At 38.9% G+C, this 135,825-nt stretch overlaps 2 protein-coding genes across 2 annotated transcripts in view; one reads left to right on the top strand and one right to left on the bottom strand.

Moving 5' to 3' along the window:
- The window catches only part of USH2A (usherin), an 829,367-nt gene extending 817,218 nt beyond the window's left edge, over nucleotides 1-12,149 (top strand). The window contains exons 69-70 of the mRNA XM_028488076.1: nucleotides 10,214-10,435; nucleotides 12,060-12,149. Of these exons, the coding sequence (XP_028343877.1) occupies nucleotides 10,214-10,435; nucleotides 12,060-12,149 (312 nt within the window). The remainder of the gene's footprint in view (nucleotides 1-10,213; nucleotides 10,436-12,059) is intronic.
- An 11,035-nt stretch (nucleotides 12,150-23,184) lies between these two features.
- On the bottom strand, nucleotides 23,185-94,979 carry KCTD3 (potassium channel tetramerization domain containing 3). Its single transcript, XM_024130628.3, has 18 exons — nucleotides 94,846-94,979; nucleotides 90,939-90,992; nucleotides 90,643-90,688; nucleotides 88,891-88,964; nucleotides 83,706-83,764; nucleotides 83,354-83,434; nucleotides 82,241-82,381; nucleotides 81,695-81,785; nucleotides 69,234-69,424; nucleotides 58,971-59,086; nucleotides 50,183-50,270; nucleotides 49,938-50,054; nucleotides 47,589-47,759; nucleotides 43,524-43,679; nucleotides 31,357-31,453; nucleotides 25,800-25,984; nucleotides 25,582-25,720; nucleotides 23,185-24,829 (listed from the first exon to the last, which is right to left on the bottom strand). The coding sequence occupies exons 1-18, from the start codon at nucleotides 94,926-94,928 to the stop codon at nucleotides 24,268-24,270; spliced, it is 2,451 nt and encodes an 816-aa protein (XP_023986396.1). The 5' UTR covers nucleotides 94,929-94,979; the 3' UTR covers nucleotides 23,185-24,267.
- Between the last annotated feature and the right edge of the window lie 40,846 nt (nucleotides 94,980-135,825).

Raw genomic sequence — 135,825 nt, 5'->3', positions numbered from 1 at the left:
AAAGAAAGAAAGAAAGAGAGAGAGAGAGAGAGGGAGGGAGGGAGGGAGGGAGGGAGGGAGGGAGGGAGGGAGGGAGAGAGAGAGAGAGAGAAAGGGAAAGAAAGAGAGAGATAAAGAAAAGAAAGAAAGAAAGGTTATTAAAATACAAAATAAATAATTATTAAGAAAAAAAAATTTTTTAAGTAATAAAAAATAAATAAATAAATGGACAGACAGAACCCTAGGACAAATGGTAAAAGCAAAGCTATACAGACAGAATCACACACAGAAGCATACACATACACACTCACAAAAAGAGAAAAAGGGAGAAAATATATATGTATCATTGCTCCCAAAGATCACCTCCTCAATTTGGGTTGATTTGTTGTATATTCAGTTAATCCACAGATGCAGGGTACATCAAGTTAATTGTGGACATTTAATCCGCTGCTTCTTAGGCTGCTGGGAGAAATTTCCCTTTCTTTTCTTTGTTCGCACAGCTCTGGGGATTCAGCTTTCAATTTGGCCCTGCCTCTGCGTGTAGGTCGCCTGAGGGCGTCTGCTCTTCTCTCAGACAGGACGGGGTTAAAGGATCAGTTGGTTCGGGGGCTCTGGCTCACTCAGGCCAGCAGGAGGGCGGGGTACGGATGCAGCGCGAGCCTGCAGAGGCAGAGGCCAACGTGACGTTGCACCAACCTGAGGCGTGCCGTGCGTTCTCCCAGGAAGTTGTCCCTGGATCCCGGGTCCCTGGCAGTGGCGGACTGCACAGGCTCCCAGGAGGAGAGGTGTGGAGAGTGACCTGGGCTTGCACACAGGCTTCTTGGTGGCTGCAGCAGCAGCTGTAGCATCTCATGCCCGTCTCTGGTGTCTGCACTGATAGCTGTGGCTCACGCCCGTCTCTGGAGCTCCTTTAAGCAGCACTGTTAATCCCCTCTCCTCACGCACCAGGAAACAAAGAGGCAAGAAAAAGTCTGTTGCCTCTTCGGCAGCTCCAGACTTTTTCCCGGGCTCCCTCCTGGCCAGCCGTGGCGCACTAGCCCCCTTCAGGCTGTGTTCACGCCTCCAACCCTATTCCTCTCCCTGGGATCCTACCTCCTAAGACTGAGTCTCAGCTCACAGCCCCCTCCCGCCCCAGCGGGTGAGCAGACAAGCCTCTCGGGCTGGTGAGTGCTGGTCGCATTGATCCTGTGTGCAGGAGTCTCTCCGCTTTGCCCTCTGCACCCCTGTTGCTGCGCTCTCCTCCATGGCTATGAAGCTCCCCCCTCCGCCACCCGCAGTCCCCGCCCGCGAAGGGGCTTCTAGTGTGTGGAAACCTTTCCTCCTTCACAGCTCCCTCCCCAAGGTGCAGGTCCCATCCCTATTCTTTGTCTCTGTTTTTTCTTTGTTCTATTACCCTACCCAGGGACGTGGGGAGTTTCTTGCCTTTTGGGAGGTCTCAGGTCTTCTGCCAGCGTTCAGTATGTGTTCTTTAGGAGTTGTTCCACATGTAGATGTATTTCTGTTGTATTTGTGGGGAGGAAGTTGATTTCCACATCTTACTCTTCCGCCATCTTGAAGCTCCTCCCTGCTGTGTTGGGTCTTCGTTGCTGCGACTGGGCTTTCTCTATTTGCGGTGAGCAGGGACTACTCGTCGTTGCAGTGCGTGGGCTTCTCATTTCGGTGGCTTCTCTTGTTGTAGAGCATGGTCTCTAGGTGTGCAGGCTTCAGGAGTTGTGGCATGTGGGCTCAGTAGTTGTGGCTTGCGGGCTGTAGAGTGCAGCCTCGGTAGTTGCAGCGCATGGGCTTAGTTGCTCCGCGGCGTGTGGGATCTTGCAGGACAAGGGCTTTAACCCGTGTCCCCTGCGTTGGCAGGCAGATACTTAACCACTGCGCCACCAGGGAAGTCCCTTAAACTGTCCTCATTTCTTTTCATTCGTTTTTCTTTATTCTGTTCTACAGCAGTGATTTCCACTATTCTGCTTTTGAGCTCACGTATCCAATCTTCTGCCTCATTCATTCTGCTATTGATTCTTTCTAGTGTATTTTTCATTTCAGTTATTGTATGTTCAACTTTGTTTGTTCTTTAGATCTTCTAGTTCTTTGTTAAACATTTCTTGTAACTTCTCAGTCTGTTTCTCCATTTTCTTCTGAGATCTTGGATCATCTTTACTGTCATTACTCTGAAGTCTTTTTTTGGATAGATTGACTAGCTCCACTTCACTTAGTTGTTCTTCTGGGGTTTTATTTTGTTCCTTCATCTGGAACATATTCCTCTGCCAACCTAGTTTGTCTAACTTTCTGTGTTTGCGGTCCCACAAGCTGCAGGATTGTAGTTTCTCTTGCTTCTGGTGTCTGTCCCCTGGTGAGTGAGGCTGGTCTAACAGGCTTGTGCAGGCTTCCTGGTGGGAGAGACTGGTGCCTGCCTACTGGTGGGTGGAGCTGGGTCTTGTCCCTCTGTTGGGCAGGGCCATATCCACAGGTGTGTTTAGAGGTGGCTGTGGACTGAGGAAGACTTTAAACAGCCTGTCTGCTGATGGGTGAGGCTGTGTTCCTGCCCTGTTGGTTGTTTGGCCTGAGGCGACCCAGCACTGGAGCCTGCAGGCTGTTGGGTGTGGCCAGTTCTTGGCATCAAAATGGAGGCCTGCAGACGGCTCATACCAATAAGTGCTCCCCAGTACCTTGACACCAGTGTCCTTGTCCCTGCAGTGAGACACAGTTGCCCCCCTACCTCTCCAGGAGACCCTCGCAGACCAGCAGGTAGGTCTGACCCAGGCTTCTGTGAAGTCACTGCTTTTTCCCTGGGTCCCAGGGTGCACAAGACCTTGTGTGTGCCCTCCAAGAGTGGAGTTTATGGTTCCTCCAGTCCTATGGAATTCCTGTGATCAAGTCCCACTGACCTTCAAAATCAAGTGCTCTGGGGGCTGCTCCTCCTGATGTGAAACCCCCAGACTGGGCAGCATGACATAGGCTCAGAGCTCTCACTCCTGTAGGAGACCCTCTGTGATATAATTATTTTCCAGTTTGTGTGTCGCCCACCTGGCAGGTACGGGATTTGATTGTATCATGAATGCACCCCCTCCTACCATCTCATTGTGTCTTCTTTGTACATAGAATATCTTTTTTGTTAGGTTCTGGTCTTTTTTGTCGACGGTTGTTCAGCAGTTAGTTGTGATTTTGGTGTTTTCTTGAGAAGAAGTGAACTCAGGTCCTTCTACTCTGCCATCTTGTCCTCCACCCAGGCATCTATTTCATTCTTTTCTATGGCTCAGTAATATTCCATTGTATAAATACACCACATCTCCCTTATCCATGAATCTGTCAATCTGTCAGTGGATGTTTAGGTTGTTTCCATGTCTTGGTTATTGTGAATAGTGCTGCTATGAACATAGGGGTGCATGTATCTTTTTTAATTATAATTTTGTCTGGATAGATGTCCAGGAGTGAGATTGCTGGATCATATAGCAACTCTATTTTTAGCTTTTTGAGGAACCTCCATACTGTTTTCTGTATTGGCTGCACCAATTGACATTCCCACCAACAGTGTAGGAGCATTCCCTTTTCTCCACAACCCCCTCCAGCATTTGTTATTTGCAGTGTTTTTTTTGTTTTTTGGGTTTTTTTGCGGTACACGGGCCTGTCACTGCTGTGGCCTCTCCCGTTGCGGAGCACAGGCTCCAGATGCGCAGGCTCAGAGGCCATGGCTCACAGGCCCAGCCACTCCGTGGCATGTGGGATCTTCCTGGACTGGGGCACGAACCCACATCCCCTGCATCGGCAGGCGGACTCTTAACCACTGCGCCACCAGGGAAGCCCGTCTGTAGATTTTTTTAATGATGACCATTCTGATTGGTGTGAGGTGGTACCTCGTTGTAGTTTTGATTTGCATTTCTCTAATAATTAGCGATGATGAGCATCTTTTCATGTGCCTATTGACCATCTGTATGTCTTCTTTGGAGAAATGTATATTTAGGTATTTTGCCCATTTTTTAATTGTGTTGTTTGTTTGTTTTGTTGTTATTGAGTTGTATGAGCTGTTTGTATATTTCAAAAATTAAGCCCTTTATTGGTTACATCATTTGCAAATATTTTCTCACAGTCTGTAGGTTCTCTCCATTTGGTTTATGGTTTCCTTTGCTGTCAAAAGCTGATAAGTTTGATTATGTCCCATTTGTTTATTTTTGTTTTTTTTTTTTATTGCCTTGGGAGACTGACCTATGAAAATGGTTTGATTTATGTCAGAGACTGTTTTGCCTATGCTCTTTTCTAAGAGTTTTATGATGTCATGTCTTATATTTGTCTTTAAGCCATTTTGATTTTATTTTTGTGCATGGTGTGAAGGTATGTTCTAACTTCATTGATTTGCAGGTGGCTGTCCAACTCTCCCAACACCACTTACTGAAGAGACTTTCTTTTCCCCATTGTATGTTCTTTCCTCCTTTGTTGATAATTAATTGTCCATAGATGTGTGAGTTTATTTTGTAGCTCTTCTATTCCATTGATCCATGTGTCTTTTTTCTGCCAATACCACACTGTTTTGATAACTGTAGCTTTGCAATATTGTCTGAAGTCTTGGAGGGTTATGCCTCCTGCTTTGTTCTTTTTCCTGAGAATTGCTTTGGCAATTCTGGGTCTTTTTAGGTTCCATACAAATTTTAGTGTTATTTGTTCTAGTTCTGTAAAAAATGTCATGGATAATCTGATAGGGGTCGCATTAAATCTATAGATTGCTTTGGATAGTATGGCCATTTTAACAATATTAATTCTTCCAATCCAAGAGCATGGGATATCTTTCCATTTCTTTTTATCATCTTCAGTTTCCTTTACTGATGTTTTGTAGTTCTCAGCATATAAGTATTTCACCTTCTTGGTGAGTTTTATTCCTAAGTATTTTATTTTATTTTATTTTTTGATGCAACTTTAAAGGGTATTGTTTGTCTACATTCCCTTTCTGATATTTCATTGTTTGTATAAAGAAATGCAACCGATATCTTGTATCCTGCTACTTTGCTGAATTTATCAGTTCTAGTAGTTTTTGTCTGGAGTCTTTAGGGTTTTCTCTATGTAGTATCATGTCATCTGCATATAATGACAATTTTACCTCTTCCCTACCAATCTGAACACATTTTATTTCTTTTTCTTGTCTAATTGCTGTGGCTAGGACTTCCAATACTATGTTGAATAGAAGTGTTGACCATGGGCATCCTTGTCTTGTTCCAGATTTTAGCAGGAACGCTTTCAGCTTTTCACCATTGAGTATTATATTGGCTATGGGTTTGTCATAAATAGCTTTTATTATGTTGAGATATGTTCCCTCTCTATCCACTTTTTTAAGGGTTTTTATCATGAATCGATGTTGAATTTTATCAAATGCTTTTTCTGCATCTACTTAGATGATCATGCGGTGTTTGTCTTTTTTTTTGATGTGGTGCATTACATTGATTGATTTACATATGTCAAATCATCATTGTGACCCTGGGATGAATCCAGGTTGGTTGTGGTGTATGATCTTTTTTATGTATTGTTCGATTTGGTTTGCTAATATTTTGATGAGAATTTTTGCATCCATATTCATCAAAGATATTGGCCTGTAATTTTCTTTTTTGGTGGTGTCATTATCTTGTTTTGGTATCAGGGTGATGGTGATTTCATGGAATGTCTTTGGGAGTGTTCCCTCCTCTTCAGTCTTTTGGAAGAGTTTGAGAAGGATTGGTGTAAGTTCTTTGTATGTTTGGTAGAATTTGCCTGTGAAGCCATCTGGTCTGGGACTTTTGTTTGTCAGGAGTATTTTTATTACAAATTCTATTTCATTTCTAGTGCCTGGTCTTTTCAAGTTATCTATTTCTTCTTCATTCATTTTTGGTGGACTGTATGTTTCTAGAAACTTGTCCATTTCTACTAGGTCGTCAAATTTGTTGGCATATAATTGTTCATAGTATTCTCTTATGGTTTTTTGTATCTCTGCAGTATAAGTTGTGCTTCCTCCTCTTTCTTTTCTTATTTTATTTGAGTCTTTTCTCTTTTCTTCTTGGTGAGCCTAGCCAGAGGTTTGTCAATTATGTTTACCCTTTCAAAGAACCAGCTCTTGGTTTTATTGATTTTTTTCTATTGTTTTTTTAATCTCTATTTTATTTATTTCCTTGCTGATCTTTATTACTTCCTTCCTTCTTTCTGCTGACTTTAGCTTTTGTTTATTCTTTTTTTTTCTAATTCTTTTAGGTGGTGGGTTAGGTTTCTTTCAACTTTTCTTGTTTTATGAAGAAGGCCTATATCACTATGAACTTCTCTCTAAGAACTTCTTTTGCTGCATCCCATAGATTTTGCATAGTTGTGTTTTCATTGTCATTTGCCTCAAGGTATTTTTAAATTTTTTCTTCGTTTTCATTGTTGGCCCATTGGCCTTTTAATAGCATGTTGTTTAGTCTTCATGTAATTGTTTTTCTTTTTTCCTCATTTCTTTTTCTGTGGTTGATTTCTAGTTTCATGCCATTGTGGCCAGAAAAGATGCTTGAAATAATTTCTATACTCTTAAATTTGTTGACTGTTTTTTGCCCTTGTATGTGGTCAATCCTAAGCAATGTTCCATGTGCACTTGAAAAGAATGTGTATTCTGCCTTTTTTAGATGTAATGTCCTGAAAATATCAATTAAGTCTAACTGTTCTATTGTATCATTTCAGAGCTGTTGCCTTATTGATTTTCTGTCTAAAAAGTCTTTCCATTGATGTGAGTGGGGTGTTAAAGTCTCCTAGTATTATTGTATTCCCATCAGTTTCTTTCTTTATGTCTTAGTATTTGTTTTATGGTTGATTTCTAGTTTCATGCCATTGTGGCCAGAAAAGATGCTTGAAATAATTTCTATACTCTTAAATTTGTTGACTGTTTTTTGCCCTTGTATGTGGTCAATCCTAAGCAATGTTCCATGTGCACTTGAAAAGAATGTGTATTCTGCCTTTTTTAGATGTAATGTCCTGAAAATATCAATTAAGTCTAACTGTTCTATTGTATCATTTCAGAGCTCTGTTGCCTTATTGATTTTCTGTCTAAAAAATCTTTCCATTGATGTGAGTGGGGTGTTAAAGTCTCCTAGTATTATTGTATTCCCATCAGTTTCTTTCTTTATGTCTTATTTGTTTTATGTATTTGAGTCCTCCTATACTGTATGCATATATGTTGACAAGTGTAATATCCTCTTATATTGATCCCTTTACAATTATGTAGTGTCCTTCTTTATCTTTCTTTTTAGATTTTGTTTTAATGTCTATTTTGTTTGATATGAGTATTGCAACCCCCACTTTCTTGTCATTTCTGTTTGCGTGAAATATCTTTTTGCATTCCCTCACTTTCCACCTATGTGTGTCCTTTGCCCAAACGTGGGTCTCTTGTAGGCAGCATATTGTAGGCTCTTGTTTTTTATCCAATCTGCTACTCTATGTCTTTTGATTGGAGCATTTTGTCCATTGACATTTAAGATAATTATTGATATTTTATTGCAATTTTAAACCTTGTTTTCCCATTGATATTGTATTTCTTCTTTGTCTCTTTCTTTTTCTTTTGTTTTTCCTTTTGTGGTTTGATGATTTTCTTTTGTATTATTCTTGTGTTCTTTTTGGTTTTTGTGAATTTATTGTATGTTTTTTATTTCTGGTTACCTTGTTTTTCAAGTATATTAGCCCCTTCCTATATCTACTGGTTTTAGACTGGTAGTCATGTAGTCTCAAACACATTCTGGAAAAAAAAATCTACATTTTCATACTCTTCTTTCCCACATTTTATGGTTTTGCTGCCTTCTTTTACATCTTCATGTTCATCCTTTTTTCATCCTTTTGGTTATCATCACTTTCACAGAAATTTTTTCTTTTAATATGTGTACTGGCTTATTTAAGTGATTTAGTTTCAAACTGAGATTTTCTGTTTCCTATAGATTCTTGCTTCTTTTCTATTTAGAGAAGACGTTTTGATATTTCCTTCAGGATAGGCTTAGTATTGCTGTATTTTTTTAGTTTTCGCTTGTTTGAGAAATTCTTTATCTCTACTTCTATTCCAAATGATAAGCTTGCAGGCTACAGTATCCTAGGTTACATATTTTTCCCTTTCAGGACTTTGAATATATCTTGCCACTCCCTTCTGGCCTGCAACATTTCTGTAGAGAAAGCAACTGATAGCTTTATGGAGGTTTGCTTGTAATTAACTTTGTTTTTCTCTTGCTGCCTTTAGATATTTAGCAGGCCTCCTCTTTGCTCTGTGGTTGTCACTGCCCTGTCAGGGGCAGAGTCTGCTCCTGAGTTGTTGGAGTAGAAGCCCTCAGAACGGTTTCTGAGCTGCAGTGTGAGGTAGACAGGAGTGGAGTGTTCCCACTGGGAGAGGGGCCACTAAGTCTTCCTTTGCCAGAGCTGTCTACCAGGGAGTGTGCTCTGTGGTGTCACCTGTGCAGGCTCACAAAGTACACTGTGGTTGGCACTGCCCTCGGCACCACCTCCACTGTGGGAATTCAGGCAGTTGGCCCTGTTGTCCCTCAGGCACTGTTTTCACAAAGCCACCGTTTTCACAAAGCCACCGTTTTCACAAAGCCACCAGCACAGATCCTTAGGTGCTGATCCACTGAAGGTGGGTACCAGGACCACAGTAGTCACACACCTGGACCTGCCATGGGAGCTATGGAAGCATCCCAGACCCCAGCCCCGCCTCCAAGTGCATGTGACCACAAAGCCCACAGCTGCTGAGGCCGGACTTGTCTGAGCCGTGGAAGCACCCACTGTCCTGCTCCCAGAGCTCATAGAGGCAGCAGGGAGAAAGAGGCTGTTATGGCAGGCTTCACCCCTCCCTTCACACGCCCTTTAGCAATGGCACTTTGCCTCTATGGCAGGCCCAGGCTTCTTCTGCGTACACCCCAGTTGTGGCCCATACCACACTCCAGCCCCTTCAGGCTGTCTCCATGCCGCCAACCCCAGTCCTCTCCCCGGGTCTGTCCTCTGAAGCCTGAGTTTCAGCACCCAGCCCCTGCACATAACCAGTAGGCATGCATCTTGGGCTGGAGACTGCAACAAGGTAGCACCGATCCTGTGTGCCCATCTCTCTCTGTTCTGCCTGCTGCCAACCAGTTGTTGCACTCTCTTCCGAGCCTCTGAAGCTCCCTTTCTGTCCCAGCTGATCTCCCCACCAGTGAAGGTACTTCCTAGGATGTAGGAACGTTTCCTCTTTCACAGCTCCCTCCCAGGGGCGCAGGCCCATCCCAATTTATTTTTTTTTCTTTTGCCCTACGCAGTTATGTGGAGTTCTTTCTTGCACTTCTGGGTGTCTGATATCTATTGCCCTAGTTCAGTAGGGTATTACGTGAGAATTATTCTACATGTAGATGTATTTGTGGGAGGAGGTGAGCTCCACGTCCTTCTAGTCTGCCATCTTGACTCCTCCCTCCAAAGAATGTGTTGTAAAAATGTTCCAAACACTGATACCCCACTTTTGTTTTCAGTTTGACTCCGTGGCTGATGTATCTGATGTGTCGAGCAGTGTTACCCTAAAAAGTTACACCATGCACTTTGAGGTACCTCTATGTGCTGCATGAGTGCACGATCTTTGCATGGTGTGTTGATGGCACAGTGAAAAGCAGAACACTTCACTGATTGGTTAAATCAGAACCCTCAGATGATTAGAGCAGCTACACTTCCTAATGGCACATTCTAGCTCCTAATCATAGAGTGCCTTTGTCTTTCGGATGTCTTTGTGTGTCCTCTTTATTTTGGAGGCTGGAATGCTATAACAAGCGGAACAGTGTGGAATGAGAAAAGAGGGAGGGAGGAGTCAGGTTCCCTACATAAATCCAGGAATTTTAAAGTGAAATACAACGGTGCTCACTTAGTGACTGACCATGAGAGAACATTGCTAACTTTGCTCTGGGGAAGGGCTGTTCTCAAGAAGGAGGCTCTGTGCTGACGCCCGTGAAGAGACTACCTTGCTAACCCGACCCCTCACCCTACTGCTTTGCGATGCAGCAGCCCTAGTCCACAGGGAACAATAGCCAAAGCACCAGTATGTGAGCTCTTGGGGCACTAAGAATGCTGGCCATCTAACGTGACCATCAGCTTATTATCTCACCTTTACCAAGAATCCAGGGGCCACAGGATTCCAGATGAGCTAAGTTCCACAGGAAGAGATGGGGACAGCGTTCCCTTCACTGATGACATGTGACACATGATTTTCTATCCTACTTCAAGACTATTTTCTTTAGACCTTAGTCACCAACAGTAACTTTGTTTTCAGGGCTTAGCTGATACCAAAATCCCCCGGTCTGGGACGCCTGTGAGTATTAGAAGCAACCGGAGCCTATCTGTACTGCGCATCCCAAGTCAGAGCCAAGTCAGCCAGACCTATGCCCAAGGCTCTCTCCACCGCAGCGTCAGTCAACTCATGGACATTCAAGACAAGAAGGTCTTGATTGACGACTCGCTGTGGGAAACCATCATGGGCCATGATAGCGGACTGGTGAGTCAGTTTCCTCATCCAGCGCCTTTGCTAAACATTCCAGAAGTATATTGATAAAGAGGTGGCATGGAGCTTCCCGTACCTCATTGAAGGATGGCCGCACAGCACTCACTGCATCCTTCTGACCGTTTACCCAATTATTTTGCAACAACTTGTTTACCTGCTTGATGAGCAGGGTAGAAACTTTGTCTTGTTCTTCTGGCACACAAGAGATGCTCAAAAAATAAATTCATGCATAAGTGAATAGACAAACAGGCTCTACTTCATTATCTTGGCAGAACATGACTGAAAACATTGGAACTGGCCTAAAAGAGGCATAAAGTACAAGCACCTGTTTCACTAAAGAAAAAAGAAAAAAGAAAAGGAAGTGTGTTTTCCTTCTGTTCTATGGTTAGAGGAGAAAAAGAGTCTCTCAAAAGGATCAATAGTTTCTTTCCAAGAAACTCAGAAAATTATGATAAATAAGGGCATTACTATTTATGAACTTTGTTTTTCACAATTTCAGTCCAGGGGGTACAAAAGAGTTAATGTCATCATTATGTGATATTTATTTTGAGCCCCTAGTGGCTGAAATGAGTAAAGTCCTAGAGTTTTTAGCAAGCATCACACTTCATTGTGCCAACTACCTACATGTCTGAGGGAGTACCATTCCTTTGGAAGAGTTGGATAATAAACAGATGGCCAACTAAGAACTTAGCCCCTCTGCTTACTGCTCTGAGCCAGAAGTCATCACCTGCATTTCTGTCAACCATCTGCTTCTGCATTTGGACTCTCACTCACCTCTCTCTCCCCACTTCTCACTTTTCCTTCACTGAAAAGTTGACGACTTCCATGAAACCTTTCTTAACTAATGGCAAGGAATAGAGCAAGTTTCCCAGCTCCAGGTTCCAATCACAACAAAAAATAAAATTTACAGTCCTGGTTTGCTCCGAATGATGATAAATAATAAGCATTTAAAAATCATGGGCCTGTTTGAAGTTGTTACGACTATTGAATTCCATGATTCCATTCTGGATCTAAAGTTTCTAAATATCAGGAATAATTATATTAGGTTGAAACATAAATAATTGTTAACTGATCATATTTGACATGAAAAATGGCAGTTTCATATAGTTCAACATAATACATTGAGGGCTTAGATGAATGTGTGCCCTTACCCAAGAACACACAGCTAGTAATTTTTTCGTGGAATTGGGATCTTAGAAACATTGTCTGATTACACTGCCCCCATTCTTCACTATTATACTATATTGCCCTTTTTGCTTACTTTTGACCATACTGGTAATAGGCAGTATGCAAAGCGATTCAGTGAAAGCTTTTCAAGATGCCCATACTCCGCAAATTATCTGTTCATTATAACATTATAATCAATATTACTGGCCCTATTCAATAAATATAAAATACAGTAAGAGAGTGAGACACAATGGAGCATGACAGCTTGCATTCTGGCTCTTCTAATTTTGAACTAAATCATATAAAACGTCCCCACTTTACAGATGAGGAAACTGAGGCTTGAAAGGTTAAGATATGGTACAATGTAACGCTCACATGATATATTAATACATTTTGCATAAGACTATTGCCAGCAAACATCCTAACCAGTGATGACTGGTGTCTTTTTCAGTATGTGGATGAAGAGGACCTGATGAATGCCATCAAGGGTTTCAGCTCTATGACTAAGGAACACACCACATTCACCGACACCCACCTGTAAAGGATGGAAACCTGTAAGATATAAAGCTGGATGAGGGCTCCACACCCCATCCCCACTGGGTTATCATACATCATAAATGCTAAAAAGCCATTGCTTGTTATCCTATAATCCTTTAAAGAAACAAGGAGTGTTTTTGAAATTGTTCCTCCCTAATAGAGGTCTAAGAACTATTATTTTTCTGGCTGTCTGAAATGTGGGGTTTCTGAAATTTTATGTCTGTATGAAAATACTTATTTTGCTCTCCTTATTTTGTGGAAGCTAAATAAGCATATAACTTTTACTTGGCTCATTTGGCAGTGACACCATTGTTTAAATGAATAATCAGTGGCAATTTCAAGTTGGCCCACAGTTGCTACCGGTAAGTGAAGTTACTAATTTAAAAACTAAGGATTCTTCTGAGGGGATGTCATTGCTGCTTCTTTGAGCAGCACGGCACTGCTTCTGCTTTCATTCCCCGATTTCCATGAAAGTTGACATGATCCTGTGAGGAACAGTTCTAATAATAGCTGCAAAATCAAGTCCCAATTTCAGATCAAGCTGAAACACTTAAGAGAAAAACAAACTCTGCATTCAGGCTACACATTTGGCTGTAGGTTCTATTTGATTACAATGTTTAGGGATAAATATTTACCAAACCACATAAACTTGTAAATCAATGTCCGTTCTTACATTTATGAATCTTCTAAAAAAACTAAGGAATAAACAGCTAATTTATAGATTTCAAGGAGAAAAATGAAGGGTTTTGACAGATATTTTACATAGTTTTGAAACTCCAGTCAGTACTTTACATAAAATTCTCTCAATTCACTGCATACCCAGGAATATTGACATCTTCAACTTGGCACATTTCACATGGAAACTACTGTTTTATTTGCATTTTTTTAACTAGCCTACGTGAAATTAAAAAAGGAAAAATTTTGTGTTCCTTCCAGCCTTGAAATTATAAAATTAACATTTATATGTAAATACAGGATTGCATATATGAATATATATCATATATCTGTACTATAGCCCTTCATTTCAGAGAACTACTAGAATCATTACGAGCAGATGATATTTAACAGTACCAATTTCCATGGGTCAAAAGTTTTTGCTATTTACTCTATTTGGATTATAAAGCTATTGGTAAGTCCTACATCAAGAAGCATTTTTTTCCCCAAGTCAACATAAAATGCCATGTATTTAAGTTTGTTCTTTGCGGAAAACAATGGAAGAAAACCCCTTCTTCATTCCTAAAGGTCTTAATGACTCCAGGAAGTTATTTTGAATACGTATGTCTAAAACACAACTGTCGGACATATTCTGTGAATTACATTCAGAAATAGGTGGATTTCCCCAAAGCTGAGATGGCAAAAACTTGTAAAACAAGGAATAACCTTACTTACTCTTCCTGAAAATGATGAATTACCCTAAATGTCCAACAGTCAAAGATCATGAACTTTGGGGGTACTGAGACTTTATCCAAATCTGCAGAAGAGCAGCTCCTCAGAATGACCAACTCCTGGACAAGCCTTGCCAACCTTAAGTGTCAAAAGCACAGACCAGTATTAAGCAGAAGTTCTGCCCCCTTGTTAGAAATGCTGCCAGCAAACGAATCTGAAATAATTGTGCACATTTGGCAGTGGATGTTCAAATTATATTTTTTCCTCGCCAAAAGTTTTATACTTTCTGAAATGGAAACAGGATTGGCTAATTTAGTTTACAGGTTTTAATTCCCACTTGTTGATTCAGTCTTAGCTATTTAAAGCTAGCACAAATGAGCCTTGGCCAAGGCTGAGTTTCTGATGCATGTGAGCTACTTAAAGTATATACAGAAAAGTGTTCCTTCCCAGTCCTGTGCTTGCATCCTTATCCTTGGTCTACTCCTCTGCAAATATGATTGGCTAGTCATGGGTGGATTCAGGAGAATGAGCACATCCTCACTGTTGAAAAATTAACTAGACACCATTATCACATTCTAAAGCTTCAAAGGAACATAAAAAGAAAATTGCAGGGGGTTTTATCTTAAGTTTTTCTCTACTTAATCATCTATTTAGACATCCGGTTATTGCATGAATTCGTTTAGCTGAATCATTTACATTTTGATCCCATGGCCCAGAGTGGACAGAAGCCTGCACAGCTTCCACCCAAAAGGTCACCCTTGTAACACTCTGAACTCTACTTGTATTTACTTCAGAGACGCCCAAGATGTTGTCTTGCTACTTTAAGTGGTAATGTGTGCCAAGCCCCTTTTCAACAGTTGGACTCACCCCTGGAGATTCTGATTCAGTTGGTCTCGGGTGGTGCTGAGGCATCAGTACCTTTAAAAGCCTCCAGATATTCCTAATGTTGAGAACCAGTTTTCTAAAGAACCTGGAAGAATACATGCTGTGCACAGGGACTCCAGTACTCACCCACTTCTCCTTTAGAGACTACAACAGGTGGCTTTCTCTAAATCTGACTCGTGTCCCCTCACTTGAAGAGGCCACATACTCAGCTTAAATTTTAATAACTGCTTTGTTATGCCTGATATTAACTGTTTGATAAGAGTACACACCTATGCTTTTATAAGCTCTACCAAGAATTGTATTTATAGATTACCTATTGCCATTTCTACTAAATGGAAAACCTAAATATGAATCTGTTATGGTACCTTATGCTGATCTAAAAACCATGTTGGCATCAATATAATTCAATCTGAACAACCTGTAAATAAAACATAGGCCAGGTGGAATAATTCAGTGAGAAGGAATTAATTATGTTACACATGAATAGTTTATTTCCAATGCACAAATATCATGTAAATTAATCTAAAGACGGTTTGCTTAATAAATATTTAAATGTGGGCCAAGTTTAATATATTTATGAAAAAATACTAACAGCTCTGAGTTGTATTTACAGTTTACACATAAATGATAATGGTGAGCCCATTTAAGAAAAAAGGATGTTCTGAATAATCTCTCAACCATCGATGAATTAGATGAACATTAGAATCAACTGTAACACTTTGTTTCAAAACATGAGTCCCAACCACCAGAGATTCAAATTTAGCAGGTAACCTCAGGTGACTCTGATATAGAAGCCTGGATGAGAAAGCCAGGAAAAGACTGCAGGCTACTGAAACAGATGCGGGTTCACAAGGTGGCTCAGTAGCTAAGGAGCCTTATGGTGAAATTATTTATCCTCAGTGGGTCTTGGTGATCTCATTTTGAATGAGGATAACAATACTTATCCTAGTGATATGAAAATACTTGAGTGTTGTTTTGAAGTAATTTCAGAATTCCTGGAAAAACTTTTCATCATGAGAATTATAATTCTGTTGTTTTTCATCAATCACATGAAGTATATACATATTTCATTTTTTTTCCTCAATGTATTTGTTTTTTGAAGTTTTTTCTTGTAGTTCATTTCTAATCTCATAGTGTTGTGGTCAGAAAAGATACTTATGACTTCAATTTTTAAAAATTTACCGAGGCTTGCTTTGTGGCCCAGCATGTGATCTATCCTGGAGAATGTTCCATGTGCACTTGAGAAGAATGTGTACTTTGCTGTTTTTGGATGGAATGCTCTATAAATATCAATTAAGTCCATCTGGTCTAATGCATCATTTAAGGCCTGTGTTTCTTATTGCTTTTCTGTCTGGATGATTTGTCCATTTAGGTAAGTGGGGTGTTCAATTCCCCTGTTAATTATTGCGTTACTGTCGATTTCTCCTTTTATGTTTGTTAACATTTGCCCCATATATTGAAGGGCTCCTGTGTTGGGTGCACATATGTTTACAATTGTTGTATCTTCTTGGAATCATCCCTTGATCATTATGTAGTGTCCTTCGTTGTCTCTTGTAACAGTCTTTATTTTAAAGTCTATTTTTCTGATATGAGTATTGCTACTCCTGCTTTCTTTTTTTTTGTTTGTTTTGTTTTTTTTTGTGGTATGCGGACCTCTCACTGTTGTGGCCTCTCCCGTTGGGGAGCACAGGTTCCGGACGCGCAGGCTCAGCGGCCATGGCTCACGGGCCCAGCCGCTCCGCGGCATGTGGGATCTTCCCGGACCGGGGCACGAACCCGTATCCCCTGCATCGGCAGACGGGCTCTCAACAACTGCGCCACCAGGGAAGCCCTACTCCTGCTTTCTTTTGATTTCCATTTGCATAGAATACTTTTCCAACCCCTCACTTTCAGTCTATGTGTCTCTAGAACTGAAGTGGGTCTCTTGTAGACAGCATATATACAGGTCTTGTGCCAGTCTATGTCTTTTGGTTGGAGCATTTACTCCATTTATATTTGAGGTAATTTTCTATATGTATATTCTTACTGCCATTTTGTTAATTGTTTTGGACTTGTTTTTGTAGATCTTTTTTCTTCCTTTCCTCTTTTGTCTCCTTGTGATTTAATGACTATCTTTAGTGTTGTGTTTGGATTTCTTTTTCATGTGTATATTATAGATTTTTCTTTGGTGGTTACCATGAGGTTTTGATATAGCAGTCTATATATATGTACATGATTGTTTTAAGTTGATCTCTTAATTTCAAATGCATTGCCAATATCCTGCACTTGTACTCTCATTCTCTCACGATTACTGGTTTTGATGTTTTATCTGTGTGAGTGATTTCCTACCTTTACTATATTTTTGCCTTTACCGGTGAGCTTTCCCATTTCATAATTTTCTTGTTTCTAGTTGTGGCCTTTCTTTTCCACTTACAGAAGTTCCTTTAGCATTTGTTGTAAAGCTGGTTTGGTGGTGCTGAATTCTTTTAGCTTTTGCTTGTCTGTAAAGCTTTTTACTTCTCTGTCAAATATGAAGAAGAGCATTGCTGGGTAGAGTATTCTTGGTTGTAGGTTTTCCCCTTTCATCACTTTAAATATATTGTACCTTCTGGCCTGCAGAGTTTCCACTGAAAACTCAGTTGATAGTCTTATGGGGATTCCCTTGTATGTTATTTGTTGCTTTCCCTTTGTTGCTTTTAACATTTTTTTTTTTGTCTTTCAATTTTATCAATTTGATTACTGTGTGTCTCAGCATGTTCCTCCTTGGGTTTATCTTTTATGGCACCCTCTGTGCTGGGTGACTGCTTCCTTTCCCATGTTCGGGAAGTTTTCATCTATTATCTCTTCAAATATTTTCTCAGGCCCTTTCCCTCTTCTCCTTCTGGGACCCCTATGATGCAAATATTGGTGCATTTAATGTTGTCCCAGAAGTCTCTTAGACTGTCCTCTTTTCATTTTATTTATTCTGTTCCACAGCAGTGATTTCCACCATTCTGCCTTCCAGCTCACTTATCTGTTCTTCTGTCTCATTTATTCTGCTATTGATTCCTTCTAATCCATCTGTTTATTCTTTAGATTTTTCTAGCTCTTTGTTAAACATTTCTTGTGTCTTCTTGGTCTGTGCCTCCATTCTTTTCCTGAGTTCTTGGATCATCTTTACAATCATCACTCTGAACTCTTTTCTCAGGTAGACTGGCTATCTCCATTTTACTCAGTTGTTCTTCAGGGGTTTTATCTTGTTCCTTCGTCTGGTACATATTCCTTTGCTGTCTCATTTTGTTTAAATTTCTATTTGTATTTTTACGTACATAGTAGCTTAGTTACATTTCTCTATCTTGGAGGAGTGGCCCCCTGTAGGGGACGTCCTATGTGTCCCAGCAGTACACGCCCCTCTTGTCACCTAAGGGCCAGGGGCCAGTTGGTCCCAGGGTAGGTTCTCATCTTTGCTGTGGACTCAGTTCTACAGGCTGCAAGACTGTAGTTTCCTTGCTTCTGGTGTCTGCTCCCTAGTGGGTGAGAATGGTAGAGAGGTTTGTGCATGCTTCCTGGTGGGAAGGACTGGTGCCTCCCCACTGGTGGGTGGAGCTGGGTCTTGGCCCTCTGGTGGGCCAAGCCCTGTCAAGCAGTGTGTCTAGAGGTGGCTGTGAGTCCAGAAGTCTTTAGGCAACCTGTCTGCTGATAGGTGGGGCTGTTTCCCACCCTGCTGGTTGTTTGGCCTGAGGCATCCCAGCACTGGAGCTTACAGGCTGTTGGGTGGGGCAGGGTCTTGGTGCCAAGGACTCAAAATGTCTGACTCCATTCCAGAGTTCACATAGGTCCCCACATCTGCCACCAGCTTTTATGACCCCCGAGAGCCACAGCTGCCCCTGCCTCCCCAGGAGATGCTCCAAGACTAGCAGGTAGGTCTGGCCCAGGTTCCTATGGACTCCTCATGGCTTTTGCCCTGGGGCCTGGTGAGTGTGGGACCTTGTATGCACCCTCTAAGAGTGGAGTGCCTATTTCCCCCAGTCCTGTGGAGCTCCTGCAATCAAGGCCCACAGGACCTTCAAAGGCAAATGCTCTAGAGGCTCCTCCTCCCAATGACTGACCCCTAGGCTGGGGAGCCTGGTGTGGGGCTCAGAGCTCTCACTCCTGCAGAAGTTCTGTGATATAATTATTCTCCAGTTTGTGGGTTGTCCACCTGGGTGGTATGGGATTTGATTATAATGTGAGGGCACCCCTCCTACTGTCTCATGATTTCTTCATGTCTTTGGATGTAGAATTTTTGGGGGTGGGGGGAGATTTTAGCCTTTTTTACTGATGGTTTTTCAGCAGTTAGTTGTGATTGATTTTGGTGTGCCCATGAGAGGAGGGTGAGCTCAAGGTCCTCCAACTCCACCATCATCTTGTCTGAAAATCTGTTCACGGTTCTGGAAGCTGTAAGTAAGTCTGAAATCAAGGTGCTGTCAGGGTTGGTTTCTGGTGAGAGCACTCTTGTAGGTGGCCATCTTCTGAGTCCTCACATGGCCTTTTTTTCTAAAATCTTCCTATTCTTCCTCACAATGATGGACAGTGTTAAAGATGTTCCTGTTCTCCTAAGAAGTCAAAGAAGTTCACACAGCACAGGTGAGGAAGAGAGGAGGTTGTGGCATGCAGGTGGGCACCCCTCCTACTGTCTCATGATTTCTTCATGTCTTTGGATGTAGAATTTTTGGGGGTGGGGGGAGATTTTAGCCTTTTTTACTGATGGTTTTTCAGCAGTTAGTTGTGATTGATTTTGGTGTGCCCATGAGAGGAGGGTGAGCTCAAGGTCCTCCAACTCCACCATCATCTTGTCTGAAAATCTGTTCACGGTTCTGGAAGCTGTAAGTCTGAAATCAAGGTGCTGTCAGGGTTGGTTTCTGGTGAGAGCACTCTTGTAGGTGGCCATCTTCTGAGTCCTCACATGGCCTTTTTTTCTAAAATCTTCCTATTCTTCCTCACAATGATGGACAGTGTTAAAGATGTTCCTGTTCTCCTAAGAAGTCAAAGAAGTTCACACAGCACAGGTGAGGAAGAGAGGAGGTTGTGGCATGCAGGTGGCTGTGGAGGTTTTTTTTTCCCCTTTCAGTCTCAAAAACTCTAATAAGGTAATTATCCCTGCAATGCCTAAGTTTTTTCATTAGAATCTGCTCAAGGTTACAAGTTAAGTACCAGAGTAGACGCAAATAAATTCCTGCTATAACATCAAGGTTCAAGCTCTTGTTAAGTGAAAGAGAAAAGATTTGTAGTATAATGCAAATATAGTTCATTTCATTAGAATCTGCTCAAGGTTACAAGTTAAGTACCAGAGTAGACGCAAATAAATTCCTGCTATAACATCAAGGTTCAAGCTCTTGTTAAGTGAAAGAGAAAAGATTTGTAGTATAATGCAAAATATAGTTCAGAATAATGGTATAGTGAATTGTCTTTTTATGAGAGAGATTTTACTATATAATTAATTAATTCTTTTAAAAAACTTCCAGTGGCCTTTTACTCTTGGAAGAGAGATTGGGTAAACACTCAATTTGTAAAGTTTTCTTACTTGTCCACCCAACAACTTTTACACAAGTATGATAATGAGAAAGAAGGGTGTAAGAGATAATTACAATCCTTAGTAATAATGAACCTATACTTTGCGTAACAATAGTTCCCCTCATTGGTAATACAGGTTAGTTTTCATACATATAAATTGCTCCCTCTCCCCTTCCCCTTTTTTATTATGGGAAAAAGCAAAGACATGAACAAACTAATGGTAGGTGCACTTTAAACAGGATAATTGTTCTTTAAATAACTGAAAACACATAGTCTTAATCACTTTTATTTGACTTAATTGACAAATAAATACAAGAGAATGGCTGTGAAACCACTGGCAATATAGTAAACTTTAAAGAATTTATTTTGACTTGATCCACTTATATTTCTCAGAATGGGAATATATACATTATTCACCAATAAATGTTTAATGCTTTAAATTTACAATTACCTTATTTGCAGAAACTTGGAAATCATTCCAATTAAATGGAAAAAAAATACAAAATTTTTTTGTTCTTATAATTCAAAATATATTTAAAATATTTCTACAGCAGCCAAAACCTTTAACCAAAAAATTCAGAACTAACTGCAGTCTCAAGCTTAACAAAATGGCCACATTCTAATTTAAATTATCTTGATTATTAACACAGGAAAAAAATATGGTGGCTTCCAAAACAAGGCAGAATAGCAACTGGTACAGTTTTCCTTTGTGGGCACTCAAAGCTGTCTTAATTATTTTTATCTCATCTGTTCAAACACAGACAATTGCTCCAACTTTAAAGAAAGTTTAAATTGACTTTTGACCAATTTAATATTGGTGATGCTTGCTAAGATTTAAGAACTCCAACAATGAGAATCAGAAAATGACCACAATTAAAATTATCCTAAAGGACTTCCTACTACACAGAATGATCTGGTATTCAATAGTGTTTTTGAATTACATATTTTTCACAAACATAGCACCTCATTAAATACCTGGTAAACCACTTCGCAATCACAATAAGGGTTGGGAGACTAAGCTCCAAAGAGAATTATGTAATTCGCTTAATATAACGTTGCAAGACAAATCTCAGGCGTAATCAACATTAGGAATGCAGTCTGTTGGTTCCCACACTCTAAGGGGATGCTCATCTGTATGGGCACCATCTTATTAAGACATGGTACTATGCTTCCAAAATCCACAGAGTAAACATCAAAATAGACTCCTGCTTTACAAATGATCTATTAAATGTGCCTGTAAAGCTAAAAAAAATTTCCAAAAGATGTGAAGAGATGATATGGTTATTTTATCTACTTACCCCAGGTAATTCTGTCAAGAAGATACTGAATGAAGTCCAATCTTAATTTGTAAAGTTTTGGTATAAAAGCTAATGTGTTGAAATCCAGTAAAGTTTTACTCTCATCTAAATTAATGAAACTACTCATTTTGCTGAGTTTTCACAAGCTGTACTCTTGACCTGAAGAATCACTTTTTTTGGCTTCCTGGTGGGAAGGACTGGTGCCTCCCCACTGGTGGGTGGAGCTGGGTCTTGGCCCTCTGGTGGGCCAAGCCCTGTCAAGCAGTGTGTCTAGAGGTGGCTGTGAGTCCAGAAGTCTTTAGGCAACCTGTCTGCTGATAGGTGGGGCTGTTTCCCACCCTGCTGGTTGTTTGGCCTGAGGCATCCCAGCACTGGAGCTTACAGGCTGTTGGGTGGGGCAGGGTCTTGGTGCCAAGGACTCAAAATGTCTGACTCCATTCCAGAGTTCACATAGGTCCCCACATCTGCCACCAGCTTTTATGACCCCCGAGAGCCACAGCTGCCCCTGCCTCCCCAGGAGATGCTCCAAGACTAGCAGGTAGGTCTGGCCCAGGTTCCTATGGACTCATGGCTTTTGCCCTGGGGCCTGGTGAGTGTGGGACCTTGTATGCACCCTCTAAGAGTGGAGTGCCTATTTCCCCCAGTCCTGTGGAGCTCCTGCAATCAAGGCCCACAGGACCTTCAAAGGCAAATGCTCTAGAGGCTCCTCCTCCCAATGACTGACCCCTAGGCTGGGGAGCCTGGTGTGGGGCTCAGAGCTCTCACTCCTGCAGAAGTTCTGTGATATAATTATTCTCCAGTTTGTGGGTTGTCCACCTGGGTGGTATGGGATTTGATTATAATGTGAGGGCACCCCTCCTACTGTCTCATGATTTCTTCATGTCTTTGGATGTAGAATTTTTGGGGGTGGGGGGAGATTTTAGCCTTTTTTACTGATGGTTTTTCAGCAGTTAGTTGTGATTGATTTTGGTGTGCCCATGAGAGGAGGGTGAGCTCAAGGTCCTCCAACTCCACCATCATCTTGTCTGAAAATCTGTTCACGGTTCTGGAAGCTGTAAGTAAGTCTGAAATCAAGGTGCTGTCAGGGTTGGTTTCTGGTGAGAGCACTCTTGTAGGTGGCCATCTTCTGAGTCCTCACATGGCCTTTTTTTCTAAAATCTTCCTATTCTTCCTCACAATGATGGACAGTGTTAAAGATGTTCCTGTTCTCCTAAGAAGTCAAAGAAGTTCACACAGCACAGGTGAGGAAGAGAGGAGGTTGTGGCATGCAGGTGGCTGTGGAGGTTTTTTTTTCCCCTTTCAGTCTCAAAAACTCTAATAAGGTAATTATCCCTGCAATGCCTAAGTTTTTTCATTAGAATCTGCTCAAGGTTACAAGTTAAGTACCAGAGTAGACTCAAATAAATTCCTGCTATAACATCAAGGTTCAAGCTCTTGTTAAGTGAAAGAGAAAAGATTTGTAGTATAATGCAAATATAGTTCAGAATAATGGTATAGTGAATTGTCTTTTTATGAGAGAGATTTTACTATATAATTAATTCTTTTAAAAAACTTCCAGTGGCCTTTTACTCTTGGAAGAGATTGGGTAAACACTCAATTTGTAAAGTTTTCTTACTTGTCCACCCAACAACTTTTACACAAGTATGATAATGAGAAAGAAGGGTGTAAGAGATAATTACAATCCTTAGTAATAATGAACCTATACTTTGCGTAACAATAGTTCCCCTCATTGGTAATACAGGTTAGTTTTCATACATATAAATTGCTCCCTCTCCCCTTCCCCTTTTTTATTATGGGAAAAAGCAAAGACATGAACAAACTAATGGTAGGTGCACTTTAAACAGGATAATTGTTCTTTAAATAACTGAAAACACATAGTCTTAATCACTTTTATTTGACTTAATTGACAAATAAATACAAGAGAATGGCTGTGAAACCACTGGCAATATAGTAAACTTTAAAGAATTTATTTTGACTTGATCCACTTATATTTCTCAGAATGGGAATATATACATTATTCACCAATAAATGTTTAATGCTTTAAATTTACAATTACCTTATTTGCAGAAACTTGGAAATCATTCCAATTAAATGGAAAAAAAATACAAAATTTTTTTGTTCTTATAATTCAAAATATATTTAAAATATTTCTACAGCAGCCAAAACCTTTAACCAAAAAATTCAGAACTAACTGCAGTCTCAAGCTTAACAAAATGGCCACATTCTAATTTAAATTATCTTGATTATTAACACAGGAAAAAAATATGGTGGCTTCCAAAACAAGGCAGAATAGCAACTGGTACAGTTTTCCTTTGTGGGCACTCAAAGCTGTCTTAATTATTTTTATCTCATCTGTTCAAACACAGACAATTGCTCCAACTTTAAAGAAAGTTTAAATTGACTTTTGACCAATTTAATATTGGTGATGCTTGCTAAGATTTAAGAACTCCAACAATGAGAATCAGAAAATGACCACAATTAAAATTATCCTAAAGGACTTCCTACTACACAGAATGATCTGGTATTCAATAGTGTTTTTGAATTACATATTTTTCACAAACATAGCACCTCATTAAATACCTGGTAAACCACTTCGCAATCACAATAAGGGTTGGGAGACTAAGCTCCAAAGAGAATTATGTAATTCGCTTAATATAACGTTGCAAGACAAATCTCAGGCGTAATCAACATTAGGAATGCAGTCTGTTGGTTCCCACACTCTAAGGGGATGCTCATCTGTATGGGCACCATCTTATTAAGACATGGTACTATGCTTCCAAAATCCACAGAGTAAACATCGAAATAGACTCCTGCTTTACAAATGATCTATTAAATGTGCCTGTAAAGCTAAAAAAAATTTCCAAAAGATGTGAAGAGATGATATGGTTATTTTATCTACTTACCCCAGGTAATTCTGTCAAGAAGATACTGAATGAAGTCCAATCTTAATTTGTAAAGTTTTGGTATAAAAGCTAATGTGTTGAAATCCAGTAAAGTTTTACTCTCATCTAAATTAATGAAACTACTCATTTTGCTGAGTTTTCACAAGCTGTACTCTTGACCTGAAGAATCACTTTTTTTGTGCCGAGGAGATGGAGTAGTCTTCGTAGGAGATGGGGATGCAGTACCAGGTGAGTCAGTTCCTCCATCAGAGGTACTTGGTGATGATGCCAGGTGGGGGACTTTCTTTCTTCCAAGGAATCCTCCTCCTTCAAATCCTCCTTTCTTCCGTAACTCCACTTTATTTTCATTTTCATCTTCTGATGACCTTTTTTTGGATTCTAGAAAACCTTCAGCTATTTTATGCACCTCCACTCCACTATCTGATTCTCTCAAACTTTTAACTTCTGTTCCAGGAGACTTTCTCTCATACACATTACATTCCCCTGTTGCCCGCTTCACTTCAGCTTGTATTGGACCCAAGTTACCATTTTCAGGGACAGCTCTTTCTACATTTCTGTTCAAGTTCACAGTCTGGAAGTCCCTGTAACTGTGAAAGCTCTCAGTCCTCCTTGCTCTTGCTAACAAGGGACTTTCTCTGTAAGGTCTAATGGAACCATAAGTAGCTGCTTCGTGGATGGTTTCATGGTGCTGGAGCTGAAGACTGAAATACAGTTAATAATTACAGCTCACATTTCTTTCTGGGATTTTTCAGGGGCACATCTCATTAATTAAACTACCAGTTAAAACATAGTATTCATTATAAAATTTGTATATCCTTATTTATATATATATAAATGTATTTTAAGCACACTATATACTGTGTGTGTGTGTACAAAATTAACAATGCAAATAATACACCATACATATATATTTGCAATGAAGCTAGATTTTTGAATAGCTGAAAAAAGCTGGGGAAAACACCTTTAAAACCAATGTGGAACCAACACAGTTTCAGTATTTGGCCCTTAATTCAGATTTTGGAATTTTTTTAAAATATGGTTAACTATAACAATATACTAAGGCATTATGTACTTTTAATACAATGACAAAGTAAGATTAGACAAGATAATGTAATCATCTTTATTAACATGTCCCTAGGAAATAGGAACACCAGTTCCACATACCATCTAAGGGGACATGTGATTTTTCTAATTTCCTTTGAATGAATTCTTGATCACATAATAATCCAAATTGGCAGCAATTCACAAAATAAGTTAAAGGGCAAAAAATGTTTTTTTTATGAAAAGAAACATGCATATAGATGAGAAATTTAGTAAAAAAAATTAAAAAATTGAATAGCAACATAAAGTATGAATTTAAAATGTACTTTGAAAAATTTGGCTTTAAAGAACTATGTGATTACAACAGCTCAGCCAATTTTCCCAAAATAATCAATTCAGCTCTTTAACCTACCTAGAATTTGATTCACGAAGACGGCTATGCTGAACCACAGAAGTTGCTGGACTGATATTAGGAGTAGCGCAGCGAGATGTGCTCAGATCACACTGATCCAGTAATTTGAGTAGCTCCTCTTCAGTCGGACCACCTACATCTTAGGAAAACATACATCACTATAATCACTTAGGTCAAAAGCCTACCCTGTGCCAAACACCTTTCTATATGGAACCTACCTTTATCCTCACTTTTGTTAACCATATCCATGGCAGTGGTCAGATCCCACATCTGAATGCTTCCGTTTGTGTGGCCTGTGAACAAGTAGCGCCTTGGCCTTGAGCCCATCCTACTGGAGCCCTCACATTCTCTCACTGTAAATGAGGATATTGTAGTACAGTCAACAGCTTGGATCTCACAGATTCTGCAAAAGATATTGTACAGTTGTAAACCACGAGGAACAAATTACATTTTATAATTCAGATTTTTAAATTGTCTCTACAAAGTTACAGTTGACTCTTCCACACATATAAAACAGATTTAAAGGAGTCAACAGCAGTAAAATTCAAGCCTTGTATTCTCCAATATATTAATACTCAACTTTTTCAAAGCATTTTTATAGCTATCTTCATTGATTATTTTCATAAAAGATAAAAGAACCTGACAAAGAACAATTATCCACGTTTGACAAATGAAACCAAGCAATAATGTCAGTAAATGATGTCCCAAAGCCATAGAAGGGTTAGCAACAGAATTGTACTCGATTGAAACATTTCAAATACAATTTTGTTACCCAGCCTACTTCAAAACAAAGTTGAGGAGGCTTATTTTAAAAAAAAAAAAAAGATTGTTAACAATTAGTGCCAGGCAAATGCAAGGTCCGAAAATAAAGGAGGAAGAGGAAATACAACTCATATTAATGTGAGAAACATAGGAACAGAATATGAAGCTTAGCTGAGCTTCCTAGCAGGCAGGGCAAAGGATGGTGGTGGGTAAAGGGGGACTTTATTCCTGCAATGCCCCACATATAGCGAATGACAGAGCCCATCCCAGTCTCATTCCCAATCTCAAGGCAAAAGCTTTTAGTATTTCACCACTGAGTATGAGGTTTGCTACAATTACTTTTGCAGATATTATTTATCAATCAGATTAATGAATTTGCCCTTTAAGTGCTAGGATTCTTTTTTAAAAATCATAAATGGTTGCTGAACTGTCAAATGTTTTTTCTGTGTTTATCAAGATGATCACTTTTCTATTTTTGTTAATGTAGTTAATTATTTTTCAATAATATCTGAATTGACAAACTATTTTTAAAAATCTAGATTCCTGTTTCTGTTTAAAACTACAGTCAGGGGCTTCCCTGGTGGCACAGTGGTTGGGAGTCTGCCTGCTAATGCAGGGGACACGGGTTCAAGCCCTGGTCTGGGAAGATCCCACATGCCACGGAGCGACTAGGCCCGTGAGCCACAACTACTGAGCCTGCGCATCTGGAGCCTGTGCTCCACAACAAGAGAGGCTGCGACAGTAAGAGGCCCGCGCACCGCGATGAAGAGTGGCCCCTGCTTGCCACAACTAGAGAAAGCCCTCACACAGAAATGAAGACCCAACACAGCCCCAAATAAAATAAATACATAAATTTAAAAAAAAAAAAAGAAAACCCCAAAACCAAAAAACTACAGTCAGCCCTCCATAATGTGGAACCCACAGACACAGAGGGCTGAGTGTACTACACCAGTGTATATAAGGGACTTAAGTATCGGAGGATTGTGGTATCCACCTGCAGCGGGGGAAGTCCTGGATAAAGATGCCCCACTGTAAATAATAATTAAGAAAACAGTTGGACATCCCCATGCAAATCAATGACGGTAAAACACACCCTCACATCATACACAAAAACTCAAAATGGCTTAAAAACTTAAAAATAAGACATGATACCATCACATTCCTAGAAGAGAACACAGGCTAAGCATTCTCTAGCATAATTCATACCAATGTTTTCTGAGGTCAGTCTCCCAAGGCAATAGAAATAAAAGCAAAAATAAATAAATGGGATCTAATCAAACTTACAAGCTTTAGTACAGCAAAGGAAACCATAAACAAAATGAAAACACAACCTACAGACTGGGAGAAAACGTTTGCAAATGATGTGACCAACAAGGGTTTAATTTCCAAAATATACAAACAGCTCATACAACTTAATAAATACAAAAAAAACAACCCAATCAAAAAATGGGCAGTAGACCAAAAAGGGAACCCTCCTACACTGATGGCAGGAATGTAAATTGGTACAGCCACTATGGAGAACAGTATGGAGGTTCCTTAAACTAAAAACAGAGCTGGCATATGATCCAGTAATCCTACTCCTGGGCATATATCCAGACAAAACTCTAATTCAAAAAGATATAAGCACCTCTATTTCACAGCATCACTATTCACAATAGCCAAGACATGGAAACAACCTAAATGTCCATCGACAGTTGAATGGATAAAGAAGATACCTGTATACAGTGGAATACTACTCAGCCATAAAAAAAGAATGAAATAATGCCATTTGTACCAACATGGATGGACATAGAGATTATCATACTAAGTGAAGTAAAAGACAAATATCATATCACTTTTATGTGGAATCTAAAATATGACACAAATGAACTTATTTATGAACTAGAAATAGACTCAGAGACATAGAGAACAGACTTGTGGTTGCCAAGGGAGAGGAGGGATGGATTGGGAGTTTGGGACTAGCAGATGCAAACGATTATATATAGGATGGATAAACAACAAGGTCCCAGTGTATAGCACAGGGAACTATATTCAGTATCCTGTGACAAACCATAGTGGAAAAGAATATGTATGTATGTATGTATGTATGTGTGTGTGTGTGTATAAAACCAAATCACATTGCTGTACAGCAGAAATAAATACAACACTGTAAATCAACCATACGTCAATAAAATTTAAAAAACAATTAAAACTAGCCTAAGTGCATGAAAACAAACATGAATATGATTTGGCTCTTTTAATTTTTCCTGTGGGATAGATTCCTTAGAATTACTTCTTCCTTTGAAAGTTTTTACAAGTTTTTTTCCCTGCCTACTTATAAAGCTCTTTCGTTTCACTTCTCACTATTAAGAACCTGAACTGTCTTTAAACAAAAAGCTTTGCTTCACATTAGCTTCATAAGGGGCTGATTTCCTATTTAATATTACAAAGTAATTTGTACAATTAGTTTTTTTTTGGAGGGGAGGGGAATAAAGCCTAAGGGCCTGGATTTTAAATGAGAAAACATTTCCAACCTGGTTCCTTGGCTTATTATCTTTACAACTACAGCTTTTCCTCTGGAATCATAAACTTAAAAACTATGAAACTTGTTTTATCATGCAGAAATTGTAGTTGATTACAACACTCTGCTATTGTTTGAAGTGACAGAACAATACTTAGGGAAAGAACAACACTGGAGAGGACCTGAGCACTGAAGAAGAATATGCAAGACTACATTGTTAGAGAACACTGTTATAACAGCAGCTTTAAACCATTTGGCAGCTTCTTCACCCAACATGTACACCAGCATTAAAGCACAGTGATGCATTTCTCCAGATAAAAATTTGGCCTCCTAACTAGGCATATGATCCAGTAATCCTACTCCTGGGCATATATCCAGACAAAACTCTAATTCAAAAAGATATAAGCACCTCTATTTCACAGCATCACTATTCACAATAGCCAAGACATGGAAACAACCTAAATGTCCATCGACAGTTGAATGGATAAAGAAGATACCTGTATACAGTGGAATACTACTCAGCCATAAAAAAAGAATGAAATAATGCCATTTGTACCAACATGGATGGACATAGAGATTATCATACTAAGTGAAGTAAAAGACAAATATCATATCACTTTTATGTGGAATCTAAAATATGACACAAATGAACTTATTTATGAACTAGAAATAGACTCAGAGACATAGAGAACAGACTTGTGGTTGCCAAGGGAGAGGAGGGATGGATTGGGAGTTTGGGACTAGCAGATGCAAACGATTATATATAGGATGGATAAACAACAAGGTCCCAGTGTATAGCACAGGGAACTATATTCAGTATCCTGTGACAAACCATAGTGGAAAAGAATATGTATGTATGTATGTATGTATGTGTGTGTGTGTGTATAAAACCAAATCACATTGCTGTACAGCAGAAATAAATACAACACTGTAAATCAACCATACGTCAATAAAATTTAAAAAACAATTAAAACTAGCCTAAGTGCATGAAAACAAACATGAATATGATTTGGCTCTTTTAATTTTTCCTGTGGGATAGATTCCTTAGAATTACTTCTTCCTTTGAAAGTTTTTACAAGTTTTTTTCCCTGCCTACTTATAAAGCTCTTTCATTTCACTTCTCACTATTAAGAACCTGAACTGTCTTTAAACAAAAAGCTTTGCTTCACATTAGCTTCATAAGGGGCTGATTTCCTATTTAATATTACAAAGTAATTTGTACAATTAGTTTTTTTTTGGAGGGGAGGGGAATAAAGCCTAAGGGCCTGGATTTTAAATGAGAAAACATTTCCAACCTGGTTCCTTGGCTTATTATCTTTACAACTACAGCTTTTCCTCTGGAATCATAAACTTAAAAACTATGAAACTTGTTTTATCATGCAGAAATTGTAGTTGATTACAACACTCTGCTATTGTTTGAAGTGACAGAACAATACTTAGGGAAAGAACAACACTGGAGAGGACCTGAGCACTGAAGAAGAATATGCAAGACTACATTGTTAGAGAACACTGTTATAACAGCAGCTTTAAACCATTTGGCAGCTTCTTCACCCAACATGTACACCAGCATTAAAGCACAGTGATGCATTTCTCCAGATAAAAATTTGGCCTCCTAACTACACTGTAGGTTCCTAATAACATTTTCTTAAAAAAAAAAAAAAAAAAAAAAAAAAAAAAAAAAAAAAAAAAAGTTTAGAACACAGAAATCATTTTCTGGAATCAATTCATTTAACAATCGCTGATGACTACATGCAATGAACTTTGATGGAAAGAAAATTTATCATCTCAAAGACTTTGATAAATATTAAGAAATTAGCGATCACATGCTGAAGAAAAGGTAATAGAGAAATTATTTAAAATATCACTAGCATTAGTAACATTAATATAAAAATGTGTAACCTACTTAATAACTACTAATAGGAATTTTACTTTTTTCACTTTCTTGACATGCAAAAAATTTTGTTTTTAAAGAGGAGAAACGTTACAGCGCAATATGTTTGAGGCTGTAAATAATTCTAAGAGAAGTAAAATTTTAGTCAAATGAAAAAGAGGAAACTAACTCCTATTGAGCATCAATTATAGTCAGGGACTATGCAAGGTATTTTGCATGTTTTTCACTCAGTGAAATCTTGGCAAGGTAGTTAAACTTTAAAAGAAACTGAGGCTCACAGAAACAAAGTAAGTTAAGTTGAATTTACATAGCTAGTAAGAGGAAGTGCCAGAATTAGAATTTAACTTGTCTACCATCCAATTCACTGTGTATCTGTTCTACTACCATATCACTAGTCCTTCCTAAATGTCCACAGCATTAGTGAAAATCATAAGTAGATTCTAGACAATAAGCCCTAAGTATACTGTCTTAATTTTAAGTTAAAACAACCACAAGATAAAGAATAGACTTCTCTCTCAAAGATCTGTTTCTGATACCACTATTTATCAGTGTCAAATGACTTAACATGTTTTGCAAGACAAATGTGACTTCTGAATATAATATCTTTACAGTAAAGTGTTACCTCTTCCCAGTAGATGAGAGTCTTACAAACAGTTTGTTAGTGATGGGAACAACTTTCTGGATAAACACCTGTTGATCATCTCGCTCTCCAAAAGGCCCTTGGTTCAGAAAACAAAATGGCAAAAGTTAATTAAAATTTAACAGATTTCATTTTAAAAAAGGAACATTAATTCTGAAAAAAAATAATCCTTCATGCCTGTCAATGTGGCATTGCATTCCATGTCAAAATCAGACACAAAATGCAACACTACAAGTAGTTCATCTTACATCAGAAATTTTTTAAAAAAATAAACTCAAAGTGGATTAGAGACCTAAATGTAAGACTGGACACTATAAAACTCTTAGAGGAAAACATAGGAAGAACACTCTGACATAACTCGCAGCAAGATCTTTTTTGATCCACCTCCTAGAGTAATGGAAATAAAAAAATAAACAAGTGGGATCTAATGAAACAAAAGCTTTTGTACAGCAAAGGAAACTACAAACAAGACGAAAAGACAATCCTCAGAATGGGAGAAAACATTTGCAAACAAATCAATGGACAAAGGATTAATCTCCAAAATATATAAACAGCTCATGCAGCTCAATATTAAAAAAAACCCAACCCAATCCAAAAGTGGGCTGAACACCTAAGCAGACATTTTTCCAAAGAAGACATACAGATGGCCAAGAAGCCCATGAAAAGCTGCTCAACATCACTAATTATTAGAGAAATGCAAATCAAAACTACACTGAGGTATCACCTCACACCAGTTTGTAAACTGATACAGCCACTATGGAGAACAGTATGCAGATTCCTTAAAAAACTAAGAATAAAATTACCATATGACCCAGCAATCCCACTACTGGGCATATACCCAGAGAAAAACATAATTCAAAAAGACACATGCACCCCATTGTTCACTGCAGCACTATTTATAATAGCCAGGTCATGGAAGCAACCTAAATGCCCATCGACAGACGAATGGATAAAAAAGATGCGGTATATATATACAATGGTATACTACTCAGCCATTAAAAGGAAGGAAACTGGGTCATTTGTAGAGATGTGGCTGGATCCAGAGACTGTCATAATACAGAGTGAAGTAAGCCAAAAGAGAAAAACAAATATCATATATTAATGCATTTATGTGGAACCTAGAAAAATGGTACAGATGAACTGGTTTGCAGGGCAGAAATTGAGACAGATGTAGAAAACAAACATATGGACACCAAGGGGGGAAAGAGGCGAGGTGGTGGTGGTGTGATGAATTGGGAGATTGGGATTGACATATACACACTAGTAAGTATAAAATGGATAACATTAATAAGAACCTGCTGGGGAGACATTCAAGATGGCAGAGGAGTAAGACGTGGAGATCACCTTCCTCCCCACAAATACATGAGAAATACATCTACAGGTGGAACAACTCCCACAGAACACATACTGAACACTGGCAGAAGACCTCAGACTTCCCAAAAGGCAAGAAACTCCCCACGTACCTGGGTAGGGCAAAAGAAAAAAGGAAAAACAGAGACAAAAGAATAGGGACGGGACCTGCACCACTGGGAGGGAGCTGTGAAGGAGGAAAGGTTTCCACACACTAGGAAGCCCCTTCACTGGTGGAGACTGCACATGGTGGAGGGCGAAGCTTCAAAGCCACGGAGGAGAGAACAGCCACAGGGGTGCGGAGGGCAAAACGGAGAGATTCCCGCACAGAGGATCGGCGCCGACCAGCACTCACCAACCCGAGAGGCTCGTCTGCTCGCCCACCGGGGCGGGCGGGGGCTGGGAGCTGAGGCTCGGGCTTCGGTTGGATCGCAGGGAGAGGACTGGGGTTGGCAGCGTGAACACGGCCTGAATGGGGGGCTAGTGCGCCACAGCTAGCCGAGAGGCAGTCCGGGAAAAAGTCTGGAGCTGCTGAGGAGGAAGAGACTTTTTCTTGCCTCTTTGTTTCCGGGTGCATGAGGAGAGGGGATTAACAGCACTGCCTAAATGAGCTCCAGAGACAGGATCTAGCCGCGGCTATTAGCGCGGACACCAGAGACGGGCATGAAATGCTAAGGCTGCTGATGCAGCGACCAAGAAGCCTGTGTGCCAGCACAGGACACTATCCACACCTCCCCTCCCAGGAGGCTGTGCAGCCTGCAACAGCCAGGGTCCCAAGATCCAGGGACAATTTCCCCAGGAGAACACACGGTGCGCCTCAGGCTGCTGCAACGACATGCCGGCCTCTGCCTCCGCAGGCTCGCCCTGCATTCCATAGCCCTGCCGCCCCCCAAGCCTGAGTGAGCCAGAGCCCCCGAATCAGCTGTTCCTTTAACCCCGTCCTGTCTGAGTGAAGAACAGACGCCCTCAGGCGACCTACCATGCAGAGGCGGGTCCAAATCCAAAGCTGAACCCCAGGAGTTGTGCGAACAAAGAAGAGAAAGGGAAATTTCTCCCAGCAGCCTCAGGAGCAGCGGATTAAAAATCCACAATCAACTGGATGTACCCTGCATCTGTGGAATACCTGAATAGACAACAAATCATCCCAAATCGAGGAGGTGGACTTTGGGAGCAACGATATATATATATTTTTTCCCTTTTTCTCTTTTTGTGAGTGTGTATGTGTATGCTTCTGTGTGTGATTTGTCTGTATAGCTTTGCTTTTACCATTTGTGCTAGGGTTCTGTCTGTCCTTTATTTATTTATTTAGTATAGTTTTTACTGCTTTTTATCATTGGTGGATTTGTGTTTTGGTTTGGTTGCTCTCTTCTTTATTTTTTTAAAAATTACTTTTTAATTTTTTTAATTTTTAATAATTTTTTAAATAACTATTTTATTTTGTTTATTTATTTTCTTTCTCCCTTTTATTCTGACCCATGTAGATGACAGGGTCTTGGTCCTCTGGCCAGGCGTCAGGCCTGTGCCTCTGAGATGGGAGAGCCGAGTTCCGGACACTGGTCTACCAGAGACCTCCCGGCTCCATGTACTATCTAATGGTGAACATCTCCCAGAGATCTCCATCTCAACGCCAAGACCCAGCTCCACTCAATGACCAGCAAGCCACAGTGCAGGACACCCTATGCCAAACAACTAGCAATATAGGAACACAACCCCACCCAATAGCAGAAAGGCTGCCTAAAATCAAAATAAGGTCACAGACACCACAAAACACACCACCGGATGCAGACCTGCCCACCAGAAAGACAAGATCCAGCCTCATCCACCAGAACACAGGCACTAGTCCCCTCCACCAGGAAAGCTACACAACCCACTGAACCAAACTTTGCCACTGGGGACAGACACCAAAAACAACGGAAACTACGAACCTGCAGCCTGCAGAAAGGAGACCCGAAACACAGTAAGTTAAGCAAAAGGAGAAGACAGAGAAACACACAGCAAATGAAGGAGCAAGGTAAAAACCCACCAGAACAAACAAGTGAAGAGGAAACAGGCAGTCTACCTGAAAAAGAATTCAGAATGATGATAGTAAAGATGATCCAAAGTCTTGTAAATAGAACTAAAGAGCAAACAAGCAATGATGAACAACACAATAAATGAAATTAAAAATTCTCTAGAAGCAATCAATATCAGAATAACTGAGGTAGAAGAACAGATAAGTGACCTGGAAGATAAAATACTGGAAATAACTACTGCAGAGCAGAATAAAGAAAAAAGAATGAAAAGAATTGAGGGCAGTGTCAGAGACCTCTGAGACAACATTAAACACACCAACATTCAAATTGTAGAGGTCCCAGAAGAATAAGAGAAAAAGAAAGGGACTGAGAAAATATTTGAAGAGATTATAGTTGAAAACGTCCCTAATATGGGAAAGGAAATAGTTAATCAAGTCCCGGAAGCACAGAGAGTCCCATACAGGATAAATCCAAGGAGAAATATGCCAAGACTCATATTAATCAAATTATCAAAAATTAAATACAAAGAAAAAATATTAAAAGCAGCAAGAGAAAAACAACAAATAACATACGAGGGAATCCCCATAAGGTTAACAGCTGATCTTTCAGCATAAACTCTGCAAGCCAGAAGGGAGTGGCAGGACATATTTAGAGTGATGAAAGGGAAAAACCTACAATGAAGATCACTCTACCCAGCAAGGATCTCATTCAGATTCGATGGAGAAATTAAAACCTTTAAAGAAAAGCAAAAGCTAAGAGAATTCAGCACCACCAAACCAGCTTTCTCTAGGCAGGAAACACAAGAGAAGGAAAAGGCCTACAATAACAAACCGAAAACAATTAAGAAAATAGTAATAGGAACATACATATCGATAATTACCTTAAATGTAAATGTATTAAATATCCAACCAAAGACAGAGACTTGCTGAATGGATACAAAAACAAGACCTGTATACATGCTGTCTAAATCAAATTATCAAAAATTAAATACAAAGAAAAAATATTAAAAGCAGCAAGAGAAAAACAACAAATAACATACGAGGGAATCCCCATAAGGTTAACAGCTGATCTTTCAGCATAAACTCTGCAAGCCAGAAGGGAGTGGCAGGACATATTTAGAGTGATGAAAGGGAAAAACCTACAATGAAGATCACTCTACCCAGCAAGGATCTCATTCAGATTCGATGGAGAAATTAAAACCTTTAAAGAAAAGCAAAAGCTAAGAGAATTCAGCACCACCAAACCAGCTTTCTCTAGGCAGGAAACACAAGAGAAGGAAAAGGCCTACAATAACAAACCGAAAACAATTAAGAAAATAGTAATAGGAACATACATATCGATAATTACCTTAAATGTAAATGTATTAAATATCCAACCAAAGACAGAGACTTGCTGAATGGATACAAAAACAAGACCTGTATACATGCTGTCTACAAGAGACCCACTTCAGACCTAGGGACACACACAGACTGAAAGTGAGGGTTTGGAAAAAGACATTCCATGCAAATGGAAATCAGAAGAAAGCTGGGGTAGCATTCTCATATCAGACAAAATAGACTTTAAAATAGAGAGTATTACAAGAGACAAAGAAGGACACTACATAATGATAAAGGGATCAATTCAAGAAGAAGATATAACAATGGTAAATATTTATGCACCCAACAGAGGAGCACCTCAATACATAAGGCAAATGCTAACAGCCATAAAAGGGGAAATCGACAGTAACACAATCATAGTAGGGGACGTTAACACCCCACTTTCACCAATGGACAGATCATCCAAAATGAAAATAAATAAGGAAACACAAATTTTAAATGATACATTACACAAGATGGACTTAATTGATATTTATAGGACATTCCATCCAAAAACAACAGAATACACTTCCTTCTCAAGTGCTCATGGAACATTCTCAAGGATAGACCATACCCTGGCTCACAAATCAAGCCTTGGTAAATTTAAGAAAACTGAAATTGTATCCAGTATCTTTTCCGACCACAACGCTATGAGAATACATATCAATTACAGGAAAAAATCTGTAAGAAATACAAACACATGGTGGCTAAACAACACACTAATTAATAACCAAGAGATCACTGAAGAAATCAAAGAGGAAATCAAAAACTACCAAGAAACAAATGACAATGAAAACATGGCAACCCAAAACCTATTGGATGTAGCAAAAGCAGGTCTAAGAGGGAAGTTTATAGCAATACAATCCTACCTTAAGAAACAAGAAACATCTCAAATAAACAACCTAACCTTCCACCTAAAACAATTATAGAAAGAAGAACAAAAATACCCCTAAGTTAGTAGAGGGAAAGAAATCATAAAGATCAGATCAGAAATAAGTGAAAAAGAAATGAAGGAAACAATAGCAAAGATCAATAAAACTAAAACCTGGTTCTTAGAGAAGATGAACAAAATTGATAAACCATCAGCCAGACTCATCAAGCAAAAAAGGGAGAAGGCTCAAATCAATAGAATTAGAAATGAAAAAGGAGAAGTAACAACTGACACTGCAGAAATACAAAGGATCATGAGAGATTACTACATGCAACTATATGCCAATAAAATGGACAACCTGGAAGAATTGGACAAATTCTTAGAAAAGCACAACCTTCTCAGACTGAACCAGGAAGAAATAGAAAATATAAACAGACCAATCACTAGCACTGAAATTGAAACTGTGATTAAAAACCTTCCAACAAACAAAGCCCAGGATCAGATGGCTTCACAGGCGAATTCTATCAAACATTTAGAGAAAAGCTAACACCTACCCTTCTCAAACTCTTCCAAAACATAGCAGAGGGAAGGAACACTCCCAAACTCATTCTACGAGGCCACCATCACCCAGATACCAAAAACAGACATAGATGTCACAAAGAAAACTACAGGCCAATATCACTGATGAACATAGATAAAAAAATCCTCACAAAATACTAGCAAACAGAATCCAAAAGCATATTAAAAGGATCATACACCATGATCAAGAGGGGTTTATCACAGGAATGCAAGGATTCGTCAATATACACAAACCAATTAATGTGATACACCATATTAACAAATTGAAGAATAAAAACCACATGACATCTCAATAGATGCAGAAAAAGCTTTCGACAAAATTCAACACCCATTTATGATAAAAACCCTCCAGAAAGTAGGCATAGAGGGAACTTACCTCAACAATAATAATAGTCGTATATGACAAACCCACAGCCAACACTGTCCTCAATGGTGAAAATGGGAACCATTTCCACTAAGATCAGGAAGAAGACAAGGTTGCCCACTCTCACCACTATTATTCAACATTGTTTTGCAAGTTTTAGGCACAGCAATCAGAGAAGAAAAAGAAACAACAGGATTTCAAATCAGAAAAGAAGAAGTAAAGGTGTCAACGTTTGCAGATGACATGGTACTATACATAGAGAATCCTAAAGATGCTAGCAGAAAACTACTAGAGCTAATAAATGAATTTAGTAAAGTAGGAGGATACAAAATTAATGCACAGAAATCTCTTGAATTCCTATACACTGATGATGAAAAATCTGAAAGAAAATTAAGGAAATACTACCATTTACCACTGCAACAAAAAGAATAAAATATCTAGGAATAAACCTACCTAAGGACACAAAAGACCTGTATGCAGAAAACTATAAGACACTGATGAAAGAAATTAAAGATGATACAAACAGGTGGAGAGATATACCATGTTCTTGGATTAGAAGACTCAATATGGTGAAAATGACTATACTACCCAAAGCAATCTAGGGATTCAATGCAATACCTATCAAACTACCACTGGCATTTTTCACAGAAGTAGAACAAAAAACTTCACAATTTGTATGGAAACACAAAAGACCCCGAAGAGCCAAAGCAATCTTGAGAAAGAAAAATGGAGCTGGAGGAATCAGGCTCCCTGACTTAAGACTATTCTACAAAGCTACAGTAATGAAGACAATATGGTACTGGCACAAAAAAAGAAATATAAATCAATGGAACAGGATAGAAAGCCCAGAGATAAACCCATGCACATATGGTCACCTTATCTTTGATAAAGTCCAAAATTTACAAGCAGCTCATGCAGCTCAATATCAAAAAAAGAAACAACCCAATCCAAAAATGGGCAGAAGACCTAAATAGACATTTCTCCAAAGAAGATATACAGATTGCCAACAAACACATGAAAGAATGCTCAACGCCATTAATCATTAGAGAAATGCAAATCAAAACTACAATGAGTTATCACCTCACACCAGTCAGAATGGCCATCATGAAAAAAATCTAAAACTTAATGCTGGAGAGGGTGTGGAGAAAAGGGAAGCCTCTTGCACTGTTGGTGCGAATGTAAATTGATACAGCCACTATGGAGAACAGTATGGAGGTTCCTTAAAAAGCTAAAAACAGAACTACCATATGACCCAGCAATCCCACTACTGGGCATATACCCTGAGAAAACCATAATTCAAAGAGTCATGTACCACAATGTTCACTGCAGCAGTATGTACAATAGCGAGGACATGGAAACAACCTAAGTGTCCATCGAAAGATGAATGGATAAAGAAGATGTGGCACATATACACAATGGAATATTACTCAGCCATAAAAAGAAACAAAATTGAGTTATTTGTAGTGAGTTGGATGGACCTAGAGTCTGTCATACAGAGTGAAGTAAGTCAGAAAGAGAAAAACAAATACCATAAGCTAACACATATATATGGAATCTAAAAACCAAAAACAAAAAATGGTCAAGAAGAATCTAGGGGCAAGACGGGAATAAAGCCACAGACCTACTAGAGAATGGACCTGAGGATATGGGGAGGGGGAAGGGTAAGCTGGGACAAAGTGAGAGAGTGGCATGGACATATATACACTACCAAACGTAAAATCGATAGCTAGTGGGAAGCAGCCGCATAGCACAGGGAGATCAGTTTGGTGCTTTTTGACCACCTAGATGGGTGGGATAGGGAAGGTGGGAGGGAGGGACACCCAAGAGGGAAGAGATATGGGGATACATGTGTATGTATAGCTGATTCACTTTGTTATAAAGCAGAAACTAACACACCACTGTAAAGGGACTATACTCCAATAAAGATAAAAAAAGAACATGCTGTATAAAAAAATTTAAAAATTCAAAAAAATATTTATATAACATTCCAAAATTATATTTTATGCACTAAGGCTGTAAAAACTGAAGGCAATAATTTGCTTGAGACTATACATTAAGAGTACTAGAAGGAGACCTGTTAAAATATAAGCTCTACATTTACTATCTTTCAGAGTGTGTTCAGTTTCTTATCACTTCAAGAAAGGGATGTATAAATGAAGTTACTTTATGTATTGATGTTACTTTTTTTGACAACTTAACATGCAAAATCTTAAAAAATAAAGTACAACTTCATTAAGTAGAATTTAATTTATCAGAGCCTGTTGTACCCTTCAAGGATTTCAATCTAAAGGGTAAATTCAATTATTTTTACTTTATTGTACTTGGCAAGGTGGGAAAATGGCTCATATGTTTTAGAAAGAATGTGAACAATACAAAGTGTTTTTATGCAAAACTTACACATAAAATTTTAATAATTCTTTTCCCACGATACTCATTAGCTAAATATCAACTCATCATTCACAAAAAGTATGTGATGTACAACACATTTTTTAAAGATAGTATATCCCAAGTTATCTTATGTGAATCATACCTAATTAATAAACAGAATAACACTCTTGTTAGTTAGCAAATACTTATGCTCACTATGTACCACACTACATGCTTTACAAATCACTCATTTAAATCATCAGAACCACCACATAAAGGATGCACTATTATCATCTCCATTTTACAAACGAGAAAAGTAAGGCACCAACAGGTTAGTTAACCAAAGATCTCTTAGGTTCTACTTGATGGAACCGGAATCCAAACCCAAGCTGTCTGGCTTTTCGCTAAGCTATGCAATTGCCCAATTCCTGCACAACTCTCTGAAGTCTAATTCTATTGAAATGAAAAGACAGTCCTCACTCAATAACCCATAAACAAAGTCAAAATATTGATGACGGGTGAAATAACTAGGAAAGAGGATTACGGGACTCTGTCTTCCCTCCCCCTCAAACTTTATTACTGATGTGAGATTCTCACATAACTTCATACCTTAAGTAATTATCCACACCTGCCCTCTTATAGCTTCCCCAGCACTTTTGCCCAAATTAGCACCTTTCCTTCAGAGAACACAAAAAAATATCCTTACATCTCTGTTATCTTCAATGGGAGAGAAAGGAGGAGGACTCAAAAATATGACGTTTGAATGTGCTCGCCTTCTAACTAGCTCCATTTCTTCTTTCTGGCACAGTTGTTTCCAGTATGTTACTCCATTCCCCTTTACCATCTACACTCCACCCCTACCACCCCCACTGACACTGGATTTTCTATTCTGCTCCACTAGTCTGTATGTCCACCTCTTAGGATATTTTTTTTAAACAAAACTATGAACAGAAAAGAAAAAACATCTCCCTGGCCCTTTTAAACATTTTACATATGACTGTCTTAAGTAATTTACAGGGCTGCTTCTAAATATCTTTTATTCACATTACACATGTGCTCCCTGATCTGACGCCTGCCTATCTACCTAGTCTCATGTCCTACTATTCTCAGCTATATACAAACAATTAATGACGTTCTTGACATCTGCCAAACCTGCCAGGTTCTACTGGCCTCTATCCTTTTAACATGCTGTTTTCCCTTCCAGGAATGTCCCTGTCCTAGAACCTTACACACCTTCACATCTCAGTTCAAACTCCTACCATCACCCCCCGCCGCCTCTCTCAGTTCAAACATTAAGACCTCTGTGAAGTGCTCTGCCTGAACATCGGTTTCTGTCAAAGTGGAGATAAGATCTACCTCATAAAACTGTCAAGAAAATTAAATGTGAGTGTGTTACAACACCTAGCACACAGACTAGCACTCGCTCCTGGGGGCTTTCCGTCCTATGCACTTGAGCAGTGTGCAAAATACAATCGTTTGCTTTAATAAACCCACCGCTCACTATAGTGTAAGTTGATGTTCACTGCAATTTTTTAGATTTCTGATGCCTGGAGCAAAAGTACTCAATATCTGTTGATGCTACACCTTTAACTTACACTGTTATATGTCAATTATACCTCAATAAAGCTGGAAAAAAAATTGTTGTCGAAATAAAACTTCCAGTGCCTATCATCACACTGGGGACTGGGAGCACACAGCAATTGATCAAAGTGACAACACTGAGCAATTCTCTTTCAAAAATACTAAGACTGTGGTACTACAATTCTCTTCAGAAGCTTACATTTTTTAAAGATAACTATTTTGAAATCTTTACTGTGGAAGCAAATATCCTGATGGACATACATTTAATAGTTTCATGCATAGCAATTCTAATCCATTCCTTGTTTTCCATCAGTGCTATAATTCCTGCTTATTCAAGATGATCTACAAGGTGCATTAGTTCTTTCAAACGGATCCTTGAGGAAAATGATCTAACTCCATGAAGACTGTTTGTGTGTATGTATGGTGTAGGGAGAAATTGATTTGTTATAACTAACTTTATATACCCTTTGCTGGAATCAGTAGAGACATCCTACACTGTTTCCTAATGGATGCCATCAAAACCACTCTCAGTATGTAAGAACACCAGCCCTTTTCCAGCTTCAAAGCTATTTTCAGGTTAATTATTAGCACTGAAGGATAAAAGTATTTCAAGTTTCAAATGTGTACAGCCATCATGGCTTTTAATTATAAACAAAAGTGATCAGCATTTGGAGATAATATCACTTAAATTAGGAAATGCTAGTTAAGATAAAAAATGTGCTCTCAACTTTTATTTATTTATTTACTTTTGGCTGCATTGGGTCTTCATTGTTGCGCGCGGGCTTCCTCTAGTTGCGGCGAGCGGGGGCTACTCTTCGTTGCGGTGCACGGGCTTCTCATTGCGGTGGCTTCTGTTGCAGCAGAGCACAGACTCTAGGCCTGTGGGCTTCAGTAGTTGTGGTGCACGGGCTTAGTTGCTCCGCGGCATGTGGGATCTTCCCGGACCAGGGCTCGAACCCATGTCCCCTGCATTGGCAGGCGGATTCTTAACCACTGCGCTACCACGGAAGTCCTCAACTTTTTAAACTATGAACAATAATGCTATAATACAGATTCTCCTCAACTTATGATGGGGTTATGTCCCGATAAGTTACTTCTAAATTGAAAATATCCTAAGTCAAAAATGCATTTAGTACACCTAAGCTACCAAACATCATAGCTTAGCCTAGCCTACCTTAAGTGTGCTCAGAACACTCACATTAGCCTACAGTTGGGCAAAATCATCTAATACGGAGTCCATTTTATAGTAAAGTACTGAATATCTCATGTAATTTATTGAATACTGAAAGTGAAAAAGAGAATGGCTATGTGGGTACAGACTGATTCTAAGCACATCACTTGTTTACGCTTGTGGTCACACGGCTGACTGGGAACTTTGGCCTGCTGCTGCCACCCGACATCACAGAGAATATGGTACCACATATCCCTAGCCCGGGAAAAGTTCAAACTTCAAAATTCAAAGTACTGCTTCTATTAAATGTGTATCACTTTTGTACCTTCATAAAGTCAAAAAAATTGTATATTTTGTGACTTTATAGAACTTAATCAGAAAAACATTAAACTTCTGTTTTATTTAAAACTCCTTTTTAGGTTGCTACTACAGATAATATACTTCTTCGGCATTGCCTACACAGTTCTTGAAAATGTCCCCCCCAAGAGATCTAGCCCACCTATGTCGTTTCCAGAGGAATAGCTTCCATGGCTTTCTGTCTCCTCCAGGGACAGTATCTTGAATGATGCTAGAGGAGTAGAACCTGGCTGAGTAGAGATCATTCCTCTGAATCTTGTTACCGTCCATGTCCGGACATGATTATTATCTGCACAGACTAGGAGAGAAAGAGAGCACACAACAGTTGTTAAATATAGATTATGAGAGCACCAACAAAATCACTTTTATAAACATATTTTAACTTTTTTCACTATAATTTACAGTAAACAGATAGTAGCACATTTTGAGTGGCAAACAGCTTACTTATCTTAAAATTACACTCAATTTGTACCTAGCCAACAAAAATGAGATAATTGAATATGGTTTACCTTGCTGCAAATATAAGGTATATAAGTAAAATCTATGGATCCTTATAAAAGTAGCCTGTAGGGTATGAATTTAGTGAAGGTTAAAAAAAAATAAGTACGTAAGAGAGAAGATGCTGAATATTTTTCTGTTCTGCAGCTAAACTCCATTGTAAACAAGTTGCCTAGTTTATTTTTTCCAACCATATAAATTGTTTCTGCTTATGTTACTCCAATATTAAATAACCAAGATCAGGAGCTACTGAGATTTACTGGCACAAATAACATTTGTCAAAAAGCTTATAGGAACCAGTTATTTATTGCTCATTCACAGTTGCATCAAGAAAAATTAAAATTTCAATACTAAAGCTGAGAATTATTTTTATATGAGAGTCTGCATTTAAGAAACATATTCCAATTAGCTTTATTTTTTCACGGTAATATTAAGTGGGTATATATTGAGATATCTCCTAACAAGTAATCTATTTCTGTTGTTTTTTCTGTCTGAATAGATACTCTGCTAAAAAATATAAACCAAAAAAATGATATCATTAATGCAAGAACTGTACTTTTGTGGCATGCCTTAATAAAAAAATGTATTAATTTGCCATTTATTATGAACTCATCAGTATCTACTAGGAAAGTATCCAAAATTTCTTATATGCACACAACATTTCCTACTGGATAAAATGTCACAGTTGCATATTTTAAACAAAACTTTAGAAATTTAATTTTGGCAAACAGCAATAAGAATAAAAAGTGTGCATATGTTACTTATGCAACAAAATTCTCAGTTCTCAGGATGCCAGTTTTCTGGTGAAAAAGACGACATTTACTTCTAGGCTACTGAATCAGCTTCATGGGAAATAATTTCCTAATTTCATTATTAAGCTTACTAGATTCAGAAAAATAACAAATACTTCTAGCTGACTCAAAAATGCAATTATGGATTGGGATTGATATATATACACTAATATGTATACAGTAGATGATAAGAACCTGCTGTATAAAAAATAAAATTAAAAAAAAATGCAATTATGCCATTTTGTTAATAGTGATCATTATCTAACATTTCAAACCTACATGAAATACTTGTGTTAAAATGCAAATTTAACTGTAGTTCTTTGACATCACGTCCAACAATAACATCATTACCATCAAAATAATATCAACTGCTACTGCGTATGGAATTGTCATTTAAACATCAAAACAATCTTGCAAAGAAATAGTCTATTTTCTCACAGGACCAAATTACCTCATTTTATACAACATTTATTCATAAGGAATATGCTTAGGGTGGAGAACAAAAGTTTCTGCTGCTGTAGAAACTTACTATATTCTAGAAGAGGGAAAGAGATGATAAATAAGAAACAAAGTGATAAGTCTGTGAAGAAAACAAATCAAGACACTGATAGCAGAAAGTGTCTGTTAGAGAGAGGGCTGGCTAGTTTAGACAGGGTGGCCAAGGAGGCCTCACTGAGGAGGTATTTGAAATGGGACCTGAATGTCAAGGAGAGACAGCGAAACAAACATCTAAGAAGGAAGATGTCAAATGAAAAGAACAAGTGCAAAGGTTCTAAGGCAATTTTAAGAAATAGAAAAGCCAATGAGTTAGGTATCATGAGCAATAAGAAAAGTGACATGGGAGGCATGGAGAAGTGATTTGAAAGGTGAGCAGGATCCAGAACAGGAAGAGCCATATTAATTTGTTCATTCTATATACAGTAAGAAGCCATCGGAAATCAGATCGCTTTGCATTTCTTTTTTCCTAATAAACTTATTTTATTTATTTATTTATTTTTGGCTGTGCTGGGTCTTCGTTGCTGCACGCGGGCTTTCTCTAGTTGCGGTGAGCAGGGGCTACTCTCTGCTGTGGTATGCGGGCTTCTCATTGCGGTGGCTTCTCTTGTTGCAGAGCATGGGCTCTAGGCGCACAGGCTGCAGTAGTTGTGGCTCGCGGGCTCTAGAGCGCAGGCTCAGTAGCTGTGGCACACACGGGCTTAGTTGCTCCACAGCATGTGGGATTTTTCTGGACCAGGGCTCGAACCCGTGTCCCCTGCATTGGCAGGCGGATTCTTAACCACTGCGCCACCAGGGAAGTCCTGGTTTGCATTTCTAAAGGTATTTCTGGCTGCTGTGTGGGACGTGTACCATAGAAAGCCAAGACAGAAACAGGGAAAGAATGGAGTAACCTAGGGGAGAAATGCTGATTTGAGCTAAGGGGCTGGCAGGAATGGATACAAAGTGAAGTAATCAGACTTGTGATGTATGTTAAAGCAGAGAAACGGGACTTACTGATGTATTACACGTATGCAGAGGGCGTGGGGCGGGGGTGCAGTGAGAAAAAGGGAAGAATCAAGTGTGATTCCTAGATTTTCAGCTTGGGTAAATGAGTAGTGATATTGTGTACTAAGATGGCTTTTGAGACAGAAATCAAAAGTACTATTTTTTTATCTAGGTTAATTTAGAGATGCCTATTAAACATACAACCAAATACTAAGGACAAGCACTGGATATACAAGTTTGGAACTCTGTGATGGTCACAGGTGAAGGGAAAGTCTGGGAGTCACTGGCATGTAGATAATAATATTCAAATCACCAGGGAAAGTACAGACAAAGAATGGAAAATCTAGAAAGAGATCCGAGGCAATCCAATACTTAGTAACTGGGCAAAAGAGGAGGAACCAGCCATACAGAGTGAGAAAAACTCCTCAGTGAGGCAGATATTAGATCTAGAGTACTGCTCTATGAAAGATTAAAAAAGAGACCGTTTCAGAAAGGCATAATTACATCCAAAACAATGAGACATTCAATAAAAGCATATTCATCCATCCATCCATCCATCCATTCATATATGGACAAGGTATTTCAGCTCCATTTGGTGTTTAATTAGTGAAAGATGCATCACCTCTTTATATTAGGTAGTCTTCATATAAACAAAGCATATGAAAATGATGTTTATAAAAATTTAAGTTAGGCAGGAACTGATCTACAAAAGATTTAATGCAAGATTGTTTTAAAAAAGCAAACTTCTGATACACCTGACTCAATTCAATTTTCATAAACTCTTTCAGAAATCATCTATCATAGACAATGAATCTCACGATGGAATTTTACTTTGTGATCATTTTATTTTGTCAGGCTAATTTTGCTTGAAAATCTGTAACTAATTTTTTAAGTATCAAATTAGTATCTAAATGTTAGAAAAATCTATGACTATGAAGAACAACATACCCACACGTTATTTTCTTCACATCTCTTTACACATTTTACTAATTTTTAACATTAGTAGTTAATGTTAGTTAGACAACTAACATTCTACTAACTTTAGCATTAAACCTTAAGACAACACAACCAAATTTATATTAAATTCATACTTGAAAAATCTAATAAAAAATTCTTCAACAGGATTATGATAAATATTCTGAAGTAAAATATGCCATAAGAACAAAATATTAAAATAGAGAGTAAATAAAAGATATGATGCCTTCTAAATTTATGTATACTACAACCAGACAATATCAAAGAAACCTTAGAAGACAATCATAGTATTTCTTCAGTTATTAAAACTTTTCTACCACTTTTTCTGGTATGTTTTTCTTACATGAAACACTGCTTTTATATTCTTTTAATTTTGTAGGAGGCTAAAAAATAACACCCAAGGCAAGGTTTTACATTACATGAGGTAGACCTCCTTACCAGTACTAATAAAATCACTTTACCTGATACAAGATGCTTCTCTGAGAGCATGATTTTTGTGACGGGACTTCGGTGAACTGTGAAGGTCTGAAAAAGCTGAGGGCCTGACCCGACCGTCTCCGGGTGCTGCACAATTACTCGTACTGCTCCAGAGCTCGTGCCATAGGCAATCTCAATCCAGTTACCACTGACACCTGACCAGAATCAGAAATTGAAAGGTGGTATCATAGAAGACAATAAAAAGAAAGCTGCCCTTGCAAAGTGTTCCCTGTATTCAGCACTTGTATCAGCCCCAAATCCAGCTCAGCAAAGAAATCTTAAGACTTCTCTGACCATCTTAAATTCATTATTTCCTTTACAAATCTTTTCCTAACACTCACTGCAATACAGAATTGTTCACTCTCTCCCTTGTACTATGTATTAGGTTCTATCAGAGCAACTGTAACACCCCAATTCTCTATGTCCATGTCTATCTACCTCTACTCTTTATTGATAAGAGACTGAATCATAATCATTTTTTAATCTGTATCACGTTACACAGTGCCTGAGACATAGTAGGTACTCATTAAATGTTTAAAGAATAAATCTGACATGCTAAGTACACCACTGACACAACACAGTATTCCTAAAGCAATAATCCATATTACTTCTAGCCTCTAATGACCATCTGTTTTACTTCTGCCAAAATATTGAATCTTCTCTGAATAATCAATTAATCCATGTACTATTCAACAGTTTCAAAACTGTTAACTCTGGGAAAATAAACCCGTTACATTGCTTACATCACACTTACCTATGTTGTTCTCTTCTAATTATATAAAACTAGCTCATGGGCTTCCCTGGTGGCGCAGTGGTTGAGAATCTGCCTGCCAATGCAGGGAACACGGGTTTGGGCCCCGGTCCGGGAAGATCACACATGCCGCGGAGAAACTGGGCCCGTGAGCCACAATTACTGAGCCTGTGCGTCTGGAGCCTGTGCTCCGCAACAAGAGAGGCCGCGACAGTGAGAGGCCCGCGCACCGCGATGAAGAGTGACCCCCGCTTGCCACAACTAGAGAAAGCCCTCGCACAGAAACAGAGACCCAACAGAGCCATCCATAAATCAATCAATCAATCAATCAATCTAGCTCATGATGTCAGGTTCATCTGTGGCTTTTTTTTTTTCAAACAAGTGCCCAGATTCCATCATATTTTTAAGACAGAATGGAGTTCGGTGACCTACATTCCTTAAAAGCGTCACAGAGAACCTCTTAGCTTTGATAGCTGTTCTTTCTGATTCACCTGAAAATACTGGAATCAAAGGAAAAGGGCATGCTATGGAAAACACTTCTCAAAACTTAAAAGGCAACTCCATTCTTGTGTCTTAAAAGAAGACACTGCCACCACAAAAGAAGTTTTATTCTCCCTTTTTAATTAGACTGGGCGGGGGGGAGGAGTGGAGCATATCTCAGTCTAGAGCAGGGGTCAGCAAACTTTCTATAAAAAGCAAATAGTTTAAACTTTGCATGCCACACTGTCTCTGTGACAACCACTCAACTCTGTCACAGTTGCACAAAAGCAGCCAAAGACAATACATAAAACTATTAATAAAAAGAGCATGGTTTGCTGACCTCTGTTCTGGAGCAACATAGTTTAAATCCTACAATTTCAATCAGAATCATCTGTGCACACCAGAATCTTTCTTTCATACCAAAGATGATTTATTACAATGCATTCAATGAAATGATTATACAAGTAACATATTCAAACTATTAATATTACTAGCCACATGTAAATATTTCCTAGAATTCCTTTCATTACAGATAAATTTTGAATTTCCCACTTATGTTTATCTTTCACTCTAGAATATAAAAATTCTTAATAATTTAAAGAGGTAGTTTGTTAATTTCACTGCAATGGCCTTTGAAAAAGCAGTAAGTTATGGATACTGAGGTTTTCCAAAACTTAAATTTAAAATTTCCCAGAGAAATAAGCTCATTTTTCAATAGAGATTAAAAGTCTAAAAGCTTTCGTTGTTGTTATTGTTGTGAAAAAAAAATAAAGCTCTTAATTTCAAAATGAAATCAGCTGTCATAGGAAGGTAAATGTGCAGATAAGTTTTAAAAATAATTTTAGTTATTATTATAATAGTAGGGCTTAACAATACAATTCAGAAGAGGAAAAGTTCTAACTTCCCACCTCAGATTATGTTTACTGGTCATGTCTGACTTCAGTATAAAACCAAACATAAACTTTCGACTAAAAGAGATGAAATCCTCAGCGCTGCAGTTCACCAAAACAAAGGGCCATATTAGTGTTACAATAAACCAATGAATGAACATACATTCTCAAACGAACTTCAACAATTTATAATAATTTTGCTATGCACTAACTTGTTTTGGGTGTGAGGTAAACACTCAGAGCAGTAATAGCATCATTTGAAGGGTCATGATAAAGTTCAGTTACAAGAAGATCATTATCCTTCATTCGCAAAGGGAACTTCTGCATATCTAAAAAATAAAAAAATTAAATAGCATTAAAATAGTGAATCTATTTAAAACTAAAAAAGGTAACATTTTCTTGTTCTCATTTTTAAAATCCTACTAAATAGGACCATACTAAGTGTCTGACCACTTACCTATATAATATATCGATCCATTGTTACATCCCAGTAGAAGGAACGACCCAGCAGTGTCATAACTAGTTATAGGAACAACGTCTTGAACCTGATGTAGTGAGAATATTGTTAGATGTCAGTTATTAATTACAATCTGTATTTTCTGCTCAATTTCCTCAAAATTTTTGAGTCTTTTAATAAAAAGGATACTAATATCCGATTTAAGTAGGGCTTAGAAAATACTCTCTTTACATACGCGCGCGCGCACACACACACACACACACACACACACACACACACACACACACACCCCTCCAAGGGAAACTCTGACCTTTTAAAGCTTTTTAAAAAAATTTTTATTTCCAACAGCAGCGCTTTCCTTTCAGAATTTACTCATCTCCTTTTTCTGCGAGGTCACAGCACACTTTAGGACTGGAAAACCAAGTCTGACCAGGCCCCCTTCTCCCTTCTCTCTCTCATAGAAGAGATGAAATGACCTGCCCAGAATCAGAACTAGAAAACAGATCAACCAACTTCCAGATAGCACTCACTCCCTTGGTAATTCATTACCATTTCTTTGAAAAGGTAGTCTTCTCTACTTTCATATTCCCCACTAAATACTTCACCTCTATTTCCTAGGAAACGGCCAGACAAACAAGTTCTCAAATGCTTTTATTTTTTCAAGTACTAGAATAAAAAAAATCAGTTTTCCAAGCAAATCAGTCTTGTTACAAATTAATGAATGCCTATGTGTGTGCTAAGAGAAAAGCAAAGGGCATGATTTTTACTATAAAACAAAACGAAAAACAAACAAGAAGTGTTATTGTACTGGCGATGAGATCAAACGGAATCATCCCTATGTACAGCCAGGACAGACTTGCATGTGAAAGTTTACACACAACATTTAAATGAAACACTTTTTATGTACCAGATATTATCCAGGTGAACAAGTACTGGAATCGATAAAGGATGTGAAATATCACTTTTGCTCTGTAGAAGCTTAGAAACTTGTGGGCAAGAGAGAAAAATAAAGACAATTATAATGTGATAGGCACTAAAACAGGGTGTGCAATACAATCAGAGAAGAGGGAGAAGGGATTCCCATCTCAACGCCAGTCCAGGGAGAAGCACAAAGATCAAGGAAAAGTTCAAAAAGAAAGTAAAGCTTGAAAACTAAAAAACTAACTAGGAGTTAGGTAGGGAAAGGGAAAAGCACACTTCTGACAGAACAGCAAATATAGCAAAAGAGTCTAACTAAAAACACAAATTTTATAACAGCTAAAACTTGGAAATAATGATTCCTAGAAGCTGGTCATGTCCATGACCCTAATTTCTGTGAGTACCTTCTGGTGTCATGCATGGTTATAAGTTACACTAGAAATATCTCTGCAAAGACTCAATGACCACCCCCAACCCCAGGTCAGGGTTGTCTCATCAGAGCCAACACGTTTTGTAGCAGGTAAACACCAACAACTTCTCAGTGATAGGAGGAGTAAAGATGTCTGAAAAATGGAGGGAAGGCTGCTTCACTGACCAATTTTCTTACACCAAGTGCATCGTTTTAGCTCCAGCACTCCAGGAAGAGCTTCAGTTCTACCCAGAATCTTCACAGTCAGAGGCTGGGGATAGGTAAGGCCTCTCCCTCTGGACGCATTTTTCAGTGAAAGAGCAGCAGCAGACGTGCTGGAAAGCCTGGAGCTTTCCCAGGCACGTCCAAGACAGATATCTGACCTTTCGGTTCTCTGGAAGGATGGGCTCCAGGATTAGAGCCTTCCTACCTCTTTTCCTGCAACCCCTGAGCATGTCCTGCTTTTCTCCTCATGTCCACCCCTCAGTACAAGGAGAACAGGGAAAGCAGTGGATAAGTAAAGTTAGGTTACAGAGGAGTTGGTACTAAGTTCTTCTCTCCCAGCACAAGCAAGGAGCCAGCCATTTCATGGCCTCCTCTTATTTACCCCAACAGCTTCATGTCAGGAACCTGAGACACCATACTGATTAGTATATTTGGTTCAGTCATGGTGGTCACAAACCTAAGGTGGAAGTGGGTTTTCTCTCCTAATGTTGCATGCAGTGATTATCATTAACTCCTATATAAAAATTTAAATGATTTACATTTTGAAAATCACTCTATCTTCCCAAGCAATACAAGGCCCCTAGAATCCTTTAACCACAATCTCTACCTGGATGATGATCATTTTTTTTTTAACATCAGTATGTTTTAACCCTCACCCATTACCTTTTAAAGACTTGTTTAGATTCACCAACACATCTACAAATTCTTTGGCTAGTCATGTTTATTGTATTCCACTACTTCCTCTTCTAAGTATAAATAAACTTACCAAAGGGCATTTCTACAGAGGTCCTTCCACTGAAGGTTATGTGTGACAAACTTTGTCTGTATTACCTGAAAACATCTCTCATTCATGTTTAATGATAGTTTTGCTGGATGTGAAATCCTAAGTTGAAAGTTATTTCCCCAACTAACTTGAGAATAGCCTATTCTCTTCTGGATTCTACTGCTAGTGATGAAGAGTCTGTTTTAAGTCTAACTACAGTGTACCTGTCATTACTCTGTGGACACCTTTATGATACTTTTATCTTCTATTATTGGTTGGCCAAAAGGTTCGTTCAGGTTTTTCCGTAAGATCCTATGGAAAAACCCTAATGAACTTTTATGCCTACCCAACACATCACCATGTGTGTAAGTGTGAATCTGATTTTATTTAGCCTTGATGTATTTCTTTAATCAGTAGAGTCATGTCTTTCTTCAGTTCTCCAAAATTGTTAGCAATTATCTTTTCTAAACTGCCCCATCTCCACTGTTCCTTTCTGAAAGTGATTTTCTCATTTTTTTCTTTTCATATTTTCTCTCTCACTCTTTCTGCTTCAGTATGAATGATTTTTTTCAAATGTGTCTGTCAATTCATTGTCTTTTTAGCTGTCCTTCTATTTAACACATTAAGTAAGAGTTTTGTTTTTAATTTTCAATGACCTTTAAATTTCTACTCTTTCATTTTGCTTCTTTTCTGACTGGTCCTATTCCTTCATCATAGTCTAGTCCTTCTTCTATCTCATTAAATAACTTCAGAAATTTATTCTACATTAGTTGTCTAATTGTTCAATTATTTTCAGCTTCGGGGTACATTTGTACTCTAACTGCTAACATTTGATGACTCTGCTAACATTTGATGACTTTCCCTCATTTGCTTTCATGTTTCATGTGTAGTTTACAAATTTGGGGAGGTTATGGGCTCACTTTCAGTAGAAAATATTTCTTCTGCAGAGTCCTGTGTGCCATATCTTGTGAAAGTTCAGTTTCATGTCCACCTCTGGAAATGCAAATGGCCCTAGACCAGCTTTTTACATTAATTTCTCAAATTGGAGTTCCCATACTTACCTTTGTGTTTTCAATTCACACACATTTGTACTCCCAATTTGGTTATTTTGGTCTCAATTTCTCATTGATGGCTTTCCCCTGCACTACCTCTCCCCAATCCAAGACACTAAACACTAAATCAAGCTTTCTTGTTCCAAAATTGTTTAGCAAAATTTTCCCATTCTTCTTCTCAGGGACTGAGGCAGATCTTTAAAGCTTCAGCTTTTTGCAGGAGGCTGGTTTACACTGTCCCATGAAGCCATGCCTCCTATTCCTGGTAGAATCCCAGACCCCAGAGCCTTTACTCTCAACGTGACATGCAAATATGTATAAACAAACAAATAAATGTAATTCAATACTTGATATAGATACAATATATGCTATTTTAATATTTTTACCCAATATTTCTATATGTCAGCTGATTTAGCTATGTTACTGTAAATCCTAAGTAAGCAAATATAACATACTCAGGGTAGTGGTCAGTACATAATAGACACCAAAATGTCAAGTCTTCTTACCAATAATTGATCTAATTCAGCTACGTTACTGTAAATCCCAAGTAAGAAATACAACGTACTTGGGATAGTGTTCAGGACATAATAAGACACCCAAATGTCAGTCCTCTCCAATGAATTCTGGGCCTAAGATTCCAATGCCCACCTTATTCTTGTTCCTAACTTGCAGGGGTTCATAAGCCTATTACAGAAACAAAGAACAAAAAAGTAAATCCCACCAAACCCTACTTATGACATCAGTGCTACAAGTGCATCAGAGCACGAAAGAAGAGAAGCTACATCAAATAAGCCTCCCTAGTTCTTGTCCAGCACAGCCCATGAGAGCACAGAAATTCACTGACTCCTTGTTCCCACAGTCAGTATTTCCTCCTCAAGCTCGTCCTCCACTGTTCCTTTAGAGGCCAGGCTGTGACTCAGATGGTGACTCTGGCTGAAGATCTCTCGTCTTTCAGAATGAACACAGACAGAGCTCTGTGATCCCTTAGGAATCAGAATACACAATGACTTTCCAGGACTAACTTCCAACACTGTCTCTCTGTTTTGATATGAGAATGAAACATGTATAATCTATGTTTCCAATATACATCTAAATTTAAACTTGAACAACTTGGGAAATAATGCCTAAAGTTACTATTCTACCATGTAACTCAGGCTAGGCCATGTATCTGAAACACTAATTCCTTATTACTAATCTTCTGAAGTCTAATGAAGAGGAATTAAACAAAAAAAAGAAGAAAACACTGAAACTTTCCTTCTAAAAAATAATTTTCTTTTTTCTTACCCAAATCAGATACAATACTCTTATAAAATTTTCATTAACATTTTATTGAAGCTGTCCTAATAAAAAACTGCTACACCAAAATATCACAACAGCTTTTAGGCTCAAAAACGCTTGCTCTCTCGCCCTCAGGCTCATTTGTCTGACTCAAATACCTCAAATCAATCTCTACTGTACAGCAAGAGTCACAAACTACACTAGTTGTCCTGTGTACCTTCTGTGTCACTCATGGGCAGAACGGTTGCTAAAGGCCAGATCAGAACCCGCTCAATCCAGTGCCACAGCAGCCAGCCTCAGGTCAGAACTGTCTGTTGAGGTTTGCAGATCAGACACTGAGATTTCATTACATCCTAGCTCTGCACTGCACTACCAAAAAAATAAATCGTCTATCTGGGCTAAAAGTTATAAGGCTTGTTTGCTGCATGAATGCTCGACTTACCCCAGGTCTTCCTGAAATGTAATAACAAACTTACTTTGTCAGCTATGGTTTTCAACTCATGCATATACCAAACAAGAAGCAACAGGTTATACATATAGGACTAAAAGCTTAAGGAGAAGTATCCACTTTGAGGATGCTAGTAGTTTTGGGGATCTCAAAATATGAAAACTTTTATATGCAGTTGTGACATTAGTAAAAAAACAAAGAAGGTAATAAAGAAACATGTTCCTTTAGAAACCTAAATGCACCTTTGGAGTTTTATGGCACAGACAGCACAGCTTCTCAGAGCCACTAAAAGCTCACTTGACATAATTAGCCAAGTAACTTACCTGAGAGCAGATCTTCCATAAATCATTAAAATCCACCTTCCTCTTTACAGAAATATCACCAGCTGAAGAATCCCTCTGATCGACTTCCCTCCACCTCAACTTTAGATCAGCCTAGATCAGTTCTTCCCCACATTCCTTGGCCCATCACTTTTATGGTAATAACCTTTATAATGCCTTTTCTGTGCCTATATGGAAGGTCCACTCTTGGCTAATATCTTTTTTCTACAAACATGACTTCCATGTCTCCATCTAGAATGAAATTTAACTTTCTCTGATTATAATCTCTTTCATCGGAAGTCATTCATTCTCTCACCATTTCCCCAGCATCTCAGGCATGGCCATAAGGTCTTAACAATGTCCCTCCACAAGCTCAGCCCAATCATGACATTCAATTACCCTCTCTCTGCCCAGACTGCAGCTTCCAGATCAACGCACCACTTTTGCTGAGGAGCTGGGCGCCTGGAGCAGTTTAGCTTTTTGTCCCATTCTCCATTACCGTTCTGGCACCTAAATGTTCACCCTGATGACCCTTACAGTTCTCTGACCACTATTTCAACTACTTTAATCTTTAAGTCAGTTCAACACCTGATTTAAATGGCTACATCAATGAGAACTGCTCCAACTCCAAAACCTTGACTCCAGTCTTTGACCACAACAATCCCCACTCCTTAGAAGTCATCAACCTGCTTTCACTTCCCTCTGGTCCCTGCATCCTCCTCTGCTTACCTGGCACTCCTTCACTTCCTGATCTTGCAGTTTCAATTACTTGGCCACTTTATGTTTTCTCATCCCTTTGTGTGTCATACCCATTTTATTACATCCCCAATCCTGAATCAGGCCGACACTGTTTTCTTTTCTCTTGTTTCTGTTCCCAGTACTGAGGAGTAAGGAAGAAACTCACATAACTGTACCAGCCAGGTCCTTTATAAAGATTTATAACCTCTGCAATCCTTGAAACACACGTCCAATGTCTTTCTCCTCCACAGTACGCCTTCCTCACTCTTCCATCACTAGAAAAAAGTCTCTCTGCTCTGTTGGGGCAACCCCTCCAGCTGTGTTCTAGACCCCATTTGCTTCTACGGCACTAGCAACCATCTCCATTCTTTCAACCTTCAAATGCTTTCTCTGTCAACTCCCCTCTCTGACTAACAAGCATGCTCAAACTTCTCCCATCCTAGAGAAAAAGTAAAATAAAGCACTGAATACCTTTTCCTCCATCTAGCCTTGATCCTTAAACTATCACTTTGTTTCTCTGCTCTCCTTCACCACCAAACTTCTTGAAAGACACTCTGAATTTGCTAACTCTAATCTCTGATCTTTTAATTCCTTAGTTCCCGCAATCTGCCCCCCCCCCACTCAAAACCTAATTAACTTATTAATAATACGTCTGCAAATGATATCCTACTGACAAAACCAATGTCATTTCTCAATCGCATCATATGTGTCAGTTTGGCTCTTGGTTTCCTATCTTGTTCCCTTAAGAGCTAATGTTCCTCAGGATTTTAACTTTGGCTTTTCTTTCGCTGCAGATATCCTCTCAATGGAAAATCTTACCAATTCCCATTTTTCAATTACCAAGTATTATGGTTTCCAAATACTTTTTTCTAGCCCTTTTCTTCTTCCCTAAATTCCAAAGGGGTGCTTCCAACTATATACTGAGCTCCTGTATATGGATACCCACAGGAGTCTCAAAGTAAACATATTTAGTCATTCTAATTATTCCTCACACCATCTACCAGCATATATGATTCTCCTCCTCCGTTCCCTATCAGTGTAAAATATTACCAGCCACTCAACTGTCAGAACTAGAAATCCATCTCTCTCTCTCCTTTAATTTTTCTCCATCTAATCAGATACCAATCCTTAATGTTTTAGGAAGGCTTAAGAAATGTTTTTCAGATAGTCTCATCTTTGCTGTCTACTCATTTTAGTTGAATCTCTGCCTCTTTTGCTGGATTACTTCCCTGATCTCCAGTCCACTTTTCATATTAGCTAGCACTGTTATCTTTCTAAAACATGGATCTGGTCAAGTCACTCTCTGCTTAAAGTCCTTTAATTTTTCCTCTCTCCTTCAGAATCAGGCAATAACCTTTTTTTTAGTCTTATCTCCTTCCTGTTCCTCTCAAGTACCTGAAACCATTTCGCTTGCTATCTTTTCCTTGAACAGGCTATGTATTTTCACACAGAACTGTGCTCCCACTCAAGAGATGAAGTTTGCCTGGACTACTATTCCCAAGGCATGAAACTTAAAACATTTCAAGGAAATAAAGAAAAGTCAAACCAGTTTAAAAACTCACTCATTTTCCAAAGTGACTTAAAATTCTTGAAAATGTAGTCAAACTTGTATCCAGAAGCAAATTTACCAGTAAATATATTCAATATTCGATACAGTAAGTCCCCTACATACGAACCTTCAACTTGCAAACTTTCAAGGATGCAAACGTGCGTTCGCATGTCCAATCACGTAAGTTAGTTCACGTGTCTGGCGTGCACTGTCACGTGCATGCATCCTCTACAAGTGGCTGTGCTTTTGTGTACTTTACTGTACTGTACAGAGTACAGTAGTACAGTACCTTTATTTCAAGCCCAGGATATCTGGAAGCAAGCGTAAAGGCAACGGTGATGTAGCTGGTACTGCTAAGAAGAGATTCACGACACAGGAAATGGCAAGGGATTTTCTTTATTTGAGGAGGCACTGTTAGTTTCTGAGGCACAGGACCCTAAAGTAGAACAGTACACCAAAGTTGCAGCAGCCATTCAGAATGCATCCAGTGCTACCGTGTCATCTACGAGGAGGAAAAAAAGAGCTACTACCCAGACATCACTGGATCGCTTTTTCAAGACGGTAGACAGAATTGAATCCAGCAAGGAACCAGAACCTGTGCCATCGACGTCAGGCGTGAGTGAAATTGTAGCTTGCCCTCCGTCGCCTATTGCTGAGGATCCTTCAGCTCTACCATCCCCCACCTCCTCTCCCCGCTCCAGTCAGTAACTCTTCTTGCCTGTTCACTCGATGCCAGCCCTTGTATGCCGGCTGTTGTGCTTGTACTATTGTACTTTTCAAGGTACTGTACTGTAAGATTAAAAAGGTTTGTTTTTTATGTATTATTTGTGTGAAAAGTATTATAAACCTATTACAGTACAGTATTATATAGCAGATTGTGTTAGTTGGGTACCTAGGCTAACTTTATTGGACTTACAAACAAATTGGACTTACAAACACGCTCTTGGAACTGAACTTGTTCGCATGTAGGGGACTTACTGTATAATCAAAACAGAAACAATATGAATTCCACAATAAAGCAGATGCATAATCAGCATGAGTTTCAGAAATAATTTCATTTCTGCAAATATGCATTAGTTAAAACCAACCTGCCAGTGCTGGGTGACAGCATTCCACACTCCCACTTTCCCTGTATGACTCGTGGCCACCAACTGGTTACCAATGAAGAAGAGAGCATCTACAGGAACACCAAGGCTGAACACTCCTTAAATGATAATAAAAAATAGAGGTTAATCAGTCACCATCTTTCGAATTAATCAAAACCCAGATTAAAAACATCTTTTAAAGGCATCTCACTTCTACAAATTATGTTCCAGACACTTTGGGAACCAGAAATAAGAAACCTGTAAGCTCTTAAGCGGCAGATAAAAGTCTACCCCAAGTAATCTCACTCTGATTGAACAGCTTGTTATCTGAAGCTGTGGCTCCCAAACCTAGGTGATCATCAAAACAACCATGTAGATTTAAAGTGAACAAAATAAAACAGAAAGAATCCTGGGATTCCTGGATTCATGCTAGACTCACTAAATCAGAAAACCCACTGCATTTCTATAAAACCCATAGGAGATTTAGCTGCAGCCTGCTCATGGACCCGATATTTGAGAATCACTAATCTGAAGACACAGACTTGGCAACCTCAACTATCCAGAATGTATTTAGAAATCTGGAAATAGGCAAAAAAGAGAAAAGAACAAAACAAAACAGCAAGAAGTCACACTGTATTCAAAACAAACATTCAGGCCTTTATCAGAGCTTATGTTAAACCTCTTGTTTCCCAACACTGCAGATCTCAATTTAATTCAGTCCAAAAACACTAACTATACTAGGCCATGGGATTAAAAAATATGAGAAGATAAACAACAGGGATTTACTGTATACCACGGGGAATTATACTCAATATCTTGTAACAACCTATAATGGAAAAGAATCAAAAACAAGAATATACATACATACATATATATACATATATATATCCAAATCACTCTGCTGTACGCCTGAAACTAACACAATATTGTAAATCAACTAAACTTCAATTAAAAAAAACAAATAAATGTAAGAAGACTGGATATTACTAGGAACTTAAAATTTAAAGGAAAAAAATACAAACAACCAATTTTAATGCAATAATAACAAAAGGATACACAGAGTACAGTAATAACCAGAGGAGTAAAAGAGGGCAGGAAAAGGAGTTTGAGAATATTTCTTAGAAAAGAAGCCATTTGAGTTGGGTTTTTTAAAAAGGTGAAAAGGAATTCATCAAATTGGGGGATTGGGAATGGGTAAGCCCAGGGAACCTGAGAAAAAAGGGAAGAGGGGTTGCAGGTGAGGGACCTTGTAAGGATAGCCCACATTAATAGCAAAAGAGCCAAGAATGTCTCGGCTCACCTTGGTATAGCATGTATGGCCCTACATAGTTGTCTCTCTTTAGCTGAGTACTACACCAGCAGGGAGGAGATTCTGGGTCGGAATCCTGGTTCTGACAGTACCTTTCTTTGCCACCTTCAGGTTCCTACTTCGCCACCTTCAGGTTCTTACTTACCTGATCTATAAAACAGGGTCCAAGCTAAATGTCTCAAGGCTCACTTTCACCTTAAAAATGTTATAATCTAATTTTGACATTTAAATAGTATTCTATTACTTGAAAAGCACCTTATGAGAAATACCTTTTTACCTAATTATGCTAGAAAATAAGCCTCATTATAAAATATTGTTTTATGTGGATCTTTAGCTGTTTCAAGTATCAGTTTTTTTATTTTTAAAAAAGTACCTAATGTGTGACAACACGAACAATTTTCTCAGCATCTAGCTGAGAAAAACAAGGATTCACAAGGCTTTGAAGAACTCACGGGGAGAAACAAATTAAACGCGACTGTAATATGTTAAAAAGCATAAGCCAGAAAAGATAACTGATTTCTTTTGAATCCTACACGAATGAGGGATATTTCTTTATGTTCAGAAGTGTACTATATACAAGACAAGACCAGTGGCAATTAACAACACCTTAAAAATTCTTAACCAATCTTGAAAAAGCCAGGCATCTAGCAGAAAGAAAAATGATATACACTGGACAAAAATGAAAAACAAACAAATCTGGAAAGTATTGCTAAGAATGTCTTCCATATGTACATTTTAACTTTTATGTACTCATAAATACATATTTATAAACATGAATCGATCATCTCAGCCCAACCTGTCAACCAAAAAAACCAGAGCAAAATAAAACACAACACACATACAAAAGCTAATAAGCTCTCTGATCAGAACTGGCTGAGAAATTAACTTGCCACTTCAAAGCAGAGAGTAATCATGTCATATGCAACTTCAGGGACTCTCATGTATTAGTACTTTAATCTTGATGCTAGACAATTTTTCAGAACATGTTAAGATAACTATATTCAGTACTATGGGCTATGTGAAAGGTAGAAATAAAAACAGGAAAACCAACAAACGATTACTTGAGAGAAGAATGAGATTCTGTGAAATCAAGGAAGACATTCTGAATGATCTCAAGAAATTTCAAGTGTCACCCCTGATTAGACTCAACAATGCTGACCCCTATCCACAAGGAGGACACCAGTATAAGTAATGACGAGCTCCTGTCTTAAGGGGCCCTGCTTATGGCAGCAATCCAGCAGCAATGTCTTAGGTAAGTTATAATGAAGGCGCTCAGCCTCTGGGGAAGCTCTATCATGGATCCACCAGCCCTAACCATTTTCTTCGGATGGTGCTGTCAGGTTCTAAAGAATACTTGTAACAACAAATAATCTCTTTTACATGAACAAATTACCATCTACCATCTCATAAGGTAGCTATTGACCACACCCTTTTTTGAGGGGCGGGGGGGGGGAAAACAAGGCATAAAATCTCCTTCACTAATTGGTATGTTACAAGCGGCAATTTGAAAAAACAAACGAAAAAAACCACAACTGATTTCTTTTCTGTATACTTACCAGTATATTATAATTTCAAAATTTTTAAAGTTTTTCTTTTTCCTAAAGTTTTAGGGGGGACTTTCACTGCCAGTCATGATGGAATAAATGGCATCAGACTGTTCCTCACCATAAAAAAACCTGGCCAAAATACATGAGGCAACTGTTTTTAGGCACTGGATAACAGGGAGCAGGAGACTTGAAACATAGTAAATACACAAGATAAGCACCACGGTCACACTGGCTTCCTGTATAAGCTCTCCTGACCACAGGGAGGTGAAACCCAAGGGAAAATCAAGTGATGGTTTCTCTCAACTGAGAAAACTGAGATCAGATTCTAGAGCTGTTGAGGCAGCTAGAATTCATGAACAAGGTATAAGAAAGAAAGAAGGGAAATGCCCCAGCGTGGGAGTGGAGATGGCGCAGAATTTGTATAGGGGTTTTCCTATGCCTTGGCTGAGACCAGGCTGCACCTGGGCTGGGTGAGAATCCCCGAGGAATAAAAGAGAGAGGCTGCTGTAGGCCTGGGAGCTAAGTGGAAATAGCAGAGGTCATTTGTGGTGGATTCAACAGTTCCAGCTCAGTAAGACTCACTCTTCAGGCATTCAGTTAAGACTCCAAAAAGATAACACCACACCCCGAGTAGGAGCCATGCCCTAAAATAAAAAATAAAGGTGAAAAAGGCTACCTATCCTTAACAAAGCAAAAAAAACAAGCCTAGCTGGATAAAGATCCTCTGGTAATTTAATTGCCTGCCAGAACAAAACTCACATCTTTTAAAAGAAGACAGCATTGTTACTCCCTACATAATAATAATAATAATAATTCATACTTCCTACATAATGTATCATGCACAGGCCCAACGTATAATCACAACTTCCTAGACATGTGAAGAAGCAGGAAAATGTAACTCAAAATAAATGAGATGGTGCAGATAGTGGAATTAGCAGACAAAAACTAATAAAACAGCTATAATGAATATGTTGCATTCAGCAAAAAATAAGACATAATGAGTGAATAGACAAGAAATCTCAGCTGAGAAACAAACTAAAACAGAATCAAAAAAGACAACCTTAGAGCTGAAAAGTCCAGCATCTCAAATAAAAAACTTACTAGATGGGCTTAACTGCAGATTAAATGAATACCGCAGCAAAAGGGCAAAAGACAGTAACGATATTGATCTAAACTGAAGAAGGGGGAGAAAAGAAATTGGAAAAAAAAATAGCGCTTCAGTGCCGTCTAGGCCAATATGAAGTGGCCTAAAATGTAACTGAATTTCAAAAAGAGGAAGAGAGAAGAGGGAATGAGGGAGGGATGTTAGGGAGAGGGAAAGGGAGTGAGGTGGGGGGAGTTGGAGAGAAAGAGATAAGAGTCCTCCTTCAATGTGTCAACCAAAAATGTCTCCAGACATTTCCACAGGTCCCCTGGAGGATGACATTATCCCTCGGTGCAAACCACTAATCTACGTACGGACCTATTACAAATCAATAATAGGATGACAATCTCATAAAAAGAGGGCAATGATTTTAAGACACTTCCCGAAAACACAGTACAAATGGTCAATAAGGACATGAAAAGATGCTCAATATCATTAGTAGTTAGGGAAATGCAATTAAAACCAACATTAAAATCACTGCACATCCACTAGAATGGCTCAAATTAAGACTGACAATAAAAAAGTGTTGGTAAGGGCGTGGAGTACCCAGAACTCTCACACATTGCTGGCAGAAATGTAAAATGGTAATAACCACTTGGAAGACAGTGGTGCATTTTCTCATAACATAAACAAAACACTTTTCATATGTCCCAGAAATTTCACTCCTAGATATTTAATTTAAAAAATGTCCAAAGATGCAGACGTAGAGAATGGACTTGAGGACACAGGGAGGGGGAAGGGTAAGCTGGGATGAAGTGAGAGAGTGGCATGGACATATCTACACTACCAAACGTAAAACAGATAGCTAGTGGGAAGCAGCCGCATAGCACAGGGAGATCAGCTCGGTGCTTTGTGACCACCTAGAGGGGTGGGATAGAGAGGGTGGGAGGGAGATGCAAGAGGGAGGAGATATGGAGATACATGTATATGTATAGCTGATTCACTGTGTTATAAAGCAGAAACTAACACATCATTGTAAAGCAATTATACTCTATCAATAAAGGTGTTTAAACAAAAAAAATGTCCAAAGAAAGATTGCTACCTTCGTAGCAGCTTTATTCCCAATATCTCCAAACTGGAAATAAACCAAATGTCTACCAACAGATGAATGGATAAACAAATTCTGGACTATTAATTCAATGGAATACCACTCAACAATAAAAAGGGATGAACCACTGATACACTCAACATGGATGAATCTCAAAAGCATTATGTAGAATGAAAGAAGCCATAGACCAAAGAACACATACTAACTACATAACTCCACTCATGAAATTCTAGACAAAAGAAATCTAATCTATGCTGACAAAAAGCCTAAACTGCTGTGTAAACAATGGTGTTTATGCTGAACATCTGCTTCCTTTTGGGGATCTGGAATCTTGGTACAAGCTAGGCAGAGGGTACTTAAGTGACTAGCCTCTAGTAATAACCCTGGGTACCAAGTCTCTAGTGAGCTTCTTCTCTGGTAGACATCTCACAAGTTTGTCACAATTCAGTGCTGGAGGATTAAGCATGTCCTATGAGATACCACTGGAAGGGAACTCTTGAAAGCTTGTACCTGGTTTCCACTGAACTTCACCCCATGTGCCTTTTCTCTTGTCAATTTCGCTTTGCATGCTTTCACTGTAATAAACCATAGCTCTAAGTACCTCTATGTGCTGAGTCCTCTAAGTCCTCCTAGCAAATCACTGAACCTGGGAATGATCTTGAGGACCAGACACAGATACAGAGGAATGAAGTCCAAGGACTGAGCCCTGGGGCATGCCAAGATTTTGAAATTAGGCAAATAACGAAGAACTGTCAAAAGGAACTGAGAAGAAACAAAGAGCTATAATAAAAATCAAGACAATAAGGTGTCCTAGAAGCCAAAGAAAGAAAGTCTTCAAAAGGAAAAGAGTAATCAATTATATCAAATATTATCAAAGGACAGTTCTAATCAGATGAAGACTATAAATTGATCCTAGGATATAGCAGAGTACAGATCATGGGTCACACTAACAGGAGTAGTTTTATAGAGTGGTTGGGGGCATAATTAGAGCAACTTCTAAAGAGAAGAGGAGGATATAGAAACAAGATCAGATAACTACTCTCTCTTGCTTTAAGAGGAACAGAAAAATGAAGCAAATACTGGAAGAGAACATAGGGTAGTTTTTGCTGTTGATTTTAAGGCAGAATTAAAGCACAGCTGTATGATGATGGAAATGATCCAACAGAGTGGAATAACTACTCGAGTAATGTCTCCAGTAGGTACAAGGAAATAGGACATAGTACACAGCTGGATATAAGGAGTTGGCCTTAGATAAGATCAGAGACAATTTAATCACAGTAATAAATGTGATAATAGATTATATGAGCACAGATACCCGTAGATGGGCAGATATGATTGAAGGAATTCAGGAAAAGTCTCTTCTGCTTTTCTCTATTCTCACAATGAGAATGACAGAAGATGTTGGAAGTTTAAGGAAAAAGAAAAAGGTATGAAATGGTCATCTAGGAGAGTGGCAGAACTGACAAGGGTAGTGTAGCAGGATTTCTGGGGAGCCTTTAAAGGCCCACTTGAGAGTACAGGTCATGGACTGAGACTATTGTTTTGTGTGCATATGCATTTCTTTTTCCTCACCACCTTTAATATTCAGGGGGAATGGTCGATTTGGCCAGGGATGTGGTTTCTCCAGGTAGGTAAGGCAAAGGGAAAGATATAAGAAAACTGAGGCTCTATGCTTGAGTGATTATAATGATGGAATCCAAGCCTATAAAAAGTGAAGTAGTGAGTGAAGATCCCAGTGGAGTTAAAAGAATTTTTGAGTTGGAAAATCAGAGATAGTAATTTCAAAGGCATGAAGGATAGTAATCTAGAGGGCAGCTGAGGACTACATCGAGCGTAAATTCGGATGGTATGAGATTCGAAATGTGGGCAGGCGCGGGGACTGGGGGAGTAGCTGGGAGAGAAGGGAAGGAAAATGGTCTAGAACAATGATTCTCTTTAAGTATGGTCTAGGAATCCTTGGTCTCTGAGAACCCTACGGAAATCTGAAGTCAAGACTATTTTCATGGTGATATTAAAGCACTACTTGCCTTTTTTTTTTTTTTTTTTTTTAACAAATTCTCATTATCTTAAGAATGTACAGAGGAGTTTTCCAGAGGCTACATGACATGTGATGAGGTCACCAATTAGACAATGGCATCTGCATATGTGTTCTTATATTTTCTAGAATGGTTTATGATGGTAGGCTGGGGTATAACTAACTAAGCTTCCCAAGACTAACTTAGTTTGGCCTAAATGCTGCCACTATGCTTTTATTAGTTGTCTTCAGTTACATCTGCTAATTATTTTAATATACAAGTTTTCCTTGTGCCTACAAAGAAACACAGGAAGTACACTTTGTTGTTTTGCAATATTAGTTTTTAAAATGTTCTGAAAACCTCTCTTAATTTTTAAATTTTACCTAAAACTGTTTAAAATATTTTATTCTAAAATAAATTATTTTTAATGTATTTTTCTTATACTTAACTTGCCTTTCAATCCATAGCTGCACCATCTAAATCTAACAGTGCTGACAAAGATACATATGACATAGTAGAGTTCTTTGATTCAAGGAAGGGAGGACTCTAAACAAACTGAGCAAAACTGTATATAAAAATTTTAAATAACAAAAGTAATCTTTCCCTCAACTTTATAGATATTAATAACTTGCCTTATTGTGCCTACGCAACAGAACAATTTTGAACAGTATTATAAAGCCAGCTGTGGGTTCCTTGAGACCAAATACTCAGAGTTTAAAGAAATATTTTAAATGAAGACGGAAAAAGTGTTTAAAAGCCACAAATTGGGGCTTCCCTGGTGGCGCAGTGGTTGCGCGTCCGCCTGCCGATGCAGGGGATGTGGGTTCGTGCCCCAGTCCGGGAGGATCCCACATGCCGTGGAGCGGCTGGGCCCGTGAGCCATGGCCGCTGAGCGTGCGCGTCCGGAGCCTATGCTCCACAACGGGAGGAGGCTACAACAGTGAGAGGCCCTCATACCACAAAAAGGAGAAAAAAGAAAAAAAAAAAGCCACAAATTGTTACAGATTTTCAAACTAGAAATGAAAAAGCCACTGAATCATCCTACAGGGTAAGTTATGGCATTGCACTGGCTAGAGGAGGGCACACAATCACTGGGAGACTAAGAAAGCCTGGACAGATGGCGATGGTGAATGCCTGCTAGATGAAATGTCAGTAAAAGAAACCACAACACTGGCACTTTTCAATGACACAGTAAGTCCTCGAATTAAAGACTGGTGCAGACAGTAGGTTGTCTGCAAAATTGCATTTTTGTCTTACAAAAATGAATACACCGATGTGGCTGGACCTGGTGTTTTGTTTCCGTTCATCCAGTATCACCACCAGCCAGTCATCAAAGATCTTTTACCTGATTATCTGGCCACAAACACACATGGTGTTGAAATATTCAAAGTGTTGAAAACTTATGAATATCACACTTTAACCTAGAACATTACTGTTGATCTTTGCACTAATTGTGCAAAGCAATGTTGGGTAAAAAGAGCAAGCACAATAGCATGAATCAAAGCAGTGGCAGTAAACTGTACTGGTAGTGATTAAATTCTTCTCTGCTGCACACTTTCAATGAAAGAAAGAAAGGCCAGTTTAACTTAAGAATTTCCTGGATGAAACAATCTGTGTAAGAATATGTATTGACTAAGTCTCAATTTTGAGTGTATGTCTTCTGAATATTCTGTGTGACAAAGTACCATGACTGTGTCGAGGAGAAGCATCTTCCCAATTGCTGGAGCTGAGAGGAAACTAGCTGCTCTTCTCACAGCGTACCATTTTCATGTGAAAGCACGACTAACAAACTATGGTAATTCAGATTTGGTTATTTGGTAGACTTTCCTAAAAAGCGAGAAAAGTGGACCTGTTACTTTAATGATACAAACTCAGTGTTTCAAGTGAATATCAGAATTCTGGAAAACGTTTATCTGCCACAGTGAGCATGACAACTTCCTAACACAACAGAGTTCAGAGATGTGATCAGTGGTTAGTAATATATGTGATTTTTTTTTTTTTTACTCTATTGTACAATGAAAGGTATCAACACTTGGAAGATCTACACGACTCAGAATAAACCAACACTTTCCAAATGACCAATGCATCATGTTATAAAATTATGTAAGGACAAAAGATCCATGCAAAGTACAAAACAGATTGATGGATTTTAATATAACAGAGTATGATCTGTATGAACAGAGTTCATCGATATCATTTCAAAATTTTGGGACAGAAGCAAACACTATCCACAATGATCTGAAAAGACTATATAAAAATATGTTTTTTTCAACTATGTATCTGTGTGAAGCCAAATTCTCTTCATGTAGTTCAACCAGAGTAAAAAAACGTACCAGACTGAAAGCAGAAATAGTTATCGGAATTCAATAAAACATTAAAGAGGTTTACGGGGCTTCCCTGGTGGCGCAGTGGTTGAGAGCCCGCCTGCCGATGCAGGGGACACGGGTTCGTGCCCCGGTCCGGGAAGATCCCACATGCCGCGGAGCGGCTGGGCCCGTGAGCCATGGCCTCTGAGCCTGCGCGTCCGGAGCCTGTGCTCCGCAACGGGAGAGGCCACAACAGTGAGAGGCCCGCGTACCGCAAAAAAATAAAAAAAATAAAGAGGTTTACGAAACTGTAAACCATTGCCACTCTTCCCACAAAAATTTTTGGAAATATAGTTATTCTTCATTAAAACTGTTATTCATGTTACCATGCAATGGGCTTATTTATGTTATTTTTTAAATTAATAAGCAGTTATTAAAATTTCAGTTTTAATTCCTATTATGGTAAATATCATTAGATAAAACCTATACAAACAAAAACTCTTAATGGTCCTGAACTAGAATGTCAAGTGAAATTTAGAAGAGATTTAAAAGCTTGAGACTTTCTGGCCTAGAAGCAACAAATGAGGAGGAACAAGAAGTTATTCACCCAATCTTCAGGCCCAGTGGTATGAAAGAGGTGGAGAGAAAGCAGCCACCACTAAATAGGATTCAGAAAAAGCACATTCTTATAGAGCAGTAAGGTTTCAGTTTTTTCCCCTCCTTACCAGATCATTCCTCTCACATTGAGCAGCCCTGTATATTACTGGACCCTGAAAATAAGATGCAGCAGCTCTACCTAACTAATAACTAGTCCAATAACTAGTTTTGATATTTATGGACAATCCCTCTTAAACTTCAGAATATTATATACAACAGCGTAAACAAGATTTTTCCTACCAATTTCACTTCCACTTCCTCCATCTTGGACACTCCATAAGATGATGCTACTCTCTGAGGCAACGGCGACCATTTTGTCTTTGTCTCCATGTGGACCTCCAACCACTTTTGCATTTAAAGCTACTCGTTCGATAGTCCAATCCAAATATGGGCTTGTAAACACTTGTTGCCATCCGGAAGATTCTTTGATTCTGTTAAGTAAGAACAGACACATAAGTGAGACTCAGCAGCACTTAAGCAAAAAAACACAAATAAATTGAATCACAGCTATTTATCTACCTTTATATTTATTAAATATAAAATTTTGTTGATCTATATCCTCTACAAAGCCAGATTACTCCTGAGGTACCTTATATTTACATACATAGAACATATAAACCACTTAAAAGGAGCCTAGAGTTCTATAGTTCTCCGAAGAATAATTTAGCAAAGTCCTTCAAACTGTAAAAACTTTAGTAACTTAAAAAAACAAACAAAAAGGTAGTACCTTTCACTTTTCTACACAAAAATTTGGTACTGTGATTATCTATGGATAGAAATAGTCAACAAAAATCAGAGTTTCAGGCTAATTATTATTCCTTTCAGTTACTGATCAGTTATTCAGTTACTCTTATTAAGTGAAACTCAACCAATCTTTTTTTTGAAACGTCAGATGATAGTCTATTCATGGAAACTAAGGTAAGGGAGTGATCTGGTATACGATATATACTCCAACATCTTGGCACAATCAAGTGAATAAAATGTGGGGCTTTGGAAACCATTCTCTGAGGACTGGATTTTAAAGGTTTTATTCTAAATGAAAAAAGTCTCATGAGCCTATTCATTCCCCATATGTAAAGACTTATTATCATGATTCAGATTTGCAGGTGACTGAATAAAAATGCTTTAATATTTAACTTCTGATAAACACACCTGTAAATTTTTAATAGTTTTTTCTGTTCTAACTGAATTTAAGTCTTTCAGACATGTATTCTCTGTGATTATACAGTAAGCCTTCATACACTTAAAACCTACAGTAAAGCAATCATGACAATAAATGACCTGAACTTTAACTATGGAGTATCTATTTTTTAAAGTTATACCAAACAAGTGATACAAACAAAATTGTAAAGATTCTCTTTGCCTTACCTAAAGAGGACAAATAAACGTGAAGAAAATAAGTGCTCCTTTATATACTATATGACATATTCACCACAAAAATCAAACTTTAGTATTCATAAATGATGATCACCTAACAACCTAAATAAAATCACTTTAGCTTCATTTTTGTTTAAAAATGTACAAAAAAGTAATACAACTATAATTCACAAAAATATGCAATTCAACCTTCTTATTAATTTCAAGAACTAATGATTTCCTTAAACTTAAAAGCAATACACAGAAATATGTATTATTTTTTCCTAGGCAATGGATGGTCTGTAATTACCCACTTCAGCCACCAGATGGGATTCATGTGTTGAAATACACAAATGGAAATAATTATCTAATAAACTCTAAATACTGACAAACATTGAGAAATGAAATAGAGATGGCTTTTAGGAACTGTCAGACTGGACACAAAGCAAGAATTGCCAGCACTTCAAGAATAATGATAATATGCTGCTATGTGGATGCAGACATATACTAGGCTCATACACTGTTCAAGAAAGAGATGCTGTATCTATTTAATGAGGTGATTGATGTAATCTTGTGATCATTAATTGAGGAATATAAATAATAAAACTAAATATGATCTAATCTTTTTAAAAATAATAAAACTAAATACGATCTAATCTTTTTAAAAATACGATCTAATCTTTTACAACGAGTGTACTTCTAAGTAATTTTTCTCTAGAAAAATTAGGGGATTATAAAATAAAGAGATGCCAAAAAAAAGTAAATCAATCAGGACAGCATATTTGAGAGGGATTATAACAATTATGTAATTTAACTCAACAAGATATGTGAATTTACTTCTATTTTTAAGTTACAATTAAGTACAAAGAAAAAGCAATATTTGCTCTATAATTTTCCATACATGTAATACAAAATTTCACGTAAGTAAAACAAGACAGAACAAGCTCTGATATTATAGCACTCCATCTCCTTACTGTTGCCTAGTGAACCAATGCTCTGAAATCGGAAAAGCTATGCAAAGAATATGGTTATCTTCCACATTAAGATCTCAAAGAAACAGAGTGGAAGGGACATGCCTTACAAGATTTTGAAACTTACTTCAAGCATACTGAACCACAAATTGTATGACAATATATATATATGTCAAAGAACCTAAGTGTCTAAAATGGCAATAAGAACATACATACCAATAATTACCTTAGATGTAAATGGATTAAATGCTCCAAACAAAAGACACAGACTAGCTGAATGGATACAAAACAAGACCCATATATATCCTGTCAACAAGAGACCCATTTCAGATCTAGGAACACATTCAGACTGAAACTGAGGGGACAGAAAAAGGTATTCCATGCAAATGGACATCAAAAGAAAGCTGGAGTAGCAATACTCGTATCACACAAAATAGACCTTAAAATGAAGACTGTTACAAGAGTCAAAGAAGGACACTACAAAATGATGAAGGGATCAATCCAAGAAGATATAACAATTATAAATACATATGCACCCAACATAGGAGTACCTCAATATATAAGGCAGATGTTAACACCATGAAAGGAGAAATCGACAGTAACACAATAATAGTGGGGACTTTAACACCCCACTTAAATCAACGGACAGATCATCTAGACAGAAAATCAATAAGGAAACACAGGCCTTAAATGACACATTAGAACACATGGACTTAACTGATATTTATGGAACATGCCATCCAAAAGCAGCAGAATACACATTCTTCTCACGTACACACGGAACATTCTCCAGGACAGTTCACATGCTGGGTGACAAAGCAAGCCTCAGTAAATTTAAGAAAACTGAAATCATATCAAGCATCTTTTTCTGACCACGCTATAAGGTTAGAAATCAATTATAAGAACAAAACTGTAAAAACCCACAAACATGTGGAGGCTAAACAATATGCTACTAAACAACCAATGGATCACTGAAGAAATCAAGGAGGAAATTTTAAAAATACCTAGAGACAAATGACAATGAAAACATGACAATCCAAAACCTATGGGACACAGCAAAAGAAGTTCTAAGAGGGAAGTTTATAGCAATACATCTTACCTCTCAGGAAACAAGAAAAATCTCAAATAAACAAATTAACCTTACACCTAAAGTAATATGAGAAAGAACAAACAAAACCCAAAGTTAGTAGAAGGAAAGAAATCATAAAGATCAGAGCAGAAATAAATGAAATAGGGACAAAGAAAACAACAGCAAAGATCAATGAAACTAAAAGCTAGTTCCTTGAAAAGATAAACAAAACTGATAAACCTTTAGCCAGACTCATCAAGAAAAAAGAGGGCTCAAATCAATAAAATTAGAAATGAATAAGAAGTTACAACTTACACCACAGAAATACAAAGGATCACAAGAGACTACTACAAGCAACTATATGCCAATAAAATGGACAACCTAGAAGAAATGGACAAATTCTTAGAAAGGTACAACCTTCCAAGACTGAGCCAGGAAGAAACAAAAAATAAGAACAGACCAATCACAAATACTGAAATTGGAACTGTGATTTATAAACTTCCAACGAAAATCCAGAACCAGATGGCTTCACAGGCGAATTCTATGAAGATTTAGAGAAGAGTTAACAGCTAGCCTTCTGAAACTATTCCAAAAAATTGCAGAGGAAGGAACACTCCCAAACTCGTTCTACGAGGCCACCACCACCTTGATAACAAAACCAGACAAAGATACAACAAATAAAGAACATTACAGGTCAGTGTCACTGATGAACATAGACACAAAAATCCTCAACACAATACTAGCAAACCAAATCCAACAATACATTAAAAGGATCATACACCATAAGTAAGTGGGATGCAAGGATTCTTCATGCAATCCTTGCATCACAGGGATGCAAGGATTCTTCAGTATCTGCAAATCAATCCATGTAATACACCACATTAACAAACTGAAGACTAAAAACCATATGATCACCTCAACAGATGCAGAAAAAGCTTTTGACAAAATTCAACACCCATTTATGATAAAAACTCTCCAGAAAGTGGGCATAGAGAGAACATACCTCAACATGATAAAGCCCTATATGACAAACCCACAGCTAACATCATTCTCAACAGTGAGAAGCTGAAAGCATTCCCTCTAAGATCAGGAACAAGACAAGGTTGTCCACTTTCACCACTTTTATTCAACATAGTTTTGGAAGTCCTAGCCATGGCAATCAGAGAAGAAAAAGAAATAAAAGGAATCCAGATTGGAAAAGAAGTAAAACTATCACTGTTTGCAGATGACACAATACTATACATAGAAAATCCTAAAGATGCTACCAGAAAACTACTAGAGCTCATCAATGAATTCAGTAAATTAGCAGGACACAAAATTAATGCACAGAAATCTCTTGCATTCCTACATACTAACAACGAAAGATCAGAAAGAGAAATTAAGGAAACAATCCCATTTACCACTGCAAAAAAAAGAAACAATCCCATTTGTCATTGCAACAAAAGGAATAAACCTACCTAAGGAGGCAAAAGACCAGTACTGAGAAAACTATAAAACACTCAGAGAAGAAAAAGAAATAAAAGGAATCCAGATTGGAAAAGAAGTAAAACTATCACTGTTTGCAGATGACACAATACTATACATAGAAAATCCTAAAGATGCTACCAGAAAACTACTAGAGCTCATCAATGAATTCAGTAACTGAGAAAACTATAAAACACTGATGAAAGAAATCAAAGACAACACAAACAGATGGAGAGATATACCATGCTCTTGGATTGGAAGAATCAATATTGTGAAAATGACTATACTACCCAAAGCAATCTACAGGTTCAATGCAATCCCTATCAAATTACCACTGGCATTTTTCATAGAATTAGAACAAAAATTTTACAATTTGTATGGAAACACGAAAGACCCCGAAAAGCCAAAGAAACCCTGAGAAAGAAAAACGGAGCTGGAGGAATCAGACTTCCTGACTTCAGACTATACTACAAAGCTGCAGTAATCAAAACCTTATGGTACTGGCACAAAAACAGAAATACAGATCAATGGAACAGGATAGAAAGTCCAGAGATAAACCCATACACCTATGGTCACCTAATCTATGACAAAGGAGGCAAGAATACACAATGGAGAAAAGACGGTCTCTTCAATAAGTGGTGCTGGGAAAACTGGATAGTTACATGTAAAAGAATGAAATTAGAACATTCTCTAACACCATACACAAAAATAAACTCAAAATGGATTAAAGACCTAAATGTAAGGCCAGATACTATAAAAGTCTTAGAAGAAAACATAGGCACAACACTCTGATATAAATCGTAGCAGTATCTTTTTGGATCCATCTCCTAGAGTAATGGAAACAAAAACAAAAATAAACAAATGGGACCTAATTAAACTTAAAAGCTTTTGAACAGCAAAGGAAACGATAATCCAAATGAAAAGACAACCCACAGAATGGGAGAAAATACTTGCAAACAAAGTGACCAACGAGGGATTAATCTCCACAATTTACAAACAGAGCATGCAGCTCTATATTAAAAAAAACAAACAACCCAATCAAAAAATCGGCAGAAGATCTAAATAGACATTTCTCCAAAGACATACAGATGGCCAAAAAGCACATGAAAAGATGTTCAACATCACTAATTATCAGAGAAATGCAAATCAAAACTACAGTGAGTTATCCCCTCACACCAGTTAGAATGGCCGTCATCAAAACGTCTACAAACAATAAATGCTGGAGAGGGTGTGAAGAAAAAGGAACCCTCCTACACTCCTGGTGGGAATGTAAATTGGTACAGCCACTATGGAGAACAGTATGGAGGTTCCTTAAAAAACTGAAAATAGAACTACCATATGATTCAGCAATCCCACTCTTGGGCATATATCTGGAGAAAACCATAATTTGAAAAGATACACGCACCACAGTGTTCACTGCAGCACTATTTACAATAGCCAAGACATGGAAGCAACCTAAATGTCCACTGACAGAGGAATGGATAAAGATGTGGTACTTATATAAAACAGAATATTACTCAGTCATAAAAAAGAATGAAATAATGCCATTTGTAGCAATACAGCTATACCTACCAGTTATCATACTAAGTGAAGTCAGACAGAGAAAGTATCATACAATGTCACTTATGTGTGGAATCTAAAAAAAAAATAGTAATAATACAAATGAACTTATTTACAAAACAGAAAGAGACTCAGACTTTGAAAACAAACATGGTTACCAAAGTGGAAACGCAGCAAGGGAGGGATAAATTAGGAGTTTAGGATTAACATATACACAATACTATATATAAAATAGATAATCAACAAGGACCTACTGTAAAGCATAGGGAACTCTACTCAGTATTCTGTGATGACCTAAATGGGAAAAGAATCTGAAAAAGAATGGATATATGTATGTGTATGACTGAATCAACTCTGCTATATACCTGAAACTAACAGAACATTGTAAATCAACTATACTCCAAAAAAAAAAAAGACCTGTCTCAGTAGGTGTCTTGTACAAGCTAATTAAAATGCAAACTAGAAGAGTAATATTCACCTCCAAGCTGATGTCTGTCCTATCCATCTGAACTATGGCACTCCTCACCAAACGTGGTAAGCAGAATAATGGCTCCCCAAACACGTCCTCATCCAAATTGCTGAAACCGGTGAATATGTTACCTTATATGGCAAAGGGGCTTCGCAGTTGTGATTAAATTAAGGAGATGGAGGGATAATCCAGGTGCAACCAATGTGATCATAAAGGTCCTTATGAGCAGAGGTAGGAGAGTAGGAGTTAGGGAAAAGATCTGAAGATGCTATGCTGCTGGTTTAAAGACAGAAAAAGGAACTGTGATCCAAGGAACACAGATGGCCTCTAGAAGCCGGAAAGGGCAAAGAAGCAGATTCTCTGCTGGAGCCTCCAAAAGGAACCCAGCCCTGCCAATACCTTGATTTTAGCCCAGCAAGATCTAGTTTGAACTCTTCTGAACTCCAGAACTGAGTGATGATAACTGTGTTGTTTTAAGAAACTAAATGTGTGGTAATTTGTTAGAACAGCAGTAAGAAACTAATACAACAAGTCACCTATGTTATTTTCTTCTCATAAGTCTCTGTAGCTGAAACTCTGTTGTTCAGCTGATTTGTTTGTTAGATGTTTCCACCCCATTCCGCTCCCTTAGGAATAGAAACCATAAGGTGAGGAGGGGCAGCCCTCAGACTGAGCCCACTGCCTGTCCCACTGAGTCAAAGAATTACTAATGTTGTCAAAATTGTTTGACATTACTAACACCAGAGACCAAGAACACAGCATTTATTCTGATGCATTCTTAGGTATCTACTGTGTGCCAGGGACACGGGAAGCATTGGGATGGAGAGAGGTATTAACAGCTCTTGACACCCAGATCTCAATACAATGACATGGAGCAACAAGGTAATATTGATTGTAAGATGTTTTTGAGCAATTAAAATGCAAATTGAATAGCAATGTTTTGGAAGGCTGTAATTTAAAAGAAAGGCATGGTGGGCACAGTGGTGAAGAGCAGTGGCTTTAGACTCAGGATTTAGTTGAGAATCCTGTCACTTCTTTCCCCAGGATGACCTGGGGTACTTTTTTCTCCAAACTGATTTCCTCACTAGTAAAATGGGGACGATGAGATTCATGCCACAGGTTGTTGCAATAATTAAATGAGAACATGCATACAAGAGCCTTTAGTGTAATGCCTGGCATAAAATAATACCCCAGTAAATCATAACTTAAAAAGTCCAATTCATTTCTCAATATTCAGAAGCAATTATTATGGAACTAGATGGTTTCCCAACCTTTTCTCATCAGGAGCCTCTAGAGCTGAGTTATTATTTGTTTTTTAATTGGAGTAAAACTGCTTTACAATGTTGTGTTAGTTTCTGCTGCACAATGAAGTTAATCAGCTGTTATGTATACATATATCCTCTCCCCCTTGGACCTCCCTCCCATGCCCCCCCATCCCACCCATTTAGGTCATCATAGAGCACTGAGCTGATCTCCCTGTGCTATACACAGCAGGTTCCCACTAGCTATCTATTTTACACATGGTAGTGTATTTATGTAAAACCATATCTCCCAATTCGTCCCACCCTCCCCTTCCCCCTGCATACACATGTCCATTCTCTACGTCTACGTCTCTATTCCTGCCCTACAAATAGGTTCATCTGTACCATTTTTCTAGATTCTGCATACATGCATTAATATACAATATTTGTTGTTCTCTTTCTGGCTTACTTCACTCTGTGTGACAGACTAGGTCGATCCACATCTCTACAAATGACCTAATTTCGTTCCTTTTTATGGCTGAGTAATATTCCATTGTATATATGTACCGCATCTTCTTTAACCATTCATCTTTCGTTGGACATTTAGGTTGTTTCCATGTCCTGGCTATTGTAAATAGTGTAAATCCCAATGAACATTGGGGTACATGTGTCCTTTTGAATCACGGTTTTCTCAGGGTATATGCCTAGTGTTGGGATTCCTGGGTCATACGGTAGTTCTATTTTTAGTTTTTTAGGGAACCTCCATACTGATCTCCATAGTGGCTGTATCAATTTACATTCCCACCAACAGTGCAAGAGGGTTCCCTTTTCTCCACACCCTCTCCAGCGTTTACTGTTTGTAGATTTTTTGATGATGGGCATTCTGACCAGTGTGAGGGGATACCTCATAACTCTAGAGCTGAGTTATCTTATTTTGAAGAGCTCTCCCTCCTTCCCACATCTCCCCACTCCCAAATCCATAATTTCTGCTCAGTGCTGAAATGATTTGTCACACCAGATTCTGTCAATTAAGGTTTCCCTTTGCCTATTTTCTTTCAAGAGATGGACCCCAGCCAGATAGAGGGATTTGGAGGTCAGTTAGGAGACTCTCCAACTAAAAACACAACTGTGGTTTGGAGAGGGTACCATAAGAAGGCAGAAATATAAGGACATAATGATTCTTTCTTTGTGGTCAAGATGGATGAGCTACATTTGTTAGAGCAATTTTGTTTGCCTATGTTGTTCTTTTTTTTGTAGAAAACACACTGTATATCAGCATAAAATCCCTCACTGTTTATTTTCTACTGGACCTTTCTCAATATAACTTACACTGTTTTCTTTCCAACACCTCACTGCCAAGTTGATTAGAAAGGCAGTTGATTCTACCTCTCAAAGGTTAAACTGTGAAGTTAAACATATATGCAAGTCTTTCTCTTTAACACATAAAAATGCTTTATCTTGTTTCTCTTCCATCTAACCCAACACACAAAAATACTCAATCTCCTATTCTGAATTCTCAGCAGATAATGAAGGGAATAATTAAGATGATCAACAAATAGGCCTATGAAACAGAATCAAGAGCCCAGAAATAAACCCAAGCATATATAGTCATCTAGTATTCGACAAGGGAGCCAAGAATAGTGTATGGAGAAAAGGCATTTTCTCTTCAATTAATGGTGCGAGGAAAATTGGATATTCACAGGTAAAAGAATGAAATTTGACCTGTATCTTACACCACTCACAAAAATAAACTCAAAATGGATTAAAGACTTAAATGTAAGACCTAAAACCATGAAACTCCTAGAAGAAAACACAGGAAAAATGCTCCTTGACATGTGTCTTGGTAATAATTTTTTTTTTGAAAACGACACCTAAAGCACAAGTAACAAAATCAAAAATAAACAAGTGGGACTACATCAAACTAAAAATGCATCTGCACAGAAAAAGAAACTATCAACAAAGTGAAAAAATAACTTATGGAATAGGAAAAAATATTTGCAAACCATGTATCTGATAAGGGGGTCAATATCCAAAATATATAAAGAATTCATACAACTCAATAGCAAAAAACCAAATAATCCAATTAAAAAATGGGGCAAAGGACTTGAAGAGACATTTTTCCAAAGATATACAAATGGCCAAGAGGTACATGAAAAGATGCTCAGCATCACTTGTCATCAGGGAGATGCAAATTAAAACCACAGTAAGATATCACTTCACACCTGTCAGGATGGCCATCATCAAAAAGACACGAGATAACAAATGCTGGTGTGGATGTGGAGAAAAGGGAACCCTTGTGCACTGGGTTTTGTAAACTGGTACAGCCACTATGGAAAACAGTATAAAGTTTCCTCAAAAATATTAAGTATAGCTCTACCCTATGATCCAGCAATTCCAGTTCTGGGAATATATTCAAAGGAAATGAAAACACTAGTTTGAAAAGATATCTGCACCCCTGTGTTCATAGCAGCATTGTTTACAATAACCAAGACAGGGAAACAACCTAAATGTCCATCAATGGGAAAAAAAAAAAAAAAAAAAAAAAAAGAGTCTAAAATTAGATTCAAGTATATAAAAATAAATATAAAGCAAGATAAAGGGGGCTTTCATATTCAATGAGAAAGAAAGGATGATTTATGTAATAATCAGAACATACTTAGCCACCCACTTGGAAGAAAAGAAAACAGATTCCTAAATCTAACACCATATACAAAAAGTAAATTCCATGTGGATTAAAGATCTAAAGTGTAATATAAGCTCCAAAAGGGAAACAATCTACACAAATACTCTTCATTAATACAAGTAACAGGTTGTAAACTGAGCAAGAAAAAAGAAATATAGAAGTAAAACCTAACGAAGTAGAAAATTAATGAATATAGGTGAAAAATATTTCACTGTGCTACTCTTTCCTTTTTTAAGGTTTTAAATTTATTGATATAAAAAGTTGTGGAAAAACAATTTATTAAAATTACACTCTTAAAATAATTTGAATATTTTCCTTTCTTCTGAAATCTTTTTATTGGCATTGTCTTGAATGATCTAACTGTACATGAGAAAATATAATATGTCCTTAATTCTTTCCTTTTGTCTCTTTGCATGGGCATATTGCTCTGAAATCATCAACACTCAGTGACAGCAAAGAAAAGTCATGGTCAAAAGCAAAAACAAAGAATGGAAAATGTAACAGCATCATCTTTCTTACATTAGTCACTCAATGAGTGAAATTTTGTGCAATACCATGTGTCCCTGTCTAGCAAGTCACAATCTTTAGCACTGCTGTGCAGTAACATAAATTATGCTGTTACACCTGGATAACTTGGTATAATCGTTATACAACTCCTTTGGAATCCCCTATCAAAAAAATGTACATAATATTTAAACAAACAAAGCAAAATCTAAAACCATTTCTCAATTTAGATCCATAAGCTGGTAATTTCAAAACAACACTCTTAAAAAAAAAATTCCCTTTTTCAAATCAGTCTTACTTCATATAAAATCATCCCTGAAAGAAATCATCCAAAAAACATTTTTCATACTACTCAATAAATAATATTAAAAATACATATCAACAGAATGCTCTCAAAATGAAAAGTGTGCACCAAATCTCTACTGCAATGAAAATATAAAGTGCAGATTACAGATATGAGGTCTTTTTTTTTTTCCTTTAACACATATGGCAAATCTCTCATAAACTGAGGGGTTTTTTCCTTTTATTCAATACATCTGGGATCCTTTAAATGTATCTGTAAATTTTAGAAGACATTTTAAATCTATTGTGGCTACTTTTTCTCAACTAAATTCAACAGTGACAAAACATTTGTATGTTTTTTGATATTTTGGCAATTAAATTCAATAGGATCATAGTCTAAGTTAGTATATCCCAACCATTTTTGTTCTTCTACGCCATTCCCTGTCATCAACATTCCTCATTGCATAGTGATTCTGAACTAATAATCCTACCTTTTTTCCAATTAAAAAAGAGAAATCACTGGTGTACACTTTTCCTTGTTCCCTGTTAGTTTCTGAGAATGCAAGAATTAGTGAAACCAAACTACCTCTGTGTAAAGCTCACACGTTATAGATGTTTAACTACATCACTTCTGCCTACAACTGTCCTGCTTCACTACCTCGCTCCCAACCATAAGGCAGTCATGACCAATGCAGGGTCCTATTCTCCCCTACTGTAGAGTACAAAAGACTCAATCATTACAGACAAAAAACACAGGGCTCACATTAACAATCCTGCCTCATCATTTAATACAATAGTTAAATGATTCAGAAGCTGGATATATTAAGCAAGAAGATGTAACTTCAAGATATCTCAGTTATACCACAGTTCACACTGTATATGCAATATTTAAGACATACTGAGGCTATCAATAATATTTACCAAATTAGTAGTGAGAATAAAAGCAAACTAAATCTAATCAGGAGCTACAGAAGTGGGCAAAATATGAAGGAAAAAAATTTGATGACTAAAATAAATAGCTCTTAAATCTATAAAAATAAAATCACAATATTAAAAAATACCCCCCAAAATAAAAAGCAAACCATTATTAATTATACAATACCTGTAACACACAGCAAAATGGGCATACGCAGCTACAATCCAGTTGTGATGGCCAGCTACTATTAGTACCTTTCGTGGATCCACAGGAAATCCTGTTGATATTAGCAAAAGAAATCTTTTACGTTCTAAAGAAGGGGTTGGCAAAACTAAGACTAACAGGCCAATTCCAGTCCTCTACCTCTTTTGATAAAGAAAGCTTTGTTGGAACACGGCCATTCACATCTGTGCATACACCGTCATCGCTGCTTTCGTGCCACAATGAAAGTTGAGCAGTTCCAACAGAGACCCTTCGGCTCATGAAGCCCAACATGTTCACTGCCTGGCCCTTTCCAAAAACAGTCTGCCAACCTCTGTTCTAAAGATTTAGAGCTAACAGAAGATCATGAACTTTCTAAATAAAAATTATGTTAAGTGAGAGTCAAGATATAAATGGTAGATCTAGATTAAAAAGAGATAAAGCAAAAATCACGTCTTTAAAAATAATTACTCAATATCATCTAGAACTAAAGACATACGTACTTTTTAAATTTATGTACTCTTTGCTTACCTAGCCTAACAGTCTCTTCTCCAGTTCCAGAGAGAACAGGCTGTGTACCATTTCCTCGAGCTTCACCTTCTGTAAAATTTAGTCCATTTCTAGAATCAGCAGAGGATCTAGTAGTGTTGTTTATTTTACGACTAGGAATACCTATAAAAGGAAAGAAAAAGGTAAGTTTATTTCTAAGTGCACTTACCAAAACTTTAAAATTTCACATTATGGTTAAGAAACAAACAAATGTGAATTTCATTATAGCCAAAATTTATCTTCCCATATACCAATTTACTGCAAATAACTAACTACCATAGAAAACAAGATGAAATTTTTTTAAAATAAAATTCATTCAACAGATTTCTGATACTTATCATGTTATATAAAAAGTAAGACTAAGATTATCATATTATACTCTGTATTTACCTAGCTCTAGGTTACCAAATCAATCAACCACTAACTCATTCATTCAGTCACTACTCTTCACATTTATGGAACAGTTACTATGCGTTAGGTACTATTTACTAATTTAAACGGCTCTAGAGCTGAATTGCCTTATACTTTCAAACATCTCTTATTTGGCAGGAGAGCCTTTTTCAAAATGAAATCTTGTTCAAAAGCCTGCTACAACACAGGTAAAGACCAAACTCTTCTAACTCACTGAGGAGGGGCAGAGATGACAGGCACCTCACACTCCTCTGCCCTGTACACTGCTAAATCTCTAAAAAGCTCCTGGGGTTCCACAAAGGAGATCGACAACCAGCTCTCAAACACAGGAGTCAGCAAATCTGGCCACGGCCAAGTCCAGCCTGATGGCTGTTCACATAAATAAAGCTGTTATTAGACACAGTCTCACCCTTGCATTTCTGTAGCATTTATGGCAAAGCTGAAGAGTTGCCACAAAGATCTTTTAGCTAACAAACCCATCTGGCCCTTTACAGAAAAAGTTTGGCAAATCCCTACCCTAATACACAGTATGACTTAACTTCTGTTAATATTAAAGTTCTCACTTTTTCTAGTAGATTTACAAAGGAAATGCAATAATCAAGAAACAGATTTTCCTACTCACATATCTGTACTTAATGATAAAAAGACTTCAAAAAAAGAACTAAATAAATAAAGCAGAAGTACCTGGTGGAGGCAAGTAACCATGAAAAAGGACACTGCCACAAGATGAACGCTCCAGTTCTTCACATAAGAGAAGCCTTCTTACTAAAAACATTTCAAAGCAAACTTGTCAAGAGTACATGCAAACACAAAAATAGTACTCCATTTTTATTTTCTCTAGTTAAAGAGGATAAGGAAAGAAAAGGAAAATGTTTAAGTTAAATCAGCTGACAACACCTTTTTACTATGAAAATCCACAAAAAGCAAGCACTGACTAGTCCATCAAAAATTAGAACCTGATATAAAACACATTTCATTTGGGCAAGTTTAGTGCTCAAAGGGTCAAATCATAAATATAAAATACTAGAATACATACCTAATGGAGTGATTCCATAAAATTCTGCTTCATGCCTGAGAACATTAATACTCACTCCCCTACAAAGAAACCAATGAATGATGTAAATCCTCTAACACTGGCAACTCGGATTATCATCTGAAGCAGAAAGAAAAAGTACTAGGTTCTTAATGAACAAAGTCATAGGGCTTTAAAACTTACTTTTTCCCTAAGATCCTTAATTATTTGAAGAAGTATAGATTAAAAAACTGCACACCACCAAGAACGGTTTCTTACTAAAAGAACCATTTATATATAGATGAATTGGATGACTAAATGAGAGATTAGGGCTTTATAGGGTTAATACAAGTAATTATCAAGTATCTAATAAGGCAAACAAGAGTGGAAATCATGCCTATGGTATTAATTGCTTTTAACCATAATTTCTATACATATTTTAACCTCCCCAATTATCCTATAAGCTCCCTGCAAGCATGTTCTCCTCTGATCCATGTTTGTATGCCTCATGCAGTGCCTACCACAGAGCTTGTATGTAATAGTTATGCAATCCATATTTATTGAACAAATAAATTCAGATAAATGACTCTTCTCAACAGAAACCAAAAACAAAAGCAAAACAGAAGGCGGAGGAAAACAAAGATCAGCCTTAAGAAGGGCTATGTTACCCAGATAAAGATGTTACAATAAAGTAATATGAAAGTAAGAAGTAAAAAAAAAATAGAAGCTTAAGAGTTTAAAATGATTCATTTTAGGTTTCAGTTATAATCTGTCCTTACTTTAAAAATATTGCCTGGGCAGAAAAGAGAGGGGACATCACTACAAATTCCATGAAAATTAAAAGCATAAAGGAATTCTATGAACAACTCTATGCCTAAAAACTTGGTAACCTAGGTGAAATGGACAATTCCTTGAAAGACACAATCTGCCAGAACTCACACAAGAAAGACTATCTATCTCAATCAGTCTACATGTATTAAAGAAACTGAATCAATAATAACCTTCCAAAACAGAAAGTACTGTGCCCAGGATTCACTGGTGAATGCCACCAAACACTAAAGGAAGAAATTATACCAATCCTCTACACTCTTTCAGAGAAAGAAGCAGAGAGAACACTTCCTAACTCATTTTATAAGCCCCTCACTACCTTAATACCAAAACCAGACAAAGACATTACAAGAAAACTACAGACCAATATCTCTCATGAACACAGATGCAAAAATTCTAAACAAAATATTAGCAAACCGAATCCAACAATGTCTAAAAAGACATATACACTACAACCAAGCGGGTTTTATCTCAGGTATGCAAGGCTGGTTCAATATTCTAAAATCAATGCTGGTTCAATATTCTAAAATCAATTAATGTAATCTATCACATCAACAGACTCGCATGATCATATCAATAGGTGCAAAAAACACATGTGACAAAATCCAACACCCATTCATAATAAAAACTCTCAGTAAACCAGGAATAGAGGGGAACTTTCTCAACTTGATGAGACTATTTAAAAAAAAATCCTATAGCTAACATCATATTTAATAGTAAGAAATTTGAAATTTCCCACTAACATCTGGTTACAAGACAAGGATATTCCCTCTCACCACTCCTTTTCAACTTCATACTGGAAATCCTTATTTACACAAGTCAAGAAAAGGCATACAGATTGGGAAGAAATATATAAAACTGACGATCACAGATGACATGATTATCTATATAGAAAATCCAAAGGAATGGACAAAAAACTCCTGGAACTAATAAGCAATTATAGCAAGGTTGCAGAATACAAGGTTAATGTACAAAAGTCGATTGCTTTTCAATATACCAACAGTGAACAAGAGAAACTTGAAATTAAAAACACAATACCATTTACATTAATACCCCCCAAAAAGAAATACTTAGATATAAATCTAACAAAATATATACAAAATCTATATGAAGAAAACTACAAAACTCTGATGACTGAAATCAAAGAACTGAAAAAATGGAGAGATATTCCTAGTTCATGGATAGGAAGACGTAGTATTGTTAAGACATTAGTTCTTCCCAATTTGATCTGATTCAATGTAATCCTAATCAAAAGTCTAGCTATTTTATGGATATCAACAAATTGATTATAAAGTTTACATGGAAAGGCAAAAGATCCAGAATAGCCAACACAATATTGAAGGAGAAGAACACAGTTAGAGCACTACCGCTACCCAACTTCAAGCTTTATTATAAAGCTAGAAAAATCAAGGTAGCGTAGTACTGGTGAAAAGAATCAACAACAGATCAATGGAATAGAACAGAAAGCCCAGAAATAGATCCCATACACGTAGTCAACTGATCTATGACAAAGGAGCAAAGGCAAAACAATGGAGTAACAAATAGTGCTGAAACAACTGGACATCTGCATGCAAAAAAAAGAGAGAAATTAGTCTAGACACAGACCTTACACCCTTCACAAAAATTAACTCAAAATGATTCACAGACCTAAAGGTAAAATGCAAAACTAAGAAATTCAAAGAAGATAACATTTAGGAGAAAACCTCAATGACAGTGGGTATGGTGACACCTTTTTAGATACAACCAAAAGACATAATCTATGAGAGGAATAAAGATAAGCTAGATTTCATTAAAATTAAAAACTTCTGCTCTACGAAAGACAATGTCAAGGAAATAAGACAAGCCATAGAATTCGAGAAAATATTTGCAAAAGACAAATTTGATAAGGGACTGTTATCCAAAATATACAAAGAACTCTTAAAACTCAACAATAAGGAAACAAATTCAATTAAAAAATGGGCCAAAGACCTTAACCAAGGAAGATACAGAGGTAGCAAATAAGCCTATGAAAAGATGCTCCACATCATATGTCATTAAGCAAATGCAAATTAAAACAATGAGTTACTACTACACATTAGTTAACATGGCCAAAATCCAGAATCCTAACACCAAATGCTGGCAAGGATGTGAAGCAATAAGAACTGTCATACATTGCTGGTGGGAAAGCAAAATGCTACAGCCACTCTGAAAGACAGTCTGAGGTCCTATAAAACTCTTACCATACAATCCAGCAACTGCACTCCTTGGTATTTACCCAAAGGAGTTGAAAACTTACGACCACACGAAAACCTGCACATGGATGGTTTATAGCAGCTTTATTCCTAACAGACAAAACTTGGAAGCAACCAAAATGTCCTCTTTAGTAGGTGAGTGGAAAAATAAACTGGTATATTCAGATAATGAAATATTATCAGCATTAAAAAGAAATAACATGAATAGACCTGGAGGAAACTTAAATGCATAATATTAAGCGAAAGAAGCCAATCAGAAAAGGCTACATACTGTGTGATTCCAACTATGACATTCTGGAAAAGGCCAAATTATGGAAATAATACTTTGTACAGTATTATAAAGATGAACACGTGTCATTATACATTTGTGCTAACTCATAAAATGTACAACACTAAGTGAACCAAAGGTAAACTATGGACTTTGGGTGATTATGTTGTCAATGTAGGTTCACATCAATTGATAAAAAAAAAAAAAAAAAAAATGTATCATTGTGGTAAATGATGTTAACAGTGGAGGAGGTTGATAATGAAGGCAGGGCCCACATGGGAAATCTCTGTACCGCCCTCTCAATTTTGTTGTAAACCTAAAACTGCTATTAAAAAAAGAAGTCTTAAAAAACAACAGACAAAAAAAATTCCGTAGGCCTAATGAAAACATGTAATTGCGATATTAAATTGCTTTTATTTGTGAAATTGGTTGTAACTAGTTTAATAAGAACAGTTAAAACTTTCTTATTCTATTTCAAAACTACTTGTGTTAACAGTAGAGTAGCACTGGCTAATTATCTGTCTGGGGAAGACAGACAAATATGATAATGATAATACAGTGTGATAAGTGCAATACAAGAATTTTATGCAAAAAACAGAAGTAGAACATAGTATTCTTTTTTCAATTCCTTCCCACCTTCTTTTAGAAGGTACTACTCAGAGAACTTAAGTTTGCTAGGCTTCCCTAAATGAAATAAAGAAGCAAGTTGAAAGAAAAGCAGTGAATACAAATATTTAAACTATTATATCTCTGCCTTTCATGGGTGATTTAGTCGTGGATTAGTCACAAGGACATTGACTAGAAGTAAATTTAGACTTTAATCAAATGCTAAAAATAATTTTACCCCAGAAGTAAGTAGTTAGCAATATACTTCCCACTTCCACCCCAGGCCAAGAAATAGACAAACAAAAAGCCCCAACAAACTCTTTTATTCATTCAATAAGTATCTATTGAGTAGATACTATACATGCCGTTTTAACAACACTGGGAATACAGCAGGGAACAGACCAAACAAAAAAATCTTTGCTTTCAAGGAGCGCATATTCTAGTGAATATACGCCAAAAATTATATAATATTATAAAGAAGCAGCTTAAAGAAACAATTAGAATTCTAAAAGCTGTTATCTAAAAAAGTATTAATAGGTCCTTAAGTGAAAGTTCATTAGGAATATATGAAATAAAAGAACAATAAAATACAAATTAGATTGTAGCTTCCACTGTAGATTGAAGACATGGCAAAGTTAAAGAAATAGTTTAAATGGTCATTCATTTACCCACCAAAAAAAAATGTATCGCTACGCGTCAAGCACAATGCTCGATCCTACAAGTATACAGAAAACAACTTGTCCTTTTAGAATTTAAAGTCTAATGGAAGATAGACTACCGGGGTAGTGGCAGTACAGGAAACTCTGAACACCTGTATCAGGCGGACACAGCAGGGGTCGCTGAAGTGATCAGAATCAAGCTGAGAGCAGAAAGGGTTGAAAGTGCTGAAGCAACAGACATCAAGCAGGAGCTAGATTAGAGAGAGCCTTAAGAAACAAGAGGAAGTCCAAAATCCTTAGCCATTAATCCAGTAACACGTAAGAGTTTTAAGCAGAGGAATAACCAGATTAGATTCATATTTTCAGAAGTTAATTTTGGCTACAGTGTGAAAAATGAACTGAAGGGATATAAGAATGAAGACAGGGAAATTGGTAAGGAAGCTATTAGAGTAATCCAGAGGAAGGGATGATGGTGGCCTGTATCTATGACAGTTTAATTCTGAGGAAACTTCTAAACAAAAATAATCTGGGGGCAGGGAAAAAAACTTTACTTCATAAAATATACCCAAAACCATACCTCTGAATAAAAATTTACTTTAAAAAGATACATTTCTTACCTTAAGTCTAGTTCTTTTGTCCGAAGAAAATTTAAAATGGGTGCAAACGCTGCTGGATCTCTATCAATAAATATCTGTAAATAAAGAATCACAAATTTTACTTTCAAATTATAAATTAAACTTCTAACTTTAATATCTGTAACACTAACTTAGGGAACAAATACTGAATTATTTAAATACTATATTTCCTTGATTCCACTCTTATTAAATTTTAATGTTTCTAAAATTGAAATGTAGTTATAACCGTGTGCATTTATGTGGTAGTAGTGGTGGTGTCTTTTCTCCACCTGAAAACCTGTTGTTAGATTGATTACATTTTAAGGTGCAGGAAAAATGGTATCAAATAAGTCCACTTTCTCATTTCTATTTAATTGATATCTTTGGTGAAAGGAACACCAAAGGGAAAATTTTTATCTGAAATATTCTAGAATTCAATAAATACTCTGAAAACATTATGCATGAATAATACTTTCTTACATCATCTGATCACTGATTATTGGTGACAGTGATTGTGATTTACATAATTTGTGATTCATAAGTGAATAATTAAAACAACAATGTACTTTTATAATACACACCAGGCAATCAAGAAAAGTAAAACTGCATACTGCTGTCCAAACTGGAAAACAGTAACACTTTTACACACCATTATCTCAATTTCCTCAAAGGCTGGGTGTGCGGTGAAGGGGAGGGTGACAACAACAACAAAATTTTTTTAAATAACAAACACAGCACCACAGAATACATAGGGGGAAAATAAAATGCTTAAAAAATATGAAATACATAATTGATAACTTTTTACAGGAATGTATGCCAACACTATTCTGAACCAATTACAAAAGCTCTAACCATAAAATTGAACCCCTTTTAAAGCTTATGTAAGTCAATTACACAGCAGAATGGTAGCAAATAATAAACCTTCTTATATTATAATCAGTTACAATGAATGAGGTTCTTCTGGCTTCATAAATTCTTGCTTTTGTTCTTACTAGAATCAATCAGAAGTTGAAGAAAACACCACAGATTTGTAGAGATCTAATTACTGATGTCCTTTTTATAATCTCACATGGACATATCTGCTTGTGCTGCTTTATTCCATCTGCAAATCTCATCACAGCAAATAAACACCTCTGGTCACTTTGTTGCCTCCCAAATGAAAGTCTTACTTGCTTCTGTGAACCCTAGACATTTACTTTACATGCTATTGTTCATATTACAACTGCTATTTAAATTTATAAAAAAAAACAATTTTTTTAACTGAAATTTAATAGTTCTTTACTTCCCTCACTCCACCATTGCTGCACAAGTTCATAAGGTTATTCTCCAAAATAAAAAATTGGAGAACTTTACTAATTTGCAACATCTTACCATTATAATATTGAAATATTTTAGTATTTACATTCATCTATTTACTGTTCAAGTTTCAATTATTGATTAAAAGAAATATTTCCTCTCTTGACAATGTAAGCTCAGATCCTACAATCTCTCTAATAATGATTATTTAAATTGCTATATGCAGTATTCCCAGTTTCAAGTTCTCTTCTATAATTACTGAAACACTACTCATGACAAGAAATTAAAATCTTTACGCAAAAAAAAAAAAAAAAAAAAAAAAAAAAAAAAATCTTTAAGTACATATACTTTCATTTAGTAATTAAAAGAGTAGTTTCCCTGTCTTCTTAGAGTATAAGGATCAAACATAAGCATTTTTTAATCTAATTTAGAAACATACATCAACATTGTTATACTCACAGCACCAGTTTCATCTCGAAGTGTTGAAATTCTTCCACTCAGCAAACTAGAAATCATTAACATTAAGACAGAGTTAGTTTTTAAAATCTGAGTATGAATAAAATGCTCTAAGTCTTTCAAACATCAAAGACCAATACAAATGAATCATCTTATCTCCAAGGTAAAATAACAATATAAAAATTCTATTTTAAGAGTTAAGTTTTTTTATTCGATACATAAAAATATTTATTTTTTATTGTTTTAATAAATAATCAACTGTATTTTTTAAAAAGGTACTAAAGAATTATATGAAATACCTGGAAAAAAAAGAATCTGGAATCCACATAAGTGTCTGTCTTGAGGTACTAAACCTGCAATTAAAAAAAGTATCTGGTATTATAAGAGAGGACATGATTTGAAATTTCCATGTTAGTTAACTTGCTTTAATATGCTGGCTAATGATTTACAAGTTGCTGCATAGCTATAGCTGTATCAATTATATTCATTACTTTTAATATCTTTAAATTTTGCTACTTTCAATTCAGAGTTAAGATTATTCCAAGAGCTGTCAACAAAATCAAATAATTAATTTGCTTACATATAAAGCTTCCTAAAACACTACTTTCTAGCATGCCAATCTACTGAAGAATCAATAATTAGCACACCACACCAAGTCTAAAATTCTCAACATAACATACTACCTTCAGGTCACGTTTCATCTCTCCAACACAAACTGTTTTCCCCTCTAATAAGACAGTACTTCTTAATATCCCCAAACAATCCATGCTTACACCACTTCAGAATCTCCATCCCAGCTGCATCAACTTCATGTTCAATTATCCAAGTTCCACCCATCTTTTTTTTTAATAAATTTATTTTTTATTTTATTTTTGGCTGCATTGGGTCTTCGTTGCTGTGTGTGGACTTTCTCTAGTTGTGGCGAGCGGGGGCTACTCTTCGTTGCAGTGCACGGGCTTCTCATTGCGGTGGCTTCTCTTGCTGCGGAGCACGGGCTCGAGGCGCGCGTGCTCATTAGTTGTGGCTCGCAGGCTCCAGAGCGCACACTCAGTAGTTGCGGCTCACGGGCTTATTAGCTGCTTCGCGGCATGTGGGATCTTCCCGGACTAGGGCTCAAACTCGTGTCCCCTGCACTGCCAGGCGAATTCTTAACCACTGTGCCACCAGGGAAGCCCCATCCATCTTTCTTGATGCCATCCAGGTTCTACCTTCTCTTTAATGGCTTTCCCAAATATATTATCTTGTCTTATCTTTCTGAGCTCATATTAATCCCACTGCACATAATGCATTTAACATTTCCTTTATAGTCTTGGGCTATTCACAACTGTTGCATTCACTCATTCAAAAATCACTCAGTAAACACTGTTTTGAGGTTAACTGCCATTTGATCAAGTCTGCTTATTACCACCAATTTGAGGGGAACTTTATCAAAGCCTCATGTAACAGACCGAGGCAGAACAATCAGTAACTGATGGAAAATGGCATGACAAAGAATTCGATATAGGGCTCATCCAGTCCAGCACTTGATGTCTGAATATTTTCATTTTAAGACTCATCACACTGCACCATGTATTTCTGACTCGCTGCCCCATCGCCACGTGTCCTCACACAGAAGAGAGCCCAAAAGACCTTTACTTTCCCCCGGCATTCATTTTCTAGCATTACATGACTGTTTTCAAGCAGCTCCTGTGCCCATTAATCAGACTAAGAAAGGAGCCAGTTTACTCGAGAAAATATGGCAAATTTTCCCAAGCATATTTCTTACCAGAATCTTAAGAAAAAAATGAGAAGTAGATTACAACTAGTTAGAGGAAAATGACTTGGTCAAATCAATAGAAGCAAACCCAGTAAATGGTAAACTGAAATATCTAAGGATCCACTGCAAAAATGAGTCACTGTGTTTTGAAGACAATCAAATTAATTCCAAATAAGGATCACTTCTAACTTGTGACCTTTCATGTTCACTGCTTACTCAGCAAATTGTCTGCAAAATAACCCAAATTTTGTGTTACTTAGAAAATTACCCAGGTCTGCTTAAAGTCATATTAGCAATTTCAATGAAAATCAGCAGTTCGGGGTGGGTATAGTAATCTGGCATTTCTGGGCCAAGGGATTAGACTCTCATCCCCACCAATTTTTTTTTTCTCCAAACAAGTGGAAGATAGGGGGTGAAATCCCAGAGCTCTAAAACTGGTTCCAAATATGACTTCATGAAAACTACAACATTTAAAATTACATATGACAAGCATAATTCTCTGAAATACATATATATGAAAAGGCTTTTCTATGTTTTTATCTCATATCTACAGTATGCCAAGAAAAAGATCACGTGCAATCTGGCCTCAGCAAAACATATCCACATTTATATTCCATGCTACTTGCCTCCTACTAAATTTACTTGGAAACAATCTAGTTAAAATTATTTATTCTGCAAAGTTACTATTGATAGATAATGCCACTAACCCTATAGTTCCCATTCATTGCTTCAAATTTTTTTTATCAATTCTGGAAGGTTGGTACTATTATTGTCATTACACATTTTAGAAAACTAAGCACTAAAAAATAATTTGTCTAAGGTTGCTGAGCTAGTCTCCCACTGGCTGGTCCCAGACTTCTCTCCTGCGGCCTCAAATCATACTCATTCATAACAGAATTAATCACAAATGGAGCCACATTGGTTTTCTTTCACCTCATTAGGGTTCTTCTGGTAAATAATAATAATATTAGCAATTCTAAATGAAACCTCATCTTCTCTACTTTCTGAATCATCCATGAAGTGTTAAATAAATGATAAAAATTGGTCATTTTTTTGATTAGACCCTACCTATACCATGTGCCTCTCTGCTCACAAGAAACTCTCCTTTGAGTGTCACTCTATCACTTCACAGCTGAGTTCAATTCTATGCCACAGGTGGTTCTCCCAGTGGCAATTACTCAACTTCAAGGAAATTATAAACTAGGGCAGGAATTTTAAATTACTATAGTGCTACTCTTCTGAAGGCCAGCTCTTGCAGGGTATTCCATTTCTGCATCCGTAAGTTACCAAAGCGGCAAAATTTTCACGTGATTTTAGGAAAATATCCATGTCTTGCATTAGGAGACACCAATCTTCCCCTCCATAAAATCGTAATCTATATAGCAGCAATAACGTTGTAAACTAATAAACAGTTTTGCTTGGGGGATGAGAGGGGAAAAAAAAGAGCGTGCAGAGAAAGCATTACTGTTTCCTGTGTTGAATTCTCCAGCACACTTAGAAAACTATTCAAACACTACACATTTTTATCACTATGGTTCACAGTGCTGCCGTTTTGCATTTTTTAAAATACTAGTTAAAAAGTCCTAGGTTTTGAGCATAGCAAAAAGCACTACCTCCCAAGGCGCTTCATCGCTTATCTCCCACCTAGCCTAAAACTCAACTACCCCATCCTTGAAACAGCTGGCAAACTCCCATTTCCGAGAGGAGTGACTCATAAACCATAGCAAATCCACAGAAGTATGATTCCCCCCCCCCCAACAAGCTTATTAAAAAACATAGTAAGAGAGTGGAAGGCCAGAGAGAGATGAGAGAAGAGCTTTCGGTCTGTTTACTAGGAGGGCGCCACAGGGTGCCACTACCCAAAGCTTCCCAGAACCAACTCTTCAAACTGCAGTTTCTGGACTCGCTGCCCTACAAGTTGAACAGATCCTTCAGAGCCACGCTCCAAGAAACTCTGAAAATAAATACAACGTACCGCGCATCTACGGCACTCCCTCCACCGAAATTCTTGGAGATTTCAAACAGCCCTTACTGAGGCATTATCGCCCGAGCAAATCGATTTACCTTGTTGACCAAAGAGAAAGGGAGGCAGGTGCACCTGCAACAGTCAAACCACAAGGCCCGGCTTCCACAAAATAAATTCCTCAAGTACGCGCCAGGGTAAGGAAGGCTATAGAATGTTCCTCTCGGCCTGATCCCCTAGAAAGGGGGAGGGACGTAGCTGATATTCTAGGAAGGCGGCAGCGCGGCCAGATGAACCCTGGTTTCGGTGATTCCCAAGGCCGCCTGCCCCTCAAGATCCGCGGACCTGCTCCCGCCCGCAGGGTCCTGCGCTCCCCGCCGACTCGGCGCCCATGCTCGCCCGCTATCCCGCCGCCCCGGGGCCCGGCCTCCCCCGGAGGTCGCCCGCCCGCTATCCCCCCACCCCGAGCCCCTTCTCCCCGACTCACCTGGTCCCCCCCACGTTCAGCTGTACGATCTCGCCGCTGCCGGCCGCCGCCGCGGCGAAGCTGCCGCAGTGCCCTCCCGACATGTCCGGCGGCTCCGGCGGCACCCGCCGTCCTCCCTCCCCGGCCGGGGCCGTCGAGCCCGCGGCGGGAGCCCGAGGCGGAGGCGGAGGCGGAGGCAGCGGCGGCGGCGGCGGCTGCAGGGCCAGCAGGGCTGCGGCCGCCGGCGGGCGGGCGGCGCGCGGAGCCTCCCCCACGTTCTCGGCGACCGGGCGGGGCTGGCGGGCGTCCGCCTCTTCCCCTCCGCTCCCGCGGCGCGGGAAGGCGGCCGGGCCTCCACCTCTCGTGGCCTCCAGGCCGCCCAGCCGCGGTCTGCCGTCAGCTCTCCGCTGCCCCCCTCGCAGCCGCTGCGGCCGCAGCGCCGGCGGGAGGAGGGGTCGCCGCGTGGGACAAAATACCGCAGCGTTCTGCCCTTCGCCCGCCACGGCCACTGAGCTTGAGGCGGAGGAAGGAAACGGGGAGGAGGAGCTTCCCAGCCCAGCGGCCGGCGCGGAGGTGGGGGTGGGGGAATGCGCTCCTGGACCAAAGCCGGGTCCCATGGGATCCTGTTTCTTCCCTCCTACCCCGGCAATCCCAGCACGTTTCTCTTTTACATTCAGATTTTCCAGCCCCGGGACTCAGATTTCCCAGGTTGAGGGCAAGTCTGGGCAAGCCGTCCTAAGCATCCTTATTGTCTCCCTTCTCCACATGGATTTGGGAGATGAGAGGAAAATTTCTTAGAGGAAGTTATGCCTAAATGTTTACATTGCTATTTATGGTGGAAATGCGGCGAAAATTTGGGGATTTTAAAACTTTATAGCGCTTATCTCAGCAAACTCGTTACCTTACCCTCTTCCATCTCATCCCTACTCTCCCAAGCAGTTTGATTTTGTTAAGCAGGGGAGAAAACAAACGACAAAAACAAGGAAAAAAAAAAATACCCTTAGGCAGTGTAGGGCCACACGTTTCTGGACTATAGTAAGTACTCAACTAATGTTACACACACACAAATACAATTTTTAAAAGTTTATTTATTTTTGCTTTAAACAGTATATATTGGAACTGGAAACCTTAATGGCTACTAAAATTATATTTTAAATGGTAATACTATAATACCTGGTGAAGTAAAATTCATATTTTATGGCAAGAGGGGAAAAATTTAAACATAAAATTTTTCTCGGCTTCCTTCATCCCTTTGGGGCGGAATAAGCATCTGTATTCCCCGGACCTCCTTAGGAGGTAACGTTCCTTCTTAATCTCATCAAGGGTCACAATTCTTTAGGAGATAATCTTCCTTCTTAATCTCGGGGCCGCTCACTTTGTACTTGTAGATCTGGATTGTGTAACTGTCGGTAATACATCAGTTAATGTACAACCCTCTGTCTCAAAAACTTGTATAGCTGTGCTTTGACCTCATAGGCAGAACAGTCCTCGAAGCTTTCCGAAAGGCTGTTCCTGGGTTATAATTTTCAATTTGGCTCGAATAAAATTTTTCATTTCTTTCTTTCTTTCTTTTTTATCTATGGAGATTTTCTAAATTCTTTTTTATTTAATGTTTTTACTATAGTATAGTTGATGTATCCATTTCTTTCTTTTATCGACTAATTTATTTTGTTAACCTGATGCTCCACGAGCTAACAAAGACAGCATATTATGTTTCAGAAGTCGTTTGTGGTACTAAAGCCTTAGCATGAATCCTGTTTTGCTATAATTTTACCATAAAAATTCAAAATGAAGACCTACATTATAGTATATTTTTAATTTTCATTGTCGTAATAATTTTTTTAATCCTCTGCTGGAAAATATGCCAGTGATATGATATGCAAATTTGACTTAAAAGAGGATAGCAGTACTTACAGATATAAGATAAATATTATTTACCCCAGTTAATGATGATGATAATAATAATAGCTAATCTGTATTTATTAAGGATTTATCATATGCTAGGTGTTTAGATATTTTCTGTCATTTTTTTCTTCACAACTATTGTTTCACTAGTTTAAAAATAGAAACGTGGACTTAAAATGATCAGAAAACTTGCTCAAAATTATGTAGGTGGCATATAGCATAGCAAGAATTTGAAGACAGGCAGTTTGAAATCAGTGCACTGTAACTTGCTATATCTCATATATTCACTTGATACTAAGAAGATCAGATTAAGGGAGAAGCGAACTAATAATTTTTCACACTTTAAACAGTATTAGCTGTCTTTGTTCTAACCCTTAATATCTATTTCTATAAGGATTTGAAATTTTGCTTTCAAATTTGCAGGATAGAATTAGGTGGTAAAAAAGGCCATTTAATTATCCCTGGGTGTTTAATTTTCCATTGGAAGAATGTAAAAGAGCACTTATTAACAGATTTCTGCCCTTAATGAATTCAAAAGGCAACACAGAGTTATTTGTGACAAGGCTTCTTATCCTTCCTGAAATAAATAAATGAAACCACATTCATCTCAATGCATAGTAATTATTAACTATCAGCAAGACATCTCATCAGGAGAGGGGAGAGGGCTCACTATTTTATAAACCAAAATGGTCAGAGCTTCTTGATGTATCCAGATCAATCTGAGTCTGAAGGGATTTCTTACTCATAAAACTTAAAGTTAGGATATTATTTACTTCTTAAGAATAAATTGAAACATTATTAACAAGGACAGCAGAAAGGGAAAAAATATTTACAATATCTATCAGACAAATGATTAAAAATCCACAGCACTTGGTTGCATGTGTATCACTTTACAAATCAACTGAGGAGACAAAAAGGGAAAAATATGGAAAGTATATAAACAGGCAAGTGATGGGCTAACTAACAAAAACACTGAAATGCTTGCTCAAACAACAGAAAAGGATGTAATTTTCACTCACGAGGCTGGCAAAAATTAAGAGTTTTGGTAAAAATCCAGTGTTGAAATGGTCACACTCATGCTTTGTTGATTGGAATTTAAAGAGTATAGAGTTTTTGAAGACAGCCTGAGAGTATCAACTTTTGAAATGTATATACCCTTGACTCAGCTCTTGTCTTCCAGGAATAGATCCTACAGACATATCGTAGAGATGCACAATGTGCAGATCAAGAAGTGCACATTCATTGTAGCAGTGTTTAGAACCAACTAGACTGCTCAACAATAGGGGGATGATTTTTAGAAGTGTTGCATATTATGATTATTATGGGGCAAATCTATATGAACTGACAAGAAAAGGTCTCCAAGTATATTAGTGGGAAAAAAATCAGGTCACAGAATAATGCATTATGAGTGCAACCTCATTTATTAAAAAAAAAAAAGCAAAACTAAAATTGTCTGTGTCTACTAATTTCTATCTAAAAGTGCACGTATTAAACTGGGAAGAAATGTTAACTCTAGAATAGTCATTAGAATCAGAAATGGGAAGTCAGCAGTGATAAACAGAGGTAGAACCTTTCAACTCTGTGGACTTTCACATTGTTTCAAGTGTTTACAGTGAGTTTTCATTCATGTATTACTTGTATGTATGTATATGTGTATGTATGTATGTGTAAATAGAGTAGATTCAAGGTTGTCTGCATGACAGTTTTTTTTTTTGTTTTTTTTCTGCGGTACGCGGGCCTCTCACTGTTGTGGCCTCTCCCGTTGCGGAGCACAGGCTCCGGACGCGCAGGCCCAGCGGCCATGGCTCACGGGCCCAGCCGCTCCGCGGCATGTGGGATCTTCCCGGACCGGGGCACGAACCCGTGTCCCCTGCATCGGCAGGCGGACTCTCAACCACTGCGCCACCAGGGAAGCCCTGCATGAGTTTTTAAAATTTATTTATATTATTTAAAGACTTATGCATGTAAAAATATAAATTAAATGTTCTTTAAATACCATTACATTTTTTAGTAGTTGTGTTGAATTTGAGATGTCTGCTAGACCAGTACTTCTCAAACTGTCTTAGGTGAAGGACAAGTTTACTTCATTTCCAATTCATTGGAGATCAATGTTTGTTCCTACTGCACATGATTGGAACTCACCTCACACCATATGCAACTTACCAAGCAAATTTGACAACATCTGAACTGGTCTACACCCTGTGCAATGAGATAAGACCACTGCTGGCATCAAATTGCTATAAATGTTGTTAAACTCTTTCTCTCATTTTTATACTTAGTTTGTTGCAGACTGATGACAAATGATTTGTGGATGGACCACACTTAAGGCGGCACTGTATTCAATATTGAAGCGAGATGTTGAGTAGGCAGTTATATACAGGAGTCAGAAGTTTGGGTGGGAGACCCAAACTGAAACTACTCTTATCTTTACTAAAATAAAATTTTGGAAATTAGCAATATAGAGATGGTTTTTAGAGCCATGAGGCTACCTGAGATTGTAAGGGGGTGAGTGTAATATAGAGACAAGAATAGGAATTAGGAGGGAGCCCTTGACTATACAATATTAGGATGTTGGGAGGAGAAGGAGATACAGCCAAGGAGACAGAAAGGAGTACCAACAAGAGGAGGAAAACCAAAGGAGTATGGGGCCCTGTGAGATAAGAAGTCTAGTAAAATAAAGATTGAGAATTGACAATTGGTTTTAGCAACATGAAGGAAATTGGTGACCTTGTAAGTAAGGGTAGTTCTAGTGAAGTGATGGGAGAAACAGCATGATTGTTGGGATTTTGCTGTAAAGAACAGTAAGGAGATGGATGGTAGCAAACAGATGAAAGTGAGGTCGAGAGAAGGCTTCGTAAGATGATAAAAAAATAACAGTAGGGCTTCCCTGGTGGCGCAGTGGTTGGGAGTCTGCCTGCTGGTGGGCAGGGGACACGGGTTCGTGCCCCAGTCCGGGAAGATCCCACATGCCGCAGAGCACCTGGGCCCATGAGCCATGGCCGCTGGGCCTGCGCGCCCGGAGCCTGTGGTCCGCAACGGGAGAGGCCACAACAGTGAGAGGCCCGCGTACTGCAAAAAAATAAAATAACAGTAATAACCACAAGCCAATGGAAACCATTCAATAGAGAGCAAAAAAACAGGTAATTCAAGAGAGGCAGAAGATAATTATTGGACTTATGTCTTTGAGTAGATGAAAAGAGGCAACTTCTAGTTAACAAGATAAAGAAACTGAGCCAGAAGGAGAATGGGTAATTTGCCCAGTGTTTGCAGTTGCCATTATTATTGTTATCTCCTAACCCACTCTAAGTGTAGACACACCCCTTATTTGGGGTATGACCCTAATGATATACTCTATATATCAGATTTTAAAACAACAGCTTTTAGATTACAAATAACGATAGGGAAAACTTCCTCAAACAGATCTGTCAATAGCCAAAAACATGCCTTAAGAAAGGGGTAAAGGACTTGAAGTTTCACTGGGTCTCATCGATCAAAGCTAGAAAAATATACATTCCTGGCCTGATGGTATACTCATCAAAGATGTTGGTTTAAGGGAAATGAAGGACAATAATTTGGAGGCAGTAGTGAAGGGCCAGGATGACATCTACCCTCCAGCCCCATGGTATGAGGATTACAGGGGAGAAACTAGCCTACATTTGAGAGAACAGCAAGGGAATCAGTGTCCCCAAGGTAGCCCCCTTTCAGTCTGTTCTAGGAACATTCAGAAAAGAGGGTGAGGCTAAAAGGGGATTTTCCTGATGAGTGACCATGAATTCCAAAGGACACATTGGAAAAGGTATATTTTGGAGGAAGAAAATAGAAAATGAGCAATGATCTGTGCTAGATTTTTGCAGAACAATATAAAATGGAAAAATAGGTGTGAACAGATTATTCCTGAAGTTCCGTTATGCAGATTACAGTAATGATCCAAAGAAGGTTTTGTTTAATTTGGAGATGGGAATGACAGTAAAGGCTTTTGCCTAGAGCAGTCAGAGTTCAATGAACACTCCGAGAAAACTCTTCCTCCAAAAAATTTATTAAAGGTCTGCAAGGCCTGAGATGATCTCATACCCCACCTATCAACTCTCAATCTCCCTCTGCAGTCTCCTCGCCATGTTCCTTCCTACCTCTCTACTCCAATCCAGGTACCCAGCCCACCTTGCTATTATTCCAACATGTTAAATAAGCTCTTGCTTCAGGACCCTGCACCTGCTTTTCTCTCTGCTTGTAAAGTTTTTCCTTGAAACAGCCAGTGGGCTCACTCCTTTACTTCTTTCAGAACTCTGCTCAGTCATCACTGACCAGAGAGGCTCTCACTCTTATAAGCCAGCAAGGGAAACAAAAAAATACTCAATTAATTAAAAAGAAGGCATAAAAAGAAGGCAAGGACAAAGAATAGATGAGACAGATAGAAAACAATTAGCAAGATGATAGGTTAAAATCCAGCCATATCAATCATCTTATTAAATGTAAATGGTCTAGGGACTTCCCTGGTGGTCCAGTGGGTAAGATTCTGGGGCTCTCAATGCAGGGGGCCCGGATTCGATCCCTGGTTGGGGAACTAGATCCCTCATGCATGCAGCAACTAAGTCCACATGCCACAACTAAGACCCAGCGTAGCCTAAATAAATAAATATTTTTTTAAAAAATGTAAATGGTCTAAGCATTCCAATTAAAAGGCAGGGTTTGTCAGGCTGGATTAAAAAAGCAAGACCTAACTATATACTGTTTAAAAGCAATCCTTTTTAAATATAAAGACACAAATAAGTTAAAAGTAAAAGGATGAGAAAAGATGAACCATATGCACTGGATTGAATGTTTACGTCCCCCTCAAAATTCATATTTTGAAATCCTAACCCCCGCAGTGTGATGGCATTAGGAGGTGAGATCTTTAGGAGGAACTTGGGTCATGACAGTGGAGCCCTCATGTATGGAATTAGTGCCCTTGTGAAGGGACCACAGAGAACTCTCTCACCATCTTTCTATCATGTAAGGATACAAGGAGAAGATGGGAGTCTGCAACCCAGGAGAGTGGTCTCACCAGACCTCACTATCCTGGCATTCTGATCTGGGTCTTCCAGCCTCCAGAACTGTGAGAAATAAATTTCTTTCTGTTTATAAATCGCCCAGTCTATGGTAGTTTGTTACAGCAGCCCAAACTAACTAAAACACAATTCTAACACTCATCAAAAGAAAGCTGGAATAGGTATATTAATGTCAGACAAAGTAGATTTCAGAGCATAAAATATTACTAAGGATAAAGAGGTTCATTTCATAATGGTCATTAAGAGACTATAACAATTGAAAACATTTATACAACTAATATCTAAACTTAAAAATACAGGAAGAAAAAACTGATAGAACTGCAAAGAGAAATAGACAAATCCACAATTACAGATAAATATTTCAATATCCTTCTTCCAATAATTAATTAAACAAGTAGATGAAAAGTCAGTAAAGATATAGAAGATTTGAACAGCACCATCAACCATCATAACCTGTTGATATTTATAGAACATTCCACTCTACAACAGCAAGAAGCATATTCTTTTCAGGTGCTCACAGAACATTCACCAAGATAGAACTTATTCTGGGCCACAACACAAGTCTCAATAAATTTTAAAAGATTCAAGTTATACAAATTATGGTCTCTGGGCACAATGCAATCCAATAAGAAATAAATAACAGAAAGATTTTTGAACTACCCCCAAATATTTGGAAACTGCATAACACAGTTCTAAATAATGTAGAGATTGTGGGGAAATTAGAAATTGTTTAAAGTGAAAGTGTTTTGAAACTGAATATAAAAATTTATGGGGTGCTACTAAAGCAATACTTGGAAGAACTATTTAACACTCAACTTGTATATTAGAAAAGAAGAAAGGTCTAAAATCAGTGACCTCAAGGTCAACCTTAAGAAACTACGAAAAGAAGAGCAAAGGAAATTCAAAGTAAGCAGAAGAAAAGAAATAATAAAAATCAAAGTGGAGGGACTTCCCTGGTGGCGCAGTGGATAAGATTCTGTGCTCACAATGCAGGGGGCCTAGGTTCTATCCCTGGTCGGGGAACGAGATCCCCTGTGCATGCCACAACTAAGAAGCTGGCGAGCTGCAACCAAGGAGCCCGAGAGCTGCAACTAAGGAGCCTGCCTGCCACAACAAAGATACAAAGATCCAGTGCCACCAAATAAATAAATAATTTTTTAAAAAAAAGATAACTTCTATTAAAAAAAAATCAAAGTGGAAATAGAAAACAGAAAAACAACATAACCAAAACCCAGTTCTTTGGGAAGAGCAATTAAACTGGTGACCCTCTAGCCAGACAAATCAGGATAAAAGAGAGAAGACATAAATGTCCAATCTCAGGAATGAGAGAGGGGCATCACTACTGCTTCTACAGATATTAAAGGAAAATAAGAAGAGGTTATGAACAACTTTATGCCAATGAATTTGACAACTTAGATGAAACAGACAAATTCCTTGAAAGGCAGAGATTACCAAGTTTCAAGAAGAAATAGCTAACATGAATCACTCTATTTCTTTTTTTTCTTCCAGTTTTATTGAGATATAATTGAAATACAGCACAGTATAAGTTTAAAGTATAGAGCGTAATAATTTGACTTACATACATCATGAAATGATTACCACAATAAATATAGTGAACATCCATCATCTCATATAGATATAAAAATAAAAGAAAAAGAAAAATTTTTTTCCTTGTGATGAGAACTTTTAGGATTTACTCTCAACAATTTTCATACATAATATACATGATTTCATATATAATCAATAATCTACATGATTTGTTTGTTTTTGAAATATAGTTGACCTACAACACTATGTTAGTTCCACATGCACAACATAGTGATTTGATATTTCTATACATTACAAAATGATCACTGCCAAATAGCTCTATTTCTATAAAAGAGTTTGAATTTGTAGTTTCAGATCTTCCCACAAAGAAAACTCCAGGCACAGTTGGCTTCACTGGTGAATTCTAACATTTAAGAAATAAATAATATTAATTCTATATAACTCATCTACAAATCATAAGAATAGAGAATTTCCAACTCATTCGCTGAGGCCAGAATTACCCTGATACCAGAATCAAAAAAAAGACATTACAAGTAAACTACAGACCAATATTCTTCATGTACATAGATGCATAAATGTTTAAAAAAATATTAGCACACCGAATCCCACAAAATGCAAAAAGAATAATATTTTCTGTGATGAAGTGGGATTTATCCTGGGAGGGCAAGGTTAGCTTAACATTTGAAAATCAGGCAATGTAATTCACCACGTTAAGAAATTAAAAATTAAAACCACTGTTTATTGGACTTCCCTGGTGGTGCAATGGTTAGGAATCCGCCTGCCATTGCAGGGGACACGGGTTCAATCCCTGGTCCGGGAAGATCCCACATGCCGCGGAGCAACTAAGCCCATGGGCCACAACTACTGAGCCTGATCTCTGGAGCCCGTGAGCCACAACTACTGAGCCTTAGTGCCACAACTACTGAAGCACATGTGCCTGGAGCCCATGCTCAGCAACAAAAGAAGCCACCGCAATGAGAAGCCTGCACACTGCAACAAAGAGTAGCCCCTGCTCACCACAACTAGAGAAAGCAAAGCAATGAAGACCCAACACAGCCAAAAAATTAATTAATTAATTAATTAATTTTTAAAAAACCAACACTGTTTATGACACAGAAAAAACATTTGGAAAAAAATCCAACATCGATTCCTGATTTAAAAAAAAACCTCTCAGCAAACTATTAATAAAAGGATACACCCTTGAAGGACATCTGTGAAAACCCAGCTATTATCATACTAGTGGTTAAAGAGTGACTGAATGCTTTTCTCCTAAGACGAGGGACAAGATGAGTATTATCTTTCCGCACCAACCGTACTCAACATTGAACTAGAGATTTTAGTCAGTGCAATAATGCAAGAAAAATACACAAAAGACTCCAGATTGGAAAGAAAGAAACAAATTATCCTTACTTAAAAATGACACAATCATTTATAGAGAAAATCCAAAGGAATCTTTTTTTTTTTTAAGCTACTAGAAAGTGCAAGTGAGTATAACAGCTTGGCAGGATACAAGATCAGTATACAAAATTCAATGAATTTTTTATATACTAATAACAGAAAAAATTTTAAGGCACTACTATTTTCAACAGCATGAAACAATACTTAGAAATACATTTGGAAAAAGATATCAAAGACTTGTACACTGGCCATCATAAAACACTGTTGAAAGAAATTGAAGAGGACAAAAAAAATGGACAGATGTACTAATCTTTCTCAATATATCAATTATCCAGAAATTCATCAATAGATTCAATGCATCAAAATTCCAAAAAAAAAAATTCCAGCACACTTTTTAAGTAAAAATTGACAAGCTGATTCTAAAATTCATATTGATATACAAAGTCCTAGAATAGCTAAAATTACTTTTAAAAAGTAAAACAAAGTTCTACTACCTGACTTTAGGACTGATTTAAAAACTATAGAAATCAAGATCATGTGGTATTGGTGTAAAGATAGGCAATTGATTCAACGGAACAGAATAGAGTCCAAAAATAGAACCACAGATTTCAATAATGGTGCAAGGGTAATTCAGTTTAAAAAAATCATTTTTTCAACAAATTTTACTAAGCAATTTGATACTTTAAAAAAGATATTTGATCCAGAATTCACAGTTCATACAAAAAAATAACTGAAAATTGGCTACACCTAAATATAACTAAAAATATAACACTTTTAGAAGAAAACATAGGAGAAAAATTTGTGACCTCCATTTAGGCAAAGATTCCTAAATACAACACCAAAAGCACTATCCATAAGGTACAAGTTGATAAACTTCATCAAAATTAAAAACTTCTGAAATTTGAAATATACTTTTAAGACAATGAAAAGACAAACTATAGATTGGGAGAACCCATTGCAAGTCATAGAGCTGATAAAGGACTTTTAATCAGAATATATAAAGAACCCCAAAAATCAATAATAAGACAACAAATAATAAAATATGTGCAAAAAATTTAATAACACACTTTAATGAAGAAAATATACAATAGGCAAAATAAGCAAAGGAAAAGGTGCTTCGCAACATTAATCATTAAAAAACAGAAATTAAAACCTCAATTAGTTTTCTCTATATCCATAATAGACTGGCTGAAATTTTAAAAACTGACCATACTACATGTTGGCAAAAATGTGGAACTGCTAGAACTCTCACACAATGCTGATGAAAGTGTAAAATGGTATCACTTTGTAAAAAACAGTTGGGCAATTTCGTGGATAGTTAAGCATACACCTACCATGTGATCCATTCATTTCACTCCTAGGTATTTACCCCAAAGTAATGAAAGCATATTATATTAACCTTCTATATATAGAAGGCTGCTATAACAAACTACCACAAGAGTGGTGGCTTAACAGAAATTTATTTTCACAGTTTGGAGACTAGAAGTCCAAGATCAAGGTGTCAATGAAATTGCTTCTGAGGGCTCTAAGAAAGAATCTGTTCCATGCCTCTCTCCTAGCAGCTGGTGGCTGCAATAATTCTTGGCATTCCTTGGCTTGTAGATGCATTACTCCAATCTCGGACTCTACCTTCACATGGCCTTTGCTTCTGTGTCTTTGTGTGTCAAATCTCCTCCTTTCTCTTATAAGAGCACCAGTCATTGGATTTATGTCCCATAAATCCTAAATACAAGATGATCTCATCTCAAAATCCTTAATTACCTCTCTAAAAAAATCTATATCCAAACAAGATCACATTCACAGGTTTCAGGGATTAGGACTTGCACATATCTTTTGGTGACCACCATTCAACTCACTCTTCATATGTCCCTACAAAAACTTTCACACAAATATTCAGAGCAGTTTTATTTGTAATAGCCAAAACCCAGAAACAATCCAACTATTCATCACCAGGTGAATGGATAAACAATTCCACTCCTTATAAAGGAAAACTTCTCAGCAATAAAAATGAATGAACTATTTCTATACACAAGAACCTGCATGAGTGTCAAAATAATTACACTCAGTATAAAAAGCCAAATGAATAAGAGTATGTCCTATGTGATTCCATTTATATAAAATTCTACAAAATGTAAACCAGTCTTTAGTCTCAGAAAGCAGATAGATCAGTGGTTTTCTGGGGGAGAGACATGGAAAGAGAAGGGGATTACAAAAGTGCGCAAGGATAATGAATATGTTCGGTATCTTGATGGTGGTGTTGGTTTTCTGAATGTACATGTGTGCCAAAACTTACCAAAGCATACACTTTAAGCACAGCTTATTGCATTTTAATTATACCTCAATAAACTGTTAAAAATAATGCTTCCTCTTTATCTTGCAATGCTCTAGTCATCTGTGGTGATTCCTGGAAATAATACTGAGCTACTCTCATACTCCTCAACTTACTTACTGCCTTTTCTTTCTTCCTGTGTGCCATGGGAAACTGATCTTAGGGACTGCATCACCTGGGTTCCCTGGCCCTTCGCTTCCAGTTGGTGTCAGCCAATGGGAGGAACCAGCAAGAGATCCAGGTCACAGAGAGACAGCAGTCAGGGCATTTCTTGTTCCCTGTTTCTCCCTAATTCTGGAAGTGCCTGTGTTGTTCAATGGTCACACACCATGGAAGGTACCCCTCTTTCAGAGTTCTAGGTCTGATTAGGCTCCTGCAGACCATGTCTTCCCCTCGTAAAGGAAAAATGGCTTTTGGTTGTTCTTAGCGCATGTGTACATTAACATATGCTTATGATCCCTCAAATCTGCCCACACTTCGCTCAACTGCGCCTTTATTCAACTCCCTTACTTGATATCTTTACCCCACCTCCACCTTTCTCTCTCTCTCTCTCTCTCTCTCTCTCTCTCTCCACACACACACACACACACACACACACACACACACACACACACACCTCCTAAGGTAATACAAAAAATTCTCAGCGATAATACTCATAATAATGACACTATAATCTCCTAAAAGTTCCTGGATCCACGGTGGAGATAAACTTTACATGGAGGAACTGTTTCAATTCTCCTTTCTTTATCTTCTTATTTCTAGACCAGTCATTGGTAAGCTATGGCCCACAGGCCAAATCTGACCCGCCACCTGTCTTTGTAAATAAAGCTTACAGCACATAAAGTTTTATTGGGACACAGCCACACCTATTTGTTTCTGGCTGCTTTTGCACTACGGTGACAGGGATAAGTAGTCACGACAGAGACCATATGGCTTGAGAAGCTTAAATTACTTGCTATCTAGCCTCTTATAGGAAAAGTTTGTCAACTAGGCCATGGCCAGTGCCTACCAATGCTTAAGAGATCAGTCCTACTTTTGTAACTTTCCAAGGGATAGTTATATCATCACCCTTAGACAAACAATTGGACGAAGTTTTGAAATAAAATTTCCTTTAGCTTCAATCAAATTCTAAGGCAGGACTTTTCTTCCCACGTGGTCACCATAGGTAGAAAGGAAGCAATATAATGATTTCACATTATCCAGAGGAAATTCCCATGGTTGGGGTTGTTCTTCTCATTTACCCCTGACGCTGTACAACATATCTAATTTAAATTTCTGATTTACAGAAATGTGGGTTAGTTACTGAAATAGGACACAGTAGATTGGGATATCCCATAAAGTTTGAAATCTTAAATACAACCAAATATGAATATGTGGTTCCTTTTTATACAAAACTGAATACCAGTAGTTCCTTTAAATGTAGCGAGAACTAAAACTTAGACTACATTGGTGATAATAATATGTCTATTTTGGAACAATTTCTCTGATGATGCTATTGATTAATATATTCAGTCGAGTACTTTAAAAAATCTAATTAATGAGTAAAAGTCTCATAACCATTAGTCAATATATATTGAATTTTCACTAAAGGTTAATAAATCATTATATAAAAGTGTTTGAAAACTATAAATCCAAATCCCATTCCATTATCACAAGGTTTGGGAAAAAAGGGAAGGAATCAGAACAATTCTTGAAGTGCTCAAATTGTAACATTATGCCCCATGATCTGGTTTGTCCCTATAAAAGCACAAAATATAGAAGCATTTCCCCTATAATTGATACTATTTTCTTTATGTCATTTAAGAGAGCATTAGTTCTGCCTCACATTCTTGGAAGAAATATTTATGAATTTCGTTATTTCAGAGGTACCACATTTTCTTTATAGCTTTGCTAAAAGTCCAAGAATCTAAGTGTAGTGGACATCTTAATACAAAGAATATAGAATAACTTGGGGGACTTCATTTCAGTAAGATTTTTAACTAAAATTGGTTTCTGTGATGAGGATTACTTAAAAAAAAAGTACCACCATCTTATACTTAATTTAGTAGAAAATATGTGGACAAAGAAATCTGTACCATTATACATGAAATTTTGAGAAAGCACTTCTTAACTCTATGTTTTAAACAAGAAATAATATCACTGTAGTTTGAAACTGTGATCTCCTTTATCTAAATCAGAAATAGTCTTTCTTCAAGTCTCAGATTGAGTTCACATGATTAAGAGAAAAAGTTAGTAAAAGAAGATTTTGTTAACATATCAGCCAAAGTATTAGACTACTTAAATGAATAAATATATCAATGCTAAATATAATTTGAATATTAAAAATTCCCATAGAATCCGAAAGGTTGGTCTAGGAAAAATTTCATCATATTTTATAACCATTATTTTGAGAACCATTAGGTAGAGAGAAGAGTATTCTTTTCTGGTTGACCAATAGCTCAGGCTTAATATCATTTTATAACAAGTAATTATAACATGAGAGCTAAAGCTTCTTTTTCTGTGGTTTCTAAAAGCCATTAAAGAGTCATTTTGCAGAGAACATATAAAGAAACTTTTCTCAAATTTTTCTACAAGTGTTAGTAAGTGGTAGATTTTAATCTGAATAATATTTTCTTTTCATGGTGGTCACTGTTTACATAAGTCTGATATTCATTTAATTCTACCAATGAAATAAAAATTCTTTGTCCACCATACAGCTGTGGCAGAGATTAAAATAATAAATGACACATCAAGCATATCATAGTCTAAATTACACTATGAGTCTCCATTCCTTCTCAACAGAAAAGATCTTTTTCATATACCACACATCCTCATTGACTGGGTGGTAACTAGAGACAGCCATGGTTCAGTGACTTCTGTATCACATCCGGTTTGTGGACAGAGTATATTCCAGATATTGGAGTAAAGGTTTTACACACATCACGTTCCAAGTTTAATTATATAATACTATCTATCTACTTCCATAGGGGTGTCATATTGTTTCTTTATCTGTCCAGTTCCGATACCTTGCACCTCCCTTGCACAAGGGACGATAATCCTCTTGTTATCTATTATAGTTGGTTCATTAGAGAATATTACTGAAGGCCTCACCATCCAGTCATATGTCCTGCTACATTTAGTGTTCATCATAGTTTACACACAAACTCATTTATTTACTTTGCTTTCTACCACACCTGGTAACTGACCTTTAAAGACAGAAGATCCACTGGTGACTAGAATGTCCAATTGTCTTTCCTGGGTGAGGGGGTAATAAGCTCATTGTCGGGGCTTCCCTGGTGGCGCAGTGGTTGACAGTCTGCCTGCCGATGCAGGGGACGCGGGTTCGTGTCCCGGTCCGGGAAGATCCCACATGCCACGGAGCGGCTGGGCCCGTGAGCCGTGGCCGCGGAGCCTGCGCGTCCGGAGCCTGTGCTCCGCAACGGGAGAGGCCACAGCAGTGAGAGGCCCGCGTACCACACAAAAAATAAATAAATAAATAAGCTCATTGTCAGCATTATTGAAGGGGAGAGTGCTCCAGTAGAGTCATTATTCAGTTAACTATTCAATTAGAGATGTTCTGTCTTCCCAAGCTGATTTCCAGACACATACAGCCTCTGGGCAGAAGTTGGCCACTTGCTACGGTCACAATCTGCTTTCCATCATACCCAGATAGCTGTTTTAGCAACATATCATCTTGATTTATGGTCACATAGAGTGCAAACCTCTGCTCTTCAGCATCATCTCCCTTATTTGATCAACTGGTAGTAATTCTCTCATGCCATCCGAAAAATAACCAGGTGGTAATGTGGTCTTCACCTTGTGAATAGAGTAAGAGCTGTAATTGCTAACCTGTAAATTGAGCAGCGGTCTTCACTACTTGAGGGAGAAGAAGGGGACCATTTACGGGGCGATTGATGTCAGGTGGGCTCATCAGTTACCAGGGGCTAATTCAGCCCTATCATTCAGACGATTGGATAGTCCTGTGAGTGAAGCAGGGCCTGTTCCAGCAGGGGACGCACAGACAGCAAGAGAACAGCCACCTTGAGTGGTGGCATGACCAGGCACCAGGTCACCCACAACTTCTGTCCAACTTGGCTACAAATCTAAGGTTTCCATAACCCCATCCTCGGGTTGGATTAATTTGCTAGATTGGCTCACAGAACTCAGGGAAACACTTACTTGTATTTACCAGTTTATTACAGGATGTGGTAAAGGACACAGATAAACAGCCAGATGAAGAGATACATAGGGTGAGGTCCGGGAGGTTTCCAAGAGCAGGAACATCTGTCCCTGTGAAGTTGGGGTTCATACCTTCCAGGTACATGAGTGTGTTCACCTACCTGCCAGCTGTCCGAACCCCATCCTATTGAGATTTTTATGGAGGCTTCACCACGGAGGCATGGTCAACCAATTCCATTTCCGACCCGTCTCCCTTTTTGAGAAAGTGGGGGTCAGGGCTGAAAATTTCAAGCTTCTAATTATAGCTTGGTCTTCCTGGTGACCACCCCTCATGCAGGAGCCATGCAAGGGCCCATGAAAGTCACCTCATTAGAACAAAAGACACTCCTATTACTCAGGAAATTACAAGGGTTTCAGGAGTTCTATGCCAGGAACTGAGAGCAGAGACTAATATGTATATATTTTCTATTATTACACACATGGTGATTGTCTTGGGTTGGGTGGCGCTGGGGGTAAGAACTAAGGAAATAGATGGGTATGGTAAAAAGGAAAAACAGAGAAATAGGATGCACATTATAAAGGGCCTTGTATGCCATGCTGGAGAGTTGTGACTTAGTGTTATATTTTATAGGGAAGAAAAGGAATTTGTTCCAAATTAGAACTGCTAAGGGCTTTGTGGCTACCACATTTCAGACTAAACTTTTTGAATTTTCTCTGCTCTTAGAAAACTTTCTTCGTTGAGAGAATAAAAACCCAAAATGGATCTTAAAAGCAGTTTGAAATTGGAACAGCTTTTACTAAATGATGTTTTGATGAATTAAGATGAAGCAAATCAGAAATACATGTCTTAAATTTTCCTTGGAATGTACCTAAGTACCACACAGCACAGTTTATTATAAACCTGGAAATTTTTTGACTTAAACACAATAAGCAGCTAATCACAATAAGCAACGTATCTTCATGCATACATCACACACAAATTCACACACGCATTTACACATACACACACATGCATCCACACACACATATCTACACACAGAAACCATCTCTTAGTTCTTTAATGCAATATTGTATCACTACCACCTTCAGCTAAAATATATTTGTAAGAAACCCCTCTGATACTAGGATTGTGTCACCATATTGAATCAACACCTTGAAAAATTAATGAATTGAACATTTTGAGAAGCTTCAATCATAAAAAATAGAATATTGGACTTTATAAACTTGTTATTCTCCAAGATATATGTACAGACTTATTATTTATTATTGATTTTTGGCTGTGTTGGGTCTTCGCTGCTGCGTGTGGGCTTTCTCTAGTTGCGGCGAGCGGGGGCTACTCTTCGTTGCAGTGCATGGGCTTCTCATTGCGGTGGCTTCTCTTGTTGCTGAGCACGGGCTCCAGGCACATGTGCTTCAGTAGTCGTGGCACTAAGACTCAGTAGTTGTGGCTCACGGGCTCCAGAGCTCAGGCTCAGTAGTTGTGGCCCATGGGCTTAGTTGCTCTGCGGCATGTGGCATCTTCCTGGACCAGGGCTCAAACCCGTGTCCCCTGCCTTGGCAGGTGGATTCTTAACCACTGCGCCACCAGGGAAGTCCCTATCAGTGTCTGTCTTGAAACTACATACCATGAATTTGTTCACATCAGCTCTGTCAGCAATGTATAGTGACTGAATAAAAGAGTAAGGATAATTTCTTATGTTCTCACATACGTTCAAACAATACCTTTCTTTAAAGAAATATATTGCTTTGCCAGTACTACTTCATTAAAATCAGAATCATCACTACAGGAAAATAATTCACATTGTCCCACCAAAGAAAAAGGACTAAAGTTCACCAAACAAGTTTCCTGGGACTTACTGTGAGTTCTGATTTTGACGCTGCTGTTGTATTAGCTCTGTAACTTCGTGCACGTTTCTTTCACTTTCTGAGTCTCAGGTTTTTAATAAATAAAAAGATGATGAAAATATGTCACCCTACATGCCATTGTGATTGGAGGACAAAATTTATTCATTCAGAACTATTTATAGATCATCTACTCTGTGTAGAGCACTAAGAAGCTAATGAAAAACAAGGACAGTCCCTGCTGTCAAGAGAGTTATGGGCCAGTTGGGAGGACAGACAAGTAAACAGGCAGTCCTATTAGCCTAGGACACCATGAGAACTCATGAGGATTAACGGAAAGATGCTGTTTATCCTTTTAGAAGCTGGTATGACAATCCCTCTGGGTAGCTTACAACATGCACTTGGAAGCAATACTCTGGTAAACCACTTGATATGGAAGGGGAAGCTCAAAAGACACTTCCCAGCAACAGTCAATGGTTACCAGACAGACTTCTAATTAGGTGGGTTATGTAAACTGCAGGGTCTCTTGTTGAGCTCTGGGGCTAATACAGCAGGCACTTTGGAGCAGAGCGGAATTGCTCTGTGTAATACAGGAGAGGTACCGGTGGAGATGGGAGGTGAGACAGGAGGCAGATACCAGACCTGTTGGTGGTAGAAGGTAGGAGGAGACATTAAGGAAGAGAAGCAGCAAAGTGTGTAAAGGGATTTCTTTCATTGAGCTCTTTATGTGCCAGGTATGGTGCTGCATACTCTATGAAGATATCTTAGGTCCCCAACAATGCGAGGAGGTAGGTCATATTATACGCATTTTAGAATTGATAGGACCAAACAGCGTAAGTTGTTTTGGAATGGTTTATGCAGCGAATGCCATCTCTTCTGTCTCTCCTATGAAATCCCCAGTTAATCTAGCATTATTCACTAATATTTTATAGAATTGGGTTTAGGGGAGGCGGCTTGAAGAGGAGTTTGAGAACACTGCTGTTATACATCAAATGGGCATCTAACTCAATGTGAGAGCCTCAGGTACTGTTTCCTAGAAAAGGTGTGATTTGAACAGACTTGAGGGAAGACGAGGATTCAGCCGAAAGACTGTGGGTGCGACACAGGATATATCAGGCAGAGAGAAGAGGTTATATCAAGGCTGCGAGTCAAGCACATCTGGTGCACATTAAAAGATCCCACACACGGCAACGAAAATCCCACAGGCCGCAACTAAGACCTGGCACAGCCAAATAAATAAATAAATAGATATTTTAAAAAAGTCCTACTAAAAAAAAAAAAAGAGAAACTGTTAAATGTTAACTTTCACTGCATGAGAGTCATGCGTAATAAAGACTGTCGCATAGGACTTTGTTTCAGTTTCTTTCTTTCTTTGATTCTCTCTTTGTCTTCTTTATGTAACCATGGCTCTCATTAGGGTTATATTTCCCAGGAACATTCTGAATATACATAGAAGATATGGAATATAACACAGCAACCATTTCTGCAAAAGGAGTGATGGTCAAGTGTCATTGCCTATTTTAAATCATTAGCCAAGGAGATCCATCCATTTTATTAAATATATTTGGTCTGCTATTGTATCAAGTCTATCACAGTTGTCCTCTTTATATTCCCCTCCTGCCACCCAAAATTGGGCCTCCTTGGTATTCTGCAGAATGGTTGAAGTGGTTTACTGAAGGGGTGGGTGGAAGAACTAACCACCAAATAATGGCACGAAGCTATTGAATTTCAGTTGCAAAAGTGCTAAAAAAGAGAAGTACAAGATGCTCTATTATCAATATTACTCTGAATTTTCATTCCACTGATCAATTTTTCCACTGTTGTTTTCCATCAAAATCCTTGTCACATTGCTTCCTGTGCCTGCATTCCATTGAAAACAAACAGGTTAATCTTGTAACTTTTTCATACAGCGCTCTTTCTATCAACTTGCTCCAACTGAAGCCTGGCTCTGCCCTCTCCACCCACCCCACCCACGTTATACCACTTGTCTTAGAGTTCTCATGAGTAGAGCCTACGCTATTGGGTCAGAAGGCATTTTTCTTACTCACCCTCAACCCCCAGCCTGGCCCAACCATGTTCTGCTTCTAGTCCAAAGCTTTTCCAACTTCATGTATAATTCTACCTTTAGAACTTACATTAAGTGTTTGCAAAGAGCATTGTATAATCAGGGAACTGAGAGAAAGCCAACGTGGCTGGAGTATTGACTGAGGGAAGTTGTTTTTATGAAATGAGGCTGAGGGGACAGGCAGACCTCAGACCATGTGGGCCCTGTGGGCCATGCTGGGGTGTTAACCTTTAACATACGAAAACCAGGTGTGAAGAGTTCAGTTGAGCTGGAGAAAGCTGAGCTGTCAGGCGTCCTCCAATTCCAAAACTGAGCCAAAATGAAAGCAGCAGTCAAGCTTTTCATCACTGACTCTGATAGTATAAGCAAAAGGCTAAAGCAGAGAAAAAAACTCCCAGTTTCCATTCCCCCCACTGAAATGGAGCCTGCACAAGGTGACTGGATTAGCACGGCTGTGTAGGGGTAGTCTCACTGCTGAGGGAGCCCCCAACAAAAGGCTCCTGTGGTTTTATGAAACCTGGGGCAGGAGGAGGGGAGCCATTACCCTGAAGACACATAACTTGGGAACTCTGAAACTTTGCATGGTGGAACCAAAGCATCCTGGATGAGAGACACCTTGAAACCTGGTTCTTGGAGAGGCCTGGGACTCATCAAGCAGCAAAATCCAATGGGATTAACTGTCACCACCTCTGCAGCCAAAGCTTCATATAATATTGCCAGGGTGGCCCCCTCCAGCCAGGAGGATATCCGCATAGCAGGGCCTGGCCATGGTCCTACAGGACTGTGTGTGGGGGAGGCCCAGCTGCCCAAGGCCTGGAGAGAGGGTCATACATACTCTGCATGCTAGTGAAGCCAGGGTTCTGGGACGGGTCACCAGTCAGGAGAGGCCAGGGCAACTGAGCAGGGTATTGGGGAACAAGGCATCTGCCTAATGCAAAGTCCTAAGCTGCTCCAATGCTGGCAGGAACTAGACTACCTTGCCAGAGTGGGTCGGGCTCAGGCTGGCTGGGCTATCTCAAACTTAACCGCAAGGTCTAAGCTACCACATAAAGAATATTCCTCCTGAAGGCGAAACAAAAGGGCACTAAACTGCCTTGCCAGGGTGGGGCTTAGCGGGCTGGTCAATATTTTCTCCAACAAGAGACACTCGGAGCCCTCTTTGTTGGAAAGCCCGGGACCCTATCAGGCAGCAAACCCAAACGGGGACTGACGGTCGCCAATTTGCACCTGCCCCCTCAAGAGTGATTCTGCAGGGTGGGTGCGCTCCAGAGTGGATGCTCTACGGGTGTTTGGGGCCTGGAGAGCTACAAGGGCCGGGGGGCGGGGGAGGGCGGTCCCAACGGCCCAAGGAGTGCTGAAAGGATGCGTAATGCGCCTGCAGCACAGTCGTGGGTAGCCAGGGCCCTGCAATTGGGCAGAAGTCGGCAGAAGCCTGGTCACTGTAGCCGGCATCAGGGGGTCAAGAGGTAAGCCTAATCGTAGGCCTAAACTAACCAATGGGGAATATTCCCCCTAAAGGTAAAACGCAAGGTTACTTGACGGTCTTGGCTGACTAGAATATTCTCCAATAAGAAACACCTGGGAGCCTTATTTACTAGAGAAGCTCGGGATCCGATCCGAAGCAAGTCCAGATGGGGGCTGGGGGTAATCTGCCACTGCCATCTCGGAGTGATCTTCGAGTGGGTGGGCTCGCTCATCCTGGAGGTTATGCAGGCGTCTGGAGCTTGGAGTTCGCGCCAAAGGCTTGGTCGCCAAAAGGCAGGCTGAAGTGGTGCGTACTGCGCAAGCGCGTCCATCGCGGTTCAGCCTCGCCAGGGAACTGGAGACGTCAGGTCACAGGGCCCGGCTCTTGAAGCACAAGGAGCAGGTGTAATCGCAAACCCAGACCTCTCAACCCATTCCCCCTGAAGGCAAAATGCAAGTTTACTCGACTTCCTTGCCGGGGCGGGCCTGTCGGGAGACTGCGGTATTCTCCAATCAGAGACTCATGGGAGCCCTGGTTGCTGGGAAGCCCAGGACCACGTCAGGCAGCAAGTCCAAATCGGGACTGGCCGCGGCCATTTTGCCACTGCCGCCTCAGAGTGCTTTTGCGTGGTGGGTGCCCTCCACTTGGTAGCTGTGCAGGAGGTTGGGGCCGGGCTCTGGCTCCACAGTCCCGGAGGGCCACAGCTGCCCATCCCAGGGTAGCCGGGGACCTGGAGCAGGCCCGGGGACTGGAGAGGCCGGCGCACAGGAGCAGAGCATCGAGGGAAACAAGGCTTCTGCCTAATTCCAAACCCTCATCTACACAAGTGCGCATGATCATCCTTAAGGCAGAGCAGGTGGGTGCTGTGCTGCCTTGATGGGAAACACCTGGCCAGGTATTCAAGCGGCTGCTGGGAGGGAGCACCAATTGCTGGAGAAGCCCGGAGGCCATTCAGGCGGGGAGCTCAAATGGGAACTGAAGGTCGCCAATTTGCATCTGACCCTTCACAGTGATTTTCACTTACCCAATGGAGAGTATTCCCCGCTGGCAAAACGCAAGGCTACTCGACTTCCGTTTCAGGGAGGAGCCGCGCAGGCTCACCAGGGTTTGCCCCATAAGAGACGCCTTGGAGCCGTGATTTCTCGAGAAGCCCCAGCCCTGATCCGGCAGCAGGTCTAAATGAGGGTTGTCGGTTGTCAGTTTGCAGCTGCAGCCTCAGAATGATTTTCGGGGTGTTGGCGGCCTCCACCGTGGAGGCTCTGCCGGTGTTTGGAGACTGAACCTAGCTCCACAGGCCTGGAGGGCCCCGCTGCCTGAGGACCGCTAACCAGGTAAGTCCTGCGGATGCGCGTGCAGGGTAGGCCAGGGTAGCCGGGGACTTTTAGAAAGCAAAGCAAGGGTCGCGAGAAAAGGGGTCACAGGAACAGGCACTTGGGGGACAAGGGGAGAGATGGTCGTCGATTTGCCTCTGCGTCTTCAGAGTGATTTTCCTTGGGTGGACTCCCTCCACGCTGGAGTTTGGGCCGCGACCTAACTTCAGAAGCTGGAGGGCCCGGGGTGCCCTTGGCCTGCAGAAGAGGTGCTACTGCCCCTGAGCGTGCAGAGCAGGTCAGGGCGCCAGAACCTGGAACAGGGCAAACGTAGGGAGACGCTGGGTCCCAGGAGCGGGCTCTCGGGAACAAGGTGCACGTGTAGCCATAAGCCCTAACCTACCCAGTGGGGCCTATTCCTCCGAAAGGCAAAACGCAAGGGAACTCGACTTCTTTGCCAGGGCAGAGTCGGGCCTTCGCTCCACCTGCCTGAAGGGCCCGGGTGCCAAAGACGGCCGGGAGCGGTGCGTACTGCGCATGCGTTTGCAGCTCATTTCGGGGTACCCAGGGACTTGGAATGGAGCAAGTGTCAGGAGCTGGGTCAGTAGTGGGCATTTGCTGGAGAAGAGGTGTAAGCCTAATCGCAAAGCCTGACCTACCCAATGGGGAATGTTCCCCCGGAAGCGATAACGCAAGGTTACTCCACTGCCCTGAAAGGACTGGGGCGGGCGTGCTGGCATGCACCTGGGAGCCATTCAGGCAGCAAGTCCAAGTGGGGATTTACGGCTGCTAATTTGCATCTTCCGCCTCAGCGAGGGCTCCCTCCACCCTGTAGGCTGTGCAGGTGTGGGCCGGGACCTGGCTCCGCAGGCCTAGATCAGGGCCACATCATCCAAGGACTGCCGAAGGGGCGTGTACTGTGCATGAGCCTGCGGTGCAGTTGCGGGAAACCTGGGACCTGCAAAGGCAGGGAGCTGCCGGGTCACCGAAGCAATGCCTTGGGGGACAAGGCATATGCCTAATCACAAGACCTAATTTACCCGTGGGGACTGTTCCCCCTGAAGGAAAAAGGGATGATTGCTCTACTGCCTTTGCCGTGGTGGGCTGGCGGGCTGGCCATGATAGTCCGTTAGATGTTCCTGGTTGCTGGAGAAGGCTGGGACCTGCTCAGGCAGCAAGTCCAAGTAGGGATGACGGTGGGCAGTTTGTTACTTGTGCTTCAGAGTGATTTTCGCGGTGTGGGCTCTCTTACCCTAGAGGGTGTGTAAATTTGGGGGGCTGGGCCCTCTTTCTACAGGCCTGGAGGGCCCCGGCTGCCTAAAAGCTGCTGAAGGGGGTGCGTACTGCATATGCGCGTGCAGCGCAGTTGAGGATGGCCAGCGACCTGGAACAGGTCGCCAGTTTGCAGCTGCCGCCTCAAAGTGATTTTTGTAGGGTGGGTGCCCTCCATCTTGGATGCTCTGCAGGTGTTTGGAGCCTGGACTTAGCTCCACATGCCTGGAGGACCCCGGCTGCCCAGGGCCCTCAGTTCGCATGACTGGCGGTCAGGGAAACCAAGTACCTAAGAACAAGGCGAGGACTGACTGCAGCCTGTTTGCAGATGCCGCTTTGCAACCATTGGAGGGAGTTGGCTCCCATCTCTCTTGAGGCTGTGCAAGAGGTTGGGGCCTGGTTGCCCAGTGTGTGCTGCGTCTGCCTGTGCCAGACACTTCAGGGCAGCCAGGGACCTGGAACAGGGCAAAGGTCAGGAGTGGTCAGGTCACAGGAGCAGGATCTGGGGGAACAAGGTGTCTCTCTAATTCTGAGCCCTAACCTATGCAAATGGGCATGTTGACCTCGAGGGCAGAGCTTAGGGATTCTGTACTGCCTTGCCAGGTTTTGTGGGGCAGATTGGGTTGGTAATTTCCCATAAGAGAAATGTGGCTGTCCTGGTTGCTGGACAGTCTGGTTGCCTGAGCCTTGATGTTGGAGGTCTAACTGCTCCTGTGGGCTAGTGAAGGTCTCCATGTAACAGTAAGAGGATCCGACCCTGATACCTATACAGGGCCAGGGCCCATTCAGGTGTGGTGAGTTTTTTTTAACTTGTTCATTTCCTGCGAGATATGCTCTTTGTGTTTTCCAGTATCCATTTCGTCATGTTTAAGTAGCAAGAACCCAACTTCCAAACATATCTCACACATATACCCCAAATTGCCCTGACAGCCTTTAGATGGTGTATGTTGTCAGCTTCCATGTCAATAGGTCATTACTGGAAAATAGCACATGTGCTACTCTGCAGTTTTAAATTTCTCAGAAAATTCAACACAATCAGAGCCTAATTCTTAAAAATGAGTTATTGGCAACACGGTGAATGTTATCTTTGTGTGAATTATAGCAGCTTTTGTTAATTGCCTAAAATCTGCAAACCTGCGGGAAACATTTGCAGTAAACTGATTTTTCTAGATGTTGCCTCAGTAATAAGTCAGTGGTGATTACTAAGTGCCCCCTTTTTTTTTTTTTTTTTTTTCCGGTACGCGGGCCTCTCCCTGTTGTGGCCTCTCCCGTTGCGGAGCACAGGCTCCGGACACGCAGGCTCAGCGGCCATGGCTCACGGGCCCAGCCGCTCCGCGGCACGTGGGATCTTCCCGGACCGGGGCACGAACCCGTGTTCCCTGCATCGGCAGGCGGACTCTCAACTACTGCACCACCAGGGAAGCCCCCTAAGTGCCCCTTCTTTTGCTTTCGTTCCCTTGTAATTAAAAAACCTGAAGACAATCAAAAGAAATCTCAAAACTACATCCATCAAAATATCACAGTAAGAACACCAACCAGGGCCGAGGTCCGAACTTGTTCTTACCTTAACTTCCACTGTTGAGACTCTTTCATTTGCAAATGACAGGAACAGAATTTATATAAAGTAAGCAAATAAATCATAGGGCTGTGCAACTGGGATTTTTAAAGGAGATTTTGTTTAATTGGAGTATAGTTGGTTTACAGTGTTAATTCCTGCTATACAACAAAGTGATTCAGTTTTATATATATGTACTTTGTATATTCTTTTCCATTATGGTTTATTATAGGATATTGAATATAGTTCCCTGTGCTATACAATAGGACCTTGTTGTTTATCCATTCTGTATATACCAGTTTGCATCTGCTAACCCCAAACTCCCACTCCATCCCTCCCCACCTGCCCTCCCCCTTGGCAACCACCCAGAAGTCTGTTCTCTGTGTCTGTGAGTCTGTTTTGTAGTTTCATTTGTGTCATATTTTAGATTCCACGTATAAGTGATATCATATGGCATTTGTTTTTCTCTTTCTGACTTAACTTCATTTAATATGATAATCTCTAGTTCCATCTATGTTGCTGCAAATGGCATTATTTCATTATTTTTTATGGCTGAGTAGTATTCCATTGTATATATGTACCACATCTTCTCTATCCATTCATCTGTTGATGGACATTTAGGTTGTTTCCATGTCTTGGCTATTGTGAACAGCAGTGCTATGAACATAGGGGTGCATGTATCTTTTTGAATTAGTTTTCTCTGGCTATATGCCCAGGAGTGGGATTGCTGGATCATATGGTAATTCTATTTTCAGCAACTGGGAATTAATACAGTTTCAGGTTTGGTTGGATCAGAGATGTGAAGGAAACCAGAATATGTCACCCCAAAGTATTCCTCTTTGACATAAAACTATTTTGAACTGAAGGCAATTAAAAAACAGCAAACCCAGGAAAAGCTCCCCCTTTTCTGCAGGAAATAAATTCTCCTTTTACTGGGGACACATTTATCAGCCCAGAGACCTTCTGGAGGAATCTGCAAACAAACCTTCCTTTAGTAGTTGCTCCCATGTATTCATCTCCCTTCATTATGCCACCCTTGGAAGCCTGAAACTGCTGTGCTTTGTCCTGTCATTTCTCTGTAAAGTATTGTTCTGTGTTAAGGATGTTATGTAAGCTGGGATCTAAGCAGCACTTTGAGTTACTTTTCCTTTAGTTTTCTTCCATGTGATAGGCACAGCGCGTGCTGATACACTGCTTGCTCTTCTCTTGTTAATGTTTTTTGTTATCAAGTTCCAGCTGAAAACTGAAGCAGGGTAAAATTTTGTCTCCCCTGCATACCTTTCTCCCCCTTGGTCTCTTGGTTCTTATCTTTCCTTGGAATCTTTCCCATGTTTTCCTTTTAGTTGGCAAAGAGCTAGCCTCAGACTAGCCCTGCCCACATCATTCCTATAACTCGTGGACCTAGACAAGGAAAGATTATCTTTCTCCTAGATTCCACATATCAACTTTCAGGGCTGAACACTGAAGTCCAAGCTGTATATGCCCACTTAGGATGTGGGCCAAGGTGGGGTTAGTGTTCCTGAGCATCTGAAATATGCAAGGTATTGTCCCAGGTACTGGCAATGTGATGTGAACAAGAGAAATGCAGCCCCTACTCTCCTGAGGTTTACATCCTGGTGGGGGTGATGGGACATAAACTAAACAACCAGCCAACCAATTTCCAATAACAATAATTTTATATCATAAATGTGCTTTGAAGGAAATTAAAGCAGGTAAAAGGGATGAAAGATCATGTGGTACTTCGGTGGTGGTATCCATTTTAGATAGGTATCTAATTTTAGATTGTGGGGTCAGGAGAGAACTTGGTGAAGAGGTAACATCTGAGTGGCAACAGAGCATGGCTTCACATACTGTGGTGTGACTTTTTGTTTACTCTGGGTGAAAAGCCAGGAGGGAGACATTTGTCCCCTGGGCTCCTGGGAATATACATGGTAAGAAATCTCCCAGACACGTAGGGTTGGGTGTATAAAAAGACAGAGTCAGGGACTTCCCTGGTGGTGCAATGGTTAAGAATCCTCCTGCCAGCACAGGGGACACGGGTTCGAGCCCTGGTCCAAGAAGATCCCACATGCCGCGGAGCAACTAAGCCCGTGCGCCACAACTACTGAGCCTGTGCTCTAGAGCCTGCGAGCCACAACTACTGAAGCCCGCATGCCACAACTACTGAAGCCTGGATGCCTAGAGCTCATGCTTGGCAACAAGAGAAGCCACTGCAACAAGAAGCCTGCACACCGCAAGGAAGAGTAGCCCACCACTCGCCGCAACTAGAGAAAGCCCGCATGCAGCAATGAAGACCCAACACAGCCAAAAATAAATAAAATATAAATAAATTTATTAAAAAAAGAGTCAGATGTAGGAAGGACTATTTCCTCTTCTTGGAGATGGAGCACCTTACCCAAGACACATGGCTTCTCTAGATGGAAGTGTGTATGATTCCCAAGGTCTCTTTCAGCTCTAAATTCAATGCTTCTGAAGTCATTCTACAAGTAATTCATTTTCATAGTTTAACATTCAATAATGTTGGAATGAATGATGCAAGCAGGACAAAATTGAATTGTAGAATCATCATTTAAATTCGCCAGTTTCTAGAAGGACATTATAAATAACCTTACCTAAAAACTATAAAAGTTCTATTCTTTAATGACCCTATGTCAATATTTGTAAATTCTATTAAATAACTTAAAAAATGCCTAGTGACAGTCATTACTTTCTAGCTTCCAAGCAACTGTGATTAGCTTAACATCTTTTTGATCAGTAAACAGCCTCTAAGTATAGTTGATATAACCTTGGCAGCCAGTAGAACAAATATGTAAAGAAAAACAGTTGTAAGTATTACATTTTGTGCCTATACATATTAGTACTACATGATTTAATGAGACTAAAAGAACTCCCCAGAGAAATGTTACCTATAAGAAGTGCTTCCTTTTTTATTTTTTAATATTTTATTAATTTACAGTGTTTCACATTTACAGCAAAGTGATTCAGTTACATATATATGTGTGTGTATATATATATATATATACTTTTTCAGATTCTTTTCCATTATAGGTTATTACAAGATATTGAATATAGTTCCCTGTGCTATACACTAGGTCCTTGTTTATTTTATGTGTAGTAGTGTGCATATGTTAATCCCCAATTCCCAATTTATCCCTGCCCCCCTTTCCCTTTTGGTAACCATACATTTGTTTTCTTTGTCTGTGAATCTATTTCTTTTGTAAATAAGTCCATTTGTATCATATTTTAGATTGTACATGTGATATGCTATGATGTTTGTCTTTCTCTGACTTACCTCAGTTAGTATGATAATCTCTAGGTCCATCCATGTTGCTGCAAATGGTATTTCATTCTTTCTTATGGCTGAGTAATATTCCATCGTATATATCGTACCATATCTTTATCCACTCATCTGTCGATGGACATTTATGTTGCTTCCATGTCTTGGCTGTCGTAAATAGTGCTGCAGTGAACATTGGGGTGCATGAGAAGCTCTTCCTTTTATTGACCAATCATGCTTACAAAATAACAATAATAATCTCTAAATAATTATTGTGTTAAGTAATAACAACAATAGTAGTAGCTAACACTTATCAAGCACTTACTGTATGTCAGGCACTTTTCTAGAAGCTTTACATGTTTAGTTTAATCTCAGCAACCCTATGAATTGCTGCTATTGTTAACCTACCTTTCAGATGAGGGAACTGAAACGTGGAGAGGCACCTGCCCTAGTTCACACACCTGGTTGATAGCAGAGCAGGGTTTCAAATTCAGGTGTTCTGGATCTTCATTTAAGTTCTTAACCACATGTGATGCTTTAGGTATGTTTTAAATCTGAATGGGAAATGTTATTTTGTCTGGGGTGGCAAATGATATTCAGAGACTGAGATTGTCTTTGCCATAGGTTGTCTATGCCATAGGTTGACATAGCATAGGCTCGGTCTTTCCTAGTAGAATTAGGAATTCTACTAATTTCACAAGCCAGTAGCATGCAGGATAATATCTCTTACTAAGCCAATAAAGAAATAACATACTCTTATGCTAATCAAACATGGAAATTATGGTTCTAGGACAATGTGAATGTTTTAAAGTAACAATGTAAACGTAACACAAGTAACAAATATGGAGACACGGGGGCAGGTGGAAAGGGTGAGACAGATTAGGGGTGAATGTTTTCATGTTTCATAGAGGGGCCTTCAATATGAGATTGAAATTTTTTCTTTTTTTTTTTTTTTTTGCGGTACGCGGGCCTCTCACTGCTGCGGCCTCTCCCGTTGCGGAGCACAGGCTCCGGACGCGCAGGCCCAGCGGCCATGGCTCACGGGCCCAGCCGCTCCACGGCACGTGGGATCTTCCCGGACCGGGGCACGAACCCGCGTCCCCTGCATCGGCAGGCAGACTCTCAACCACTGTGCCACCAGGGAAGACCCAAGATTGAAATTGTAAGATTTCATGTTAAAATAGTATCTTTGGAATGATCCTATTTTTATAAAACTATTTTTAATCCATCTATCTGTATTTATATCTGCATGTATGCTTAGAAGTATATTTGAAATGACATTAACCCCATGTTCATGATGGTTATTTCTGGGTGTTAGGATTTCAGCTGATTTGTTTTTATACTTGATTTTTGCCCTATTTTCATTATCTGACATACAAATATACATACATACATGAATATATGTGTGTGTGCATTATAAAAACAATGCCATGCTTAAAAAAAAAAAGACAAAGTAAAAATGGAAAGTTGTCTTAAAAAAAAAAAAAAGTACTCCAAACCAGTACTAGATTAATCACACTATTGTTCCAGGTCAGGGGAAGAGGAAAAGAATTAAAGTCCAGATTTAATTGAGATGTATCTTTGGTGAGCTGATGTCCAGCTCCTAGCACAAAAGTGAAAGTCCTTTGTTGCTAGGGCACGTTGCTAGGGAACGAAGATGCCAGTGTTGGCAGGCAAGATGCCCTCCTTGGGCTGCTGCGTGGCTTTCACCACTACCTGGCAAAGAGTCGTCTTGCCCAGGCAGGAGCTAATGCCCCAAGGTCTTTGGATCAGCAAACCCAGATGGAACACTTTTGGGTTGCTGGTCAAACCTCTTGGCATTTGGAGCTTAATGTCCCCCAGCCACAGTTGTACCCCTACATGTTCTTGTCCACACGCGCCCATCAGTGCTGATCTGCTCAGCGCTTGACCACAGGTGTGGGCGGTGACATCCTGACACAGCTTCCTCAGTGTAAACAGCTTCACTCGGAACAAAACGACTTCATTCTTAGATTTAAAAAAATCAGCCCCCAACAAGAAGTGGATTTGAAATAATATAAACCAATATTCAACAGTGTTTAGATCTAGTTTAGGAAAAACTGGGCCATAAGTGACATTTACATGCTGCCGTTTTCTCTTTTCATCTCTACTCAGTTGCCCACTGCCCGTTTCCCTCCTGTACCTCCCAGGGCTCTTTTGCTCTGTTCTATCACCCTTAAAATGTGTGAACCCACAAAGAAGCTAGTATTAGTTGATTGTAATTTAGTATCACTTTAAGTAAATGGTTTGCATCTTTCAGGGGGACTTAAAATTTATACTATATCTTATGTAAGAACAAAAGGCTTTTTTTTTGCTAAACGGATTTCAAATTGAAGCCAGGGGACGGGAGAGAGATTTGGAGGGTCAGATTGCTTCTGCAGTATGGTTTCAGAGCTTGGAAGTCCATCTTCTACCCTACCTACGTAAATTGTTTCCCAGTATTTGACGCTGTAGGAAAGGGTATTTAAACTAATTATATTAAATATGCAAAAGTATGGACGGGCAAAGGATGGCACCATTACTTTGACATTGTTCCCCAGGATGATTTTAGACTGCAACGCATATCGAAAGGTCTTTGAAAAGAATTGGAAGAAAATGAAATAAAATTCCAATAGTTCAGTGGCCTTCTATTGTGACGAGACATAAAACGTTTTGCTCACGAAACAAGAGGGCTATAAACACCTCGCCTCCTAGATAAGTGTTTCTGGTTAAATTGATTGGTCAGTCAAATTTCCTTTCCCTGAGCAATTGTGTAGGTGCCTCGGATCTCCTGAGCTCCTATCCCACCTGGAGGGCAGGAGGGGCAATGTTGAGTTCCACCAGCCCTCAGACAGTCAAGAGCCCCTCAGTCATTGCATTTTTAAACCCTGGTTTGTGGGGTCTCTGCCTGTGTATTTTCTATGTATTTTTCCGAACGCCCTGTGCCTATCCAGGTGACTGTGTTTTCTAGTGGGGAACCGTTGCCTCAGGTGCTGAACTTTGGGGGAAATCAGAGGCAAGCAGAATTGGCAAAGCTTCCACTCTCTCTTTTCCCAGTCCCTTTTTTCCTTTTATGATTTTTCTTTCAATCCTTCTCTCCCTTCTTCCGTTTGACCTCCCTCTCTTCCTAACTAGTGCTGTGGAGCCCAGCTGCCTCCTTTTGAATTCCGGCTCTTATGCCTTCTTGTTGGGTGCCCTCGGGCAAGTTCCTGAACTTTCTGTACCTCAGTATTTACCTCACAGGGTAGGTGAAAATATTAAAAGAATTTAAAAAGTGTAAAGCACTTCAGATAACGCCTGACACATAGTAAGCAGTCACTTGTTAATCATTCTCACCAACATCACGATTACTGTTCCCTTCCATAAACATTTACTGAGTCTTGCCTATGTTTTAAATGCTGTGCTAGATGAGCACATGAACAAAATATTTCAGTTGAGAACTCTTGGACTCAATGCTGAGTCCCCCAAGTCACACTGTCTATTTCCTTAGAGCATCTTTACTCTTTTCCATGTCAAATCATACCTGTTCTGTTTTCTTATTCCTTAGAGAATCTCATTGCCAAGTGGCAGTAGGTGGTAAAAATGTTAGTTTGAATTCAGTAAATATGCGTATGTTTCCAGAAGGCTTTCAAAGAACCAACCTTGTGGTCATAGTTTGAGATGTCACAGCTACTGTACTTTTAGGACTTAATTTTATTCACGTTGGCCATTCAGTGACACTCAAGTCACATCCTAGTCTATGAATTATTTTGCTTGCACATTTGGACAGCTCTTGCTGCTAACTTACATTTTCTTTGGCCATGCTCTGTGGCACGCGGGATCCTAGTTCCCTGACCAGGGATCAAACCTGTAGCCCCTGCAGTGGAAGCACAGAGTCTTAACCACTGGATCGCCAGGGAAGTCTGCCTGCTAACTTTCTTTTGTAATTGACATAAAGCAGATAATATTGAGGAAGAAGGAGATGTTCTCTACTTGCTTTTCATGGTCTTTTTAACTCTCGGAGGTTCCCAAAGTGCTTTTTTTTTTTTTTTTTTTTTTTCTCTTAAGCAGAGGTCTTCTTAGAAGCCCATATGATTTAAATTTATTTATTTATTTATTTATTTATGGCTGTGCTGGGTCTTCGTTTCTGTGCCAGGGCTTTCTCTAGTTGCGGTGAACGGGGGGGCCTCTCTTTATCGCATTGCGCGGGCCTCTCGCTATCGCGGCCTCTCTTGTTGCGGAGCACGGGCTCCAGACGCGCAGGCTCGCTAGTTGTGGCTCACGGGCCTAGTTGCTCCGCGGCATGTGGGATCCTCCCAGACCAGGGCTCGAACCCGTGTCCCCTGCATTGGCAGGCAGACTCTCAACCACTGCGCCACCAGGGAAGCCCCCAAAGTTCTTTCTGATAAATTTTTTTGTTTAGAATTTGAGGGTTCATTTTAATTCCTACTAAATAATAGTTCTTGCCGCCATGCTTCAAACCCTTTTTATCAGATTAATGAAAAAGAAAGTTTGTAATCCTAGGGTCATTTTCTGTGTCCTTTGTTAGGTTATTTATAATTCCCATGGTAAAAATGATCACAATTACTGGTCTTCAGAAAACTACGTATATCTATACTTTACTAGTTCACTTTGGTTGAAGCCCTCCCTAAAGGGAAGGTACATATTTTCATTTTTTTCTTTTATTGATTGGTTCATGGATATGCAGTGAGGGTCTGAATGTCCAGTCCACGTTGCAAGATACATGAGACACTCACTGGGTTCATCCCTAGTGATGGCATTTATGCTGGAGGGTTTTCCCCTAACTCTCCTTTTCTTGTCAAACAACAGAATATCCAATTCTGGTCCCTGTTTTACTCAATTCACTAGAAGCAGCATTTAGGGAGGACGACTAAGGTGGAAGCCAAAAGAAGCTTGTTCTACTAAACAGAAGCAGCCTCTGACAGAAAGTGTAGGGCGAGGTAAGAGGAAGGTGACAAAACCTGCTCTACACACGTACTCCTGGTTTGAAGGCTGACACTTGGGTGATCTTCCTGCCTTGGGGCTTCTGCCTATGAAAATTTTAAACAATTAAGAAAAATACATTACCCTGAAAGTGGGTTATGCAGGCAAGTGGATCTACGTAACACACACTCTCAGCTACTCAGTTTAGATGGTGATTTCAGACGCTTCCTGAAATTGTATTACATCCCATTTCACTGATTTTTTTTTTTTTCCCTTCGATTAACAATTCAGTTTTGTGTAACCTGCCAATGAGTCGGAAGTTTCAGCAAGAGAAGGGGCCTGCCAAGATGATGGCAAATTGCGAGCTGTATGCTAATAGGGTCATTGTGGGGATTAAAATGCATAATCCGTAGAAACATTTACAACTGTGTTTGGCATAATTTTAAGCACTCACTGCTTGTTAGTTCCTAATAGTCTTACTACTATTAGGAATTTCTCTGGGCTCATTTTACCCTGTGGCACTGCCTTGCAATTAAAGTGACAAAAACCAATACAGACACAAAGTAAGAGCCTGATTAAAAAATGATGATTTTAATATGGACTCACATTGCTCCTTGGGATATTTAGCAAGTTCTGTCAAGAGCATTGGAAAAGTCAATTTTAAATCATTTTGAATTCAGTTATTACCAGTTTATTATGGTGACTGTGTCAGGCAGTCAGGTACGCATTCTACCTGTAACTAGAACCCCTTTTATAGCTGAGAAAACCAAAGCTCAAAGAGCCTTTAACTAAACTGCCCAAGTCACACAGCTAGAGAGTGGGTATTACATTACCACCCTGGTTTACAAAATGTTTTGAAATAAACTCTTTATTATGGTATTTTGAGTTTCACATTGTCTGTTAATTTCCCTCTGGCTACTTCTGTGTCCTTTAAGTACGTCGTGAATTCACATCGTTTCCCAGGAGTCCAGATTGCCTGTTACTCTCGCTGTTGCATACTGACATAGTTTACCGCAGGGGGAGGGGTAACAGTGGTCCCTCACAGGTGTCCACATCTGATCCCTGGAACCTGTAACCGTGGCACCTGACAAGGCAAAAGAGATTTTACAGATGTGAGAATTGAAAGAGGGAGGCGGGAGAATGAGGTATGAGGACGGATGCAGAGGTCAGAGTGCTGCAGTTGATAGCTTTGAAGAGCCATGAGTCAAGGAGTGGAAACCACCTTTAGAAGCTGCAAAAGGCAAGGAAACCAGTTCTCTCCTAGGGCTTCAAGAAGAAACACAGCCCTGCAGACACCTTGGTTTTAGCCCTGGGAGACGCATTCCAGACTTCTGATCTCCAGATCGAGTTTAGGTTGTTTGTAGCCACCCAGTTTGTTACAGTGGCAATAGGAACCTTATGTACTCTCTTCGCAGCATTTACAAAGTGTCCCACCTTTTATTTTAATGCTCCTATGAGTTAGGGAAGTTAGCTTTTTATTATTTAGATCAGGTTTCTGATCAAGTTGTTTGCAGTGATACACCTGTATCAACCCTTTTTTATCATTTTTTTTTTTTTAAATCGGTAAAGACCTTTGGGGTGGGTTGATTCAGTATGTGAGTCTGGGAGAAGGAAGGAAGGGAGATGGCAGCTTGACACACTAGAGATTGTAGGGGATCTTGAAGGGAGGAAATGGCTTCAATTTGGGAGTTTCTCAGGAAATCCTGATTAGGCCTGATGAGGGCCTTGTCTCACCCGGTTGAAAATCATTGACCCAATGGGACTAGAGACAATTGAGCAATTCTGTGCTAATTGCAGTTCTAAGAGCTTTATGTATTGACTTATTTTTTCCTTACACTGTAACAGCCCTGTGAGGTAGATGCTGTTGATAATATCTCCTTTTACAAATAAGGAAAGTGACATATAGGGACATGAGTTTTACTTAGACATTTTGCCTAAAATAGAATTAATACTGAACTGGTGGCCAAATTGTAAAATACAAAAAAAAAATCACAGTTATTTTATGTTCACATTTTAAGCCTTTAAGCTTTTTTTCCCTACCGCTTTGTAATTAACTAGCTGTTGGGTTACTAGTTTGCCATTTAGCAAATAACTGTTAAAGGTAGGTTAAAAACAGCTGTTTTAAGCATCTTGTCCATCAAGGCATTAAGCAAGAAGCTGCCTTTGCATAAAATGTCCACTGGGTGGCAGTTTTTCATAAAAAGTACACGGCATTAGATTTCACATCCTAGTTTCCCCAGATTTATAAAGACCAAATGAATCATTTATTTTGGGTTGTTAAATAGCTAATTTTGGGGCTTCTTAAAGGGGTGGTGCCCTTGTACTGTATTTAATACCCTTTCAAAATAGAAACAGAGCCTTAGCAGCTCCACACATTTGAGATATATATCCCTTTAAGTAAGAACTTACTTTGAAATGCATTTTACACACAAACTAATTATAACATACTCAGATAGCACTTGAGCCCACGGGCAAACTTGTAAAACTGTTCTTGATTTCTTTAAAAACTGAAACTATAATGATAAAAAGCCTATATATGGTCTTATGTCTAGTAACTTTATACTAGAAAACATTATAATTTCTTAGGAAAGACTAACAAAAGATTATACACTATGAGCTTATTTACATTTAACTGCATGAATTTCTTTCCTGCATGCTTAAAGTTTTCACATTAAGGACAAATTTCCTCCCACTAAGAATTTTCAGGGTTATACAATTTGAGGCCAGATCAAAGTTATTAGCTTGTTTAATGATGTAATTTAGGGAAAAAAAGGTACTTTGAAAGCTGCTTAGTGTACCTTTAAATACTATTTCTATAAACGTGTGCTTGGTGCCATTGTCAGCAGACGGCCCCCTGCCCGCCCCCCATCGGCCACTGTAGGTAAGAAGGTGGCCACCAGGGGGCGCTGTACCTGACACCAAGGCGTGCCCACTTCCACATTCACCTACGCACGGCTTATTAACAAGTAGCTTTGTCCTCCTCCTCCTCCTCTCCTGCTGCTGCTTTAATCGGTTTTCTTTTGGACTGTGTATCAGGTTGTTAGCACGGTAGTCTAGGTGTTTCTAAGACATCACAGACGCTTCTGTCTTTGGTAGATGCTATAAGCTCTGGCTCACTAGCTTTTAACATGTAAATATGCCAATTTGTGAATTTTAAACTCTACTTTAAAGTGATCAATTCAGTAGTTTGCCCTAATCGTGAAAAAGAAAAAAATATTCTGCCACTATGCCCTAGTTTAAATGTCAGTGACTACACGTTTAATGGCTCTTATCTATTGAACTGAATTTGTGAACTTAATTTTTGAGGTACAGATATTCAAATACAGTTGAACTTTGAGCCTGTCATAGCACATGTGACACCCAAGACAAGTAACATGAAGCCAACCAGAGTATTTTCTACATCAATTAGCTGTGCCACACAGCTAAAAGGTGAATTCCCCTGTGGCAATTTATTTATATCGTTTTGTACAGTTCTCAAACCCGAAGCTTAAATGTAAACATCAGCACTTTATCTTACTTTATACTGGTACTAAATTTAAGCAATGCTTTAAGTTGAAGTGTCATGATTTCCTTATCAGAAAAAATAAAGGAAATGAAAAAATCAATTACTGATGCCAGTTGACAGAAAACATCATAATCAATTAGGGGGATATTGAGTATCCATTCAATGTGGAAAATATAGAAGATACTCAACTAATACTCCTCTGCTGGTTGATTGATAGTGCTTGTTTTTGTCCACTAGCCTGAGGCATTTGTGTGTGTTTTTTTTTTTTTAAAGTCACTGCAAGGGAAAATGTAAGCAAACAGAGGTAATCGACTCTTCTTTTTAAACTTTTAATTTTATATTGGAGTATAGTTGATTAACAATGTTGTGTTAGTTTCAGGTGTACAGCAAAGTGATTCAGTTATGCATATACATGTATCTTTTTCAAATTCTTTTCCCAATTAGGTTGTTACAGAATACTGAGCAGAGTTCTCTGTGCTATACAGTAGGTCCTTGTTGGTTATCTATCTAATATATAGTAGTGTGTATATTTTAATCCCAAACTCCTAATTTACCCTTGTTGTTTATCTATTTTATATATAGTAGTTTGTATCTGCTACTCCCAAACTCCTAATTTATCCCTCCCTGCCCCCCTTTCCCCTTTGGTAACTACACGTTTGTTTTCTATGTCTGTGAGTCTATTTCTGTTTTGTATATAGATTCATTTGTATCATTTTTTTAAAAATTCTACATGTAAGCGATATCAGACAATATTTGTCTTTCTGTCTGACTCACTTCACAGTATGACAATCTCTAGGTCCTTCCATGTTGCTGCAAATGACATTATTTCATTCTTTTTAATGGCTGAGTAATATTCCATTGTATATGTGTACCACATCTTCTTTATCCATTCATCTGTCGATGGACATTTAGGTTGCTTCTATGTCCTGGCTATTGTAAACAGTGCTGCAATGAACATTGGGGTCCATGTATCCTTTCGGACCATGTTTTTCTCCGGATATATGCCCAGGAGTGGGATTGCAGGATCATATGGTAGCTCTATGTTTCCTCAAATTGGCGATCATCAAAAAATCCGCGAACAATAAATGCTGGAGAGGGTGTGGAGAGAGGGGAACCCTTCTACTCTGTTGGTGGGAAGTACATTGGTACAGCTGCTGTGGAGAACAGTATGGAGGTTCCTAAAAAAAACTGAAAACAGAGTAATCGACTCTTGTTTTTCGCCAACCATGTTGTCTCCTTGCCTGGAATCCTAGAAAATACAGGTTAGCGTTAACTTTAAACACAGCTGTAGGAAGACATTTAGTAGAGTCCTTTATGCATTGGGCAGTTGTTGAGTTTTTTCCTGTGCTAAGTCTGAATTGTGCTTTTGCTTTTTTTTAAAAAAAATTACATGGCTCATTGACTACCATCAAATAACTCACAATTTTTGGCAAAACAAGACATACACGAACTGGACATCTGGCTAATAAAAGAGGACAAAGTATAACTAAGTGTTAAAATGTATAATGTCCTAAAACTCACAGCGACAAGCATCACAGTGCAAAGCAAATACCCAGGTAGACCACTTTGCTCTACGGAATATCTAGGTCTAATTTTCTTTAAATAAAACACTTAAGTGTTGTCATTTTTTAAAACTCTAAATGAACGCAAGTTCTAAATGTAATTTTAATGGCTAAGTCTTTTCTACTTATGATTTTGAAGTACAGAATAATTAGCATTTTTCATTTTTTTATAGCTCCTTGGAGAAGTTACCACATCATATAATACATGGAAAATACGTTTCAGAGAAATCCTCATCAAACTTACTAATACTTAGACTTAATTTTACCCTGCAGACTGGTTATAATAATAATAAAAGTCAGCACCTAAGGCCATATTTTATTTGGTCTAATTATTTTTTTCGCATTCTGTGACTCTCCTCCCTAGTTTTATTTGGTGCTTTGAGCTTTTCTCACCCGTTTGGTGGCTGGGTGTAGGCCGAGGACTGGGGAGGCCTGGCAGGAGGCAGAGATGGGCTGTCCTCACCCGTCTCCTCGGACAGTCCTCTCTCCCACTCTCCAGACGTGGCAGTAACATTACATAGAAACGACTGTCAGAGGCAGGATTCTGTTTCTTCCCTCAGGATTTAATGGAGAAGATTAGTACGTATTCTGTAGTTCCGCGGCTCCAGGATGGAAAGCAAATGGCAGAACCCCCAGTGTTGTCTGTTGGCCCACTCTCACGTTCCAGCGCTGGATCAAAAGCATTAAATCAGATGTCCCCCGCCAAGTAATAAAGAAGAATTAATGAAACTCCCTACCTTTGAATTATTTTAACTTGTGTTTAGAATCACCATGCAGTGTTACTTTTGCTCCAAACCCACAACATTTTACCTTCAAATGTGTGTATAAAATGCCACATAACACTAGAAAATAACCGATTATTCTTCCATTTTCATAAGAGCTCAGTTGAGGTCCAACCCTACTGAGGCAAAATCAATATGCAAAGCACAAACTTGGTTCACATGTTTTATTTATACAGTCTTTGTTAACCTCATTTATGCATCTAGCTGTCTGGATACTACAAAGGTAGAATATCTTTGGATGTCATACTGGAAAAAAGCAAAAATGTTGGAGAAAGGCCAACCGTGGTTAAATCCTGCCTGTCTCACCTGTTTAACTATGTGATCTTGGGCAAGTTGCTTGAATTCTTTTAACTTTCTTCCTAATCTGTAAAATGGGATCAACAAAACCTACCTTATGAAATTGTTGTGAGAATTAAGTAAGAGTAGATACTAAGTTCCTGTATGGTATATACTCAACAAGGTAGTTTTTTCTTTTCTTTTATATAATTAACTCCACTCATTAAAAATAGTGATACACATAGAATTATACATTAAGCAGAGAATCTTAGAATTGAAGTAAGCCTTTAATATTTTCTAATCAACTTCCATCTCAGTTTTCTCTGTAACATTATTGGAAATTTGTGTGCAGACATCAGGGGGTCCCTGGATAGCATATTGTCGATGATATTTTCAGCTGGAAGACTCAAACTGGTTTAAAGAAAAAGAAATATCACATTATGAAAAGTTCATTGGTCAGGCAGTTTGGTTAATGTAATAGCTAAGGACCCAGACTTTTCCCCGTCTCCGCTTTGACTTCCTTGGCCTGTGGATTTTACTCTGACCCATGATCTCAAGATGCTTCAGCATCACAGGCAGACAGTGACTACAGCCGGAAGAAAAAGACCTTTTCTCAATGTCTGTTAACTTATCCATTTAAGAATGAGGAATTCATTCCTGGAAACACCCCTCCTCCAGATTCCCTCTCTCTTTTTTTTTTTTTTTTTTTTTTTTTTGTGGTATGCGGGCCTCTCACTGCTGTGGCCCCTCCCGTTGCGGAGCACAGGCTCCGGACGCGCAGGCCCAG

This window comes from Physeter macrocephalus, chromosome 4, assembly GCF_002837175.3.
Source record: "Physeter macrocephalus isolate SW-GA chromosome 4, ASM283717v5, whole genome shotgun sequence".
In the NCBI taxonomy this organism is placed as follows: Eukaryota; Metazoa; Chordata; class Mammalia; order Artiodactyla; family Physeteridae; genus Physeter; species Physeter macrocephalus.
This window is presented reverse-complemented; position numbering and strand designations above follow the sequence as displayed.

What these genes read in the sequence shown, in the direction of transcription:
- KCTD3 (XM_024130628.3), bottom strand. Translation starts at nt 94,928, where the DNA reads ATGTCGGGAGGGCACTGCGGCAGCTTCGCCGCGGCGGCGGCCGGCAGC. An exon ending in TTACCTCACACCCAAAACAA is followed by an intron (nt 47,760 to 49,937) that starts GTTAGTGCATAG and finishes GATTCTGGTCAG; the next exon opens with GTGTCAGTGGTAACTGGATT. An exon ending in TAACAAAAGTGAGGATAAAG is followed by an intron (nt 25,721 to 25,799) that starts GTAGGTTCCATA and finishes TGTTTTCCTAAG; the next exon opens with ATGTAGGTGGTCCGACTGAA.